This window comes from Cygnus olor, chromosome 2, assembly GCF_009769625.2.
Source record: "Cygnus olor isolate bCygOlo1 chromosome 2, bCygOlo1.pri.v2, whole genome shotgun sequence".
NCBI classification, from domain to species: Eukaryota; Metazoa; Chordata; class Aves; order Anseriformes; family Anatidae; genus Cygnus; species Cygnus olor.
This window is the reverse complement of record NC_049170.1, coordinates 34,082,131-34,190,925: the sequence shown is the minus strand read 5'-3', so window position 1 is coordinate 34,190,925 and position 108,795 is coordinate 34,082,131. Positions and strand designations below refer to the sequence as shown.

The window sequence follows — 108,795 nt, the reverse complement described above, 5'->3', positions numbered from 1 at the left end:
CCTGATTCTTTGTGGCCCTCCTCTTAGAGGGCAACTTGGAATGGATTTCTAATGGGAAAAAAATCTGCCACAAACGTAAGATTAAAAGGGAATAAATGACGCGCACCTCTATGCACGGAAATATCAATACTTAGTGAAAGGATGCACTGCAAACAGTTTTGGGCATTTACGGTATTTAAGGCTAATGTCCTAGGAATGCATAAAGCACTAGAATAGTTTAAGTAAAATCAGAAAGTAATACCAGGTAAACTATTCTCTTTTAATAATGTGACCTGAAGTTGCAGAACTGTCATTGTACTTCATATGCTGCATGTGAAGTATGTCTGCCTTTCATTTGTGCATGATTCATTACTTTTACTAATTGTTAGAGTCATAATGCATCAATAACAGTAACATTAATAACTAATGACAGTATGATCTCACTGCCTCTGTTTGCAGCTAACAGGGTCACCTAGCATGTCCTTTGTGTCGCAATCCACAGCAGCGCTGGGATACAGAGTTCACATCAGTACCTGTATTCCTTCCTGATGCTGTATATGTGATAGAACCGAGGATACAGGCTGACAAATTTGGTTTTAAACTCCTCTTGCACTTCTGCATCTTTACTCGCATGGTTTGTTCTGTATTCCATGCTGCTCCCAGATCTGCAGGACTGAGCACAAAACCAGGTCAGGGAAGAGAATCCGGTTTTTAAATGGTCTTTTTTCACTTGGTTATCTTCATACTGAATTGGTTTGGCTAGTCAGGTAATTGTGTGGTCCCAGAAACCAAAAGATCTCAGGAACAGGTACAATCAGCAGGCGGGAAGCGTTCTGATGGGAGCTGCTTATGCCTGCACTGCTGGCAGAAAGTGATGGAAATGCAAAGAATCTCCGTTACTTGGTAATTAGAAGGGGAAAAAAGAGCATTAAGCATTCTGGCTCTGATTCAGATGTATGTTCTTTCTAAGGTGAAAAAAAAAAAAAAAAAAGAAAATCTTACTCATAAAGTTCTGTTTAGTTGTTCCTAAGACTGTGTCATTTAACTGTCTCTCTTCATCTTACCGTAGTAAAATAACAGAACTCCCTTACACCTTCGTTGGAACTAATACCATCTCTTTTTTTCAGGAAAACAGACCCATTTTATCCAGTGTCATAGAAACTGATGCCAGAATGAAGTTAGACCATAAAACAGTGGGAGTAGCATAAAGAGAAATGACTTAGTAAGAAAGACATTTACATTCTAAAAGCAGTTTTCATGTGTTATTTGTGTTATTGAAGATCCTTGAAAATAACCCATATGTTTCATTGTCACTGAATTTGAACGACACACTGGACACCCGTGGACATGAGTGTTACGATGGTACAGGTTGAGACACAGCTTAAGCAGAAAGACACCGAAGTATGAATGCAGGAAGGATGGATTTTGAGTGAAGGCGTTGAACCTGCCAGTTCCTTGGATTCCAAGCTCCGTGTAACCGACTGGTGTGGGAATGGAGATCCTCTGTGGGCAGGAGAGCTGTGGGGGCAAGGTGTGGGGGAGCTGGGCCCTGGAGCAGCGGGTGCAGGGGAACACCTCTTGGCATAGCAGGTGCAGGGGACACCCCTTGGCACAGTGGGACCCCCTTGGCACAGTGGGACCTCCTTGGCACAATGGGACCCCCCTTGGCACAATGTGACACCCTTGGCACAATGGGACCCCCTTGGCACAATGGGACCCCCTTGGCACAACAGGACACCCCTTGGCACAATGGGACCCCCCTTGGCACAATAGGACCCCCCTTGGCACAATGGGACCCCCTTGGCACAATAGGACCCCCCTTGGCACAATAGGACCCCCCTTGGCACAATGGGACCCCCTTGGCACAATGGGACCCCCTTGGCACAGTGGGACCCCTCCTTGATACAATGGGTGCAGGGACACCCCCTGGCACAGCAGGGGCAGGGGACACCACTGCGGGCCCTGCCAGCCCCCGGCGCAGGTTACTGATTAATTTAATCCGCACTGATCCCGCGGATTACCCTAAGCATGTGCTTCTGAGGATTAAAAATTAATCCCCGAAGCACGCCTGCAAGGAAAGCGTCGCGGCGCAAACGAAAATAAATAAAATTAGAACTATCATTAAAACAAAAAGTGGCTAATTATGCTCGCTCCGTTTTATTCCAAGGCAATTCTCCGGAGCAGCCCGAGCAGGACAGAGCCCAGGGGGCAGGGACAGGGGCAGCGCTTATAACGGGGAGGCGCCGCCGGGAGCCGTGAGGCAGCTGCGGGACCCCCACGGCACCGCCCGCCCCCCCCCGGAGCTCCCTCAGAGCCCCGCGGCGCCGCCCGCCCTGCCCGCGGGACGGCCCCGCCCCCGGTGGCGAGAAGAGGACCCCATTGGCTAGCGTGACCGCGCTTCGCACGCCCATTGGCCGCCGCCGCCGTCAGGCAGGGGCCGCTCGGGCGGTGCCAGCCCGCCGCCTCCCTCCCGCCGTCGCTCCCCGCGGGCGAGCGCGTCCGTGAGCAGCGGAGGCGCCGCGGGGCGGGCGGGGTGAGCGAGTGAGCGAGCGAGGAGTGAGCAGTGAGCGGGGGCGCGCGGCCGCTGAGGGAACTCGGCGGGGCCGCGCGGGACGGCGGCGGCCGTTGGGCGGCCAACGGCTGCGGGGAGCCCCGCACGGCCCGCGGGCAGCCGGTACCCGCCGGGGCGGGCAGGGCAGGGCAGGGCAGGGCTGGGCAGGGCTGGGCAGCGCCCCGCAGGCTCCGGTCCTCCCCGTGCCGAATCCGTCCCCCGAGGGCTGCGGGAGGCGGCAGCGGGCTGGGGGGGGGGGCGGGCAGACAAAGAGCTGCCCCCCGGGCGGGCACCGGCAGCGGTGCCGCGGCGTGCCGCCAGCCTCGCCCTGCCGCCCGTCCCTCTCCGCCTTTTATTTTTAATTTTCACCGTTTTTCCGCGCCGCGTCGGCTCGGGGCGGTGCGGGCAGGGGTGCGAGAAGTGGCAGCAACAGTTGTACGCGGCGAGAGTTGGCGGCCGGGCGTCGTGAGGAGGAAGTGCTGCGGGAGGCTGTGCCGGGGGAGCTTTCGGTATTGAGCCCAGCGCGCCCCAAATCACCTCATCGCGCCCCAAATCGCACCATCGCACCCCAAATCGTACCAGCGCGCCCCAAATCGTGCCAGCTTGTCCCACGCTGTCATCCAAAGGGAATATCCAATGCAGAAATAACGCCCGCTGGCTGACTGCTGTGGTCCTGGGAGCTGCCCTCCTTGTTTCTCTTCCAGCTGAACCCTAGCTCTGTCAGGAAAGTTGTGCGTCCTCAAGGAAAAGGTTTGGGTACTCGAGGAGTGTGTGTCTTGTAACGCCGATCTCTGATCGTTCCTAATACCAGTTGCCGATACACGCGACGAGTGTAGAGGAATAAAATATTAGCTTCTATTGATTGCCGCTAAGTAGTTTTGTCAGCTGCACGTTCAGGCTTAATGATTAGTGTTATTTTAAAAGCGACTTGAGCAAATGACACCGCGAAGGAGCAGTTTTGTGTGGCAAAGTGTAGAGCGACGTTGATGATTGGTTGTCACTGCATTTAAAAGGCTTTTCTGCAGGTTTTTTTTGCCTCTGAGAATGCAGCTAGATGCTACAAAGCATCTTTTCAGAAGCTGGTGCCTTTCACAGCATGCCTTCCTGTGTGACAGTGCCATGCTTTTGTTGTCATCTCCACCTTCCAACAAGTTATTTTTAAGTTGTGAAAAGTCAGTAGCCTTGGAAAGCTTGGTGAAATTAACTTCCAGTCTATTTCACTTTCATCAGTGAAATACTTGAGGTAATAGTAACAAACGTTAAAGTTGAGCTGAATCCATCTGGCATTGTGCTTGGATACGTTTTTTCCGCCAGAGTAAGGGGACAACATGAAAATACTACTCTTGAAATGCAAAACTCAGCTTCTTCTTTTCTGTGATAACCTTTGTGTGAGACAGGGTGCTTTTAACAGGCCTTTTAACAGAGGGGTGACAATTTTGAGGAAGTTTGTGTTGCTGGGGATGATTTATTAGTTTTAGCATTTCACTTCCTTTCAATGGTGAGCTGTTTCAGGGGACAAGTTAAGTTTACTCAGAATGCTTCTTAAAAGGAAGAAGGCTTTCATGGGCAGAATCATCTCAAACTTCTGCAATAGCTACATGAATGGGAGGGTTTCCTTTCACTTGGGAAAGTTCATGGTAGACATGTTCACAGGCATAGCTGGATGGTTAAGTCACTTGGATTTTAATTTGTAAAGACTTGTATTGCAAACAAGAATGTGCGAAAGATATTGCAAGGCTAGGCCCTGTAAATGGTATGTGTCATCTGTATTTTACTTAGCACAATGGGGCTGGCCCTAAGCTCTGAGCCCACTTACTGATGCAAATGTTATGACTAGCCTAGCAGTAAGCCACGGAGTTAATCTATTTCTTAGTGCGTTATCGTACACAAGGAAACACGTTCATGTCAAGAAATGCCTTTTCGTTAAATCCTACCTCAAGGTAGGTAGGTTCTCTCTGATCTGTGACTTACTTCAGTATGTGCAATGTGAAAACCACCTTGTTCGTTCTGGAGATTTATCTTACTATCATCAGTTTTTAAATGTTGACTACTGTCTGGCTATTTTGATTAGAAGATAAATATGCATTTTATGGCCCAACTTGACGCTACTTTGTTTCAGGTTCTGTGGAAGTTTGAGAAATCCGCGTGATTTGTAAGAGAAAAGTCACAGTTCCCAGGCTTTCCTTTGGGACTAAGAGCCTGCGGAGTGCTTTTTATGTTTGAGGCTTGGAAATGGCATTTGAATGAGCCTTAAATGTTTATGATGATGATAATATTCAAACGCAGTGGGTCTTGTACTCTTGCAGAGATCACCTGGCTGCTCTGCAAACATGCAGAGCCTCCACTGGGAACATTTAGACTTAACTCCGTTAGTTGGATCACCAGGTTCATTACCAAGCCCTCATTTAGGTAAATGCCCTATTCGCATAACCTGGCGTGCTTCCTGTCTAGCAAATGCAAGACTGGGTGCAAGCTTATGCTGAAGTCTGCCGTTGGATTTGTGCAGGTACTTTTGTTAGCATAGGTGGGGGTTATGCGCATGAGTCGCTGCACTTGTGTGTTACTGAAGATATTAACAGTTATCAAGCAGTCGGTCTGCCAGAGTAATAAGCGTGAAGTTTAAACAGGAGATCCTGTCACACTATGTAGGAAATGAGAAGCCTGATGATATGACCTTCTCTGTGTGTGTATGCTCTGTCTCCTTTGAAGTTAGGAGAACTAGATCCCAAATCTCCTACGCTTAAAAACAACAAAAATACACAACAAACAAAAACGCACGCAAACCCTCCCAAATTGAAGACTGTGCAAATACTGATGTGTAATAGCTTGATTGCTGGAGAGACTGTGTAACCTCGTGGATTTATGTGGTGTTATGAAAATACAATGTGCTTAAAACTTATTGCTCAGCGTATTGGTTTGGTTATGGTAGGATGGATTTGGAAGTTCTTGTTGTTGTACTGGAATCCGATAGTTTGCTGTCTGACAGAACTATAGCTTTTGATTTGCTGATGCTGTTCTGTTTAATCATGGAAGTATTTAAAATAAAACAACTGCTCAACCACACCCCCCCCCCTTCCCCAAACCCACTAAGTAAAATTGTAGGCATCATATCTTTTCTTTAAATCTGTATTTTCTTTCTTTTATGAAAGAGCGGCTCTTTTGGCCACTCGCTGCCTTCAGCTGCCAGAATTGAAATGGGGAGTATTAAATGCACGTTTGAGAGTGAAGAATGTGTTGGAATTAAAACATTGTTTTACTATCATCAGTTAATTAGGTACTTAAATTGGATTAATATATTTGTAATGCTTCTTGAGATAATCTTGGAAGGCAGTAACAAAGTGGTGTCAGGATGAAGACTGGAATCTGTGTCAGGTCAGTGTAGTTGAAGAAAAAAATGTACTCAAGTATGAAAAATGTTTTTAAATTGCGCCAGGGCTGCAAGGCCCTGCTTAAAGCTTCCAGGACGCTCAAGCTCTGCACACCATTAAAATGATTTCTTAGTTCTGTGAGGCTGAGCGTCTTGCTTCTGCATCTGCTCTGACTGTAAGTGGTTAGGGTTCTGTCACATCGGTGTTGGAACTTTGCTAGCTTGCAGACTCGAATACTTCTGGTTTAGATTAAAAGCCAGCTGAAAGAGCCAAGCTTTTAACGTACTGCTCATCTAAAATAACGCAGGATATTCCGTGTTTTAGTCCTCCTGGTGAAACTGCTGTGAAGCCTTTGTCCTAATTAGGATCAGGTTCGAGACCAGCAGAATAAAAATAGAGTGCTGGCTTACTCTCGTCAGGCGCCTTACTTATGGTGACTTCTTTAGCCACATCCCCTCGTGAACTTGCATGCTTTGGTAACAACTGGGGAGCTACTGAATGAACGTAACGTGGCTTGCAGCCCCCGTGAACGCTGCAGCGCTCGGGTCGTGACCCGTCCCTGTCATCCCGCTGGCAGAAATGGGAGAGTGGTGCTGCGGTTATTTCAGGGTGATGCATTAAGGGCTAGGTTTATAAGGCCTGGTTGTAAATTCCAAATGGTGCACAAATTTAATGTGTGCTTGATAAACAGTTGTTATCGGGAGCGTTATTTATTAGATTTGGAATCAATAAAGCATGTGGAATTTGGACCGTGCTCAGTAATCATCACTCTTGTGTATGGAGAGTGCCATGAAAAATGAGAGCATGCATGAAAACGTTTTTTACTCCTTTTTAAATGATCAACATTGCAGGAGAGTCGGTCACATATCATCTGATTGCTGAGAGGAAGATTGGAAACGGGCTATCTCTCCAAAGCAGATGTATGTTTGCATTCTTCTGTCTCTAGCCCCCGATGATAAGAAATGCTCTGTAGCAAACAAAGCACGACAAAGAGATGTAGGTAAAAGCAGTACTGGCTGAACAGCTAAACACGCCTATTGCTGGTGCACGAGTCACCGAGTGTTTGCTCTCCATCCTGACTGGAATAAGCACTCTTACTCTAAATTTAGTGCCAGAAGCTTTGTGTGTTTGGGGTGGCTTAGAGAGCCATTACAGACAGCTCTCTTAGGTAAGAGTTAAGATACCATTAGCATTTTGTTACTTTTTTCTATTTTGAAGCTAACCTTTAATTAAAAATAGCGTAGCATGCTCCGAAGCCGCGCTGGATGCTAATTACCGCACTTCAGCGCTTTAAGCCTTGCTGTCTCCTAAGGGCTCCCGCTGTTTGTGCTGGATAAATATTTATGCTTCAGCAAGGTGCTAGCTCCAACCTGATGAACAGTGCATACAGCCTTAATATTTTTGTTAATACTAAACACTACTATTACGATATTTTATTGCAGTCCTTCTTCTTTTTTCCTTTTAGAAACGGGGGGAGGAAGCCTGTTATGCTCTGAATATGCAGCCTTTGCAAAATGAAATAGATTCTTGTGGGAAGATTTTTGATTGGAGGTAGAGAGTTAAGTCTAATGCTCAATAATTAAGCTGTCTAGCAGTCTGAGTATTGTACACAAGCTAATGTTGGGTAATAAAAGGTCTTCATGAATGCCTGGTTGATGGACAAGGCTGTGCTATATCATTGTGGTTTGTTTTCAAGTACTTGAATCTATTCTCGTTTCTAAATACAATTTTTTTGTACTTTTAATTTTTTTAATCCTATTGTATTTGCTGTATTGGAGGAAATGACTCAAATATCAGTAAAAGTTGTAAGTTGGCCTAATAAATATTAAGAATCTTCATTTAATAATTTTTATTGCCATCTACCGTCTCTTAACATTCGGATGCTTGAATGTTTTCAAGCAGCCTGTCCTGTAAGCATGCTGGATGTGCTGTATGGTCTCTGTCTCTACAGGATCTTCAGGCAAAAAAATGGAAACCTTTTTCCATGGTAAGATTTTTCCTTAGTGCCTGCTGGCTGAATGAATTTGTGTGGTATTCTTCCAGAGGTGAAGTAGGTTGCAAAATCAGGCTGCGACTTCCAACACTTTGCGTTGGGCTAATGAAGGGAAGCTTTTTGAAAGCACGGAGGGGCGATGGTAGAAGGGGCTTGGTACTAAAGCAACAATTTAATGTGCCTTCCAGTAACTTTACATTTTGGCAGTGTGACTCTGAATATTCTCCTACAGTTTGCGGTTAGTAGCACATCTGGCTGAGCCAGTTGCTGTCTGCTCAGTTAAGATAATACCTTTCTTATTGCTGTTCTCGAGGCTGTGCTAAAATACTTACAGGTTTCATGTCACATGCTGGGGACATGCTACTACTTTTACTCACTTGCAGCTTTTAGGCGTAATAAGCTGTAGTCTTTCCACTTTCAAGTCTCACACTCCCAATTATACTGACTCTATATATCAGGTCTAGAAAGACTAATAGGCTCTTGCTTTTTTTTCCTTTTTATCCCCCCCGCTTTGAACTGAATTCCCAGTGCAGCAGCCAGAGGAGCAGGTGATGGGCTTTTGACAGTAATTCTGTGCATCTGCTCACACAGCTTTGTGAGTGCTTGTATAGTATTTACCTATGCCTCTCTTTCTTGAGAAAATGTGATTGACTTTTCATTGTAAAGCTGCGGAGGGGAAAAAAAAGTTGTGCCCCCCCATTTTCTCGGCAGCATTTTGCATCATTACTGTAAGTGGCAGGTATTTTCACCACAGCATTGCTATGCTGTCATGAAGCACTGTATTTGAGACAATCAAATTTGTCATGTCACTTTGTGAAACACAACAAAGGAAACATCTGTTTTGCAAAGTACTTAATGATACTGCTTGAAGTAGCTGGATTCTCTTTTCAGCTAGAATTGTTTAAAGTTGGTCAAGATAGCTTGAAGGCGTGAGCTCAAGTTGTGTTGCTTTTTCAGTAATTTCTGCAAATGTAGCAGAACTACTCTTCTAGCACTTGTTAATCTACTCAGCTGCTCTCTAACATGATGCAGTCTCTGCTCCTTTGAATTTCTTTGCTGCCTTAGTAACTTTTTTTTTGGCGTATGTATTTTTAATATGACCCTTTTTGTCTTGCATCGAAATTTAAGAGTCTCTGAAGCATGTGCATTAGCAGTGGTTCCCGGAAGCTCTTACTAGGATGTAATGGTTATTTGTGTGGTGATGTTTCATGCTAAACTATTGGTGCTGGCAAGCCGTACGTGTAATGGGAAAACCTGACACATATTTTTCACCTGAAACTTAGCCTAACTAGAGAAGATCTCTAAACTGTGCAGTTCCCATGCATAATGCATACATTTGTTCTTTAAGGAAGTCGTGGAAATCTTTGATTCGTTCCTATTTTAGTGGTACTTAAAAATGTCCTATTCTGGTCAAGGAATGCTTGTTAGTTCAGCCGTGTTCCCATGAAACAGTGGCAAGGGCTAACTCGCTTAACTCACCCATTTATGACCAGTTTTCAGTGCAGAGAAGTGAACGTCCTGTATAAATTTAGTAGCTTTGTAGGATGCGGGTATTCTTGACGTTGGGAGGAGAAGAAACCCCTGCTTGTACAGCAACCAGAGGAGCTGACTGAACAGTGTTAATAGGAAGTTGACTGGGTGATGAAACCACCAGGAACTAAACGCTGCCACATTTACCCTTTAAGAGGTTCCTCAAATGTGACTGGTGATTTTAACGACGGGATTATGATCCTTTTGTGTCGTGCAATTACACCTCTGTCCCCCCTTGGAAAGAATGTCATACTGTTTGAAAAGTGGCCATTCACTGAGATTTTATTTGGTGTTTCCTCTCACGTGGTAGCGTGCTTTGCTCCTGGTTTGTTACAGCTCCTCTTTACTGTGGGCACAGCAGTTTTCGTGAGTGTAACGTGCTTCCTAGGGCTGTGAAGCTGTCCTGCTGTCACTCGGCTCTGGTTCATTTGAGTCCACCGTGTCCCAAATACTTGTGCAGTCAATGACCAATTTCCATGTATTGTCATAATTGCATCTGCAATTCAAATGACTTTTCAGTTGCCTCTCGTAAGCAGAATGCACTGAATCAGGTTCCAGGTTGAACTCCATAGACTTCAGATTATTACAGAAACAAATCTCGACGACTTCATTGTTAGGCTACAGAAATATTGTCAGACTCTAAGCCCTGAAGCCTGTGCTCCAAACTAGGGCTCAGAGCGTGTAACCAAATATTGAAGTACCGATCACTGGTTCTAGAAATATTAGGTGCGGAGATCTTAAAGAATTAGACTTAGAAATTCAGGCCTGTTTTGAGCAGAAGACATCTCGAGTTTTAATGAGCGTGAAAATAAAGGAAATAGGAAAAGAGAAATTATACGCGTGCTCTGTTATTGTTATTTTTTAAAATCTTAAACATACCAAATTCTGAGTAAGACAGAAGTGTGGGTCTTGCTGTTACATTAAAAAAAATAATCAGGAAAGAAATGATGTTTTTCTGATGTTCATAAAGTGTGTAAAATACACAAAGCTCTATTTAGATGCTGGAAAATGTCGTTCAAATTAGCGTGTCCAGTCTTCTGATACAGCAGGCTTGTGTGGGAGAGCTTGGTGGGGAAAGGATGAGGAAGAATGAGAAAACTGTCATGTGGAGATAAAGGAGCCTTTTCCTGAAGCTATTTAACGTAGTATTATGTACATTTATTGATGGATCATTTGAGTTCTGCAGCTTAACAGGAAGCGATCTTCAACCACTCAAAGCAAACCAAGCCCTAAGATTACTGTCAGTGTTGATGTGCCCCTCCTCTGGAAAACGCAGCTTCCTATAGCTTCTTCATGACAAAATAAGCTACCGAACCAGTTATCGGTAGATCACCACAAGCCTCTTTTTGCTATAAAATGTGTGCTGTATTCCAGATAGTAACACTTATGCTTTTCTCTCATGGTCTTTGGGGAAATGGTAGAATGGTACGCTAGAGGTAATATTTTGGATGCATTAAGTTATCAGGAATGCTTACGTTGTTGTAGTGGTAGAGCAGGGTGGTGGGAAGTGTCATAGCAGTTGTTTAAAATAAAATAAATGCTCTGGAGTGAAAATAAGAATCAAACCCTTTCATTGCAGTCACATTTGAGCGTGTGTGTTGATGTTAGTACACTATACTGCAGGCCTCCCCTGGGTAAACACACCATAATAACTCTTCTTAGGGGTACTAAGTTTTTGAAGTCTGTTTCTGGGTCATCTGAATCGCTGACCTATCCCAGAATTTATGCCGGTAGTATAGTTTGATGCTTGTTTCAAATACAGTGTGTTAGGCTTCCTCAGCTATGCGTGGACCTGCTTTGAAAGGATAGTTCTTATTTGTAGGTGCTTGTGAACGCTTTCAGGAGTTCAGGCTGCAGATGGACCTTTCAGCTGGGCACATATGACTGGCTGGCAAAGGAGGGTGTGATTTCAGAGCAGGCAGTTCTCTTTCAATGGTTTTCATGCTAGTAATATTACTTCAAAAAATTAGAATTTACAACTGAACTATTTCTTTTCTAAATAAAACAGTCACTTCTGAAGCACCTGGAACTTTTGCAACCTAATTTTCAGTTTTTGGAGCTCCCTGCACATTGTGGAGGCAGAAGGAAGATCTTGTTGAAAAGAAGTCCCAAGAGCTGCTACAAAATTTCTTAGTCATGGGTCTTGTGTACTGTCTTCTACAGTTAGGTTCTGTTGGCTTGTAAGTAGGCATCTCTGCCTTTCAAAATAGATGAGGAGCAGATACCAAGAACAGGGTTGGAAGTAGGCAGAACCTCCTAAAATCTTGCTCTCAGCCAGTGGAACGAAGAGGTTTTGGCGAAGTGTTGCATTCTTAACGTTGTTACTGAAAAGTAGAAGGTGTAGAGTATTAAAAGTGGAAGGTGAAGAGCTTGCTCCAGCCCCTGTCCATTTGTGAGCTTTGTCCTTCTGATAAGAGTCACTACTAAACTATTTGTTGGATGAACTCTTTTCTGCTTGCTCTAACCGAAACTACGCTGTTGTGGTAGAGGTGTTGGAACTGTGCCTTTGGCAGCTGATGCTTGGAGGTGAAGCACAGCCACTGCTCAATTCTCTGCATGCTTTTTAGGTCATACTGAAGCTGTTGTGCTGTTGTGATTTATATTGACAGCATTTCCGACTGCTGAATTACCTGCCACCTTTCTTTTTGATCAGTTCAGAAGGACCTCTGAGATGACTTGCCATTTTCACAGAAAGGAAAACTTGTTTTTAAAATTAGCTTACAACAAGCAGACTTCACAAACAGCTAGATTAAACGAGTAACTACTAGTAAAGGTAAGCTGTAGTAGCACTGAAGTTTGAGGAGGCAAAGTAGGTAACTAGAGGTCATGGCATCGCCACCAAAATAATGCTCTCTGCTCTTGGAGAGACTGTTGGTTGTTGACTCAAGGCTTGTATTTGTGCTGAAACAAGAGCTGCAACATAATTATTCTCTCTGCATAGTTTATTCTGTATCTCTGGTTTAAATTTTGTTTTCTGGGTTTCAGGGAAACTTCCTGACTTCATCGTGATGTAGTATGCGTTGGGCTTAGTGGAATGAGGGTGTATGAGGACGGTAACTTTATTTTGCTCGGAGCTGCGTAGAGAATGCTTCTTCTAACTTGGTAACTTCTGCAGCACTGCATTTCGTTACAGAAGTGGTAAGAACACTGCGTCCTGTACTGTGGTGTTTGCTACTTCTGACACAGGAGTAGGACTCTAGACACAGGTGTGCTAATACATTAAAAAAAAAAAAAGACATTCTAAAGCTTTCTAGTTCTTTCTTATTAGAGCATAAAGAAAACACCTTGATCTGAATAGTGCGGGGTTTTGTGACTAATGCAAAACCTGGAAAACCTGTGTGGATTGGGTGACTTTAGTAGTATCAGTACACTGTTCCCTTTCGTGTATTTCTGTTTGTTATTTCTGATACGTTCGGTTAAGCTTTTGGCTGTTCTACCTGTAATGTTGCTTTAAGTTAAAATGTCTTTTCTTGTGATGCATATATGGTTATTACTTTGATTTTTGTGTATGTTCAACTGTTAACTCTATTAACCCACAATAACTACAAACATAGTTTACGACAAGATTTTTCATCTAGATCTCTTATTTTCTCCAAGACTACACTGTTTGTATCTATTCTTTCTTAAAGATTTAATAAGATGTAAACAGTAGTGTTCGCATGGACCAGAACAAAAGAGGAAGCAGGTATATTTCAGCTGCTAAGAACAGCTGTTTTGAAAGTAATAGCTCTTTATTTTTCCTATAATGGATGTAACTCTTGGTATATTGCAGATGATAGAAAAGCTAACACTTGATATACTGCAACTGAAATAGCTTGAAACAGAGTAGGGCTTGTGCAGGCTGGGGAATGGGATGTGACCCGGGCAAATTGGTTTCCAGTGGCTGGTTTTGACTGACCCTGTTGTTGCCAGTACTGCCGTTGTACTTAGGGTGTGCTTTTGTGCAGAAGGCAGCAAGGAAGAAATGGTGAAGTGTGATTAAAAAAAATAACTTCCAAGCTTTTTCATTTCATTTTTTTTTTTACACCAGTTTGGCGCCCTACTATTAGAGTTGCTTTTGTACAGCTTTAACAATACAAATCTGACTTACTACAGCTTGTATAAATTCAAGGGAATAAATCAATATGAAATCTCCCTTCTCTGTCTTGGTAAACCGTTTGGCTGGCATGAGTTGTTTGGTTGTGTTTAAAGAGTTATCTTTTGCCTGGTAAAGGGCAAGTACAAGGTGGGTTGTGTACAAAGGTGGTTTATAATTGTTGTTTGCTAATCTGAAGTTGAGCAAATGTAACTGCCAGCAGCCAAAGGTCAGAATTAAAATCTTCTAAAGCGTTTGCTTATAGGGACCATACCCTCTGCTCAAGATTTGAGAAGGCTTTCTGCAGTCATGTTCTGGGTCGTGTGCCCATACGACTATTTATCAGCACTGTAAATGGCATTACGAGCTCAGCTGTTGCTTTTTTCCTCTCCATGTTTACAGAAGTTGAGGGTTGTAGAAGGGTGAGTTATAGCTTGATACAAAAAAAAAACTAAATCTGTGTAGGTTTCTGTGCTGTAAAGTGTCAGTATTGTATGGTGCTGTATCCCTAGCACAAGAAACAACTGCATTTAAGGCAGCTTTTTGTTGCTTCTGAGCAGTTTAGTTAATGTACACTTTCTTGCTTCAGTGTAACTATTTTTTTTTCATTATCTACTATTGCCAGAACTGAATTGTCTGTGTCTCAATATTATTAGCCGTGTGATTTTTTTAAGAACCTATTATGAGTACTGTTTAGGAGGATTTTTTCCATGTGATGCCCAAAGATCTGTAACTTGGTCATATCTCAAATGTAAACCATTCAAGAAGAGTATATGCACAAGATGAGGAAATCTTGCTCAAGTTTCTGTCGTGGACAAGTTCATTGACCTCTGGCTCTCATCTGAAGCGTAACCTGCTAATAAGGTGGTTAGAGCTGATGGACTGGGGAGAAAAATAGAAGCAAAACTGAAAAAACAGCCCTGGGAACATGAAATTCAAATTGACTGCAGTTTCAGTTCTGAAGGTTCAGTAACCTTTGAAAACCACTGGAAACAAGGGTGTTCAAAACTGCTGTCTTGGTATAGCTTCAGCACAGGAGTTGTGAGACAAGATAGCTGAGGTTGGGACCGTACGGAGTCAGACCAGAATTTCTGAGATGTTTCTGGCTAACAAGAGCTGTTAATAGATTGTTAGAGAGGAAAACAGGGCGTGTAGTGACAGGGAAAGCTGGAAGAGTATTCTGGGGGATCACCCTATGACTTGGGCTTTCTGAATGAGAGGATGTGCTCTTACATTTAATGACTATGCACGGTTTCTTCCATGAATGCATTCAGGCTTCTTTTTCTGGGCGTTCTGGAGACTTAACCTACTCTGACTTGGGACTCAATGCATGCTTCCTCTGCATTGTTTTCGGTAACTCCTCTCACTTGTTTTGAGCCCCGGCACTTGTTAGTTCTCCTGTTAGAAGATGCTGAACAGCTCTCTTGTCTTTTTAGGGACTTGCCTGAGCCAGTGATGCTTGGTGCAACTATAGCTAGCTAGTTGACATTGCTTTTCTTTTACACTGAAGGCAGCAATTATAAGAGAGTATTTGACACGGAGTCTTTGAGCATTGCTTGCATTGTGTATTTGAATAGAGCATGTGACTTTCAGGCTTAGCACAATGGGGTTTTTGTTTCTTTCTCTTAGAATAAATTTGAAAAATGTCAAGAAGTCACACCTGGCCTTTGTGGTTTGTGGAACTTGCCAGAGTGGTTTTTGGAGCCCAGAGCAGCATTGGTTTGTTTTCTTGACAGACTTTAATTTGCTATCCATTACTGCAACAACAGGTATCTGTTTGAACAGGATAGCTTGACAGTATTTGAAATTCCATAATAAATGAATAAACCACTGTATCAGTAGAATAAGCCGTGCATTAACATCAGGAAAATACATTCACTTCGCTGACAATTTAATCAAGAACACACTTGCCCAAGTTACATTTCCTCTTCTGAGGCCTACCAAGGTTTGTCTTTGTCTCTGAAAAGAGTTGGGAGAGAAGAGGGTTCAGCAACATGAATTTTAAGTATTGACTGTAGTCCTTAAGTGAACCTGATGTGAGATACAGAGCTGATTTAAAAAGTTTCCAATGCTAATTGTACCACTTCAAAGGGTTTAAAAGGAGGGAAGAAAAAAATAAAGGTTGAGTCCTAATTAGCTGTTCCCTACTTTTGAAAATGGAACTACCATAGAATACAAAATCAACAAGGACCGGGGACTTGGACTCTTACAGGCCTGGTGCATCATAACAGAACGCTCACAAGTTTACTTTGTTCCTCCTCAAGGAATTACGAACCAAATTTGGCTGTTTGTTCTTAAAAATCGTCATGTTCTGCTCTTAGATCTGTTTAGCTGAAGATGAAGAAAAAGTATTTCTTAGCAAATAGCATAAACTTCCAAACAGATGCTTTTCATATTAAGTAAGGGCACAATATATGCTTTTCCTCTTCTTCCAGCAGTTCCCAGAGGATGGGACTTGAGCAGTTTTTGGCTCCTGGTTTTGTTTTTTCCACCAGCAAATGCCTAGTACAGTGACTCCAGAAGGTCAGTTCTGCAGAACTCCAGAGTTCATTCTTCGTCCAAGTCCAGCCTCCTTGTACTTAACCCAGAGTTCATTCAGTTACACACATCCTGTGGATAAATTCTACCAAGGTTGGGTAGCTTTAAAGAATAGGAAAGCCACCTATTGTGAGAATTTTCTTTAAGAGCAGCCTGTGCATGTGTTGTCTGTGACTTGATTCAAGGCCGTCATTTGATACTAGGAGATTAAAAAAGTCTTGAGTGACATGGAAAATGAAAGCCATTTCAGTACCCATTAGTAGGTTTGCCAGAGAATATAACTTCATTCTTCTTGGCTTGTTCTCCACCAGCTTGGTGCATAGCAACTTTTTCTCCCTGCCTCTATTAAAAGTTTGGCAAGTTCCTGGTGTGCTTGTGCTGTAATGAAAAAAGGATTGTCTCTACAGTCACTTTGTAGGAGTCTCTGAAAAAACTCTCTGCTTTCGTCAGGTAAACTTGCTTGATATCTTATTCCAGATGTACTATTCATTCTGAAGCAAAGCAAAAAATGCCATCTCCGATATATGGAGAGTTTTATTATAGTATTAGAATGGAGCAAGATCAATTTACAGCTCTCAGAGTCTGCTTATTACTTGGGAACAGATCCAGAAAAGTCCTACCTCAAGCCATATCAAAATGGATTGCAGACTGAGTGGAATGTGAGTTAGATTCTTTTCTTGTTGATGTTAGAGCTCGAGTTCCTTTGGGTTCTGATGTTAGAGATTAGCAAGGGCTGTATGATTTCATGTATGCTTACTTTAAATAGATGTTCTACTAGGGAAGCTTGTTTGTTAATTATTATGTAGTATGAATCCTATTCCTTGCTGCTAATCCACATGAGAGTCTTGTGGAAAATTCTCCAAAGTGCTTCTAACTCATGGGCTAAAATACACAGATAACTTTGCTGTGCGCTTGCTGGGCTGCAGTACCTACACGTGTGATAAATGTGAAATACCGTGGTAAGATGTGCAAGGAGAGTTGCCTAAAGTTGCTTTGCCTCACGCACGATGTAAGCTAAGAATACGTCTAACATTAATATGACATAGACACATAATATATGTGTCTACCATTAAGTTCAACAGATGGATGACAACCTGACTGAAATCCATCACAAACAGTTTTGTGGGATCATTTGAATCTTTGAGACTTCTCTCTCTTTCCTGCAACGATCTTCCATCAGGATGTCCAAATGGCTCTGCCTGTTAGGCTGTTGGAGTGAGGAGCATGGGGACATTGAAAGCTGCCGGTCAGTTTTAGTCAAAGTTTGTTTGATTTGTGAGGATTATATGGACAAAAGCCATTTTATTACTATTAATTTTTAAAGAAATTCTCAAACTCTGTAGATCTGAACTCTTTACAGGGACTTAGAGGAAGAGGCCAAGGAAAAAGCTGGTCTATTCAAAGGGAATAACAAGCTGATGTTCCTTAAAGCATGATGTTGGGGGGGGAAATGCTGTGTAGTGCTTGCTGTATTGTTTGAATTTTCATTACAGCTTTGGTATTTGTAAAGATTGTTCTCAATATAATTTTACATTTATTTTTTCTTTAAGTAGCATGTATCTACTGTATCTACTTTTGTTGCTTTAATTTTTTAGTGACTGGGGCATCTCGTGCTTTACGGTGGCCTCTGTGTTGCAGTTGAATCCACTCAACTAGAGCTATAATTAAGGCATACATTTTTTTAAATCCTCTTGGAATTTGATGCATAAAAGGTTAACAGATGCTGTAACTTAGCCCCAATTTTGGCCCACTTTTTTGTTTGTTTGTTTGTTTTTTTTAATCAGTTTTAGAGTTGATTTCTTTTTGTAAACTTTCCATAAGCTTCAGAAAAAAATTGCATTGTTAAAAGAAATTTGTTAATGCTTCTTTTAGAACAGTCTCAAGAAGGGTTTGCCAGATCTGTCCATACATTGCTGCAGTGCAGCATGATCTATCTAACTAGCAAAAAATGCAACAATCCTGAGCAAAACATTAGGTTATCTGCCTGTTTTAACACAATCCCCCCATGCCTGATAGGTGGAATTGAAGTTTCTTAAACGCAGAGAAAAGTCTTACAGATGATCATAAACATGGTCTTCAAAATGAGATTTCTTATTTATGACGCTTGCATGTGTATTGCTGTGGATGTGTATGTGCTTAAGTTTAAACCAGGTGTTCAGAAGAGTATATGGTTTTTCTTGTAATGCCTGAAGGTAAAATTAGAACAGTCTGCATCTCTTATGGATCACGACTGCCTTAACTCTCAATGGGATGTTTCCATGACGTAAAAAATCAAAGACCCAATCAGCAAAAACGTTTCCTTTTTCTTTTAATTCAGCTTTTTGTAGCTTTTCATTTCAATATTCATGTTTTAGCATTGTCTGGTATGCCAAAAAAAGAGTTGCCTTCAAATACACAGTCATTAAGTCTTGAAGTATTGTTCTTGGTCCAATGGATAGTGCCAGCCAAGGATGTTCGTATTGTTTCAGTGGTCAAATAAATCCTGTGTTCTCTGAAAGTCTTTAATCTATTGATCTATCAAGTGTTATTTTCAGAAATAGGTAAAAAAAATAATGCAAGTGTTTGATGAATTTGGTGTCAGCTGTGAACCAAGGTATCCAGGACTCCTTGATACAGGAGTCAATACGAGCACAAGCATTTATGCTATTAAGGGGGCTCAGTAAGGGTTACTCTTGTCAATCCTACTGAAGCATAAGACATTGCAGAAGCCTTTGTCCACATTCATAGGAATGAAAGTAGGGCTAGCAGATCTTGTGATTTTGTAGGGAATGATGAATTTGTTGCTTTAGTATTTGCAGAAGGACCTGCCTTTGTGTTTGTTAGCACAGCGTTGTTTGAAAGCCTCCCTTTTGCGTCAGGGTTTGACACAAAAGCTAATTCATCTAGAGGCTGCTAATCTGTATCTTCATTATTATACCTTTAGAGATCATCAGAGCTGGTCAGAAAGAACTGGTATTTAGCTAGATGAGTTTCCTTCGTGACAATCTTTCCTATTTCTTTGTTGATACAGTGTGGACAAGAGATGCTCTGGTGTGCCCACCGTCCTTGTGGCCGTTTCCCGAAGTCTCTCCCGTGTGTCTGCTGTGGCGGGGGCCCCAGCACCGGCCCCAGCATGCCGGCTGTGTCCCATTGAGGCTGAGCCTTTACTCCAAGGCATGGCTGTCTGAACAGGGCAAAGTCTGTGAAGGTCCAGGGTTTCAACCCTTCTTACTCTGCTGTTTCTTCCTCTTGGGATCTTGTGTTCCCCTGTGTCACGGCCAGTGCAGCTGTAGCTGCTCCTGACATTCACATCGCTGCCCAGTTTTAACATGTTTGTAAGTATGAGGTTCAGCGGAGTGCCTGCCCTTGTTGGCTCCTCAGTATCCCCTTTAAGGACATTATCATCAATGGACTCCAAAAACCTCCTGGGTTTCTTGTTCCCTGCTGTGCTTCTATTTCAGGAGACAGTGGGGTAGTTAAAGATCCCTGCGAGGGCCAGGGACCTGTAAACATGAGGCTGCTTCAGTTGTTATGAACAAGGTCTCATCTATTTTGATTTGAGCAGGTAATGAGTAGCAGACACCTGCCACAATGCCATCTGTGTTGGCCTGCCCTCCTATCTGTGACCCTGAAGCACTCAGCTGGCTTATTGCTCATCCTAGGCCAGAGCTCCACGTGTCCCTATTGTTCTCCCAAACAAAGGTGCCTTTCCCTCCTCACCATCCCACTCCGATCTTCCTAAAGAGCCTGTGCCCAGCTGTGACAATGGCTCTGTTGTGCGAGCTGTGCCGTCACGTCTTCGTGATCGCAGGGAGATCGTGGCCACCCAGCTGCATGCAGACCTCTAATTCCTCCTCCCGCTTGGTCCCCATGCAGGGTGTGTGCGTGTGCGTGTGTGTGTGTGTGTGTGTGTGTTAGCAGCCGGGCTCTGCAGAGGGGCACCCGGTCATGCTGATTGCCTGGAAAAGCTACGAGAGCTTCGTCGTGCTTTCCTGTAGGCACTGCCTTAGTTAGCTGTTTGCACTTGAGCTGAGGGTCCTGTTTAGCTCTGTATTTGTTGATCGAGTCTCTCTCGCCCACCTCACCTCGTACCTTTTGCAGCCACTTCCCCGCTTGACTGTGGGTTGTTGTCTCCCTCCCTTGATGCTGCTGGCATCCTTCTAATGGAACTGCTGCAGCCCTCCACCTGCCAGGAGAGGCATTTTAATGGACCTGCTGCTGCTAGGTTTTTACAGCTACCACTGCTGTTTTCTCCAGAAATTAAATCTAATCCTGTGTGTTTTATACTTCCTTAGCCCTTGTTCCACTTCCATTACTGGAAAGCACTGTCCTTCTACTTTTTGCACAGTCTTCCATATCTTTCTGGAGCTGCAAGAGGAGAATTCAGTAGCTGGATTCCCAAGGATTTTAGGTTTCATCTGACCAGATAATTTATTTAACAGGCTAAATTCTTTCTCAGCAATGCTGTGAGTTCTTATTCTTTGCTTATGCTAACCATGTCAGTAATCTAACTGCAATGGACTTTTTTTGGTCATCATTTAAAAACAAAAACAAATAAAACCTGACCAATTCCAAAACCAGAAACAAACCTTTGGTATATTTTCTTCCAGAAAAGTTTTCCCTCTGACCAAGGGGATAAAAGAATTGTGTGTTCCTAGTGTTTTCATGTTTACGTTTTGACCTTTCTAATGCATGTCCATATAGACCATAGCTATTTTGTATTTCACAGTAATTTAAAATGGATCTGGTTTTCAGTGTGCCTCTTTATTGAATTTCAGATCATTACGAGCTCCTGACTTCAACTCATGATTAGGCTGATAGTCTGATCCCCTCCCCTTCCCTGCCCTTTCGTTTTCCTTTGGCATAATCTGGGCTTGTTTTTCATGATTCTTTCTTGAACAAACTGCCAGCCCTCCTGAACACCTTTGCCTTTGAAACTAGTGGACATGAAATCTTGCCTTAAGTCCTGGGAGAACTTGAAGTCTATTTTCTCTTAAAAGGAAAATCTCTGTCTGCTTATGCTATTATTTTTTATGAACACGATGCAAGAAGTTGCCAGACAGCCTGTCCAGTTTCGTCGCTTTTGCAGTGCATATCTGTGTAGTTATTCCTGCAAATCATGTACTTACTATACCTTGAAAGATTTCAGTAGCTTTCTCTTTAAGTAAAGCCTCTCTTAAGTAATTTTTTCCCTTGCTTTGGAGGGCTTATAGTGAGCTCCCACTATTATCATGCCTGGTTCTTCTCCTTTTATTTAGGCTTTCTAAAATTCCACTGCAATCTGGATTTCAGAGCAAAAATTTGCATCCGTGTTATACGAGGCAATTCTTCACTTCCCTCTTTTCCCTGCTTGTCATTTCTCAAAGAAGCCCATACTTGGGTATCAGAACTTTGTGACTATTTTTAAACTAGCGAAGGGAAGCTTGATAACGTGTATCATGACTGAACATTTCAAGTAAGTGTTAATTATTTCATCAGATGAGTATTTGTTGTTGTCTGAAATCTGTGACCACAAAGTTGTAAGTTAACGTAGAATAGTTTTCATGTGCTGTGGAGTATATCCTAGGCGTGCTCTTAACTTTTAACAGTTTTGTATCTTAGTGGTATGTTGTTCTTAGTTTCAGAATAAGCCACTCCAAAGAGCAGCTGTTTTAAAATGTTTTCTAAAAGCTTAAGGGAAATCAGAAATGAGTTTCCAAGGCCATTCTGCATCTTTTGTGTTTGTCTCAGTACCACTGATCTTGCTCTGTCTGAGACTATGTGGGAGGTTGGAGAGGGGAGTCCGTCTTAGGCTACATGCTGAGGCTGCAGACTCATTGTCTTGCAGCTGTGGTGAGGGGGAGGCTTGAAAGGTCTCCATCAGTCTTTCAGTGTCCTTTTCCAGGTTAGGAATAGCAGTTGTCAAGGAAAAAACTGAATTGTCATTTTTCTTCAGTGAGTTTGTACAGTTTTCTCTTGAGTTCTGTAAGCTGAAAAATAAATAGAAATGAGAAGGTAATATTTTCTGTTTTCAAAATGCCAGTTCTGCAAATCTTTGACTTACTGAGCTTCCCACGCAATACATATTTGGAATTTATTAAACTGCTGTATGCGAAGGCTCCCATGCTTAATGCTTTCAGCAGCTTGCGCAAGTGAGGTAGAATGAAAGTTCAAAATAATGTCAGCATGTGAAATGTTAATGAGTAAAAGCATGGTAAGATGCTTTAAATATTCCCAGGAACTTAATTTTCATCATCTGTTTAGTGCAGCAACTGCATAGTTTTTACAAACTGTTTTCTTGCTCTTTCAGGCTGAAGGTTTTGGAACGGATGCTGGAAGATGTTAGCTGTGGATACTGGGATTGTGGAGGAGTGGTTGTCGGAGTTCAAGGTAATACACTGTAAGATATTTAGCCACGAGTATTTGAACTGATGCTGGAGCAGTATGCACCAGTGCCTGATTGCTGTAGAAAATACAGACACCCACTAACCTTGGATTTTGCTGAGGTAATCTTATGTATACAAACGTCTGTTGGAAAGATTTTTTTTTTTCCCCGTGTCCTTTTTGGGATTACATACTTCCTGATACAGAGCAGTGAAAATAATTGTGAGCTGTGGCAAAAAATTAAGAACTGCAAGCTATGAAGGTGTACCCCAAATCTTAAGTCTTTCCATTTTTTCCTGTATGGTTTACCTTTTTATGGATTGTATGGAGTAATTAACACCCATTGTCTCTGGAGTGCCTTCTTTAAGTTTTCTCATTAAAAATTCAACACTGTGATAGTTGCTGTTCACTTGTTGAACTTGCTGAACTTCTGTTATATCCTGTAGTTTTGATCACTGTGATTTTTTCCAGTCAAAGAACTTGTTCACAATCGGATGTCCAGGTCTGTTCCTTGCAGGTTGCATTCCTCTGCTGTCGCACTGTCATCATGTTAGATCAGGTCCGGCTCTAAGTGGGGCAAAAGCTATGGAAGAGCATATCTCAAAGCAGAGAGCAGGCATCACTGGTCATCTCTGCTTTCCACTTGCCATGGGAAAAACACTTGGGTACATGAGTGTTTTTATTTATTTATTTATTTAATTGTTGATTCTTTATAGAGTTTTTGCTCTAGCAACAATAAAGACAACTCTGAAGTAAGGAACTGTCGTTTTACTACTTCCTCATGCATAACGTGATTGGGCTGCTATCTGGTAACTGCAACAGCAGATAGATAAGCTGGCTCTAAGGAAGCCAGAGCTTCTCTATTTTCTGTTGTTATGAAGCCACAATCTTCTGTTACTTTAGAAGAAACTTGATATCAGCGTGTAAATGTTGCTTATGTGGTTTGAAGAAATGTTGCAAATTAAAACACCATCTCTGTGACTCCGTTCTGATTCACTATTTTCTGTCTTAAAACGTGATAGATTTTTTTGGGCACAGTCAATGGCCCCAGCCTTTAAAAGAGGATGAGTCATACAGCTCTGTTTTATTAAGGTATACTCTCAGCCTTGATGTTAGGACGCTGTCCTGCCAACAGCCAAAAAGTTTCATGTGTTGATTGAATACCTTTGAAAACTTCATTCATAGAAATAAAAGCTTAAGATTGTAACCCCTAGCGTACTTAAACCCTTGTGGTCATGGCCAAACTGTGTTCTTGAAACACCTTGACTGGAAGATTCAAGTGTTATATGAATATCAATAAGATACCGATACTGAAGACACGAAGTATGTTGTGTAACTGTAGGGGAAAATGCACTGTACCTCTGTTATGGATCCATGTAGATTATAGACGAACCTTATTTCTCTGTTAGTGTTTGTCTTGGTAACTTTTTGGTTGCGTCAAGCTATTGTTGAAATGTCCCGTGAGCCCTCAGCATTCAGTTATTCAGTAACAAGATTATTGAACAGAAAGATTTTATATAACAGAAGTTGAAAGTTATGCACAAAAAACCTAAACCCCAGAAATTCTGTTAGTCGTCATTTGTGAAAATTCTGGTAGCCTGCTGGATTTCTTTCCAAACTTTGATACTGGCCTTCTGTTCCATTCTTTCTTTCTCCTTCTGATACTTGTAGTGTTTGGGACGAGGCATGCATTGTGGTCTGGTTGATTTGAGTATGGGCTGGGACTTACTTGACCATTTTTTCCTGGTCTGCTAGGAATCTAGGAATCACTTTTTGTTTTCCTATCAGTATAATGGAGTACGATCTCCTTTGAAAGACTGCAGACAAGTAGTACTGTAAGAGCTATGAATAGTAAGTTTAAATGTACAGCTTCCAAAGGGTTGTTAAAGAGATTAGACTTGGAATCTCTACTACCAGAAATCCTGCTCATGTTAAAGAAGAGCTATTCATGCCAACCTGAATTTGTGTTCTTTCAGGTAGTAATGTATCCTGTAACAATATTCACTGTCTGTGTACTGTCATAAAGTGTGGGTCTGCAAACTGCAAAGTTTCACAGTATTTAAATTTCATAGTGGGCATGTGTTGTCACTGACACTAGCAAAAAGAGTGGGAAGTGAATTGTGATTTTTTTTTTTCCTGGCTTCATCAGTATATTATTATATTTTCAATGAGATTGCACTTCTGAAACTCTCATTTTTTATCTATTTCCGTTCCAATGTCATTAGTTTCTCAATGAAACTGTCTTCAAAATGAAAAAATGTGGTGTCTTCTGGCAACTTTGCTGTCATGAAAAAATGATGTTTTCTATTGTTCGGATTTCCTTATGAAACAAATTCTAGTTTACAGTAAACTCTGATGAATAGTAACTTGTAATGGAAAATTGTTGACATAGCTGTTACATTTTAATGATAAAAATTGCTTTTTTCTAGTAGTTGTAATACACTTTTTTTTTTTCTCCAGACCTTGCCAGAGGCATCCATATCCAGCTATGCGACAAACTTGAAAGACAAGACTGCTCTGATTTCATCTCTTTACAAAGTAATTCAGGAGCCACAGAGTGAAGTGAGTATATCAGGTCTTGCTCACATAAAGCGTTTCACAGAATGCCAGCAAAGTAAAGTATTGCATGCTGGTTAATTGTGTTCTAACTATGTGAAATAGTTAATTCTAACTATGTGAACTACATGAAGAGTCTTTATGAAAATGTTTTCCTTCTAATTTTATTGAGATGTGTTCTTAGCAATGACATAATGTTATGGAAACAATTCGTAAGTTTTGCAACCTGCTGATCATACTCAGGGGCTGCAGGATCTGTGTATGGAATTAAGAAATAAATTAAGGAATTGAAAAGATATTTGAGACTGAATTATTTTTGTGTTTCAATATAATTTGAGTGTGAATCTATAGCTATTGGATACTTGTCTTTTGTAAGCCAAGAGACCAATGTTAGATAGGTTTGCATTCCTTTTATGTAATTGCTTATGTCATATGGCTTCTTGCTTTTTTGCCATCACTTCAGAAAATGTACGTCCACTGTATAAATACATATATTTACAATCATTTAAAACAACAATCTGCCAATTCCTAAGAAATCCTGGTGTGGAAAGGGGCAGGTTTGCTCTGTACCTGTGTAAGGAATGGTTTTTACACCATGACTGCACTTCTTTTGAAGTGTCTAGGTGAGATCAGAACATGCTGAGCTAGTGCTAGCTGTGTCCTGGTAATTGTATTGTCTCACTTCCTACCATCCAACATACCTTTGTGTATTTTAAAACTGCACTGAGTCCTTAATTTCTGTTCTGGAAAGACCCAGCATAAGGAACCTCTCCAAAGTTTGAGATGATGCCAGTAGTGGGCAGAGGGTAAGACACTTCCTGTTACAGGTACATTTTTAGAGAGTATGGTGATTGAGAAATCCAGGTTGTACAACAGAGAAAACGTGTCACTTGCCCTCCAGAGCAGCAAAGAAAAGTCATTCTGAGTCATTCCAAAATACCGAGTCAAGCTTGCCTGGTCTTCAAAGTGGATATCAACATGCAACTTAATCTGATGAGTCTCCCTATTGATGCTTTCACATGTTCTTTGATTTATTACTACTACTACCTGTCACCAGGTTTGTCATTGTATGTTTGTAGCACGGCTGCCAAGGCTGTGAAAATTCTGCTCAAAAGGATTGTTGGGATAATTCCGGGGACGAGGTATTGAAGATTTTCCTGTTAGTGAAACTTTGAATTGAAATAGAAAGCCAGTGCTGACATGTGAATGTTCTGGCTTGAGAAGATGCTCCTAAAATCTTAATTTGTACAGTTCTCCAACTACCTGGCACTTTATGGAAAGTTAATAAAGGCTTTATTAGTAGGGAAAATTGTAATTCAGTAAAAGGAGAGTCTTTGGTAGATGTGAAAATTTAAAGGACTTTTAATTGAGCAGATACTCAAAAGTCCAATGGCAATTCTTTTTTCTGAGAAGGTTTGTTTCTTCACAAATTCAAGATTTTTTGCCTTGTACCTAAAGCACTATTACTGCTGATAATAGCAATTCAGGTCTTTGCATCAGGAAATAGAAAGTGTTTGAAGTGCCAGATGTGTCTGGTTGCAGCATTGAAGAAGGAAGGATAAAATTGCTTGAACGTTCTTCTGTTCCAGCATGAAAAATTTTCAGTCTAGTTTTCATACCCTTTAGAACTGGTTTAATGTAAAACATTATCTTGAAGCAGCAACAACTCATCAGTGTGTTTTGATATTAGGTTTTAGCATGTGGTGGCATTTTAAGGAGGAAAATCTGTTTTTTGTACTGATTACGCATTTAAAAGTGTTGATATAAAGCTGTCTCAACTGAGGTAATGATGTGAACATGGATACCTGTCATAGCTATTTTTGTGCCTTGTAAAGTTCAAGCACATCATTCTGAACTGGTATTTCATTAAAAGAAGCATGCAAATTGTGTGAAATATGTAAGCTGAAGATGGAAAGCTGATAAAGTTTTCTAGAAGTATCTTTGATAGTCTGCTTTGAAAACTGACTGGTAGTTTAGCTTGATATGCTTTTTTGTCTTCTCTGTAGGTTTTCAAAATTTTTTGAATGAAATTAATAAATCAAATGCAAAACATTATATGCAAGTTACTAGCAATAAAGTACATATTTATATCCCAGTTCTTAAGGATTTTCAGAAAGGTGTTGCAAAATACTTTGCTTTCTGAACTGAAGTGCAGTGGCAATTCTGATTATTACAGTATCTTTTCTCAGTGCAGTCTCTAAAATACTCTAAAATACTCTTTGGTTTGGATTCCATCACATTCAGGTTGAAACTTTTGGGGACTTTGAGTGACACTTTTCAATCTATTACTATCCTTGATGTTCCTGGTTTTGAAATAAATTTAGAATCTGTTTCTGGGAGTCAGATGAACCATTAAGATGTTAAATCTTGGAGGTAAGGAACCAAGGCAGCAAAACTAATCCTTTAGGTATGTTGCACTTGAATCCTGTCTTAGAGATTTGCAATTGGAGAATGTCACATTTCTTGTAATGTTTTTTTTATATCCTAGAGCTGAGGTTGATGAAATGAATTCTAAATAGCAGGAATCTCAGATTTCATTTTGTAAGGTTTTTTTAATGCAAATCCACTGACTATCATGATTCTTTTTCTAAGAGTAGTTTCTCAGATTATAATGTCCTCCTATTTGTTATTTGCAAATGCATGACTTAGAATATTTAACTAAACATCCTTTTTTGTCGCCTCTCTTCCTGACCCCACTTTTTAGCGACGTTTTGAGGAATGTAAGGAAGAAATCCTCTAACAGTTCCAAATTCTTATCTGCAATTTGCTGTGTTTGCAGTCAAAAAGAATTTCTGAGACTGTGCTTTTGATTTTTTTTGTTTGTTTGAAGTTTCAGTATCCAGTTCAGCTTGCTTTTAAAAGTGCCTGGTAGTGTAGACAATGTTTACCAGTTGATTTAGGAAATTTCTTACTGTCATGACCAAAATGTAACTTCCCTACAGTGACGCATGGTTAACACTATGTCTTGTCCTCTAGTAGAGGTAGGTCATAGCAGAAGAATGAGCATTACATATGGAAATACAGCATAAGCTGATCACTTAATTACTTTAAATGTTTAACTGTGCTTGCTCAGTGTATTACTTCCAGTTCAATCTATTACTTCCATTTGTGTCAGCTTAACCAATCTTGTTTAAAAAAAAAATAAAAAAATAAATTACTCTTGAAGCTTCCTAATTCTGTCCCAAACCTATACATTGAAGTTTCTGGAAGAGTTTAATGAGAGTGGAAGGATTAAAAGTACAGTGTACTAGTTTGTTGCAATACTTTATACATGAGTGCCTTGCAGCTTTTCTCACTTGCAGAGTAAAATCTTTCAGCATTTTTTATGTACACTGTGAGAGCTCTAGAATAACAAGACCTTTTGTTCAGGTACTCTTCATGTATATTATGTGTATTGAGGTTATGGTATGAGATGCAGTGATAATGAGTATCCTCTGCTTATGCCTGTGAGGCTAGAGGAAGTGGGCCAAAAGTGAAAGAAAGGAGCTGTTGGAACTACTACTTTTGAGGGGATGGAAGACTCTACAAGTGTAAGAGACAGAAAATGTGCAAGGTGACTTGCGCACCTACTGCTCTGGTCACTGCCTCACTGCCCTGATAGCTACAGCCTAACATTTATCACTTTATAGTTTTTCCAAAGGACTAATCAATTTGTTTCCAAACAAAGTTGCAGTTTCCATAATGTTTTACTCATTAACAATTGTAACCTAATTGTGACTGCAGCTTCTGGAGCCAGTCTGCCATCAGCTCTTCGAGTTCTATCGCAGTGGTGAGGAACAATTACTGCGATTCACGCTGCAGTTTCTACCAGAACTGATGTGGTGCTACCTTGCCGTCTCAGCCAGCAGAGATTTGCAGAGCAGTGGATGCATAGAGGCCCTTCTCCTAGGAGTTTACAACTTGGTTTGTATTTGCACATAATTTTTCAGGCCTGAAAATATTAGTGTGCTTTTGGGGGGGATACTACAGAGTACTTAACAGGGAATAATAAACAGTTTTGTTTCAGAACTGAAAATAAGTGACTGAGTATTTCAATTTTGTCTCTTTGAATTGATGTCCTAGCTTGAAATCAGATTTTATCTTGGTGAATATTTATTTCTGCTCTTTTTGTGTTTTTTGGAAAGTGTGATGTACTTTAATGGCTGAAGGAGACAAAGAATTCCTCGTTATTTATTTTGTTTTCGTTAATTCTTGGTACAGTGATTAAACTTATATTCTGCTTGAGAGCTTTTAGAGGCACTGCTTTTGAAGTGGTTGCAAATATTTTCTGTGGTATTCTAGTTGCCTTGAATAGAGATCACAAAAAAGTCACTTTCAACAAATACTTAGGACTTGATTGTTGAACAGTTTGTTCAGTTTGGAGAACATAAAGGTCGTCTTTCATTTCTGTAATAACCTTGACTTTTTTTTTATTTATGTTCTCTATGAAAAGATACTGTTTGATGTTAAAATAGTCCTTTGAAAAACAAATTTATGGCGGAACCTTTAAGAGCACCATATTTTAGTTATGGGCAAAATGCATTTAGTCCATGTTAGACATTTTACTGACGCTCCTCTCCAATCTCTACCTTTTGGACATATGAAATCTGTTGCTAAGATTTAAAAAATAAATAAATTTGTTGTATGATTTTGGTCAGATCTGCTTCAGAAGTTATTTCTGAAGGTTTTTGACTGAGAGTACTTCAGCGCTCTTCTGTGATACGTGGGCACCTTTTTTTTTTTTTTTTTTTTTTTTTTACATTACCCGTTAGTCTTACACTAATTAACAGGAGTGAGAAGTCTGCAACACACCTTCCAAGATACTGCCATAGTGGTATCTTCTCAAAGATCTTTGCATCCATGTTTCTGTTTTCCTAGGCTGCATCATTTACAACTCTTTGTAAATATATAAGTATCAAGGTTGAACTTTTGCGAGTATTTTGATATCTGCTACTGTGTCAAGCTGTATGAGGCTGCAATCCTTTTAGTGATATGATGTTTCCAAAATGACTCCTAGAGTCATTATTTGATGGGTAAGTAGTTTTCCAAACATAATTGAGTGTTAACCTTCACAACTAGCAAATAGTGTATAATTTAAAAAAATAAAAATAAAAAACAAACAATAAAGCAACAACAACAAAAACAAAAAAGCAAAACCACGATGCTTTAAACATATTGAGATTTCCAGATTAGGTTTTTAAGGTGGCCTATTTTAGCATGTGCCCTTTGCTAAGTCATTTGAATACTATTCGGAAGCAAGACAAATGTACTGTGATAGAAAACAAATACAGAGATGACTTCTAGCTTGTAACTTGAATTGTTATAGTATCCACTATCTGTTCTTATAACAATTCATTTTGTTTTCTTTGTCCATTCACCCCACTTCAGCACTTAACATTTTTGAATGTCTGGTTTCTGTAGTACAGTATAACCATGGGTGTCTTCTGACTTTTTCAGGAGATAGTTGATAAAGAGGGACATAGCAAAGTGCTGAGTTTCACGATTCCATCTTTATCCAAACCTTCAGTATATCATGAAGTAAGTAACACCTACAACACACTTGTCACTGATTGTGAAAAGCAGTATGATTTGTGGTGCCTGTTTAAGAATAGAACTGAAAATTAGTTTTAATGCTTTGCATGACCTAATAACCTATTTTTCAGTCTGATTACTTCTAACTGGCCTCTGAGGCCTTTTCAGGTTTTAATAGTCATAAATCCATAGTATGCATGCTCCAACTATATTTTTTTCCTGTTCTGAAGCCTTATGCTTTATCTGGTGTAAAATGATTTCTTCAATCTCAGACAGCTGGGCAGACAGATAATCTTAAGCCCGTTGAACATTATGTACAAATATGGTGATGCTGTCCTGTTGTCTGTTTTTTCTTGCATTGTAGCAAGGCTTCAGGTGGATGTATTTTGAATGATCTTTCTTCTTTTAGCCTTCCAGCATTGGCTCCATGGCTCTGACTGAAGGAGCTTTATCCCAGCATGGTTTGTCCAGGGTTGTATACAGTGGACCTCATCCTCAGAGGGAGATGTTAACAGCACAGAACAGGTAAAATTGTATAGTAGGATTTTGCTTGAGAATCAGTAATGAATCTTTTAATTTTTTTTTCATATAGACAGAAGGTATAGAGGTGTGTGCTGTTTTTTTTTTTTAAACGTGAATATAGATGCAGAAAGACTAGGAGTTTTTCCACATGAAGAGGAAAAACTTGCAGACCCAAGATAATTGTTGGTCAATGATTTTATTGAATTACATCAAGTTTGTTCAAATAACTCTTGCAAATTTCTGTGTAAACCTGTTTTATTTTTTCAAAGTAAAATTAGTAACATAATCTCTGTTTCCTGTAAACTCCAGGTTTGAAGTGTTAACTTTCCTTCTGCTCTGCTACAATGCTGCCTTAAGCTACATGCCTGCAGTTTCTCTTCAGTCACTGTGTCAAATTTGTTCAAGGTAATTTCTGTAGGCTGATTGTACTTGGAATGGCATTGCCAACTTGAAATGCAAGCAATTTGAATTCTAAAAAAAAAAAAATCTTCAGGTTCCCAAAAGTTGCTTGTAAACTTGACTTTTTTTGTAAGTATTTATTACTGCATTACTTGTGTATAAGTTACTCTTATCTAACTATGGGTTGAGATGGGAGAAGCAATGACCTGGTTTACATGCAGTCCTGTAAAATGGAGAAAGAAGTCAAATCAAGGAAATTCTTTTTAATTAAAGTAGTCGTAAGTGTTTTAACTAAATAAAATCAGAAATGTCTTCTAAAATCTTGGTAAACTTTGCATTACATGCTTACTAAGTATATTTAGCTGTAGTGCAAATTGAAACGTCTTTGAAGTTATAGTAGATCTGTAAACTAGAAATATGTTCATTCTTACAGATATTGCAGGTATTTCCAAAATCTGTTGTTACTTCAAAAAAATAAAACCTCAGCTTTTATTGGTGTCCATTTTTCCTCTCTTTTTTTATTCAAAAAGGAAGTACTGGTATTGAACATTTCTCTCTCTAGAATTTCCGAAGTGGACATTGTGTTAAGGAAATTAGAATACTCTTGTTAACCCAAAGAACCCGAGAGAGATGCAGAAATCAACTAAGTGTGTCTTCATAAGAAGATTATCTTACTGAGACATACAGTGAAGCAGTTCTGCTGATTTCATTCTAGCCTTTTTACAGGAAGTAACTCAGGATAGAGCAGGGCTTTTTGAAACGGATCAGTACTGGCATTAAAGAAATGGCTATATTAAGAGGGTCTCTTCTGTATCATTGTCATCGTTAACTGATTACATTGTTACTGTGAGTTCACTGTTTTCCCCCCCAAGTACTTGACGTATCCCTATGCTGTAGCATCTGGTAAATGCATAATTATATATATTACTGGCATAAAAATGACCTGGTTAGATGTTTTTTATCTAAGCTAGCTTTACTTTAAACTGGACACTAATTTTTCCCTGCCTCCATCCTCCAGGCTTTAGACAATACCGATATGCTTATTACTTCGGTTAAGTATGATAAATTATCTTTGAGCCAAACCATTGATAGAAGTTATGGAATATCTGGAACTGAAGCGTTGCCCAACTTGTATAATAGTAACCTGTGCTGGGGGATAAAGAGGAAGAGAATGGATGGGATTTTTTGGGGTGGGTTATTCAACCTAATTAATTTCAGTAACTAGCTCATGGTTTGGGACTAGATAAGAGTCAGAAAAACAGTTTTAACTTTGTCCATGGATGTACAAAGTGAAATCTCAGAGGATGAACTTGGTTGGTTCAACACCTTAACCATATTTAACAAAAAAGTCAGTTTGATTCATTAACTGGAGGTAAGACTCTTGTGTTAGCTAGTTTTACTCTGCAGGTGAACTCCGTATTTTAAGCTACCGGTTTATTTGCATTTTGGTTTCTAACGCTTAGTTTTAAGCCATTTGAATAGTGAAATGCAAATCATAATGCATTCTGAAGTAATGTATTCCTAATGATAATAGAATTGGAGTTAAGAATCTGAATAAGCAAGGAATACTTAAATAATCTATACTTGTGGCCAACATCATCATCATCATTGGCCATCATCATCACCAACAACATCATCATTAGGATAAAACTGGCATTTAGTTGCAAATGAAGTGTTTGTCTGCTCTTGAAAATCAAAATTCAAAACTAAGCAAAATAAAGTCTTTTTTTAGACATATAATTTTGAACTGCTGAATTCAATCACTTTACATTTTGTCTGAGAAGTTTGTATTTAGGGTCATAAATTTCAGTGACAATTATGACTAAGTGCAGATGCTCAGAGCAGCAGTTGACCAACTCTGTAAAGTGGCAGGACAAGCCTAGGGTCTATGGAATTACCGTCAGTAACAGATGAGTGCAAAGAGGGTAGGTATCTTGCTCCTTTATAAACATCTCATAGTGTTTTCATTTCCTGGTATGTTGTCACTAGCATGGCTTCCTGTCTTTCCTGATGATCTTTAAAATCCTTTTTGTTGTTGTTTGGGGTTATGGTGAAATCAGCATGACGAGTCAAATTTTTATATCATCCTATATGCAAAGTACATACTGGGAGAGTTGCAGAGATCTGGAGGAAGGGGGTTGTCTGCTTGCTTATGGTGTTTTTGTTTTTTTTTTGGTAAGTCAAAGCAGAGGATGAGTTGCGGAATAGAGAAGGAGAGGAAAAAAGCACAGTAAGTTAGTGGCAAAGTTAGTATTTATAAAAAAGGGTGCTAGAATCTCTATGGCAGTTCTAATTTGACTGGTAAGAAGCAATAAAATCTTAAAGAATTCTTCCCCTCCCCCTCTGCCCTGGCAAAACCTATCAGAAAGCTTGTAAAACACCTCTTAAATCTGTATTGAAGCTGAAGAATTGAAGGTTTCTAAGACTAAACCTGTCAGTCTGTGCTACGAAGAAGAAAATACTGATGAATGTCATTAAGTCGTTTGAGAAGTCCAGTAGCAGTCAATAAATTGAATATTTAACCACCCCATATCTTTGTTTTTCAAAATCTTTTGTCTGCAGAATCTGATGTGGAATTTGGATCAGATCTGTGACTAATTCTGCTAATGCTGACTTCTACTGGATTTTAGAATGGTTTCCTGAGCGTGATGCTTCTGGTCTCTTTGCTTGAAAAATCTGCGTGTAACTTTCATATTTTATGGAATTACACTTGCTTCTGTCTCTTACAGTAATAGTTTCTGTGCTGCTCTGTGTCTTTAAATACTGTTAGTTTATTTTTTTCTGTTCGGCGGTAAATGCTTTGAATTGATAATGACTTCTAATGGCTGTTTTTTCCCCTGTTCAGCTGTGGTGTAAGTGTAACATTGTCTAGGGTATCTCTGCTTTGAAGGATTTGAACTCTGCCAGTAGAGGGCATACCCTTCTTCCATAATAAGAAATAGTCTGCTTCAGAACACAGTTGTTGATGAGCATTTTCCTGGGGTCTACTGCAGTTTAAAAAAAAAAAAGTACTAAACACTTAACTTGGTAGTGTTCTATGCAAAGGTACTTCTACATTATCTACTAATGACAATGCATGATTTCCTTAGAATTTGTGTCTGTGGATATCCCCGCCAACAAGTGAGAAAGTACAAGGGAGTAAACTGCAGGATTCCAGTTTCATCTGAATTCATGGTGCAAATGCTAACAGGGATTTATTATGCCTTGTAAGTGTTTTTGTTTGTTTGTTGTTTTTTAATGTGTACAAAATAAATAAATGACAGCTTAATTTTTACATTCATTTAGGCATGCTACCTTAGAAATGTTTTATTTTCTAATGGGTAGATGTAGCAATAAAGTCTTCAGGAGCAGAACTAGTTCAACAACTAGTTAGATGACACTACCTGTGTAATAATGGGGAAAGAGGACTGGAGTAGCACTTGGGAGTTATAACTGGTGTTGTGAAAAAATGTCCAAAAACCCTTTTCCAACTTTTGTCTGCTGTCCAAATTTCTGCTTGCTTACTTCTGACATCAATCTAGTTAAGCAAAAAAGTCTTCTACTGTTCTTTCTCTGAAATGGTGAATGCCGACCACCTTTTTGATAGTCATGTTGATGCGTAAAACTCTTTTATTAATTGAAATAATCAGAGGATAGTAACACAGAAGTAATCGAAAAAGGTGGAGTAATATTAAAACCATCCTGTTTGAATTTCAACATATTTCATGACTGGCTGATCAATAACGAGTTATGTCACTTCTAAACTGCTCAGGCTGGTTAATGGAAATAAAACTAGTGTCTCCATATGTAATAATTCAGAACAGTTTTTCTAAGTAGCAGGCTTACTGGTAATAAACACAAATAATTCCACAGTTAATTAATTCCACTATTAATAAACACAATTCCTCTAAATTGAACCTTCAAGGAATACTGTATTCTTGAAGGTCATGATCAAGAAGGTTCATCCATTGACACAGATGCTTATTATTCTGAATATATTTACCTTTGCAGTTATAATGGAGAATGGGATCTGGCTCGTAAAGCTATGGATGACATTTTGTATAGAGCACAGCTAGAACTGTATCCAGAACCTCTGCTGGTAGGTAACATATTTCAACATTTTTAGAGTAGAATTATTAGTCTAATAAGTCCTTTCAGTGAACATCAAGCCAGGAACCTAAATCTCATGAGGTCTGTGTGGCTGCGCTTGGTTATTTTATCATCTTCTCTAGTGAATAAGCTATTTACAGTAGAACACTTCCAAGTCTTGAAAGCTTAATGATAGTGCAGAAGTACTCTGAGGTTCATGTTAAGTAATAGCCACATCTTTAAATCGGAGACTTTGTTTTAAATAGTGACAAGTGTTAAATATAAAATAATTCTAAGAGGTAATTGCAACCAGCGTTCTTAATAACCTGTGCGAAATGGTAGCATACATATTTGACCTTAAACTGGAATTGTACACAGTGATCTTCATGAAGTAATAAGAATCATATGATAAAAGTCTTCTCTAAAATTTTGATCTTCACGTTAAGAATTTAACTGCATATTTCTTCGCTCTAGGTTGCTAATGCAATAAAAGCTTCACTGCCTCAGGGTGCCATGAAATCTAGTAAAGAAGGCACAAGGTGTATTCAGGTTGAAATTACACCTACTTCCTCCAGGATATCAAGAAATGCTGTGACTAGTATGTCTATCCGAGGGCATAGATGGAAAAGGCATGGTAAGAAGCACATTTTACAATGAATTCTTAGCTTTTTACACCTGTTTAAAGTAATATTGAGGATTTTGTCTTTGCGAATCTTCATTATTAGTTAAAATGTCTTCAGTGAGCCAATGCTATACATTCGTTCTTTTTAAAATGAGATTCTTCCTAGGAACAAACTTAATCACATTTTTAAAGTGGGTCTGGAGCAATGCTAAGATTGACTATGTACTACATGAAACATGTCACGGTTGGACTTTGGTGCTGTTCTGCTGCTGATGATAAGAAAGTGGCAGTTGGGACTTTTTTAAACTGGTAAATGGGAATCTTATTGTAGTTCAGAAAGTATATTCTCTCTTTCCCCAATCCTATTTTTTTTGAAACGAACAACTTTTTTTTAAGGGCTGCTGTACAAAGTTTTTGATTATTTAAAGAGGCTGTTCTCTTTTGAAGGGTAGTATATGGCACCTGAAGCAAAGCCACAAAAACTCATCTGTCTTAAATTATTTAGATAACAATGGGATTTAAGGGTAGAGGGATAAATTACTATTTTTTTTGGACAAACTAGTATAAGGGCTTCCCCAAAGTGAAGCATACTTCTGTGCTGAGAAGTAGAAAAAAATGGTGCTGAGTATACTGGCAAAGGACAAACATTATATTCCACTTCTTCTACCAGCTTCAGATGAGGGAAGAGCTGCTGGACCAGAGATCAAAACTTCAGATTGCTTCCTGTGCTGGGCTTGTAATTGTGATGAAAAGCTAAGGGAGTGAGTGTAGATAATGCCTTTTTAATAGGTTCAATAAAGATTTTGAAGCAGTATATCAGAATGAATTCTGTATAGTATTTACTGTATGAACTTTTGTAGTAGATAGGCAGTTCAGTTAGAAAAATATTGCAGAGTTCTGTGTCATAAAAGAACCTAGGAGTATTTCAGGTAAGTGTTGGAAATTATTTATAAATATGCTGGTAGAAGATGACTTTAAAATAGTGGTAGAACTTTCAGAGCTGTTGGTATTAGTGGTACCAATAGCATAAGCCTTCGAAGGGAAGGAATGAAGTTAAAGGAAGTTCAAATAATTAAAGTTATTTTCATTTAAAGGAAATAAAAATATTTCATTTATAAACTGTTTAAAACTGTCAGGTAAAGCTAAGGAATAAAGCATTAGTGTCTTTCCTATTGGACCGCACTCATAACAAGTCATTACTGAAATCTGAAGACTGCTAAGGAACATTTTAGCCTTTACTGTTTGTTTTCCTTTATTCTGGCTTACATTTTTTAAGAAGGGAATATTGACCAGGTCTCAGAAAACTGATAGCTTAGCTTTTAAACTCAGATATGCCCTCTGAAGCTTGGCAGTTTTGCTAGCTATTATTTTTGAGTGGTTCTGATGCTTGTACAAAGTTGGATGGGAACACAGATCAGGGGTATTGAGTGTTCGCTCATTCGAAGGAATTGAAAGTGTATTAAAATAAGCATTCCCTTGCTCCTGCATTTACAGAAAAAATGAAATACAAAAACCACTACAGAATGTGCTCTGGAACCATCCTGATGTAAATCCATTTTTTCAGCAAATACAAGAATCTGGAAGCTTTTACAATTACTGCATTCTTACAGGGGTGATACTTGGGTGAAGATCAAGAACCAGTGGGTGGGACAAGTGTGCACTGCAGCAGATAACAGATGAAAGAGAAATAACAGTAGGATTCATAGAAGTGGAGGGAAATGCAGTGTTTTGTGGAGCTTTCATATAAAGCAGGACAATTTGAGATAAACAGTGATAATCTAGCTAGTATGACTGAAGCAAGTCAGTATTTAGGGATAAGGACTGGAAGATCAAATACTAACAAGCTCATTTTATTTGGGTTATTGGAAAAACTTTGAGTCTGTCTCAGTGGTACAGGATTTGATGAAGAATAAGAAAATCGGTTATACTGATGGTGGGCAGGGACAAAAACTTGTATAGCAGATTTTGGAAATAGCTATAAATTTGAAGGCTATGTAAACATTAGGCTAGTTTAAAGGCAAAAGATGAATCTACAGTATTTTTGACTTACCAATTGGCCGATTATTTTAGTTTAAGTGGCATACATTCCAAGCATGTAGTACTTCAGCTAGCCTAGTCAAAAATTTCATTAGAAAATGCTTAAAAATAAATTGCTTATAACTGGAAAAGAAGTCTTTTAAAGTCAGAATAAATATTCTCTGGATTTCAAAATTCCTAATCAAATTCAGTGCTCCCCAACCCTTGATAAAAGAAAGATGTGGAACAGATCCTCAGGGTGGGTGTAAAGAATGACGATGCTTATGCTTACAGATGGGTGCTTGAATTAAAATGAGTACTGGAGTTGTTAGTAATAGGATAACAAACCTTGTACCTCTTGACCACTATTCTCTCTTCCACAGTGACAAGGAAAAATGTGTTCAGGGATTTTATTTTTGTGCTTCAATATGAAATTAATTATACAGTGGATGATACAGCTAGATGTAGTATGATCTTGCGCATTATGTGGACGAGACCTTACAAAGCAAAATATCCCTTGGAGGAGTGAAAGCAGTAATTTTCAATCATTGTCTATTTGTGTAAAGTAAAATAAATATAAAAAATAATACAGCTGATCATATTCCCAGTTGAGAAGCAAATACTTTTTTAAAAACTAGAAAAAAAAATCAATGTAATACCAAAAATTTAAGGCGCTAGTTCTTGCTAGCCTGTGTTAGAACTCTAGATTGAAGTCTGTTTTGGAAACAGGTCAACTTAATGTTTTTTTTGAATCAAGCTGGTTTTGCTAATTTGGACTTCTGACAGAGGTACTAAATGTAAAGGTCATTTGCAAAGTGGATCCATCTACTCAAATGAATAGGATTTATAGACTTCATTGATATTAGCCATCCCTTAATAACAAATTACTTAGTGCTATGGAATTGGATTGCCTCTAAATTTGTAAAGCATAAAAAAGAGGATTTGATCTAGCATTAGTGTTTGTGTTTTAAAAAACAAATCCTGAGTAGCATTTATGTTTCCATTCAAAAGTAGAGGAAAAGCAGAAAAATCATAGAGTTTATAAGGTACACAAACACTTAAATGAGTGATTGTTTGTGGAAGCTAGGGCAAAAAAATAAAGCAAACACTGGCAATGCTTTCCCTAGTAATATAAAATATGTCAAACTACCCCATAAAAGGGCTGTTGGGGAAGAACTTCTGTGCAGGTGAGACAAATACCCTGATGTAACAGACTCAGTAAGAATTGCTGAGCAGATGCTAGTAAGATGTATAACAAAAACAAAGATATTGACTAGACAATAAAGACTAGATGTTTTTTTCCCCCATTGCAGGAATTGACTTTCAGGTAGTGTACAAAGAAACGTTAGTCATTGAATCTCTGTGGAGAGAATTTTCCTACTATTTTTGAAGCAGCATTAGTTCTTTAAGTAGTTACAACTTTTTTTTTTGGGGGGGGGAGAGGATCTGGAATGTATGTTAATTTGGGGTTATAAGCTTGATAACAATTCAAAATGTTGACATTGTTGTACAGGAAATGTAGCTTGAGCTTCTGGTGGTTAAAACTGAATTACAATCCAAATGGGCAGTTTGTTTGTGCAGTCTGAGGTAAATGATGGAGGCAATTGTAATAATAAGGTAGACTATGATTTAAATCTTTTAAACTAGTCCTTAGCAGCTGGTAATCATGAAATGCATTTATCAAGGTTGGTTGTACTACTCGAAGCATTCAGAAACACGACTCCAAATGTATTTTTCTTCAAATGCTACAGCATATCTATATTACCTTTCAAAGTGGCATAATTATTTAGTTTCATCTGTACAAAATTTAGCAGTTTCTTTGTTTTCTCTTTTGCTACGTTGCCTCGTGCACTGGGTATTAATATCTCTTTCTCAAAGGATAGACCCACAGAGTTGTCCAGCTTGAAGCAGTATTATCTTCAAAACCAAATACTACGAAGCTGAAGGTTTGTTTTAGGTGTTCTTAAAAATTATAAGATATAAGGACGGGGTGCTACTGTAAGGGACCTGGTTTGTGTAGCCTTACTCCTTCCAGAGGACTTGTGGATATTATGGGAGATAGTGATAATAGAAGTTGAGATACCTCACGTCCTCTTTTCATTGATTTCTTCCTGTAGTTCAATGTTAAGCTCAGAAAGGTATATTACCTTTCATTAAAAGTAGTTAATAGGAGTTAGCATAATTACGTTTAATCTTTATTCGAGTAAAGCTTAGTGGTTGTTTTTTTCCCAGTTCATTGTTGTAGTGGTTACACAGCTGTGGGAATCCAGCAATGATGGATAAAGTGCTGATACGCAATAGGATATTGCATTTAGAAATGCATGCCACTGAACAATAATTAAATATCACTATTACCACAAAATCCATGAAATAAATTCTTCCTCTGTTCCTCCAGTCTGTGCTGAGCCCTGGACTTCATGCACTCTGAATCTCCTTTCTTTGGAGCCGGGTGCTGCTAATCAGTGCTTTTCTGCCCTTGGTGGAGAAGGGGCTGACAGCGAGCTCTGTTCTGCCCTCTCCTCTGCCTGGTTTCCTAGCTGCCGGTGAAGTCTCTGGGCTTGTGCATGTGGAGACCCATGGATCCTGGGAAGAGGCGGTGCTGTGAAATAAGGTGCCTGTAGTGGCACTGATGGGGGGAGGAAGGGGTTTGAAGATTGCTATAGGAGAGGCACAGCTGCCTCACCCCTGTGCAATGAGTCCAATAAGGCCAACGAGAATGTTGGTCTTCTCTCCTCACTAACTTTCTCCTCCTGTGTTTTTAGAAAAAATGCTATATTTGGTGGTATGAGTACTGCTGCAGTTCGTGGTGCTCAATTGCAATTCTTACCTTGTTACTGATGATAGAAGACGTTTGCAAAAAGCACTCTTAAGGGGAGTAACACAGCTTTTAACTTGTGTTTCATGCCTAGTGTCAGGAAAGTAGTGGCTAATAGCAGCAATTATTAATACCATTTCCACTGCATGGTACAACTTGTTAGATGGATACTTTTGTTAATGATACTTTTGTTAATAGTTGACTAGTTAATTAGAAAGAATCATAACAATTAGCTTTTGCTGGTAAATTCAGTGTTAGCTCTTCCACGTGGGGACAGGGATGTCCATCCCTGCCAGAAAAACCTTCTGCCCCTGAGACTTATTTCTTTTCTGTGATGAGTGCAGACAGCACACCAGTAAGGAGCCCAGCTCTGCAGCACGCTGTGCCTGGAAGTACAGTGCCTGCGCAGGAGTCCTTGGTGTAGGGGCCGGGCGAGGATCCCCTCCAGTTAAAATAAAATTTCAGTTTTGAAATACTGAGTGTGGGGTTTTCCTGTATGTGGGTGCAGGCCAATAATCAGAAGATTGAAGCCCAGAATTTAGAAATAAAATTCCATACTCACTAATATTGCTGATTAACAAGACTTTGACATGTGAACATCTGCTTTAATTCATAATGCTTAGTCATCTGTTTCTGTTGTTTTTTTGTTTCATGTTTTATTTCAGACATCTTTTGTGTGTTTTTTTTTTTCTTATCCATCTTTAATTCTAGAACAACCAGAGAATGGTAATGATGCTACTGAATTGGGCAACTTTATCATACCTGAGATTAGTGTCACAAATGTGTCTGGAGAGAGAACCGGGAATGGGGAAAAGAGCAGAGCACTAGCAGAGAATGATGTTCAGCATATACAGGGAGTACAGGAAACAGCTACAGATCCTAGAACTGACAGCAAAGGCATGCCAGAAATCAGGAGGCAAAAATCTGTAAGAAAAATGATGGATGATGGAATAAACTCAACTGGCAGAGTGCAGTTTTAGCAGACCACTTGTAGCTGCACTCTAAGGTACCGCTGTTGATTGAAAGGATCACTGCTGCATGTTTGGAGAATTAAAGTATGCAGTTAATATATTTGCATGCGTAATAACACAAATGCATGTATTGCACACAGCTTTGTCTGTGCCACAGACAATGATGACGTACTTACAAGTAGACACATTTAATCTGGAGGCTGTATGCTGTGAGACTCAACACTTCTTTGATTGTATTGAGCATATTTACTGGATTTACAGATCCAGTGATCAATGGTATGAAGAATCAATCAAAATGGATGTGAAAATTATCTCACTGTGTACCTAAGGTATTCCAAATTGGACTTCTCATGGTATATAGGAGATTTCATGTTCCATTGTGCTTGAGTTTCCAACTTAATACCACCAGACTTATGATGCAGAAGGTGACCTTTCAGTCCTAAGGCATTCTTGGGTTGCTAAATGAGCAGGTGCCATATTGGGTTTCCTGGGACATTGATCACAGATCTTCATAATTAATCAGCTTTGCAAAATCATGTATTGGAGCACTTGTTCAAAATGAGATTTATACTTTTTTTTTTAAGTTTTGTGTGGTATCTTCTAATATGTTTCTAATCTCCTGCATGAATTAACAATAATGCATTTTTTTCAAAATCACTACAAACTGAGGTTGTGGGCATGCTTTTTGATCTAGTTAATGCAGTATTATTTGCTGTAGCTTTATATCCTAATGAATCTTAATTCCAAAATGTAATAGGTAAGTGTTTTGTCTTCTATTCTCTGTTCTTTTGCTTTATGGCTTCATGCTTGTAAATATCAAAGCCTAGTAATAACAGTCAATAAAAGTGAGAAAGCCAAACGTTAATTTTTTTTCTCCCTACCACACAGGTAATACTGATCTAGGAATTGAAGAAGAACTGATAGAAGTATCTGAAACTGATGAAGGGTTTTACTCTAGGGCTGCATCTAGCACGAGTCAGTCCGCCTTACCTAACAGCAGCAACACAAGCAGTAAGAACCTTTTAGGGAAGAGCCAACGAAGATCTGGAGGAAGCAAAGCTGGAGGAAAAGAAAAAGAAGGAGAAACCTGCAGAGATCACTTGTCACGAAAACAAACTCAGAGAGCCATGAGCGAGAATCTAGAACTTGTTTCCTTGAAGAGACTGACACTGACAACCAGCCAGTCCCTGCCTAAACCTGGTAGCCATAGTTTGGCCAGAACTACCACTACTGTGTTTAGTAAATCATTTGAACAGGTCAGTGGTGTCACAGTTCCAAATAATCGTGGTGGTGTATCTGGTACAGAGGCAAACAGGTTCTCAGCTTGCAGTCTTCAGGAGGAAAAACTGATCTATGGAACAGAAAGAACAGACCTTCCTCTTTTAAGCAAGCAACCTAACCAGCAGCGACCTCCTAGTATTAGTATAACTTTGTCAACAGATTGATATCATGAATTAGCAAGTATGAAAAAAGAAATATGGGGTTGTATGCCAATATTGGTACCGTACAGTAAGCTCCTTAATGTACTCTACATTACTTTCTTAAACCTCAAGCCCATACATTCTTATTCAGCTCACATTTGACAGTAATAGTGAATAGACTACAGTTTCAATTATTTTGCATCAACTTCTAATAGCTTGTTATGTTCCTCTTTTGACTCACTGTATTTATACTCCTGATTGCTTATGGCTTTGTGTGAAGTTTACAGCTTTACCAGATTTACAAACATTGGTTGTTCAGCCACTGGCCAAGATATCTGGCTTTTTACAAATGCAGACCATGGGAACAAATAGATCCTCTTTCCCAGATTCTACTTTTCAATACTTCTTGGCATAGGCAAAACTGCAAGTATTTTTTTTTTATTTAAGAGGAGCCTTATGGCATGAGCGTAGAATTTTGAAATGGCACTGTTAGAATATATGAGTCATGAGAAAGCTGTACTTACATGCAAGGTTAAAACTGGAAGGCATTGGTCAGTGTGTGATGTTATGGATGGTTTTCGTAATGTTAGTCAGTATATACTGCGGTGTTCATACTTCTGTATGCCTATATGTGTCTAAGGTATAGATGCATTTTGGATTCTATATGTATCTTTGAAACTGGGTCAAAAGTCATATGGTAGCAGTACTTGTGTATGGCAGTTCTTATCAACTGCTGTAATAGTCACTTTTCAGACAACAAGTGTGACTGACTCTGTATCCCTTTCGTACTTTTAAATAGCAAGCACAAAACTACTCATTGAAAAGTTGCCATCATCAATAGTTATTACTTACGAGGAAGAGATGTGCTTATGTAAGGGCATTGTAGAAAATGAACCCTTTGCACTGAATCAAGCAAATCAGGAGCGTAAATGCGTTTCACATGAACTTGTTACTTGAGACTTAGAGAATACTACCAAAGGATGTGTACTTTCAGTAACTTGCAAGCACAAAGGGAAATTATAATGTAAATATAACTAGCAGTGTAATTCCTAATTTTTTGTATCTATTATTTTTCTAGTTAGAAATTCTAGAAGAGCAACATGTTCAAGGTTACTTAACCTTTAACCTTCAGTCAGTTTGGTGACCTTGTTTGATACCAACTTTTATAAGCTTAAGACTTCAATTAAAAATGAACATTAAAACTACTTATGCAGAAATTTGGAGAAGCAATAGCAGACAAAAGCACTTCAGTGGCAGTGATTATCCGAGAGACAGCATATTATTGTGTGTGTAGAATCAAGGTGAGGATCTAATGCATAGTCATTCCCAACTGTCCAGGTGTCTGCAGCTAGTCATCCCTTTTTGTTGAAAACGTAGAAAGACCTTGTGACAGACCAAACACTAAAATTCTAGGAGACTTTTCTGTCTGCCTGGAGATAAGTTTAGGCATACCTATTTTGACTTATACTGAAGCACAAGTAACTTTTAAGCAGCTAATGTTATTCAGGTTTATGACTGGTTGATTAATGAAAAGAAATAAGAAGATATAGTTGACAGGGTTAAGTTGTAGAATTCTACTACTTAGACAGCGGACTAGATGTGTACATTTCTTAATATTCACTAAAGCAGCAGAATAGCTACGTTGGTCTATAGATGTTTGTCTTCAACTGAGAGTCTGAGTTTAAATGAATGTGACACACTTTCTTGTATTCTTCAGTTTGTTGTGTGACATTGTTTTGTTTTAGTACTGCAGTATTTCACCTTACAGTGAATGTTTTTGTAATTGTACATGAAAATTTACATTCCCATTGTATAAACAAGAAGCTTGTCTTGTTTAGTGTTTAATACTTTGGCCAGTAAAATAAACTGGTGTATTTTTTTGGAAGTTACATACTTTTGTAAATACTTAATACAGCAGAAAATTTTGCCTTTTTACTTTTTTTTATTTTTTTCCCCTGAAATACACATTAGATGACAATATATTTGTTTCAGATTGACTAATATATGTGGTTGCTGGAGCATGCATAATGACAAGCAATGGAAAAGTTTCAGGCAGCTGATTGCAGACATTGCCTAGAAGTACATATACCGAATGTAAAGCTTTTCCTTTCCTTGAAATTTATATTAGATGTGATGAAGAAATAACCTGCAGAACTTAGGGCTGCCTCCTGATCTGTTCTTGAAGAGTCATATTTAACAATACTGTGGAAACACCTTACAGTAACTAACATAGAAACAAAAACTGGGATAGACGAATAAAATTGCAATTGACAAATGTTTGTTGTGACAGTATTATTTATGAGTTAGTGCTAAGAAACTAGAACTTATAAGTACTTCTGTTGGGTTTGTTTCGTTTCATTTAGTTCATGATCCTTTCAGTTATCTCCACAGTAGATATTACTTCAAGCTGGGTGTTGATGTCAAAGGTGTTTATTACACCTGGAAGATCTGGCTTCTTCAGCTGTAAATCATTGGAATTTTGAGGCAACTAAAATGCCATAAAGTGTAGATACATAACATGTTTGCAATGCTGTTGGCTACAAGTCAAACAGTGTTAAAGTTAGTTTATCCTTTTGTTTTATACAGCTAATTATTCTAACTGCGCTCTGGCTTGAATCCAAAATAGAAACTGTCATTGGTACAACTGAAATTGTGTAAGGATTTATTCTTCCTGTAGAAAATGGTAAAAAAGAAAGTTTCTTGGTACCAGACACTGCTGCTTCCATACATGTGTGACGTTGTGTAAATGTGTCTGTGTTAGTCTCCAGAGCGACTTGGAGAATGAGCATGTTTTTATGAACTGACATCACACTTTGATACTGATCTAGTCTACAGAATTTCTTTACTGATGTAAGTAATAAAACTTTCAGCTGTGCTTCTTTCTTTTATTTAAAAGTATGAAAAAATGGGAATGGGGGAGGAAGGGCAGAATTATTTGTTGTCCAAACGTGCATCTTGACTTCCATAAGACACGTTGTGCTGTTTGCAGTGCAGAACTGGAGGGGGTTGGGGCAGGAATCATAGTTATTAATTCTTTCCCAGTGTTTCTAAAATTTGGAAGGCCTTGGATTTGGAACATCATCTACTTGTTTTATACTGACGGAAGAAAAGCGTATATTAAAGAAGCAGAGGTCTTCTAACAGCACAGGGAAAATATATGAAGACATTACATATTGTAGTCTACCCGGTAGTAGGTAGTTCTGATGAATACACTCCAAACGTCACACACAGTTGCAACATTCTGCTGGAAAAAAAAATGTTATGTAGGAGTGAATCATCTCAAATTATAATGAGAGAAGTTGTTTAATGCTGACATTTATAACTGACCTTACTGTTTTAATCAAAGGGAACTGTTTGCGACGATGGCTTTGAAAAGCAACATTTTTGAAACTCTTGACAGCAGAATAGAATTGTTTTTGTTGTGAGAATCTATAGCATTTGTGCAAAAGGATTATGACCTCTAACCATTTGATCTAGAGCTACAATGACTTCTGAAAGGGGATGTTGAATTCTCTTAAATACCTGACAGATTCATCAGGTACAGAAATACATACCTTTTAGCCACACTTCTCTCTAAGTAGGTCTCTTCTGATTTCTCTGAGAATTTTAGAGATTTCTAACTTAATTGTCTAACTTTTGTCACAGTTTGAGGCTTACAATACTATATATAGATATGTAATATATTGATATTTGTATAATTTTAAGACAGCAGACTAGATGTGTACATTTAATATTCACTAAAGGCAGCATAGTAGCTGTGTCAGGTGATAGATGTTTGTCTTCAGCTGAGCCTGAGTTTAAATGAATGTGCCACGCTTTCTTTATACCCTTCAGTTTGTTGTGTGACACTTTTGCTTTAGTACTTCAGTATTTCACGTTACAGTGAAGTGTTTTTGTAATTGTACATGAAAATTTACATTCCCATTGTGTAAACAAGAAGCTTGTCTTGTTTAGTGTTTAATACTTTGGCCAGTAAAATAAACTGGTATGTTTTTTTTGGAAGTTGCATGCTTTTGTAAATACTTAATACAGCAGATTTATTTATTTATTTATTTTTACAGGCTTTGTTGAAATACACATTAGACAATGTATTGTGTTTACGTGGCAAGGGCTTGGTAGCAGGGGGCTGCGGGGGTGGCCTCTGTGAGCAGAGCCCAGCAGCTGCCCCATGTCAGATCAGAGCCAGCTCCAGCCCACGCAGGAGTGGGGGGTCTGGGCGGAGCTGCCGCCCACCCATGGGGGACCCGTGCTGGAGCAGTTTGCTCCTGGGGGATGGACCCCGTGGTACGGAGCCATGTGGGAGCAGTTCTTGAAGAGCCACTGCCTGTGGGCAGCCCCCGCAGGCTAAGTTCGGGAAGGCCGGCATCCCGTGGGAGGGACCCCACGGGGAGCAGGGGCAGACAGTGAAGGAGTGGCGGAGATGAAGTGTTAGGGACTGACCGCAGCCCCCATTCCCTGTTGCCCTGCACCACCCGGGAGGAGAAAGTAGAAAAAGGTGGATGAGAAGGAAGGTGGTTTTAGTTTCTTACTGCTCTGGCTTATTAGTAATAGGTAATAAATTACATTAATCTCCCTATGCTGAGTCTGTTTTGCCCATGATGATAATCTGCGAGTGCTCTCCCTGTCCTTATCTCAACCCTTGAGCCCTTTTCGTCGTATTTTCTCCCCTTTTTCCTTTTGAGGAGGAGGAGTGAGAGAGCACTTGTGGTGGAGTTCAGCTGCCCAGCTGGGTAAAACCACCACAGAGAGCACTGTATTTGTTCAGCTTTTTTATTATACACACCTAGAAGTCACAGCAAGATTGACTGCGTTACTTTATATGTACGGAATACCTATTTTACACACAGCAAGGCTTCTTGTCAGACAAGACGCCGTGCCTAACCCACTTGGCTGGAAAGCACTGAATCTCAGGTGAACGTAAGCAGGTGAGTTGTAGACTGGTTGGTGGCAGAGGTAGATAACTCCTGTCACTAATGTACTACTTACCTGGGCACCTTGCAATCCCAGACAGGAGCACAGACTGGGAGAAGAACTCACTGAGAGCAGCCCTGCAGAGAAGGACTTGGGGGTTCTGGTGGACGAAAGGCTCGACATGAGCCGGCAATGCATGCTTGCAGCCCAGAAGGCCAACTGTGTCCTGGGCTGCATCAACAGGGGAGCGGCCAGTAGGGCGAGGGAGGGGATTGTGCCCCTCTGGACCTGTTAGAGCGAGTCCGGAGGAGGGCCACAGAGGGCTGGAGCACCTCTCCTGTGAAGACAGGTTGAAGGAACTGGGCTTGTTTAGCTTGGAGAGGAGAAGGCTCCGGGGAGACCTCATTGTGGCCTTCCAGTACGTAAAGGGGACTAATAAAAAGGATGGAGAAGGACTCTTTACTTGGGTAGATAATGACAGTACAAGAGGGGAATGGCCTTAAACTAAAAGAGGAGAGATTCAGACTAGGCTTTAGGAGAAGGATTCAGCTTCATTTGGGATTCGGCTTTCCTAACCTTATCTGTGCATGCTTGGGTAGTGTCTCTGTAGAACTGTTTGGTCTGCTGCTTCTGGTGCTTGTACACTCATTTTTGTCTAAAATGAATCATAATCTACTGGTTGGTGCATGCAGGCCTCCTGCTGGCTTTGCCTGATTTCCTGTGTGCTGGGGTGGGCCATTTCTGAGCCTGGAGGAGGTGGCCTTTGAGCATCATCTAGCTCTCCTGCATCCCTTTTCTCTGCAGGGTGGTCTCCCATGGGCATCTCCCAAGCAGATTTCCCAGACAAGACAAGGTCTGTTCTCCTGGAGGTGTGGGGTTGTGATCCCGTTTTGTTCAAGGCTCCTTTCCCTTCCTCTTACAAACGTAGTCTCTGGTGCAGCACTGCAGAGAAACCTGCATGAACAGAAGAGCTTTTAGAGATGGCAGCGGTGGGAGAGCTTAAGTTCTGGTAACACTGAAAGTTTTTGTCATTTTAAAAAAATCTCAAATCTTGAACTCCTTAATTCAAACGAGCAAAACTCAATTTCTGCTCATGTAATCGGGTAGAAAATGAAATCTCAGATTCCTAACAGTTTACCTGATCAAACTAAAGATTTTAGTTTCTGAGGGGTAAAAGTTAGAGTTGATGCAGTGGCTGTGTAAGATTTGCTATTTCAGTGGCAGTGGGTAAAAGGGAATGTTTAAAATAGGCCGTTATGTGGTTTCAAGTAGGAATATCGATGGATCAGTGAAAAAAAAAAAGAAAAAAAATTAAATTTGAATCGTCTCTTCACAAAATGTGGTAGGGAGTACAAAAGAATGTAATGGCACCCCAAAATACAGCCCTTAGGGGACGATGAGGATACTTTAAAGCCTATTTGTGGGACAGTTCGGAGTGAGAGAGATCTTTGAAGGTAACACAAGAATTTAGTTACAGAAATGACACTTGTTTCTACAGACTTTACAACTAGTTGCTTGACTTTAGTTTGTGATAACTATTTTTCATGTTTTATGTTAACCTAGCTCTGTATGAAAGGGGACTTAAATACTCATGTTTTCTCACAGCCAGCAGCTGCCAGGTAATAAATACGCCTGCTAATGCAGTATGACTCTAGAAATCTTTGTGAAACAAGCCTTTACATTGCAGGGCGCTTGCTTCATTAACTTGATTTCGAAAATGAGGGCATGTTTAATTGCCTGTTACTCTAAATTTCATGGGACAATACTGAAATTTAATGGCGTGGAAAGACATGTGGAAGTTAGACTGAGTCATGCAGCCCTTCTGACAAGCTACCTAGTTGTTATCGTCGTTAATGCTGACTAATACTGGCAGTCCTCTATCTACGGTTTCTTGGTCTGGGTTATGGTGCTGGATTTTTCTAGTGTGAGAGAGTAGACTTCTGAGGAAGTGAGAAGGAATGCCAGTGTTTACCTCTGCAATGCACAAGATAAATGAAGGAGGGTCTGGTTTTGGCACAAGAAGACCTCAGCATGACTGGGATTTGCTGATCTTTCCGCAATACTACTAGTGAACCAAAACAAAGAACAAAGATTCAGTGTTTTTTCTGAAAAGGTACTTCACTCAGGCTTGCAATGTGAATATAATTGTTTATTCCTATTGAAGTAGGAACAGAACTGTGATTGTTTAAAAACATGCATATAAAAACATGCATACACAAACATGTTATGCATGCACGTGTACATATATACACACATATGTATGGTTTCCTCCAGCTTCCCATCAGAGGCACCATCGAACTGATCCAGCACATTAAGAGAGGGATATCCTCTCCAACACCTGGAGAGTGCACATCCCATCTCTCTGTCGCTTTTTATCCTGTGCAACTGGATACAATACTGCCTTGTTACTGCTTCCTATTGAACAGTCTGTGCATCTCCCTTCTTGCTGTACAGAGCCAAAATACACTCAAATAAGATTTTAGATCAAATGTTTTAGCATAGTTCTGAATAATGTCAGCAGCTGTCCTATTTTTACTAAAGTCCTTACTAGCAGGCAGAAGTTTAGGAAGAATAGACCTGATTTAGTAGTTCTGCTAGCTGGGAGGTAAAGATCTGCTTGGAATAATGAGGACAGGTACTGGGAGCTACAATTCTACTGAATCTGTTTGCATTATCTGAGTAATTGTGAAACAGCTGCATTTCTAAATGTCTAGAGCAGGGAAGGAGGAAAGAACTGGACCATGGGTCTCTTTACGTCATTCTTTCTTCTGCTGTTTTTTTTTTTTTTTTTTTTTTTTTTTTTTTTTTTCAGAATCCCACTTAAAAATACACAATAGTAGTTTTAGCTGCTTTGGGATTTAATGGTAGAACAGCAGCCAGGTTGTTAAATCATCTCTATCACTGAATGATAGCTATTCAGTTCTTGCTGAATCCTCTGACAAATCTGAGCCTTGTTTCTTAGCTATTCAGGCTGGGAAGGAGTGTCTCAACTGCCTTGCAGACCGCATCACATTCATAACTTTAAATTTCTTCAATTACCCATGAAATATTGCTTTTTCCTGCTACTAGTGTAGGAAGCCTCACTGCAAAAGCATTGTCCCTGACACTGGCATGAACCTGAACATGTTTCAGGCATTCACATCTTCCCCAGCTCAGCGAATGGGAGATTTTCACCACTTCTTCAGGCCTCCGAATGGATTTCAGACGTGTTATGATGCCAGCAGCTGGGTACCAAAGCACTTGTGTGGTGGCAAGTTCCCTGTGTGGCTGCAGGAGTGGGAGAAGCATTGAGCCCAAGCAGCGTTTCAGCTGCCAGTCTCCTGAGACACTGTGGTCCGGACTCTAAATGGATCAGTCCACTGCTTTGGAATCATTCCCCAAAATCAAATGTGCATAGAGACAAATAACTTGAAGAATAAGTTACTGGGCAATGGAGTTGTCCCTGATCCCACACTGTATCAGCCATCTTATCCCCAAAGCCTGACATGCGTGATACATACAGCAGCATGATACATGCACTATGTTCTCGGTGAGTGGCAGAGTGTTTTTGTGCCTTAGGAGCAGTATTGGATAAAAAGCTCTGTGATGCCTACGAGCACAAAGAGTTTTGACGCATTCTGGTAATGGTGAGATGAGTAACTTCTCAAATATGCCAACAAAATTAGTTACTAGGTAGATCCAAGGCAGTTGATGCCATAATTTAATTTCAGGCAGAAAAGCAGCGCCTTAGGTGGAAGAATCTTTATTCTATTTTGAGATATTTAACAGCTTTAATATGCCTTGACATTCAGCACCACATTCATAATCCCTGTAATTATTCCTTCCTACTCTAATAAGAGCCAGCGCGGTACAGCACAAGTGCTGAGGGACGGTTTTGTTCCATGGCTGAAAGCAGGAACACCTTGTATAAAGCACGCTCATTGCTCAACTGTGGGAAAACAGGTGAATGGGAGAGTGAAACAGAAGCCTTCAGAGCAGCTCACAATGCCTGCTGCTCTTCCTCCCTATCTGTCTCTGCAGGCAGTTCTGAGTGAGTGAAGAAGCTGGGCAAAATGAGAGACATAAAGGTGAGAGCTTGCCAGGGAGAGCTTTTGGAGGACAACTCTTCTCCCGTGACTCCCACCCAGCTCCAGGGGCAGGTAACATCCCAAGAACCAGGGCTCGTGGCGTGTTTGCCCTTCCCCCCGCTGCCTGCAGCCTGGGCCTCGCTGCCTCTTTCCAGGAGAGGACCCTGAGTGCAGGCACATACCCCAGAAACAGGGAGTTACTTCTGAAACAACCTAACCTGGGAAACGAAGGGCCTTTGTGGGCAGCACTGGGGGCTGCCTCAGCTCTGTGTGTCTAAGCATTGATGGCTTTCTTGTCATACTTTCCTGTTAAGAAGAACAGGACTGGTACCTGAAGACAACATGTCAGGAGCCTCTGGTCTGCTTCTGTCAGAGGGTTAAAGAAGAAGAGGAGAGAAAATGAGTGGGTGTGAAGGATTTTCTGCTTTCTTAAAGGAGGTGGCCACTAGACTGGCTGCTGCAAAGCCCCTTAAGCTGTAAGGAATAACAGAATTAAGGGATCTTGGTGAATATACTAGCCATCAGCTGGATGTCTGAGGGAGTTTTTGGAAGAGGCCCTGCAAAGACCACAGCCTGGTCAGACAAGAAGTGGAGCCAATAAAGACGGCGGGCTGGAAGCTGTGAAGACATGTCAAGATTTGCAGATATCAAGCAAAGAGGTGAATGAGGAGCTTGTGGTTCACAAGGTACACAGGAACAGCAGGGCTGCTGGGATGGAAAAGCAGAGCTGTCTAGTGTGGTAGTGGTGTAAGAGACCCATCCACCCAGAGCACGAATGAGACACAGATCTGACTTTACAAAAGATCCCAATTTAAAAAAATGCCCACTGTCTCACTGGTTTGGTTTGGCCAGCATAATGTGACTTAGAAATTTTTTTTTTATTATATATTTTTTTTCAGTCATGCAAGAAGTCTGCATAGCAAGACTGAGAGCACTCATGCAGCAGTTTGTGGAGCTTGTTGCTATAGAAATAACTCACTGCAATAGCTGTTGTGCATGGAGCATGGGCATGGAGAGACCACAGTACTGAAAAAAGGCACAGGTGATGGAATGGTGGCAGATTAAGAAAAAATAGGAAATGGCTGTACGGCCTTTGGGCAAAACTCTCTTGGTTGGGGTAGTGTCACAGGTCTGTCTGTGGGGACACGTTTATAATCTTGGTGGAGGAATATTACCAGAAACTGTCCTTAGGAGGGACTGAAATTCCTTGATTAGAAGACAAATTATATCAGTAATGTAGTTCCTTATCACTTCTGGAAGCTATAACCAACAGACTTATTAAACACAATAAAGAATAGGGTATACTTTTTCAGACTTCGAGCATTTTTGTTGAATAGTGTAGGGATTAGATTCCTGAAACTGGGAAAAGTTAATTAGCCTTAATTGGGAATGATGCTGGTGAGACCAAACTACTGGTATGTAAACCACTTTGTTCAGCTGGGGTTGTGGTACTTCTCGGCAATGTTTCATGGTACCACTGTACAGAGAAGTACGAGATAGTTACAGATAAGAACCTGTTTTGGTTTTAGATAAAGAAGAAAAAATAGACCTGATTTGGAGGAGTTTTTATTTGCAAAGGGCAAATTTTGAGAAATGAAGGTGGCTGGACAGTGAAGCTTATTGGCGTGAGATAAGGTAAAAACAAAGAAAGAAAGAAACAAAAATATTCAAATAAAATTTAGTCAAAGGACAGAGTATCCAGCATTTGCTCCTTAGAAAGGGGAGAAGTCTTGTATGGAAAGCTGGCATTGGACATATAATTAATTCCCTTTAAAAGTTTAGTTGTGCACCTGTAAGGGACTGAATGGAGGGGAAGCAGAAAGAAGCATACAGGTTAGCAGGATCAGAAAGTCCTGGGGATGGACTGAATTACTATAAGACAAACTGGTTCAACGTTTGCAAAGGAAATTACAGTACATGTAAAGTTTCCTTAATTATAAAAAGAGAAAGGGAAAAAAGAGAAGAGCAGGGCAGGAGCAGGGGCTGAGACCATCAAACATAAGAAAATGTTTTGAAGAAGATTGACATTGCCACCACATGGTCACTCAGTACAGGGACATAGCAATGCACTTTCAAAGGCTAAAGTAAACCCTGCGGTATGGTTATGTTCCCACAGCTAGTGTCACAACTGCTTCTCTGGATTAACAGTGAAAGGTCAGGCAGTCCCGGGCAGTGCATGGCCTCAGCTGGGCACCATTCCCTGCCACAGGGAACAGAGCCACATCCAAGGGTTAATCCAGGTGCCATGGTGTGCGATCTGCTTATGGGGGACTCCTCAGGCTGAGAAGAAAAGCAGCTCGCTCGGTGAATCACGAGGTCAGTGGCTAATCTCCTTTAGGCTTTTAATTATCACAACAGATTCAATTTCCCTGAGGTTTCAACCAGATGTAACAGAAGCCATCGCACTGTCTGTTGTGCTGTGCTGTGCAGAAGTGCTTGCACTAAAATCTGTTTTTTCTTTCTTCAGCCTGCCTTGCCCAGGCACACAATGTGCAGTGAGGCAGGCTTGGGCTCAGCTGAAGCCACTGCCTGGGTCTCTCTAGCAGCTGGAGGGAAGATGCCTTGTAACAACCCAATTTGACCATATTTGCTCAAATTTCTCAATACCTACTCACACAGTCAGCAAGTTATGAGCTAGCATAAACTCCCCTAGCCTTGCTGCTCCTCTCTTTTAACCTCTACACTATTCTGACATACAAATCAAAGTATCAGATAAACCACTGAGCATCTATGAAAGCAGGCTTTCATAAGGAAAACAGAAGAAAGCAAAACAGAGGGGCAGGGTGCTCAGTCAGTCTTCCTAGGGACTCACATGCAGGTAATGCCCTCAGAACAGGCAGGACAGAAAACACTGACTCTCCAACAGCAAACATAGAGCACTCCTGTCACTTTTCACCTACTGATCTTCCTCTCAATAGGGATGTGTGAATTCCATCAGCTGAACTCACCCCAATTTACAGTTCTTGGGGAAATTTTCTTTTTCAGTAGAGTTATATAGGTTGACTTACCTGAAAAAAACCTACATGGAAGTACATGAAATGAATGCTAGAAGGGCAATGCTGGTTAGCTACTTAATAAAACTGATAAACTATGCCTTTTTATAAGCTACTACATTGCACAAATGAGATGACAGTTTTGCTGTCATAGCTGACCAGTGTTAATGACAGCAATTATAATGCTCGTGGAGAAGGAAATCTGCAGAAATTGTATTTCGTGTATAGTGCTCAGCTGCCTGTCAGCCGAAAGGAAGGTCACCTAATTGAATGTAACACAGCCTGTCCTCTTCCTGGTGCCCATCAGTGGTTAATTATCGCGTGCGGATGCATGGCTGTATGTCACATGCTTTTGTGTTACAGGGCTGTGTCACGCTACCAACCACAGCACTGCTGGGTCTGGGAGCTGCGTGTCCCGGTGCTAGCTGCATCACTGATCCCTTGCTGCTTTCAGCTTTACATAAATATAATCTTTGTTGCAAGACTGGGATTAAAATGAGGCCAAGTATCCTACCGCAATCCGACAGGCAGCTCCATCCTTGCTAGCTCCAGGGCCTAACAATTTATATACCTGGCACGAAAGGTGGTACAGCATGGCAGAGAGGTAGGCCTAATGCTGCTAACTGGCTGGCTGCAAAAGGGAGGCACTTCCCAGCAGGGGTCCCTTTACGTCTTCTGGTCTGCTTCAGGTGATTCAGTATTGGGCAGCACACAAAAATGTGACATTTTGTGGTGACAGGAAGGCAGTTAATAGTCCAGTTTATTAGACCGTGTATGCTGTAGTCAGCGTGTTTAATCAGCTTTGTTCCCTACTAACTAGAATAAAAGCTGGCGAGTAAACTGAGGCATTTTGTTGGAAAGGATAGTAGAGACTTTACAGCATTTTGTTGCCGGAAGGTGAGAAAATGTCCAGCTGCCTTGTACTGGAGGAGAAAGCACACCATTTACACATTTATCCACCTGTAGCTGGAGAACAGGGAGTTAGCCAGCTGTTTTCACCAGCTTACCCAAAGGACTCAAAAGCATGGATGGAAAAAGAAAGGATAATTCATGGTTTGCCCATCTACAGAAATCACATTCTCCTCATGATAGCCGCAGTCAGAAATGTTTGCTCCAGAAGGACAGCACAGAATTAAGCTGATTTCAACCTCACTGAACATGCTGCAACATAACGAAATGTGGTTTTCCCCTCTTACCTTAGCTGAATCAGTGCAGCACTGTTCAGAAATAGATTTGCTTTCTTCTGTCACTATTTACACTATTTAAGAGGAGGCTCTGGTATTCTTTATCAATATTTCCACTCACCTGAAATGAAGGTGGATGTTCTGTCTTCCACCAGCAGACATCTTGACTTCTGCATTCAGTACGCATGGCCTTGTGGATGCCCAGGAGAGCAGGCTGTCATCCTTCATCCTGAGTGTGTGCTCATCGCATCTACCTTCGGAAAAGTTTACCTGTCCTGCTGTGGGTACGTTCTTATAAACATGCATCTCTTGCAGGCAGGTTATCACTTAAAAATGGTGGCTTACAGATTTGTTTTTCCTAGGCCAGCACTAAGACACCTTGTGGAACAAGAGCCTCCAACATGTGAGCTCCGTGCCAGCTGCAGCAGCAAGGGGAGTGTGGATCCAATACTTTGCTCTGCTTGGTCCTGCACTTCTGGAGGTGTGGATCCACTGCTGGGGCATCTCTGGAGCTCTCCTTTCTGTCATAAGGTAGCTGCTCAAAAGGTAAGTTACTGAGTTACATCCTCTAAGGCATAGGAGCACTCTAACTTGGCTGTTGTTGGCCTCCAGGTACATCTCACCCTGGCCCCCATAGGAAGCCACAAGCAGAAAAGCAGGTGCCCGCTGGGAGTCATTCTGGGGTGCTCTGCTCCAAAAGGCTGAGCTGAATGTCACTTCTCAGAACAATTTGCATTTCTGAAAGCACAGAAATCTATCCATGAGCTGGTATCTACTAAAACACCAGACGGTTCGGGGCAGCGTGCCCAGAAATGTTGGTATTTGTGCTGAAAATGTAAGTATTCGTACATCCCACTACCTGCTTTTGTCTTTGTTTAGTTACGGCATGCATTTTTTTTGTCAGGCTGAAGCAAAAATACCATGTTGCCTTTTCCATTTTACTTGGGGATCAAAGTGATATTTTGCAAGGCACGTATCTGCCTTGCAGAAATGAAGACGAGCTCTTCCTGGGAGCTGCTCCTGTGTTCACGGTGGCAGCCTCCACGTAGCTGCTTCTAGACTTACTTGGAAACTGCAGTGACAGACAACAAAGAAATAAGGATGATTTTTTTGGTGCCAATATCTATGTTCCTGGGTAGGCAGCTGTAATTGCTCTCAGAGTCTTGCTTATAAAAGTCGTATTTGAAGCGCTTTGTGCAAGGCACGATTACCATTTGCAATGCCTGTGAAGGAGGGACGTGGAATATCCCCAGTGAGCAGGGAAAAACCAAAAGCACCACATGGCAGTACTAACACCACTGAAAGCTTACACAGGAGTCACGGTGTTATGGCTTGAGGTCAAAGGAATTTATTTCTTCCTGTCGTACAACGGACTGCACATTGACAGATAATGTGGAGTCTTTTAGCTGTGTTTAGCAAACTTTTTGCTTTCCCTCTGAGTTAATAGACCCTCGGTTGCCCTAAGGTGGGCGAGAACAAGCTGGCTGTGGTATAAACCTTCCTCGGGAAGACGGAGCTGATTCCCCTAATTAAAGGTATTGTGTAGCTTCAGTGTCAAGACATTGAGTCAATAACTGCAGTTTCTTCTTACTGGCCTGGCCAGGAAAAAGTGCCTTGCTGCTGAGCAGCACTGTTTTTCTTAATGCTTTGTACTTTGCTTGCTGGACCTAATTGTGACCTTGCGATCCAAGAAACACTTGTCGTCTGTACAGGGCTGGCTGGGAGCACGAACTTCTCTTCCACAGAAATGGCAGCATTTTGAAAGGCTTTGTTCCTAACTGGGACTTTCACAAGAAAAAATTATGTCAGAAACACTAGCGTGTTTCTTTCACATTGTCCCTGTGTATGTTCCATATAAAATATGTAGAAAGAAAGAAAAATTATTGTAATTAACAACGTTGCAATTAAGCCTGCTTGATTCTGAAACAAGCGTGACCTACAAAAAACAAGGAAAAGCATTGAGATTTCCCTGAAAAATGTTGAAATCATGGATTTGCCTGATGAAGGGATTGATTTTGAGAAAGGACATTTTTTGATGGAAAGTGGGTTCCTGAAATGTATTTCAATTAATGTCATTTGTATTACTCACTTCTCACTGCTGAACTGAACATCCTGGATTTTAACATACGGCAGCGTGCTGTGTATTCTAGTTCTTGCATTTAAAGTGACTGCAGCAGTGCTAAATGTGTTTGCTAGAGCAGACCCTCAGCAGAACCCAGATGTAGTTCATCTACTAAATGACTGTCCCAGAGGAGGTGACATTTCTCGTGCCACTTGTCTGTGGTATCTCCTGGCTGATCTTGCCAGCTCCCAAACAAGTTTGTGAGTGTAACTGAATTCTGGTCCTCGTGATCATAGATCTGCCTGTGATGGCTTTTTGTTGTTATCACTGCTTCACATAAACTTAAAACCAGGACTGTTAGAGGCCCATGAGCTTCCCTCAGATTTATCTCCTGTGGCTTGCGTGGCCAAACACACAGGAGGCAGAGTGGCGCCTTCCCTCTATGGCTGGAGTAAAGCCCCAAACCCTTCCTCTTCCTCTTGGAGATTTGACAGTTTTAAGCTTCATTCGCAAGTGGAGCCTGGGTCAGCCACGCTTTGCATCACACCCTTATGCACGCAGGTTCATGGGGCTTTTCAGGATGTTGATGTGGTTGTCAGCTTTTTTTTTTTTTTAATGTCAGCTTGCAAATAGAGTTGTTACACAACTGGATGAGGGCTTGTTTACATTCTGGCAGCTGCCCATGCACCTCCTCCCTCCAACCTCTTGTTACTGCCATGTTGCCTGCTACAGATGCTCCAGTCTTGCAGACTGAGCACATGTGGCATGGCTGGATTGAGTTCCTGGTGCTTGGCTGCTTTCACAGCTTAATTAAACTTCAACAATTTAATTTTGGGGTTCTGTAATTTAATAGTGTTTGAATTAAGACTCTTCATCCTTGAAGATGACTTCTCCCCCAACCCCCAACTTCTTACTGTTTATCAGCTGGCTGATGTGGTTCCTAGCTAACTAGGCTTTTTCCCCCTAGTGCTCACCTTTTGACTTGAGATAAAGTGTGTGCCAAATAGATACCAAGACAGAAGCTTTGCAAGCCTTCTAACATCAATTGTAAGAGAACAAATATAGAGTGAAATTCTGTTCCTGATCTCTGTAAATCTAGAGGTACTCCAGAGAAGACAGTTTTGAGATTGCTCTAGATTTAGAATATTTTACTCGGGTAGAGAATCCAGTTTGTGATGGGAATTATAAAGTATTTGAGTGTTGTGCTGGCTTAACACCAATGTGCAGCTAAGCACCACCACAGTGCTCTCTCACTCCCCTTCTTCAAAAGGACAGGGGAAGAAAAGACGATGGAAAATAAAAGCTCACAGGTTGAGATAAGGACAGCTTCCAATTACACCAATTACATCACAGGCAAAACAGACTCAGTATAAGGGTGATTAATATAATTTATTTCCTATTGATAACAGACTAGAGCAGTGCGAACTAAAAACAAACTAAAACCACCTTCCTCCCCCCCATCCACCCTACTCTATGTCCTCCCCCCGAAGCAATGCAGGGGAACGAGGAATGGGGGCTGCGGTCAGTCCCTGACGCTTCGTCTTCTCCACTCCCTCACGGTCACTCTCTGCTCCTGCTCCACGTGGGGTCCCTCCCAAGGGATGCTGTCCTTTCCGAACTCTTATCGTGGCGTAGCTCCTGGACTCCTTGCAGAGGCCACCCCAGCAGCCCCCACGCTACCAAAACCTTGCCATGTAAACCCAATGCAGGGCTTAGCCCCGGTCTCTGAAAGCCTTCACCTTTCTCAGGCCTCTGGTTAACATTGCCAGGCATCAATCTCCAAGTAGCCTCAATTCCTACTAGCATCTGCCCTCTTCTCCTTGACTTGCTGTGAGGCAGGCTGTTATGCTGTGATCATGTTACTGGCCTGGCAAAAATTGCAAGCGTAAGACTGTCAATAAGCATCTGGAAAGACCAGCTCATGGCTAGCCCTGGGGACAGCAGGAACCAACTGGCTGGTGAGCTACCAGAAATCTTTCTGCTTTCTGCAGAAGCCCAATCTAAATTTCAAGTAATAAATAAATAATTGTGTCAGAGCAAACACGTAAGCTCTTTTTGTGATAACTAAGTTCAAATACAGATAGCTCCCAGGTAACATCTAATGTTTAGTCCTCTCAGAGGAAGGCTTTTTCAGTACTTACTTACTAGAAGGACGTCGAGGCTTACTGGCATTTCGGCGACCAGTTCAAGAGTAGAAACTACTAAGAAAAACAAACACAAAAAAAGTGGTGTGAACAACATTCAGACTCATTTCTGCACGTGGATATGTTTCTGGCTTGGTGCCAATTGGGGAAGAAAAGAAATTCCTATACATAGAATCCTAGAAGGTATAACAGGAGTTGCAACAGACTGTTGGACGCTGAAGGATGTCAAGAATGAGCTTTGTGATTAGGAGTTCCAGCTAATTTAAGCAGAGCCTGCTCACAGGTAGTAGACTCCACAAAGTTCTAAACAAGGAATAAATTGGTGATTCTCAGCTACTTGTGACAGTGAGTACAAACATATGCATTTATCAAAAGAGGGAAGGACACTTGAGCACTCATTCAAGGGCAATGGCAACCCGACAGTAATAGGCTTTACTGTCAAGTGATGTGGAAGTATTTTTTCACTGTCATTACTCCCATATTTGAAAGCTCATTGCCAACGTAGCTGATTTTGATCAAATATGAGTGTATTAGCATTATGCATGGTATACTTAAATTTATCATCTTTTTTGATTTTGGCTTTGTTTATCCAAAACTAAGAGTACTTTGCCAATAAAATACCATTTTATTTTTGTCCATAAGCACTCAATAACGTTCTTTTTTCATACAGAATATATCTATCCATGTTTTTCCACGTAGAGGAATATAGCAAAAACGTTTGCTCAATCTGCCTACAGCAATAGCCACTGCTCTATGACAGTTATTTGGCATTATCTGCAGCTCCCTTTGTAACCAAGATGGACCTGCTCAGCAGAACAAACACGAGTATACTTAACAATGACATTTTATGTTTCTGAGTTAGTAATATCTTAACTACTCTTAAATCATGAGTTTTTTGAACGCTTTATATATTACAAATAAAAGGGACAGTTGAGTACAAACAAACAGCATATAAGAAGTTATAGGGAAGCTACATGGAAGTGGAGCTGAAAACCCGTGAAGCTTACCAGTAGGAAAAACTTGCCATGCCCTCAAAAGCACAAACGTATTTACCATTAATAACTATTAAGGGTTTTAACTGAAAGATGTAATCAGTCACACAAGTAACAATAACAAGGTAAAATTCTCCTTTAGCTTAGTGTATTGAACAGATAGAGCTGGTGCAGTGGAACTATCCTCTCATTTTTCTCTATCTTCAGGGCATTTTCAACATTAATTTTCCTATATGCCTTATTTCACATAATTGCTTCAACAACACTTTTTTTTTTGTACATGATTTTTATGTTTATAGCTTACAAGCTGTCTGACAAAAAAACTTTAATTTCGGAGTACAGAATGGGTTTATCTCTGGTTGTAATCTGAAGGAAATTTTACCAAGGAGAGTTTCTGTTTTTCTTATGGAGCAAAAGGTAAACAAAGCCAACTACAAGCTGGGAAGATGGACTTAGATTTATCTGGGGACAGACAGATACTGTCCTTCCCATGAACCCACATCTTTGCTCTCCAACTGCTCACTGTGCTACTTCCTCCATTTTATTGTACTTCTGCACTGAAGATGAAGAGAATGTTAGTGCTGTTGCAAGAGACTGAGAGGTGACATTAAGCAAAAGAGCTAAAGCCTTTGCACACTGAAATACAGTACATCTAAAAGATACTGGAAGACATTGGTACTACACTGGAATTAAGATTTAATTTTAGACTTAAACTATGGTATATTACATGTATCCTTGCCCAGATTATTGCATTTACCCTGAGAGTATGAAACGTTATTTTTTTTTGGAAATTTACAAGTACCAATTTAAAATTAGGGATGCATTAAAGAATAAAGAAATCTGACAGTGGGAAACACATTTCTTAAAGCAACAGTTTTAGTTAATTGAACCATTAGCTTTCTTGCTTTTTCTTGAGCTAGCAGGTACTGGTTTGCTGCAAAATTAGTCTGTAAATAAACACCTTCAACTAGTGGTCATTTTGAGAAGAGAAGTTTTCTTCTCAGATAGCTTGTAAGCCATAAACATAAAAATCATTTACAAATATAAAAGCGTTGATGCTTACCTTGTGCAGAAGAGAAAATTAATTTCTTCCCTTTTGAATTGCATCTTCAGGCCTCTGTGAGCTATGGAAAGTTATGAATATTTGGAGATGTCAACTCTTCATGAGGTACACAAAATGCACAGAGAAATTATCGACCTGAAATTCACTGCCTGAATGTACAGTAATAAGTTTTCGGATAATTGCCGCATTGTACTTTAAATCACTGCCAGCCATTTCTGACTCCTATTTTAACACGATTTGTCTGGAAATAAACCAAAAATGAGTAACACTGTAATAGGTTATGCAGTTTTTGAGTTCAAACTCTAAGTGCCCACTCATTTACATTCTACCTTATGATTATGGACGTGGTCCTTTTCACTGGAGTCATAAACCAATGACTAATTCACACCATCAACACGATGGCCACTGCAAACTGGCAATAAGAAAAAAGGAAAACTGCATTGTGCAATGTGCTCATTCATTCTACAAATGGAGTTTTTAATATGCAGCACCAAATGTTCTCTGGTATATCTTACACAAGTCTTAGGCATAGGAGGCTTCATAACAGTATGCCTCCAGTCTTTTCTAGAAACAGAACAATTTATGCTAAGGCTTATGCATAAAAAAATGCAGAGCATTTTAATACTTTAAAAAGCTTTTACAATGGGTAATGACCTCGTAAGACAGCATATAAAGAAAGTAGAATACATATATTTAATCAAATAAAAATAGCAACTATATTTAGCTATTCAACTTAGTGCCTTAATGAAGGAGAACACTTAATGATGAGTCACAAATCCCATGAATGTTACTGACCACAGGTACAGTAAATAGGATGGTCTTGGTGAGTTAATAGGAAGCCTAATGTTTTGCTCATAATTTGAAACCCTCATAATTAAAGATGAAAGGAACGGAGGAACAATCGGTTAGCATCTTAACCCTTCACCTGTATGCAAATTGACTTTTTAACCATACATTTCCTAGTACTCAGGCTGGAATGGCTTTTAAGGTCTACATAGAAAGGCTTTTCATTCCTTGGAGAGAGTAAAATCTAACATAAAAAATGACAAATATACAAAAACATGCAGATTACTTGTTTTAATAACATACAATTTTTAGTGCAGATCTTCAGCCATCTGATCTGACCTCTACCCAGCCTCTTGAGGAGAAAGAGCTATACTCTGCCTATCAGGTTACCTGTCCATTTCATTATTGTAAGTTCCTCAGCAATTTGGGCTGCAAGCAGTCATTTCCATGTTTGTAACTGTTAGACATACCATAGTTTATTTATGCCAAAGATATACCTGAGCACTGGACTAGATCTCAGAAATCTGGATTTTGTTCTTGCCTCTGCAGGTCACCTAGACCGATAATTTGCAAAGCCACCTCTCTATTCGTCTGTTTTTTCATCTATAAAGTGGGGATAATGATATTCACTCATTTTTAAAAACCGTTTTAAGATATACGTGATTAATTATTAAGCAGCATGGATTCTCCCCTGTGAATAGCACACAGCTGCTAATAAACTGACTCATCCACTTTCATATTATCATCTTTACTTAAACATTCACTATTCTTTCTGCAACACAGCAAAACATTCATTTTGTCAAACAGCAATTGTAAAGAAGCTTTTATCCAGTGGAAGAGTAATTAGAATAGTAGAGAAATTCCATCAGCTTTGAGCTCGAGGGACTATCTGTTATTTTAAGTTCAAGTAATTGAAGTAGCAAGAATAGTTTCCAATTCAAGCCTGCCCTCCCCTGGTGTTAATGAAACACTGCTAACAAATTTTAGATCAATGTTGTCTTACTGTAACAAAGAAGGGGAACTAAACTGAGAGAGGCTGATACAATGTATTAATTGAGACCTTTAGTCAGCTTCTCTTTTTTCTTTTTTTATAGTAGCTAAATAATTTGTAAATATCTTTTTAAAGTCCCATCTAGGCTCACTGGCTGATTCCTGTCCTTCACATTTTCAAAAGTCCACCAACACATCATTCATACCAGAGTTGTCAGAACTAATATTCACATGCGAAGTAACATTCTGCACATGGTTTTAAAGGGATTATTAGAAAAACTACAGAAAAAATATTTTGCTACGATACAGTTAACAATTCTAAGACACTGAGCTATATGTATCAGTCAAGTACTAGCATCCCAGGAGACCAGTATCAGTCTAGTCTAGTACCCTGTCACTAAGAGCAGTCCATCCTCCCAATGTCTGAAAAGAAAGAAAAACTTTTAGTACTGTGTTTATTTCAGAGAGAACTTTCCATCACAAATCTCACAGGCAATTAACTCATTGCTTGACTCAGGAGGACTATATTTAAAGCACAAAGGTAATCGGAGAAAAACAAACAAACAAAAACTATCTCAGTTATACTTACAGCAATTCATCTACTATGACTTCAACCCGAAGGTGACATTTGTGTCTGGAATACAAAACCTGTACCACTGTGCGTTGGAACGTGAGGCGCCTCTGGTTCATTTATCTTGTCATCTTCACACTTCACTACACTTAACAGCATTTAATCTCTTGTGGCTGCTACCTAAACCCAAAATGGAGTAGTACAATGCAGTTTCTTTAGATGTACACTTAATGTACACTTGAAAAAAAGAATGAAAGTATTATAGAAATGTAATTTTATTTGGGCCTTCCAAATGCTTGAAAATCAGGGTCAGATTGTGTCGGGTATGTCTAACAGACTTTATAATGCGGAACATAAGGAACTCTCAAGAGTTCCTTGAATGTCCTCTGCATATGATAAAATTCTTGCTGAACTGTCTGTCATTCAAAATAAAAACTTTAGGAGTTCATATAACATTTTATAGGAAACAGTGAAAGGCGACAGTGAAAGACAAACTTACAGATACATGACTTAGGCTGTCAATACAGACAGAAGATACTGGACAATAGTTTTAAATCAGTAAAATCTAAAAATATCCGTCTGGGTTAAATATGGCATATAATCATGCTAAAATAGACTTTTTTTTAAAAGTATTAAAGTCAAAAGGGACAGCACTTTAAGAGATTAAGTTTTAATGGTGAAAACCTCATTAACCATGAGGTGGTCTTCACTTAATCCTGACAGCACTAAATATGACTTGAAAAGGAAGAAAAGAACTTTCCAGAATCACCTTTATGTACATATGAAGGGCCTTAATTACTCCTTTACTGGTTCTAATCTTCCCTGTGCTGAAGATCTCAATTTGGAGTGAAATCTGAACTATCAAAACATGAAAAATACAGCCAAACATAAATGCTGATACTTTTGTTAATACTGGTTCAAATTCAAGTTCTGAAACTTGATGTTCCTTCTGGAACACCACCATTCCAGAAGGAAGCTCATGCAGTGGACTCCAATGAAGCTTGGCAAGAAGAGATGTGAACTGCTCTTCACATCACAATTAGGCCATGCTGAATTTGGAATGTGCCAAAAAGTTTTTCCCTAAGTTTCTGAAGTGAATTTACCCAGAGTGAACAATCAAGACAGATAAACTGAATGCAGATATTAATGTACTAATTTGTTCAACATTTAGATATGCTGGGAGAGAATTAGTACATACCTGACACATTTTCTTTGTTGACTGGGTAATCTTATTCAAACTCTAGAAATACACAGGTTTTTACCATACCTATTATGCTCTGAATTCTTCTGCAATTGCATCCTCACATTGCGTTACATGAGTTGTTAGAAACTATTATAATGACAACACTAAAACCTAGAATATCTTTGAACTAAGAATTAAAGCTATGCTCATAAAATTCAAATTTATTTATGTTTAAATTTTCATTTTAACAAACATTGTTCTTGTTTTGTATCAAAGGAAAAAGGATACATACAGGTATAAACAGTAACTGGAAAATATTGTTTTTTTTTAACAATGACTCAAATTAGAAAACCAAAACAAACTCACATTCTAGCAGAAAATCCACACAGAACTGTTCCAAATCCATCTGGAATGTTTCAACTCCAAGGTGCTTCTTTTTGCTTTACTATTTGTTTTCTCTTTCCTTATAAAAGGGAGATAATTGTTGTTATATACATTTCTTTGTAGAATCTAAACAAAAAAGCACCATTCTAAATCAGTGAAGTTAATGCTATGCATTGATTGGTTATGATTTTCAAATATTTCATTGTCAGAAAAAGTTATTTCAGCAGCATATTTGCTCTTTTGTAGGTGGTTGTTAAGGACATACAATTACAACAACTCTCTGAAGAAAGGAAGTTATACATGAATTTTAATTAAAATTTTATTTTTCAAATGCTCCAATTCCACATTCTGTATCAAAGAGAAATATTTCATTTTCATATGCAGTGCTGTCAACTGATAGCAAAGACTTACATTCCCAGTTGTTTTGGTGTTACCTAACATTAATACAATGTACTCAGATACTAAGATCAGAATTGGTATAAAAACAAGTATAATAAGAGCAAAGACTGTTTTGGAAATCCAAATATAATCACTGTTTTCCTCATCATGTTTCATAGCAAAAACCTGCCTAAACCAAGCATCTTTTAAATCCTGTAAAATCTTTAGGGGCATGTGCTGTTACAATAACATATTCTTCAGCATCAAAAATCTAGTTGTAATTTGTGGACAAGTGAAAACTATACATTCCAGTATCTTTAGACAAAAATCTTTCTGAAATTGAGATCTTTACTGCTCAGATGCTTTAAAAAAAAAAAAAAAAAGAAAAACGCTTAATTAAAAAACCAAGAATGAGTGAACATAGATATTAGTTTTGGCCTCAGAAAATCCTTTCATCCATCAGACTTCTGCATATCACTGTAAGTACGCAAACAGTCAGATGATTGTTTTCATCCCTGGCCAAGTACTACAATCATAAAAACATCCATACAACTCTTACATTTTTGGGATAACTACTTATAGTAAAAAGTAGCAGTATCTAATGTAACCACTGATTTTCATTATTAAATGAAGACAGGGAGAATGGGAAGGTCAGGTTCAAATGAAAGTACTGTGGAGCACATAATATTCAATTTTTAAGCACAACAGTATTTTTTCTCAAGGAACTCTGAAAACATTTGATGAGGTTTTCTTGAATGCTGTCTCACCTCAGACTGCTGTTTCTCCATCACTGGCCTCAGGAGCTGTAATGAAAAATAACGTAATTATTGCTTTGCGCCCAACTCCATCTTTTTTTTTTAACAAATCAATAGTACATTAATTATATTAAATATATTTAAAAAATACACTTTCCCTTTTGTTTCTACCACTGTAGATTCACTTAGTAAAGTGATCACCCTTTACTAATTTTCTAGATATGCATCTGACAATATATATATATTTTTTAGAAATATCCAATATTACACAGTGGCTAGAGTACAGCCAATGAGTATCACACAGAAATTCATATGAAAGAGACTGTAATCTGGACAGAAAAATGCTGTGTGTCATTGCTCTGCATTCCAAGTATGTTTTGAAAACATGCTAAATGCAAAAACCCAAATACATTAAACCCCAAGTAATCTTGCTCTTAAAACAATCACGAGAAAAAGAGACATTTTTGAGTTCTGACATTTTCCAAATGGCATAATCACACAGCCTTAGGGTGTTTTTTTGTTTGTTTGTTTTTGTGTGTGTGGTTTTTTATTTTTATTTTTATTTTGACTGTAGTGCTTTCCATTCCTATTTGTTTCTGTGAAATGTGATCTCCACAAACTGACAAGCAGCATTTCCAAGAGCAGTGGTACTGCAGAGTAGCTGGGATTTATTAAACTAAATGAATGGGAATACTAAAATGGAATGGAAGAAAAAGACTATCATTACTAGGGCACTATAGAAAGTTTAATCATAATAATTAAGTAAAACATAAAGCCTAGGAATTATATACTACCCTTTTTCACTGACATCATAAAGATTCAGCCCGGACTGGAAATCTGTTAAATATGTCTTATGTTCTTGTATTGTTTTGTTTATAATGATTTACAGTATGAAATATCTACCATAGTATCTTCAAAATATAAGTTACTCCTAAACAGAGCCAAACTTTAACTTTGTTTTCCAGCAGATTAATTTAATCCAGTTTCTTCACAGTAAATGGAAGAGGAAATCTCAAAAGAGTGGTAATTGCATAATGGAGGTACACAGGGATTTCCCTTGTAGAGTTTACAGTAATTTGTCTCAAGACCTTAACAGGTTACTTCATTTTGTCTCATTCTCCAACCTGCTGTATTGCATACACTGTTGCATGGATTTGTGCTGTGTTGAGATAAAACTTCAGAGGTCTGGAATTCTCTGACCTGAAATGTACCCCTTGTACCAGGCAACAAAGATGGCTAAAGCCATCAGAGTGCCATTATTTCCCTGAACCAGAGACTGAAGCTTAAATGATTCAGACTTGTCCACAAGAATCTCTGTTGTCTCTCTCACCTACCAAAAATGGAAGCATGTGGCCAGTTTACAGTGGTATTTCTTTGCTATGAAAACACAGCACGTACAGAATTACTGCAAATCAAATTAAAACAAACAAACAAAAAAAACAGTACGGATTCACATTCTTGTGCCAGTGAAAAACCCTGCAACTTTATTTCAGATTTTACAGTTGTTGCTGGTCACATGAACTACATGACAAAAGAAATTCAAAGGGTTTTCTGTAATGAAAAGCTTTCAATACAGGTAGTATTACTACTTTCGTCACCCAACAATTATGGCTGTTGTTTCTCTGATTTCCTGGGCACACCATTTCAAGTGCTTTTGTCTTGATTATCAGACAAAAGAAAATAAATTATTCAAGTAAAACCAATACCCTTCACAGAAGCATTACCACAACCCCAACAACAACCCAAACTCCCTCAGCCTGTCCTCACAGGAGAGGTGCTCCAGCCCTCTGATCATCTTTGTATGAGGATGTTAGATATGTTAAAAGTAATTGTTGGATATGTTGGACATCTTAAAAGTAATTCATTGACAGGGCTGCATGTAGAATTACTTAAAATGAATCCCTTCTGTTCATTCTCTTGGAAGCCCAAAAATCTATCATTACATGCTACTGAGCAGGCATAGGTGAATGGAAATGACACCAAAAGGAGAAATTATGTGTTATTCTGTTTGAATAACTTAATATGCTGAGTCCTGTGTGCAGTTTTGCAAAACTGCGTGCAGTTTTGGGCACCACAATGTAAGAAGGACATAAAACTATTAGAGAGCTTCCAAAGAAGGGCTACAAACATGGTGAGGGGTCTAGAGGGTGAGACGTATGAGCAGCAGCTGACGTCACTGGGTTTGTTCAGCCCAGAGAAAAAGAGACTGAGGGGAGGCCTCATGGAGGCCTGCAGCTTCAGGGATAAGCTATTTGGCTGATAAAGAGGCCACTCATGAACTGAGCTTTACCTACTACATCATTAGATATATCAGCCACATGACTAGAATTACTGGTGTCACTCATCACATATTTAATGCATACGAAAGCACAGCACATATGCACGGGTTTTCATGAGGACAGGCTGTTTGCGCATTCTACACCATGATGGATAGCATGTTTGTCACCACATCACCACAATACTCCCATATAACCCATATCTTGACTTTGAGTAGACATTTGGAAAAGCAAACTGTGGATCACTCATGCAGCTTGCTACCTGTCCATACCTGGGAAACAAGGAGCGAGCTACAAATTCGTATCTTCATTGTCTCTGAAGGGCAGAATATGCATCCACGCACTAGAAGAAAAAATGTGGAAAAGCTATTTGTGTAAATGATATTTGTTATAGCCCTGGAATTTTTCTTTGCATCTAAAAGCACTGTCCTTTAGTTGTTCCTAATGTGACAAGTGGGCTACAGAACTAGAAGTTATTGCCTAGGTAAACTAATACTGTAAACCATGATTATGAACAAAACTGAATGGACTTCTGGTCTACCACAAGCAGCAATTTAGTGATTTTTTTTTCCCCCAGTTTCTATATGCAATTAAATCCCCTCCAAACTACGGCAGGAGTTTGACACAGTTAGCAGACGATACAGACTGCCAGTGTTAATACTGCTGCCACTTCAGTGATATTAGGAACACGCAGGCCTGGATGTGGCATTACAGCAAAATGCAGCAGACTACTTGAGCAGGAATGAAAACAGTACGGCCGTGACAAAACTTGCTGGCACCGACATCAGGCAATAAGACGTCCCATAAGCGGTGGTGTCACACTGACAGCAACTTGGGGGTTAAGGCACTGCAAAGAAGTCTTGCAGAGACCAGATACACTCATTTAGAAGTTCAAAAAGTGCCTTAATGCTTACCCAGGCTCTGAGTGCGCAGGGACAACAAGCCATAAGCTCTGTATTGGCGTTTTTTTTTAAGAATTAGGTCTAAAACCGCAACACTTCCCCCCGATTACTCTTGCCGAACTTGCAGCTCCCAGCACCCACATCTCACGCAGTTGGTTCCCACAGCCGGGAGGAGCAGCTCCCACTTCTCTCCGAGCCGCTGGTCTCAGCACTCCGCCTTTACTTTTCCCTTACCAGAAGCCCCTTCCCAGCCTCCACAGGAGCGGCGCGCGAGGCCTGAGCACAAACCTGAGAGCTGCGGGAATTAAATAAATATATAAATAAACAAACAAACAAACGACCTACAGCTTTCCTCACCCCCTTGTCGACCAGAGGGAACCCCCCCAGGGCAGGCCGGGGCGGGCTGAGCCTCCCCCTTCCCGGCCTCCCCATCGGGGACCCGCCCCGTCGGCGCCGAGTGACGATCGCGACCCGGCTACTCCTCCTCCTCCTCCTCCCTCTTCCCCTTGCCGCCGGCATGCCGAAGCTGAGCAAGGAGGCCAAGCAGCGGCTGCAGCAGCTCTTCAAGGGCGGCCAGTTCGCCATCCGCTGGGGCTTCATCCCCGTCGTGCTCTACCTAGGTCAGTGGCGGCGGGGGCGACGGCCTCCCGCGGGCCTCCGCCGCCCGGCGACCGAGCGGGGCCTCCCTTGGGCGGCCCCCGCCTGGGGGCTCGGGGGGGCGGGCAGGGGGCTCGGGCCCCCCCCTGGCTGAGGCAGGGTGTGCGGCTGGGTGGAGGCTGCAGCCTCCCCGGGCCGCTTGGCTCAGCCCCCGAGCGGCGGCCGGGCTTCGGGGCGTGTTTGTGCAGGGCCCGGCAGCCGGCCCCGCGATGGTGCCGCTGGGTTGAGGCGGTGTGCCGCCGATGGGGGTGGCTGAAAGGCAGGGCCTGCTTAAAAGTGTGTGTGTGTGATGGGCCTGGCGCTTCCGTTCGCTGCTCTCATGCCAAAGGGTCCCAGGGAAGCCAGCAGGCACGGCTCGCGTGGCGGCTTCCTGCCCGAAATCTGTAGGGCCTGCTGGGAGAGGCAGCCGAAACGGGCAGACATCTTCACCTTGAGCGCTAACACGGCAGCGAGCTGGGGCTCTAAGTGTTTGCGGACAGAGCCGAATGGTTCTTTTAATTGAGGGGAATTAATATTACATATAAACACATATAAAATATAAACCCGACTTAAAGGGCTGAGGCACTTAATATGTAATCGGTTGCAGACATGCATTAGTGGCCAGAAGTAAAAGGGGTCACTTTGAACACGACGAGTAAAACCATATGACAGCATCAGGTTAAAGTTTAATTACATTTTCATTCTTAGTTTATCGATTATTTCAGAATTGGTTATTGTGGGGTGGGATTTCAGCAGTGCTTCGCGACCTACTTTTGTTCCTGCTGAGGTTTTCTGTTGGTTTCACTTTTACGCCAGTATCTGAGAAAATCACTCTTTGCTCTGAGGAACGTATATAACTCGAAGCACTTTATTTAAAGCCAGCTTACTGTGTTTGCAGCTGTACCGATACCATAGAATGGAAGCTATGGAAGGGACCTTAAAGATCACCTAGTTCCAACCCCTGCCATGGGCAGGGCTATCGGGATGCTTGGTATATTTCTGTTACGTAACCCTAAGAAACAAAATCGTAGAAGTTTAATTTCGTACCTCCAGGCGATAAGTATGCTGTTCCACATCTACGTTGTCTTCTTACAAGTTTGCCTGCTGTAATTAATAAAAGAATATAAAGTGTAAGCAGGTGCCACCCTTGCCTGCCACAGATATTTTTAGGTGGCAGCCACTCAAATTCTGTAGAATTGGAAGAACCTCTTTTGTATAGCAGTTACACAGGCAAGGGGCTACGCAGTGCTTGGTGTCACTGATTCAAGGTAAACTTTGGTATTGACCCATGTATATGAGACGTGTGCTAAACTAAACATAGGCAATGAAATTTTCAGCTATTTGTTTTAATTTTCTCTGGAAGACCTAGGTCAGGATGGGATGTTCAGAATAAGTACAAGGGAGTCTGATAAGTGCAATTCCAGGTCATTGGTCAGGTTACTTTTTTGTTGTTTGTTTGTTTTTTAATGTTTGTTTTGAAGCGTCTGCCCCTCTTAGGTGAATTAGACCAGTACAGTTTTGTTGAATTGGCTTGCTTATTTAAAAGTACTAGGGGAAAAAAAAAGAAAAAAAAAAAGAAGCAGAAACATTAGCTAAATCTGTTTCACACACATAGTTTGACTGCTAATATGATTTTATGAATTTTAAATCACTTCTGCTGGAAAGTATGGCAGTGAAAGAAAATAGGTCAGGATGTTTAATAGCCTCAAATCAGACAAGGTTATCTTCAAAGGGCTGACCCAGTGTCCATGAAGTTAATCTAAGTTTTTCCATTAACCTTCGTGGCCTGTGTTTCAGGAAAGTTGTCATTGATTTTATAGTCTGTAAATATGTTTTTTCCATATAACATCAATTTCTATACAGTAAACATAGTAAGCATGTTGTTGAACAATGCGTGTCTTTTATGATTCTGTTTCAGGACTTAATTTACAGTCCAGGAGTTAAAGCTATTTAGTAAACTGAACCTTGAATTGCTTCTCTAGTGTACACTTGGTTTAGTGAATCAGTATTTGAGTCATTAGCTGGGGATGAACTCTCTGTAAATAACCACCCCCCTCCCCCAAAATGGTTTTAAGTTTAATTGGTTTAAGATTTAGAATTCTGTAATCCTCATTTAAATGAACTGTTATTGCAATATTGCTGTAAGTTCAGGTGCTGTCACAGGACATCGCCTCAAGCACTTATACCAGTACAGGTGTCACTGTTGATGCTGTCTGACCAGGTTGCTTTCATAACAATACTTAAAATCTGCATGTGTGGGTTGTTATGGTTATGTTACCACCCAGCCACTCACTCACTCTCCCCAGGTGGGGTGGGGGAGAGAATCAGAAAGGTAAAAGTGTGAGAACTCATGGGTTAAGGTAAAAGCAAACCAAGGAATCCATTTGCTGCTTCCCATTGGCAGGCAGGCATTCAGCTGCTCCCAGGAAAGCAGGGCCCATCGCACGTAATGGTTTCTTGGGAAGACAAACGCCATCACTCTGAACATCCCCCCCTTCCTCCTCCTTTCCCCCAGCTGTTATTGCTGAGCCATATGGTGTGGGATGTCCCTCTGGCCAGCCTGGGCCAGCTGTCCTGGCTGTGTCCCATCCCAACTCCTGCTGCACCCACAGCCTGTTCACTGGCAGGGCCCTGTGAGAAGTTAAACAGTCCTTGGCTCTGCATGAGCACTGCTCTGCAACAACTAAAACATTGGTGTTATCATCGCTAGTTTCATCAGAAATCCAAAACACAGCATCATACAAGCCTCTATGAAAAAAAACCACCTCCATCCCAGCCAAAGCCATGACGGGGTATATATGTATGCATGCAGTGTGCCTTGATGTTTGGGGTAAATCATTTCCACCGTCTCACATAGCTAGCTGACCCTGAATTTTAAGTCAGGTAGAGATACAGGTAATAATAATAATAATAAAGAAAATACACACAAGTGTATTTATTTTGACTGTTTTGTAATCCTGATAATGTTTAGTTTCTGTTGAGGTGAGTCTGTGTCTTCATGAATCACAGCTCCCTGTTCTTTTTATTGCAATTTAGTGGGCTGGAATGATTTGATGCTGTTTTAGCTGTGTAAAAGTCTGCACGTACATATGTATGTTTATCTAATGTGTGTTTCACTTCAGGTTTTAAGAGGGGTGCAGATCCGGGAATGCCCGAGCCGACAATCTGGAGGTATGTGTCAGGTCCAAATGTACATGCAAAACCAGCGTAGATGGTCACGGTTTTAATTGTCATCTCCATCTGTTCATGCTGGACAGTAAGAGCTGTGAAAGTTGCTTTCATCCATAGTTTTTAATTATTTTGGGTGATAACAGAGGTGGTCACAGTTCTTATTTCCTTAAAAATCCAAACTAGAAATGACAGCAAACCAAATTCTTACGAGGGCCTTTGTATTTTGCTCTTAATCTTATGCAGATTTTAATATATGTGACTTCCTGTACTTTTTGAGTGGGAGCTGCCCTTCTTAGCTGTTCTAAGGGTTGTTTATGCAAGTTTCTTTCTGCACCTAGGAATAACTACTTAGCTTTCTAACATGAGTTTGAAATAAAACCCAGTCTCCTTCCCTCTTTGCAAGTAGGGTGGTAAAACTGTGTAAAAGCTGCATTAAATAAAGGGATATATCCTTTAACATTAATCACTGTAATGAATCAAAGTTCATATGCTCTTGTTGCTCGTTTGTTGTGGGGCTATTTGTTACTGCTGTAACATCCTGGCGTTAATAACGCTTGAATTCTTGTGATATTTGAATTTTATTGGAGGGTTTCCATAGCTCAGACTTCTGAAATTGAAGTTATGAAGGAAGCATGACTCTTACTGTTCTTGAAATGGCTTTGTTTACTGTACAGAACCAGAGATACTGCTAAAACAAATAATTGATTGGAGTGTATTGTTTGCAAGGTCATATATTACCTGTAGAAATCCCATTTTTAGGGATGTTACAGTTTCAGTAAAATACCCTGTTGTCTTAAGAACTAAGTTGCTGAAGTAAATTTTTTTTTTCTGGCAGTATTTCTGTTTAGTTTCACTAGCATCTTGAGACTTTTTTTTGGTTTATTGCATATGTCTGCGCAACATAAAGTTAGTATTGAGTACAACAGGATATACAGATACTAGAAGCATGTGTTTGGTTTTACTCCAAAGCTTACAGATGCTCATTTTTCTGGGCACATGTTCATGCTCCGTAGGCTTAAATTTGACTTTAAAGGTAGCTTTATTTCAGTGTTTTTTAGGGGTAGCATTTATTCTGTACTTTTATAGGGCTGTTTCTTCTGGCTTGTGTTTTTGAAAAATCCACTTAAAAACAAGCACATACTGCAAATCTGACCTTCATTTCCCCCTTTCAGTCTGCTTTGGGGATGAAAGATGTGGCTGTCCTGCTCTAGAACCAGACGATGGACAGAGAAAGGGTCTGAAGATATGTTTGTTCCAGAGGATGAGGCGGACACTTACACCAGCTGGCTCAGTCAGCTTGCTAATGACATAGGTTGTACATACAACAAAATGGAGTTTATATGGACCTAACTTATTTGCATCACAGTGTAATTAAATAAACACATTTGAATGCATATGCGTTGTTTTCAAGTCTTTACATTACATATAATATAGTATTTTTGTATTATAGGAATGATAACCGGATTTTTTTTCTAAATTTGTTGACGTTCAACCCCCACAGGTTGTCATAACAAGGTTAAATTTCAGGTAACTGTTCCTCTTCACAATAACCAGAAAACTGAGCTGATGTTTTAAACATTTTGATATTCTTCAAAGATTTCTGCCTGAATGTTGGTAAGCCTCTGCAGCTGGTTGCTCTGTGCAGGCCTGGTTTTTGTTTTCTGTTGCTTTTGGACTTGTTCAACTCTGGATATCTTAAGGATTGAGAGATGTGTATGTTTTTTCCCAGCATAGTCAAATAGTTTAAAAAAAAAAAAAAAGGCAAAAAAAACCGAAAAAACCCTAGATGCACACTTTTCTTCTGATTTTACCTTTAAATACTATTTACATTTTCCATAATTTGGGGGTGGGGTTGGGAGTTCGTGACAAAATTGCTGTGTATGTGTGTATGCTTGTGTACAGTAGAAATTATTGACATACAGCTGAAGGAAGAAGACTATTATATTACAGTATGTGTTTTTATTTTGTTCCAAAGTCTTGTTCTTTGGAATGTGGTTGTTTTGTCTTCATTTGGTATTCTCCATTTCAATAACAAAACTAGAGCACAGCAATGGCAACCGCTTGGTTTTTGTTAAAATTACTCTCTTTCCCCTCTAGAAGTATACAGGCTAGTTTGTATTTGTGCAGTGATACTTTAAAAAACAAACAAAAAGTTTCTTTGCTCGCTGTTAACATTGCAATAAAGGTATTCCAGATTGATTTTTTTTTTTTTAACCCTGTAGATTTTCAGGCAGTTTTTACATTTAATTAAATAATTCAGGAATAGGAGATTTCTCATTTTCTCCTCTACTATCAGAATTCATAGTGAAATGTTGCTGTGCAAAGTGTCTTCAGAGCATCAAAGGTAGCAGTGCAAAGTAACTCGGATTTCTCAAAATCAACCTTTGCATTTCACAATACCCAAAATGCAACTGTGGACCAAAACACCTGCAAAAGTGTATTTCATATACTCTTGTGTGTCAGATTTGGGGATGTGGTTTGTGGGTCTTAACCACCGCATGGTCGCTCTGGCAGCTTTCCAGGAATAATAGTATTTGGCAAGAAGTGCCAAATGGGGAAGTGTTCTTGTCTGTTTCGCTAAAAGTATATAAATAAGCATGGATGTGTCAAGCACAGGCTGGATTCTGTGACCTCAGTATCATCAAAATTTCCCTTATAAGTAATTAGTTCATTTTTTTAAGACTTGGAATTATTGGATAAGTATTGTTTAGGCAACTGTTATTCTGAGAATTTCGCTTTAAGCACATTGGATAACAAATTTTAGTGATTCACTGCTATAGATAAATGACTGCAATTGTTTTTCTTTAAAAAAAAATCAAACGTGGTTCAGGAAAGTCATTAACATGCAACCTTTGGCCTTTGAAGTTCAGGAATAAATTGTCCTTCGTAGTATGTTCAAGTCAAGTTAAATTGAATGCTGATATATATTACAAATTTGTTCGATTAATGCAGTCAGTGTTTCTCTCTCTAAATAAAAGTAATTGAAACTCCTTAAAAACTCATTTTTATCTTGAAAAGAATTGAATAGCCGTTAACCATAGGTCTTAGTAACTAATTATAAAGTAACAAAAACAGGATCAGAGAAGTCTTTTTCTCTAAGTCTTAAAAATGAAGGGAGTCTTTGGTAGCAATACCTTGAATTCATTTGTAGTTACTGTCATTTTCACAAAATTCAGACGTGCTTGTAGGAACAGATCCTTGTTCTTCGAAGTTGTGTTTTGAACAGATTACTATAAAGAATCTTAATTCTCTTAAAATAACGTCAGCAAATACACCAGTTTTGTCAAGGGTGTTTGTGTGTTGCTAGGAGGAAGAGGGCAGGCCTCTGGATTAAAGTGGAAGGACTCAAATACATTTCCTGTTTGTCAGACTCCCCAAAAGTTTTTGTTTTACTGTGGGATGGGAGACGCTTAGAAACAAACAGGGGCTTTCCCACTCAGCAGATTTCTGTCACGTGAATCAGTGGCTTCTGTAGCCAAGTATGGATTCTTTTCAGAAATGGGATTTGTGATGCAGTCCTTTGAGACCATGCATGAACTCTGATGTTTGAATGAAGTCAGAGCATGTAGTTTTCTGAAAATCAGCCTGTGACTTCCACAGCTTAACTCAAGTTTATGCTTTACCCATGCTCTGAGAAGTGTGAAATAAAATCATTTGTGCTTTCCTGTGTGCCGTGCAGAACGTACCTGCTCTGAGGTATCTTTATCAGCTCTTACCTGGACGTAGGAATGGCACAGCCGCATGTCTCGTGCCTGTGAAGTGGACGTGGAGCATGCCTGTGGTTGCCGTAGTCTTAGTGTAGTGCCCCACATGGGAAGCTGTTGCTGGGGTGTGTTGTGCAAATAATTGTGCAAGAGGCTGAGGGGAACGTTTCCACCTGGACTGGTCTTAGGAAGATCAAAGGTTGCCATGGCTTGTAGTTCACTATGCTGCTTACCAAATCTTTGGGATTTTTTTTTTTTTGCCAAATCTCAAGGATTTTAATGTGAGAAGAATGCCCTGTTGCCCATCTCAAGTGACCTGCAGTACCATGTCCACGGTCCTTTGACGTGGGGAAGTCAACATTTCTGCATGTCAGAAGGTCCTGGTCCACCTCCTTGGCCTCCTTCTGGAAGAGCGGCACCAGCCAATGGCCTGATGGGTGTCTGAGGAGAGTATCTGTGAAGGAGGAATTGTCCTTAAGCCAGGACTGAAGAAATGGGCAGGCTCCATCTCTGAAGAACTGTCCTCGGGCATGGCCATTGCAAATGTAAAGGGGGATAAAGATACTAGATTAAAAAAAAAAAAAAAAAAAAAGTCAGGGTCTGGAAAAATAAAGATGAGATTGATCAAGAGGGTGAAGGAGTATGAAATGCAGACGAGGTTTTTAGAAGTGAAAATCACGTAAACTGAGAAAAAGACAGGTGTGTACGTAACCAAGGAGAAGCAGAGCCCTGTCATACGGGGGGAGTCTTGTGAGTTTGGTGGGTTTCTTGGTCTTGTGTGGACAGGGGATCTCCTGGTAGCAGGGTGTGAAAAGACGTTTTGTGCCTTGTAGCGTAGCCACTGAGCAGGGGAGAGTAAACAAAATGTTTGGTTTACAGATCTGTTCATAGTAAGTTAATCTACAAAGGAACCTACCTTTTTGCTCCGAAAGCATTTCAAGGACTGGTCAGTTGAGGTAACAACGAAACTGATAAGAAATTTGGAACAAGTATGTAGTTCTACAAGTTGCTGGTGTAGACACAGCCAGCGTAAGGTCATTGTACTGTATCTCATTGCAGTTACAAAACGAGGATACATGCTTAAGTCATCAGCAAAAGTCAAAGTAACTTAAACCTATAGTTTTCAAACATGTAAACACTGCAAACCAAAGCAATTATCACGATTTTTAACAACAGGCCCACATGTTGGCAACGTGTAAAACGTGCTGCTTTTCTGTGTACGGATGTCTCAGAATGGCTGTAGATGACAAAGTGCTTCTTAAGTTTTGTTTTTATTGCATCATGTTGTCAATGAAACAGGGTTCTAACATGCTTTTAACAGGAAAAAAAAAATGCTAAAACAAGCTAAATACCCGTGATATTTTTGGAAATACCTCCTTATATACTTGAAATTTAAATTATGATGGTACTTATGATGAATTTTGGAAATAAAAGCTCATTACATCTGTTCTCACCACAGGAGTAAACCACATCCTGGTTTAATGTCATATGACTAATTTACTTTTTAAAACTGATTAGTTAATTGCAATTTCTAAATATTTTTCCATGATGGTGTGCAACGCAGTAACTGTTTGTGGGTTACATTCATTGTTTCTTGGTTATGCTTCTATTAATTCAGGATTAGGGAATGGGTAAGGCAGAGGACATGTGCATCCGCCAAGTGGAAAAGAGAATTTACTCTTATATTTTCTTGTGATTAAGAAATCAAATTTCTATCAACAATAACTTAAGAAGTTCAAGCAACTGCAAAGCAATGAGCAGTTACTGGCTTGGGAAGTGAGATAAACCTGGATTTCCAGTTATATCCTAATGCTGTTTCTCGGGATCTGTCTTATTCTTATAGAAACCCCCCAAATGGTGTAATTCATGACACTGCAACTGGAAAACAGGCTTTTTTCAGCACGACTGGAAGATTGCCCGTACATCTGCCTTCATCTTCTTCTTAGAAGGTCTCCCTTCTAACAAATTCCATTTTCTCTTATAGCCCAGTCCCAGGTCACTGAGCCGTATGATTAGTAAGGATTATAGGTCTTGTAATTTGAGGAACAACTTTGAACTTCATTGTATTTGTTAACATTGCTAATGTGGGGTCTACAGGTGTAGTCAAGATGTGGTCCCTTTTTTTTATCTCTACACAAATTATTAGGAACAGTGGAAGAAGAGAGGAAGACTATTGCTATGTACTAGTGATGACATAGTAGGCAGTTTTTCTTTTTTAAGATGAAGATTGGACTTTGAACTTTCCGTAGGTGATTTTACGTCTGTGTGTGTGCGTGCAACAGCAGGGATTCTCTCAGGTAATAAAACTGTTAATATAATTTGCAAATACATCATATTTTCCTTCTTCATATGTTGCAGAATGTAGAATTTTATCTATTTGTATATAAATTCAAAGAGATGAACAGCTGATCACTAAAACATTTGCTGTTATTGAAACTAATCAAAATTTAGCTGAAACAATAAAATGTTGTCCATATTGTGTTAGGGAAGCACTGTCTGGTAGAAATAAATATGGTAGAGCAAATCAAATCTCAATTTTCTGAAATTGAAGGTTAATGTTTTATTTATTTATTTTGCATATAGATTATCTCTTGAAAGACTGATTCTTCTTAGATTCTGGTCATTCAATAGGAATTCAGACTGCAAAATTTCTGTACTGTGTTATCCTATGACCCCCAAAGTATGCCTTGAAAGTATACTGAGATTAGGGTAAATATGATGAAATTACAGAATTGAGTTAATTTGGTTAAGAGCTTGGGGAGGAAATGCTATCTCAGTGTTGGAGCCTGCAGAGACTGCGTTTTCTGGGGGTGAGAGGGTTAGTTTTATTTTTCATCTTTTCAGGAAGAAAGTATTTCATTGAGAGATCTGAAATTGTTATCTAACCATTCAACTCAAGAAGTAAGGGTTTAAAGAAAGTTTATCACCAAATACCATAAGGTTTATACTAATATGTACATTTATCAGCACTTCTAGAACTTCAGGGTCTGACTGTGATGTATACTATTGTATACTTATCTTCCCATTATTTTATTGTTTAAATTAAATTACTAGTTACCAGTAAGAGTGGGAAACTCTGGGGGAAGTTTCAAAAGCTAGCTAAGTCAATCTGATGGCTCATTACTGCTGAAAAGGGATACTGCTCCATTTAATCTGCTAGTGGTGTACACTCCTCCACCTCTAACCTTAGCATCTGTGCTAACCTCACTAGCCACCAGCCATTAATAAAGTCAGTGAAGGTGCTAGAAGTGGAGACAGTCTTTTTCAAGAATCTGTTCTTTCGGCCAAAATTTAGAGTTTACATCAGTGCATTGGCTTACTTGGCAGGCAATGGTACTGCTGTGTATCCTCACCGATTGCAATTAACTACTTTTTTAAGATAGTCACCATTCAAATATTTCAGGATTTTGAAAACCAGACAGTTGTAACACTATTGAAATGAATGTAATGCAGCAAGTGAAATGATTACAAAGTTCAAACATCCTACTGTGCTTCTGGAATAAATTTTGTAGATTTAGCAGAAGTTCTATAGTCTGCCTCATTTTTTTTTTTTGTGCTTCAAGATGTTTTCATAAAGGAAATTAACATCTTGTATACGTGAAAACCTGTTTCTCAGACCTTTACAGAAGATGTGAAGGCAAGCTCTGAAGTGAGGATTTTGCCTTAGTAAATTGTCTTGGAAGGAGTTCACGTGTTTACATGAATTAACTAATCCACTGTGAAGTGGATCATGCCTGATATATGTTTTTTTTAAGTTTATTTCACATCAGGCTTCTATTAAGAAAACATGTTTTAAAAGGTAGGAAAATGAGACCATCGTTGTCAAAAAATTAAGTAATTCTGCATTATAGATTACTTACCTTCGTATAAGGTTTTTTCAAATGATTTTTTTCTCTCTTACCTAGCATTTTAGTGTCACGACCACAGCACCAAGACAAATGTTATTACTTATCTTCCTCTGATACTGTCTGTTAATACCACAGGCTTTTTCTTGCGTACTACAGAGTGCATGCATTCCTTTTAATGTAACTTGCTCTACCCTCTTCCTGCATTAGGAAAGCTAATTTGGGATAAAGGGAGTTTGTAATCTGTTGAGTATATTCCAAAATTTCTGGGTGATGTTAATGAGTAGAGCTGCAAGACAAACATGGAGGCAGACTAGCTGGCTTCACAGTCTGTGGGGAGAACCTAGTCCTGTACGTCATCAGCCATAAGGCTTGTTTGCTGGGTAGTTTCCTAGTTCTTACAGTTAAGTATTAGGAGGTCTTTTTTTGCCTTGCTCAGTATCGGTGAATTAGCTGTCAGTTATGAGGTGCTCTCTTTTAAGAGCCACTTTCAATAACTTGCCAGCAGTCCTAGCGAACTGGGGAGGTCCCAGTTGTCTGGAGGTTAGCGAATGGGACTCCAATCTGCAGTAAGGGCAGGAAAGAGGATCCTGGAAACTACAGGCCTTTCAGTCCAGCCTCACTACTGGAGAAGGTTATGGTGCAGATCGTCTTGAGTGCCATCACACGGGTCATATAAGACAACCGAGGAGTGACTGAGGGAATTGGGGTTGTTTAGTTTGGAGAAGAGGAGGCTGAGGGGAGACCTCATTGCTCTCTGCAACAGAAGGGAGGTTGCAGCAAGAAGGGTGTATTCTTTTCTCAGGTGACAAATGATTAGGACACAAGAAAATGGTCTCAAGTTGCACCAGGAGAGGTTTAGTTTGGATGTTAGAAATAGTTTCTTCACAGAAAGGGTAGCGGAGCATTGTAGCAGGCTTCCCAGGGAAGTGGAGTCCCTGGAGACTCCAGGGATGTTTAATAGACGTGCAGATGTGACACTACGGGACATGATTTAGTGGTCGGACTTGGTAGGTCAGGTTGATTGTTGGACTTGATGATCTTGAAGGTCTTTTCCAACCTAGATGACTCTGTGATTTCATTGTTGCTAAAAGTAGCACAGTTATTTTGGGGGATCAATTTGTAAAAGTTTAGACTCATCATTTCTACTCTTACCTGTTTTTATGTATTTGCACTGATCTACCAACAAATAAATGTTCATGTGTGTTTGTTGCTCATTGTAAAATGCTTTCTGTACAGCAAATTGGGGAAAAAGAGGAAGATAAGCTAGAGAGGCTCCTTAACATGCTCAGCAGTGTTTAATTCTCTGACAAGCTGCTGGGTGGAAGTACCCTGAGAACTGCAGGTGGCTGTGGGGGAGCTGCAGATAAAATGGCGGCACCTCAGCAAAAGCACCAGCAGCATCTCCTAGCAAGCAGTGATGTTTGCTTGCATTGTACATCCTGAAATGTAGTAACGTTTACATCTTTGCTACGGTGACGGACGGCATGGGGTGGCCACTAGCTGAAGGGTGCTGGTAGGAAGTGCAGATGCTCGTCAGTCTGTTGCACAAGATTTCAGTACCTTGTAGTTGAGCTACCTCCTGGAATTCCAGGAGGAAATCCATTCTGAGAGTGAGTTTGTTTACTTGAGGTATACATAGTAACTAATAATGATCTTATAATGATTCTTAACCGTCACCCAGTACTAGGAGAGAGATGAGACCAGTTTTCTTTTTCTCTTCCTTTCTTTTTTCTTTCCCCTCTGCTCTCATATAGTAAGACAGTCCTTGAAGGGTTCAACTTGGGATTCCCGTTGAGGTCTCTTTGAAGACTCTTGGTGGTAAACCCTTCATACATGACCTCACTCAGAGAACTTCCTTTTTTTAAGGACACTTACTGAAGAATTCTTACTGTTGGTCTAGTTTCATCTAGACCAACAGATGCAAATTACATTCTTTCCTTCTCAAAGCCACATGTATACAAGACAGCAGCCCAGCGGCTTTAAGACGGATTGTTGCATTTTGCTCAGAAAAGGGCAAAGCGATTTAGGCAAACTTTGTGGCTCTCCCCTAGCTGTCATGGTAAGCACCAGAATGCTCTCTAGCCAAGCATTCACTAAGAAAATCTCTGCAAAGGTAGGCTTTGAAAAGGGCAAACCAGATTTTTTTTGACTGTGAGCCAGGACAGCTAAAGTACTGTCTTCTGTGTTGCGAGGAAACCCTGCTCGCCACAGACATCTTGAAAATGACCACTTTGAGGTCTCTTCATTCTTTCCTGAGGTGTTGCACAATTTGAACCATATGGTTTTACCATATTGGGCAAAGCAATTGTACTTCGCTTTGTGTTGAGCCTCTGAGATGCAGGCTCTGAGCTGACTGCTCATTGTTTTGGCATCCCCAGTGGTGGAATGCGTGCATGGAGGATCAGATCTCTCAGAGGAAGAGGAGAATTTACTGACATCCTTATCCACATTCCAGGGCATGCCTTTCATCTCCTCATCTGCACCATTGTGCTGCTCAAGAGAGAGGGTCATTAATGTTCTTCCATTCATGCTGTAGGGACAAAGCTCAAGGGACTCCGTCCTTTATGTGTGCTATGAGCTAAATTCCTATGCGTTTGGGTGTATGAGGTATGTCCGCAGCCACAATGAAAGAGATGAAACAGGTAAGGAATATTTCAGTGGTTTGGTACTCAGTCTAAGGATTTTCTTTCTCTGCAGTGCTCAACGATTTGCATTCATGTTATTGGGACCTCTCCATGCTAGTGGAATATAAATGACAAAAGACAAATGGATTAGATCACCAAGAGTCGTTAACATCTCAGCAATAATATGTTGATTTCTCCCACCTGGGGAAAGATCCTAAGATATTTTTTTTTCTACATCCTGGGGGAAAGGGAGAGATGTTTGGTCAAACTTGGAAAATTCCCTTGAATGACAGCAGTAAGTATAATCAGAAGATAATCAGGTTATATCAAACCTGTTAATTCAGTATCTGACCATTTTATTTGTTTCAAACAGATTGCTGACTTGTAAGCATCTACTTACAAATTTATAGTGTTCCCTATTAAATATAGGGGTATCATTATCCATTTGTTTCTTGAGCAATAATGCTTTATCATGTTCAGTACTGAAGTACTTACAGTACATACTGATGTAAATACAGTACATACAGTGAAGTACATACAGTACATCTATTTACTTTATATCCCATTTTAAGATTTTTATATTGATTAGGCTGTATATGTATGTATATATGTACTATGTAGATATCTGATGTAATTATACTGATAAAAAATTATTGAAAATAGTTATTTTGATAATTACTGGCATTAAAAAATAGATACGTTAGAGTCCCTCAGTCTTAATTAAAATCCAAACAGGTTATACAGGTTTTTTTTAATCAGCTTTTATTTGTTTACAAAATATAAATAGGTCATAAATGAAATCTCTCAAATATTTTAAAAGCATAAGTTGTACAACAATCTAGCTTCTGAAAAATTCTTTTGGTATCAAATACATATTAAATAAGTTGATATTCTGAATAGTACCATTAGAAATGAAATAAAATAGGTCCTTTCTTTAAATTATTTCTAAATATTGAAAATATAAATAGAAATCATTAGAAATGAATAAATATTTTAAATACAATAAATAGGTTCCTAGAAGGAAATGAGGATATATGCAAACCATTGTTACTATTTCTGGTTCTTAAAACAGAACAACACTGTCATCTGCCACATGACAGATTTGTAACAAAGGATTGTGCCCGAATTAAAACATTCAGACACTGAAACTCCTGGTGTTTTTCAAATAGCGAACAGCCCTCACGGTTTTCTCCATAAATGAAGTAAAGTCTCGGAGGATGAGGTGTGTGGTGATTTTCTCTATCCAGGTCTTATCCGACTTCAGCTTTGTGAGGAGGGATTTCTGGGTAGCTGAATCTGGGATGACCACTTCATCAGGATTTATCACCTGTGAAAAACAGAATATTGAGGTGCCCTTGTTAAAATGGTTTAAACAATCTTGCCAGAAGTGATTGGTTTATGCATAAGAATATGTTTCAACCATCTGCATATCCACCCATTCTGTGCAGCTGCTGGCAGACCTCCCTGCAACCTGTGTGTATCTACAGCTCCACTTCTGCGGTGGGATTTGAGGTATGTTTGTATCTGCTGCTATGTCGCCAGAAGAATCAAAGGTTCTTGTCTAATCTATAGCATTTGTTCTGGTTTGCATATTCCAGTCGAATGCGCTGCACTGAACAGATCAATACACCTTTGCCTGCTGTCCGCTCACCATGTGGTTAGCTGGGAAGATGCTGAACATGATATGTCCTAATCCATACTGGCTGCTGTATCCTGAATCATAAGTTAATTAGATGACATTCATGTGCTCTCACATCTGGTAGTAGATTAACGGTTTTCAAAAGACGCCAAACTTGTCTAGCTGCTTAATTCCTACTTTCCAGGCATTGAGGTGCATGGAAGATTAAGCATTACCACTTTCACTGGTGTGTGGGATCCTAAGAACAAGACGAGAAGTTTCATATCTAATTCTAACAGTCAGCGCTGGGAACTGGATACCCGAATGGTTTCGAAGAGCTTGTCCCATGGTGTGGCTGGATGACTTTTTAAAATGGGACTTACCCAAATCATGGAGCAGTTTCAGTTCAGTTTCTAGAAGTCTAATAATAAAGTATCTTCTTCATCCTGTTTTTAAGATCTGTCCTACCCTTTAACAAGTGACAAAAGCACATGCACCTCCTTCTGGATTTTTTTTTTTTGTGTGTGAAATTAAAGTAATGAACATTTATTCCATCTAGACTACTTGGAGGTGGATTCTGATCATGTTTAGTTACTGGTATATCAGACACCTTTTTGCATGCTTTTTTAAAAAATTGGATATCCAGACAGATATCTTGCTAATGGATCGACTTGACCACAAATGACTGATACTTTCCACCTGCTCTCCTTGCCTTAAACAGCAGAGAGACTTCCCATAAAGAAAAGTTTCCAACCTGCAGATTTTCTCAAAATCTCAACAATTCCTACAAATGTGGGGTTTGATTTGACCATCATGTTTAATTGTGCCTGTCCTAATTACCTCTACCTGTATAATTTTCAGAAAAGGCTAGTCTCACCCAGCTATAAAACTTTCTACAAACTAATGTATTGAGTTTGAAGTCAGTAGTCAGCTGCTGTCTTATGACAGGACTATTATTCTTAGCAAGTACAGTGTGAAAAAAGCAGTTCAGCTTCCTTTCACTTAAAGAATGATGAACATAAATAAATATGTTAAGAAAGGTATTAGAAACAAACAATGGCCTTTTCAATGCTGAAAAGCACCTTGAAGGAAATAATGTCCTGAGACTTCCGCAGTTCTTAATTCTGGAATCCTTACTCACCTGGGTGGTTCTTACTCATACAAAGTTTCACTGATGACAAAGGAAGCATTCATCTTAAGGATTATTAACATGAGTAAGAACTGCAGCAATGAAGTGAATTTAAAGTGTGATCTTTCAAAGCACTCCAAAACACACAAAACAGCTGTCAGAAATGAATAGCCTTTAGTTTACCAAATCAAAAGATAATCAGTTGTCTGTAAAGAATATATATATATTTTTTTTCCTCATGATGATTGCAAGCAAAATCAAGCTTTTCAATAGGCAGCACCTTTAATTTAGTTGGGTCATTAACTTTTGTTCTGAATTTACCTGTTTTCTTTGATTTTAAGCTAGTGATATTTGAATACACCACACAGCTCACCTGAAAAGTTTGATTTGGAGAGTTTCAAAGATTCATAATATTGTAAAACTGTATTTACTATTATTCATGTGGGTTTTAAGATAAGTTATCGTATTTCTTGGAAGTTTGCAACATTAGGAGGTTAGGACTGAACTGCAATTAGGAAAGAATTTCCTGAGAAATATCAGCCAGGCAGCATTAGCATATTTGTTCTTAAACAGAAAGCTGCATTTAATTGTCAGTTTGGAAACTAAAAATGAAAATAGAAAGTGGGAAGAAGAGTAGTTTCTTTAACAAAACAAACAAAACCTGTAAATTAGTCATAAGGGTAAGTATCCAAGCATAAGGAAGTGTTGTCACCTGTTCTTGCTGAGAGAAGTAAGAGCGGGAAATCTTCAACTTCATACAGCTTACTATTTCTCTGACTACACATCAGTTCTAAGTCACAATGACTGTTTGAGTAAATTTAAAAACGACTCACCATCTGCCTTATTGTCGTTGCCAGATGCTTTGTGCTATAGTACAGCGACTCAACTTTTTGCTTTTCACTTGTAAAAGTTTCCTGTACGTATTCAAGGTAGGTCTGAAAGGTGAAAAGCCCACTGGAGAGTTTCTTCAAGCATTTCTCCTGGAAAGAGAAAGGTGAGAAGGTCAGCTCTAACTCAGACGTGGCTTCGGCGGAGCGCTGTCTGTAGGGGCAGGTGGGCAGGAGGGAGTGGGCACAAGTCTTGGGCTCAGCTGCTTTTGGGGCAGGCCCAAGACTGCTGCCGGGGTTCGGGCGAGAAAGAGAGCGGTTCCTTGCCTCGTCGAAGCCAGCCAGGAGACACCCGTCTTCCTCCGTCACCTTGGGAAGGTTGAGGTTGTTCTGGACCAGCATCTCCATGCTGTTCTCGCAGACGGTGAACTTCTCGCACATCTGAGGAGAGACACCCGCACCTCACGTCGCACCTCGGCGGCGGGCAGCAGCCCCCCGGGGGGGGGACGACCACCCGCCCTCACGGCCCCGTACCCACCTCCTCCTGCAGCCGGGCCGCCCGGGCGTGCAGCAGCCAGGCCAGGGCCTCGCAGTCGGGCAGCGCCGCCCGCCTCGCCCCGGCCTCCTCCGGCTCGGCCTCCCCGGAGGAGTCGGAGGCCGCGGCCAGGGACAGCGGCGCGGCGGCGGCGGGCGGCGGCAGCAGCGGCAGCAGCAGCAGCAGGGCGGCGGCGGAGCGGAGGGAGGGCGGCCCCCGGCGCCTCGTCGCCCGGCAGCCGTCGGGAAAGCTCATGGTGAGGCTCTTCTTCTTCGGCTCCGGCCCGTCTTCGGAGGAGGAGGAGAGGCTGGCGGGTTGAGTGAGCTCCGGGCATCCCTGAACGTGTATTTATCGAGGGGGCTTCGAGATTATTCACGGCCCGGGAAAATCCGGGGTGAGAGAACACGGGGGTGTGCGCTGTGGCGTGCGCCGGGCTTGACACAGCGCTCGCCCCGTCTGAGCGCGGCGGGATTGTGAAACGGGGCCGTGGGGGGCGAGCCGAGAGGAGCCGGGCAGAAAACATGAAGTCATTTTCCCAACCGGTAACTCCTTGAGGGCCGGGCTCCCGCCGCAGCCGCCGCAGCCGCCGGCTCACCTGGCCCCGCCGGGCCGGGACAGGGGCTGCAGCCGGGGCCGGGGCCCCCCGGAACCCCCCGGAGCCCCCCGGGGTCGGGCACCCTCCCGCGGGGTCCCCGCGTCCCCCTCGCTGTCAGCCCCGAGGCGGCCGGCTGCCAAAAGTCAGCCTGCACGCAGGCACGGACGCCCGTCGGCTGTCCAGCATCAGAGCCACAGCCTTCTAGTGGTTTGTGATTTACATCCACGCTTCCCATGCTCTTACTGTGTACAAATACGGGACTAAACGCACTTGGTTAGGTGCACACATCCAAGCTGTACGTGGTCACAGGCACAGGAGGACGCGCATCCCATCGCCCGTGTATTTCCCATGCACAGCTGGTGGAAGGTCAGCTCCTGCAGCCAGCACAGGGCAAGGACCGCAGGAAATGCCATGCAGTTACCTGTTATCTGCAGCCTTATCCTTCCACCTGCCTGGGAGGGGCGGTGGGAATTTTAACATTTCGCAGGAAGAGCCTTCACCCGGGGCACGTGAGTCCGTCCGGCTCCATCGCATGGGGCACGGGCTGAGACCGACTGCTCCAGGCATGCTGTAGGCTAACTGCTGGGATGTCTCGAACGATTTTGGCAAAATGGGCTTGTTTTTGTGAAATCTGTACCTTTATCTTGGGTGGACAGAAGCAGAGAAAGACCTGATTCTGGTTCTGGAGTAACATGGGGCATAGGAGAAAGGATGACACAGTGACTGCACTTGGGTGTCGTCATGTGGACTCTCCTTTTTAACAAAAGCAGACACTGCCAGAACATATATATGTATATATATATATATATATTATTTTTTTTTTCAGAACAACCTCGATAGACAACCTCAAGAAAGAATCTGAATACTTTTTGTTTGTTTGTTTGTTTGAGTGGAAAGGCAGCTGTAGTAATTTTGCCCGGGGGAGATGACAGCGCTGAAATGCAAGTATAACAGAGTGATCTTCAGTAGCAGCAATCAGTCTGTGCCTGGTGCTCAGCAGAGAGGAGCCATAGCAATAATAGGATAATATTAGAATAACAGAAATAGTAATAGAATAAAATAATAAGACATGCAACTAACAGTCTGTGTGACTTGAATCAAGGATTTGTTTGCAAGGCGCCCAAGGCCAGAAACAAGCAGACCAGATCAGCTCAGTGCTCCAGACAAGCCTGGTGTTTGCCTTCTTGTTCATCAGGGGCAGATACAGCAGGGATGGAGACTCCTTTCCATTTGTGATAGCACATCGATGCACATCCAGGAGAAGTATTTCCTTCCAGTTCCAGACAGCTCATGACCTGTTCCCTGCAGACAGATCAATTTTCCTTTTGTTGCCCTTTACCTAGCTGAACTGAAAATACCGACTATTCCTAAATCACCTGAACCTGATGGAATGATACATTTGCTTAATATTATATTTTCAGCAGGCATTCTGTAAGTTAGTCTTGTTTGTAGTTCTGTAATTTTTAATTTTGTGATTTTATTTGATGTTGTCCTTTTTTCCTTGTATCATGTCCATTCCCTAGCAGTGTCCAAAAGACCTTTTTGTGCTGTTCACTGTTATATGGGTTTACTCTTGCCAATGCATCTAGTTATATCTTCAGAGTGAAATACAAGCAAATTCCAATTGTTGTTTCTCATCTTAAAGCTTCTAAACTTTCTGTCTTTATTGCCTCTTACTGATTTTTGTTTTGTTTTGTTTTGTTTTGTCTTTGTATTTGAGTGTCAGTGTGACTTTTCAGAAGTACAGAGTATCCTTACGTGCTCCCATGGAAGTTGTTAATTAATGCCTTACAAACTCAGTACTTGACAATCCAGCAGAAAGCATAGCATTCAAGAGAAGGAGGAACTTAAATTTACACAATGCCATTAAAATGCTTCTGCTACTAGACGCTGTAGCAGAAAACAGATGGCTGTATCCCAATGTGCAAAACCTTCTTAAAGTGGGTTATCAGAAACTGTTGGCATTTATCCAACTTTTTCTTTTGTCTGGGTGATGGGCATTACTATTGTAAATTTCTGTGGGAGCAAAGAGGCCAATTGTGAATGCTGTAAAAAAAAATTATCCTCTCAGACTTTACACGTGAAAATTACTCCTACAGTCAAGGGTGAATTTATAGCCAGGGAAACAATCCGGGATAATGTCATTTGTTGAACTCTCTTTTTCTAGCATTAATATGCCAGCTCAGAGACTTGATCTGGAGAATTGCTCTGGGTGCAAGCAAGCCCATGCAACTTTTGCCCCTGATAACCTCGGAGATTTGCAAACAGGAGACTGTTTTCCAGTGAGATGGGTGTCACCATCAGGAGAAATGCTCCTGCCAGTGAAGAACTCAACAGACTGCAGAGCTGTCATCGTCAGAACTTGTCACCCCTCCTCTGTTGGCCATGAGACATGTGTCTGCATGGAGCCCCATCACAGGCTGAGGCAAAATGCAGTGCTACTGCCAGCAGCAGGAGACCTTGCTTGCTCAGTGCTGTGAGTCAAGTGGATATGTGGCCTTTCTGCATGGAAAAATTAAATCTTTGAATAAAGTAATAAAGTAAGAAAATTACTAGGGTTGTGGCATGGTCCACTCCAGTTTATTTGTGTTTGGTTTAACATTTTTTTCTTCTTTTTAATAATCTCTAATATTCTACAGTCAAAATGCAAACCACTAATGCTTATTCAGAAGTCATTTCTTTACACTATACTGTTTGCAATAAGAGAGGGAATACAACTAAAACCACAATGCTCTGCTCTAAAAGTGTTGGTCCATGTATGGAAGAAAGTGTCAATTGCTGGTAGACCTTTTAAGTGGAATCATAACAATGACTAAACAAATTACTTCTAGATTTTGTGAGTGAGGTGTAAAGCCGATGTCCAGTTTCCCTGGCATGCTTTCAGAGGGTACCCTCAAAACTATTAACGAGGGATCTTGAGTTCCTATAGCTCTGTAAGAGATGGGTTTTCTGTTGTCCATCAAGATACGAACACCTCACCCATTTTTTCGCTCCTTTCTTGTTAAGTATTTTTGTATTGAGCATTTGCTGAAATTAAAGGGTCAGTAAGTTCTTCTATGTCTCTTCTCCACAGTTTCTGTGATACATTAGTGATATCATCTTCAAGAGCCTACATCAAAAATCTGAGGCTTCAGAAAAGAGGGTTTTTTTGCCCCATGTTCACAAATAAAAAGTCACTACCGGCTTCACCAAGAGGTTGAATAGGAGAAAATGAAACCAAACTGCCCTGTGCTCTACTTGAAAGGAACAGGTTGAGCAGGACATTAATATCCTGCGTTCATGTTTCTCATAACTGAACATTGCTCTGAGAATCTACACATGACACCAAAGAGCACTGGCACACAGGAACAACCTTTGCTTTTGCTGCATCGAAATTTTCTTTGGTTCTCTGTTGGTTGTTTGCCAGCAGGGAACCACAGAGATGTTGGGGATTTTTTTGTGAAAAGCTCTGGGGATTGCTCATTTTTCTTCCCTAAAGGCAGGCTTGCATCATTTTTAAACAAGACTAGGATATGTAGTAATAGACTCAAATTTTCTCCTTGAGCATATCATATGCAAATACCATGAATTTCCATGCCTTAGGCTAAATTAGAGGTTTAGAGGAAAAATTCTTAGCTTTAATTTATGTTCTAATTTTCACAGAATCACAGAATCGTCTAGGTTGGAAGAGACCTCCAAGATCATCTAGTCCAACCTCTGTCCTAACACTAACAAGACCTCCACTAAACCATATCACTAAGGGCTACATCTAAACGTCTTTTAAAGACCTCCAGGGATGGCGACTCAACCACTTCCCTGGGCAGCCCATTCCAATGCCTAACAACCCTTTCAGTAAAGAAGTTCTTCCTAATGTCCAACCTAAACCTCCCCTGGCGCAACTTTAGCCCGTTCCCCCTCGTCCTGTCACCAGGCACGTGGGAGAATAGACCAACCCCACCTCTCTACAGCCTCCTTTAAGGTACCTATAGAGAGCGATGAGGTCTTCCCTGAGCCTCCTCTTCTCCAGGCTAAACAATCCCAGCTCCCTCAGCCGCTCCTCGTAAGACTTGTTCTTCAGACCCCACACCAGCTTCGTTGCCCTTCTCTGGACTCGCTCGAGCACCTCCATGTCCTTCTTGTAGCGAGGGTCCCAAACCTGAACACAGTACTCGAGGTGCGGCCTCACCAGAGCCGAGTACAGGGGGACAATCACCTCCCTAGACCTGCTGGCCACGCTGTTTCCGATACAAGCCAGGATGCTGTTGGCCTTCTTGGCCACCTGAGCACACTGCTGGCTCATATTCAGCTGCCTATCAACCAGTATTCCCAGGTTCTTCTCTGCCAGGCAGCTTTCCAACCACTCATCTCCCAGCCTGTAGTGCTGCTTGGGGTTGTTGTGCCCCAGATGCAGGACCCGGCACTTGGCCTTGTTGAACTTCATACAGTTGACCTCAGCCCATCAGTCCAGCCTATCCAGATCCTCCTGCAGAGCCTTCCTACCCTCGAGCAGATCGACACACGCAGCTTTATCTGCTCAGTCTTGAGAAGAGAAATCGTGCCACTGTCTTCTCTAGTCAACCTCCAGGCTGGCTGGTATGTGGTCCCAAGCTAAAGAGGCCCTGGAGATAACTGTTCTTGGGGAATATCCAAATATCACAGGTCACTTTAAATACACATGTCCCTGCCAAATCATAATGATTGCAGGCAGATACCGATTTGTACACCTTTATGATTCAAAGCGGTTTTAAGCAGCCATTTTAACTCTGGAATGGGATTAAGGCAGCATTTGTCAGTGACGCTAGACTTACTCCACTAGTACTTTGCTGCTGTGGCTGCACTGATAAATGGCATCAGTAAGTGATTCCATAAACCTTTCTCCTGGGAGGAAGGTAGCTCTCGCTTTGCCTCCATCATGGTGCTGCACACCTTTTCATATGGCTGCATGAGGCACCAGAGCAGAGAACTGGTCAAGTTACAAATTCTCCCATATTTTGTCTTTCACAAGCTCAGTACCTGCACACTAACTGTATTTGGCTTCTTTGTGACCATTGCCCACTATTGTGAATATGCTGTTTTGATAAAGATCCTGTTTTTATTATGAGTTTTGTGTTTTAAATTATTATTGATGGACTGTGCTTCTATAGAAAGTCTCTGTCTGCTTTTGAAAGTAAATTGACTGTAAATTCTGATTGTGTTTAAAGAACTTCTTGTTTCCTTTTGAGCTCTCTTCTAAGTATGAAAGATGAAAATTCGAAGATGTTGTATGACTGAAGAGAAGAGGAAGGTTTTTCAGTCATCAGGGAAGATGATGAAGCTGAAAAGAGAACACAGTGAGCAGTCTGAGTATATCAAAGGTACTGAATGTTGTGACTATTTGTTATTTTTACTGTTTATCATTTTTAACATAGTATGTTAGATGTAGATTGTGTTTTACAAAACATTCAAAAGGTAAGTTCTTCCGCACAGCTTGCTCAATGCAAAAGGAAAACAAAAGGGTGTCAATGTTTACCTATAAAACAGTCACACTTCTGAGTGCATGCCAAGTCTAGTTCAGTTCCGTAAGCATAGGATCTCTTTCAGTCTTACATAAAAATTTGATATGTTGCTTAATGAGACCCTTGTAGATCTAAGTATTTACCTACATTCAAGTCTATTTTTTTTGTGACCATGATCTCTTTATCAGACTGTTCTCTCACCCAGTCTGACCTCTAGCCATGCATCTTCATTCTGTTTTTCCTCATGACTGTTTTTCTGCAATGTTGTAAATTACCTAACCCAAGTTGTTCAATGATCCTCTTGTGTTTTTCTCCTGGGTAGCAGCAGGTTCTTTTTCAACCGACAACTGAAGTTGAATAGTGGTTATTTCTATAATTGTATGCAAAATTATTCAGGAGATACTACTTCTCAAGCTTGAGAGAGCTTTATTTCTACATCAGAGCTAGAGTATGGAAAGATGTCTGAAGTGGAAGTAGGTGTCGTTTTTATATCTCATCTGAGTGTAATGAGTCATACAGACTGTACACCTAGAGGGCTATTTTTTAATTATGCTACAAAGTGGTAGTAATGCTTTACTGGACCGCTGATAAATGTATCATAACTCCGTTGCCAGAATCAGGTGCAAGAATTTAGTGCATTCCCTTTGGGAGATAACATTTCAATAGTAAGTTATATGTATTGGAAATTTTTCTTAGGAGATGAATAACTAGAAAAACAAGACACACTGTGCACCTGCTACAACAGATGCACAGTTATACAAAGGTTTTTGGAGCTCAAGGATCCTGTAGTGACATAAGGGAACTGCTGAGGAGTTTGCCACTAAGGTCATATATTTGGCCTTACAGTCTTGTCAAGAAACCTTAACATCATTGCTCAGATACTGCCTTAAGTAACTTCCGCCTTTCTGTGAAGGTTTTAACAAAGCCCTTTATTGTTCTACTGAACAATACTGAATTTGCTAAAAGGGACCTACTTACTATAGTGGGAGCCCGTTGTAATTGCACGTCAAAACACTATAACAGCAAGGATTAATAGGTTGTGCTGGATCAGTAATCTTCACTCTTTCCATACTGCTATTATTGAAGCAAAAGTATCCTGGGGGGCCAAGCTGGCTATAAAGACTTTGATCCAATCATCAGAGGGTTCGAGTGGTCTAGGTCCAACTAGATTTTTCCACCAGGTGGCCAATTAGATGGCCAAGTGGTTTTAGTTTAGATGGCTTAATTGGAATATGGGAGATGTTGAATCACATCTCTTTCCTATCCAAAGGGATTGGGAACTCAGATTTGCTACTTTACAGGAAAGTTCCCCAACTCCTAAAAGTAATCCTGGCCAAGATATTTTCCATTCTGTCCTCTTAAAGTGAACTATTTTTCATCAGATATAAAAGGTCAGGAATCAATGTGCTGCCTTGGTGGGCTGGCCTGTATTTCAGGCAATGTTTGCCACAGTATATAACACAAGAAATGTGGCCCTTGGGCAGAAATAGAAAGTGATTCCCAAGAAATCTTGTGACCTCAGAGTTGTTGAGTAAGCCTGGGCAGGGTTGAGGACCCACAGTATCATCTCTGCTTCCTCCATAGGTTGTGTTTTGGGAGGAAGAACTGGTCTGTACACCCAAACCCAGGATAAGTTGAGTGTTGGCTGCCTGGGAGAGAGATCTGCTTTCCTGAGAGGAAAAAGCTCCTCTCCCTGTTTTTTCTTTTGGGCTGGTGCAAGAGCTCCTCATGGTTTTTTTGACCGTCTCTCACTTAGCCCCTTGCAGGGGAACACCACGGCTCTGTCTGCCCCAGTCAGGTGCTGCTTGGTGTAAAGTCCCCTGGTATCACTCGTCCTGAATGCAGCGATTCCCCTGCTGGTTTTAAAAATACATGTGAAACCAAAAGGAAAAAAAAAAAGCACTAAAAAAACCAGAAGCAGTCTAGATGAACCACCGGAGTCTGAAAAACCCTAACTCTCCCCTGTGCCTGAAATGGTGTATGACAGTGGCAATTTTGGTGTGGAGAGGGAACGCAGTGGGTATCTCCCTAGTTGTCTTTGTACCTTAGCTCTGCAGCATCACGTCACTCCTGTGGCTCTCATCTTCATTGTTATTTATAAAGGCTCAGGTCTTGGGATTTCTGTGGTCTACATTTTTCTGATGCTGCTTGCCTGGACTTGTCAGGATGAAGTGCTTAGGCTTTTAAAACGTCTGAAAATGAAGTGCATTCTCTTTATTCCCCATAAATATAACAAACATTAGCAAACAGGAACAGAGAGCAAGGACTTAGTTCAAAATTACAGGTGCTTTTAAAAAATTGGTAAAACAAACTTCTGTGTTTCATTTCATGGTATATTTATTATATGTTTATAACAGTCTAAGCAAAATTTCTGGTGCAAGGTTCCATATTTAACAAATATTATAAAATTGCTACCTTTTAACATTTAATTTTCAGCTAATTTTCTTTTAAAGGAATTTTAAATAGTCATATAGAAGATACTCCTTGGTGAATGTTGCACTTTTCAGCTATGTGCTATCCATGTTTCCCAGTCAGCCCAGGTCCCACATACCCATCCAGTGAAATCTGCTGTTTTCTGCCTGACACTTTGCATATAGTTCCATAGCTGTTGTAAGTTAATATCAGCATGGGAAAGCCACTACCCAAAGGAGTGGCACTGCCAGGCCACAGTCTGACTTCTGCCACAAGTCATTTTTTCTCACCACCTCCCATGTGTGTTGGTATTGACATTTGAGCAGCAGGGGGGAGGATCTGGTTGGAAACCAACCTGGCAAAGGAATGTAATAAAAACAGGTTTCAGTGGGATCTATTCTATGATCTGACTCTCTGCATGGCTGCCCAAACACTTGTGTCAGTGTGATGATGCCTGATTCCTAGGACTGCAAAAATAAATAAATAAAAATAAAAACTGCAAATAAAAAATCCTGTCTTCATGACAAACATGAAGAACATTTTACCTCATCCCAAAATAGCATTTAGTTCTCACTTCTCCAAAGTAGCACATGCTCTTGAAACCAGATTAAAAATATAGAAGGTTTTAAGAAATTGAAGTGTTCAATACTTTTCATAACAAAAAAAATCTCATAGCTAAATTCAATCTCAATTCATGAGGACTTTTGACTCCTCGTGCTTTCAGCTTTCGCATTATATTTTGGACATATTTGTTATTTCCTAAATGGTCTTTTTAGCCAGACCTATCCACTGCTCACAGAAAACCACTGCACATGTTTTATGCTGTTGTAACTCCACTGGTTTTGAAAGGACTCCTCTTGCCTGATGCCCATGAAAGAGAAAAGAAAGGCTCAAGATTTTTGCAGTCTTAGACAATTGTCAGTGTGTGTTTTGCCATCTGAATAGGTAAGCCCACACCTGAATTTTTTTTTATACTAAGCAATTTGAATAGGTTGCAAGATCCTTTGGACTACAAATTTCACGAGATCCTAACCTCTAGAAATCACAGCTTTTGAAATGGGCTTTGGTGTGTGGGCAGATGGCATAGCTACAACCTTCACTGCTCTTTGGTCTACCAAGATCCTCTGCAGAACCAAAAGTCTGCCAAAAGTCAGCAAAACAAAGTTATTTTCTGGCTTCTTACAATGATAAGAAATGTAGAGGGAGGAGAGTCCTTTAACTTTCCTCAAATTCCTTTTTGTTTCATGTTTCATAGTTTTCTTATGATATATGTATTGAGCAAATTTTGTGTATTGTTTTAGAGAAGCAGCCACAGGGGGTAAGGAAAATAACTGCTTATCAAAAGTGAAAAATCAATGTCACACAGAAGGAAAGTTGCTTTTAAAATTTTCTCAGTGTAAGGTAAAATTACTGTAAAAGGGTGGATTTTGTTTACACTGAACTTAACGTCAACTTTCCTATTGATTTCACTATGAACCTGGCACTGTCTTGTATGTAAAAGGAAAGACAGATGAATGGAAAATGCGGAAAATGAATTCTACCTTCCCTCCTACCTTCTGTACAACTTGTTCACTCCCACCTTAGCCTTAGTCCCTCTCATCATGATTTGAGAAAACTTTTCTTAAAGTAGTACCATTAGATCAAAGGCTAGCAAGGTAAGAAACATATATAACTTGTTGAGCTTTCAAAAGGAAGAAAACCAGTCAGATGGTATAAGAAAAGGAGAAAATACTGGTCCCAAACATTAGATGACATATGCTTAAAATCCCTTGTTTGCCATTGACAATCCCTTGTTTGCCATTGACACTCAGTTCATTGCCAGGGGACGAAGTCACTCTGCCTGTTCTGCCAGTTCTTCCTTTGAATTAGCCCCTTAAGCACTAATAATCTTGACAAGCCTGGAGTAACAAGAAGAGAGTAACCGTGAAACATCACAAACTATACAATGGGAACATGCCTCTAAATCCTTCTAAACTGCCATTCCCAAGAAAGGAAGAAAAAGGTCACACGAAAAGAATCCTTATGTTACACTACAGTAAATCAAGGCTACTGCGCAGCCTTGCAGAAGAAATGAAATACCAGTGAAAATTTTGCATCACCCTTATTTTCTTCTTTTTTGGGGGGATCTGGAATAACTTTAGTAAATCAGAAGTAATTTACACAAAATAGAAAATATTACTTTTTCGCTGTAAATGCTCTAAAAAAATCAGGGATGGCTCCTGGTGTTTCTAGATTGCAGGACATCTGTGATAGTTACCCAGATTTCTCAGTTTGCTCAGAAATTGAAATAGAAATGAATGTCTGGAATGGTTTTCTGCTAAAAATGGGCACATTTGAAGAGATGTCAGATTAGAATCTTACCATATATCACCTGACATGTAAACGATCATTACAGAGAACCATCAGCTCGTGGTGTCCCTTGCCCTGGAGCCTGGTAGCAGTGTTGATGATGTTACACCTCAAACAGACGTGCCCTGGGGCCAGGGACTGCCATCATCAGGGCCCAGTCACCACGATATACTTCCACAAAGTAGATAACTGACAAGCCACAATGACTGTCTTTCTGAACCACAGCTTCATCATCTTGAATATTGTCCTCAGTGGCATAGATCTCTTCTTCCTGATGCAGAAAAGAAGACTAATTTCTTCATTTCCACTATCTGTATCTATACCATAGACACTAAATATATTATACTACAGTATAATATCAACTGTACTATCTGTCAGCTATACTGGAAGTGACGAAAGCACTCCCTGGGAGGAGGCGGGGAACCGGAGCTGGTTGGCCATCTTGGGGCATTCCCATCACTCTGGGGTTCAAGCTCCATCCAGATAATCCACAGCAAAGCTGCCAAAAACGGAACATGTTGTTTTACAGACCCAGAGCAAGGAGGAATCTGCTTCTGTCTCTGCTGTGGTACTGACAGTAACTATAATCACACTCCATTTTCTAGTGGAGAAACTCTTGTACAGGGATGCATCTCTAACAGAAATTTTAGTCTTGGCTCTGAAAGGAGCCACACAATGGTCTTGGGCACTTCACATGGTCTGGAGTTATTCTTAAATATTATTCATCAAAGGGTCACTTTTTGAATGCTGTCTTGAGATGTGATTCTCTGCACGTTTCCATTTCTCTGGCTTCTTTCACAGTATTGTCTTAGATGTGGAAGATCTTCAAATAGTAGGTGCCTGGACCATGTTTCTGAATAGTCTTGCTGTCACTGGTGGTAACGCTATGCCTACACAGCAGTGAAGCATATGAAGATGTCCACAGGACCAGGGTTCTGCTATAACAAATTTCTTTTTAAGGTATATTGTCTGAAACCTTTATTCTCAATGCACATTTCTCAGCATACGCTGAGCTGGCAGATGTATATACTTCTTTTTTTTTTCAGGCAGAATTTTATGCAACATAGGAGGAATATGTTAAATGTTTCCTGGAAATGAATGAAATCCTTCCAAGAGTGTAAGCACCAGGAGAAAAAGACATGCGATACCCTGACATAAAAGATCATGCTTAGGCAAAGAAAACAGTTGGTTTTAGGTATGTAATGTAGTATTATCCTATTACAAATAACCAGTCACATTCTCATGGTTTGTGTCATTTCTCTCTGCTGATTTCTAACTTTCCAGTCTTGTGCATTTTATTCATTACAGTTAGTTTACAGTGTTGAAAAAAATCTCTTTTTTCTTTAACAACTCATACAATGTAGGTACCATTTCTCCTAATTAATAGTAGTGCCCACACAATTTGACTTTTAAGCTTGGTGGTCTTATCCTTGGGCTGCAACAGAAGGTTAGGATTACTGTTGTTGGCAGTTTTCTCGTGTGTCTTTTTTTTTTTTTTTAAATGATTGTTTAGTAAGGGATTGAGCAGACGAAAGAATTGGGTTTGCTTCAAATTACTGGGGTGAAATTTCAGAATTTCCACTTGACGTGATAGGACATTTATCATATGTTTTGAGCAGAGGTTCAGGGATTTTATTCATAATAATGTTTGAACTTACGGAATGAAACTGATTCAATATGGAGTATCAAGTTAAAAATGGCTTTAGAATCTATTTCTATGCATAGATTCTCAAAGATTATATGAGAACAGATTTTGTCATACCAGCACCTCTTGTACCAAGGGAGTTTTGCCACTGAGTTCAAAAAGATTGGGAAGAGGCCAACAAAGTCCATTTTGTTGATTTTCCCCACATTGCGAAACCGTTTTAGCTACGGGTGCTCTAATAACAGTGCTGGTAACTGTTTTGCTGGGAATGCTGATTGGAAAAGATAATACAGCTGGCATAAACATAAATCTCTCAACAAAGAGATTTGGAAGGGAATAGAAATCTTGCCTATTGGTAGCTAACTCCTCATCCGTGATTCCACCTCTGCTCCTCACTGTCTTCCCAGCCAGTAATTCCAGAACTGAGCTATGCCCAACAAAACCAGAGAAACTTAAAGTGCTGGTGTGGGGGAGTTGGTACCCCTGGGCAGGCTGAGAGCTGGAGTAAGGGTGTGTGGGCATGAGCAACTTCTGCCAATGCTACTGCGGCATGGGGCAGAGCTATAGCCTTCAGCACACAGAGAGAGGAGTTCATCTGCTGACAGACTCACAGCCACCTCTTTCTGTGCTAGGGAGTCCCAGCCCCACTGGTAGCATCCGAACAGCACTTTTCTCAGTTTGTCATCCAGCATGCAAATGTTGGACAGGGCATGGGTAATTCTGGGTGCTCCGATGTGATTTGCAGAGGGGATGTCAATGGAAGTTAGCTGTGAACATACTGCTTGCTATTGCTCAGGTAGGCTCTTTTTGCACACTTTTAGGATGATTATGCATGCAGGACATTTTGGATCACAGGTTTGTCATAATTTTTCTACTTTGAATTCAAGATACAGTGAATCTGGCATCTATTTATTTATTTATTTATTTTCTAGAAAACTCCTGGATTATTGTGCAGCAAAGTGTGCCTATGAATTTTGAAGGGATTGCTATGTGGCAGCATAGCCCTGTTAATAAGTATTCTTCATTTACTTCCTGGGTGTGGACGGAGCTGGCTAAAACGGAGAGAGCACTGCTGAGTGTTAATAAGTTCATGGAGAAGAAGGAATTAATGAGTTGTGTGCTGTGATGGCAGCAAAGGCATTGGATGGAAATAACTGTGGAAGGGAAGGATCCTTGTATATAAGTGGATGTGCTGCTGATATGATCTCAGCATGGTCTGGTGAGGTATATCCAACAGAAAAGAACAAAGCATAGTGCCCTTATTCTCAGATGTTTGTGAGATTTCATTTAAATTTTGCTCTTGCTTAAGCAAAGATAGGCTGGTGCCCATCAGGGTGCCCAGGGCTGCCAGAAGTGGTCAGAGGGACGAAGAGCTTTGAGCTAGAGAGGAGCTGGGAAGTGGATGCTGTGTTTAGGCTGGCAAAACAAAGCCACAGAAGGGACGAAGACTGCTGCCTATCTGCCTATCAGCAGTGCAAATATCAGACGGGATAGCAAAGAACACATGGCAGTAAGCTAGCTGTGAACAGAAATGTGAGTTTCAAACAAGAAAGTGCTTCCTAACCATGAGACAAATTTCCTAACCAGAAAAAAGCTTTTTGCAGTGAGGTTGGCCAGATGCTGGAAGAGGTGCCCAGGTTGCCATCAAATCACCAGCACTGGATAAGCACAAAGCTTGAGTGGATGAGACTCTGAGCAACTTGGCCTAGGTTTGAACTGGCTGGTTAAGCAGGAGGTGGCCCAGACGACCTCCAGAGGTGCCTTCCACCCCGAAGATCCCATGTCCCATTAAAATGAGGACATTCCCAGACACCCTTCACAGCATGTTAGTGACAGGCAGAAACAAAGAAAGGAAAACCTCTCAAAACCCAAACTGCTGTTAAGGCAGAACTTTATGACACGTTTATTGTGCATGTTGGTGGTAGGCAGGAAAGAGACCTGGGGACAAGGCTGTTTTTACCTGGTTTTGTGCCTTACAGAGAAGACACACAAGGACAAGGCAGAAAATGTTTAGCCATCTCTTTTTATATTTGGGTCTCAGTTTAGTAGCAGAAATGATGCTTTCCCTGCATTTTTTGAAACAGAGGAACCTAGCAAATTACTTATTGATTGTCTTTATCACTTTTTTCCTCAATTTATTTTTCACAAGATTCAGTATTTTTTTTGCAGGAGAACTGAGAATGACCAAAGTAATGAACAAAAGGAAGTGCTGAGAGTTGGAAAAAATCTATCATTTTTCAATGAAGAAGACTATAGATGAGATAGAATGGGGATAGAGAAAAGAGTGGGGGGAAAAGACGGGGAGGAAGGAAAAAATCAAAAGAGTATTCAAGAGGAGATGAAGAAAAAGGAGGCACGGGGAAGTAGAGTTTTGCTAGAAAGATTCACAAATTCCATTTATTTTTCAGTTTCAGTGTCAAAGTCTTTTCTTAGCAATTTAAAAAGCGAAATGAAATGGGGAAGCAAAGTGGACCTGACTTTCACTTTTGAATCATGGAATGACAGAGCTTGTAAAAGATGGGGCACTTGCCTGGGCAGAGTCAGCAAGAACAATTTGTAACTCCTCACCCAGTGAGACTGCTGTTCAGCTGGGAGGACCATCTCTCTGGGGGAGAGGCACTTGATCCTTCAGGTCCGTTAATTCCTGAGAGTAGCAGGAAAGATCCCTTAATCATTTGCAACTCAGTTTTCTGTCGGTGTCGTTCCACTGAAATAAAGACAGACAGTTTGGCTCCTGCTCCAGTAGACCTCCTATTGACACAGAAATACATTTGAAGGCCAGGCTTATGTTTTACTGAGCTTCAATTTGAAGTGCAGGAAAGCATCATTTTTAAAACAGTATTTTTCTGCACAGCCATATTTTTCACAGCACGGCCGTGGGCAAGGACACACGTCTGAAAACTGAAACAAAAACCTCCGCCAGAAAAAAAAAATCTTTGAACCCTTTGGAAATGCCCTGTGTTCGTAGCCCACAGGCAGACAGTAGTGCATGGGTTGGCATCTCTCCAGCGGTGGCTCAAAACCCCAGTGCAATTACTAATACCCTGAAGAAAGACGTCATTCTGGGGAAGGCATCAGGCACTTCTGGTTGGACTGCTTGACGCAGCAACAGAGAAGTATGCTAGCTTGGCAGCCGAACGTTGCAAAAGGGGCCAAGCGAAAAACCAAGTGTCTGTGCTAGTACAGAAGAGCAATTCTTTGATGCTTTCTTCCACCCCTCCTCACACACTTGTTTCCTACTTCCACTATGGCCAGCACAGTGTAGCAATAGCCTCAAGCAGCAGCAAATGTCTCTGATAATGTCTTTACCTTGCACACATTTTCTATCAGGATATGTTGTCTTTCTTTCTCCATTTAATGGGGTTGATACTCCTCTGAACAGCTTAAAATTTGCTTTGCATCCTCTCCTGAATGTATTCTCTTAAATACATCCTTGCTACTTCCCCTTCCAATATCTCCTTTCAGCTTTCAGAACACTCAGTTGCCAGTGGTCTCTGGGTCTATATCCTCCTTTGCATCCCGAAGACCTTTCTTCCCTATCTGATCCATCTTTCCTAGGTGGACTGGCTGTCCTTCACTCCCAGCCCGCTGAGCTCAACTCTGCTATTGTCTTTCAAAGCATTGTGCCACCTCAGGAGAGTAAGGATCATGGCTGGGCCACTCTCCTCCTTGGAGAGGAAGAGAGCAGGGTGTGTGGGCAGAACTCAGTGTGTGTGGTGGCAGCCTGGGAATCAGGTTGGAATTGATCCCACATGGCCAGGGGCTGCTTTCTTCCAATCACTATATCAGGAGTTGCCATTGGCAGCATCACCAGACTCATGTGGGCTGCATGGTGGAGGGCTCTCAGGGACCTCAAGCACATCTACCACGCTGAGCTGGTTACTGCAGGTGGCAATTGTGTTCCCGATGTGCATTCACTGTTGGGAGATGCCAACATTGCTTCAAGAGAAGAAGAGATTTGCCACATGTTCAGAGTTGTGTTTTCTACACACGTGCTTTGGTAAGAACAGTGCATTAGTAGCTGGTGTGCATGGCCCTGTTTTCCTCAGGAAAATAATTTCTAGATGTACTTGCTTTCACAAGTGCTTTGGGTTGGTACCAGATGATAGTTTGGCCACAGACTGAAAGGACCTGACAGCTATGATTTTGTTGTTGTTGTTGCCAGTTGCACCCCAAAGGAAACAGTGAAATAAATGATCACCCATGAGATCGTACCAAAACGTGGGATCAGAGTTTAAGACTGAATGTAAAATTTTGAGACGGATTCAGGAGCAGATCAAGCTCCAGCCAGTTCATATAGCTGCATGGTCTGAATTGGGTTTGGCAGTGAGGGCAGGATATTTAGAAATTACACATTTATGTCTATGCATGAAATCATGTATGAGAACATGTATAGTGAGATGGTTTATTAACGTGAATATGGGCTTACATGCCTGCAAATGGTTTTAGCCATGTGTGACTCACTAGCAAAGATCATAGAATCATTCAGGTTGGAAAAGACCTCCGAGATCACCTGGTCCAACCATCACCCTACCACCAATGTCACCCACTAAACCATGTCCCTAAGCACCACGTCCAACCTTTCCTTGAACACCCCCAGGGTCGGTGGCACCACCACCTCCCTGGGCAACCCATTCCAATGCCTGACTGCTCTTTCTGAGAAGAAACGTCTCCTCATTTCCAACCTGAACCTCCCCTGGCGCAACTCGAGGTCATTCCCTCTAGTCCTATCACTAGTTACCCGTGAGAAGAGGCCCAGCTCCCCCCACCTTCCTTTCAGGCAGTTGTAGAGAGCAATAAGGTCTTCCCTGAGCCTCCTCTTCTCCAGATTAAACAACCCCAGTTCCTTCAGCTGCTCCTCACAGGACCTGTGTTCCAGGCCCTTCACGAGCTTTGTAGCCCTGCTCTGGACACGCTCCAGGGCTTCAGTGTCCTTCTTGTACTGAGGGTCCCAAAGATGTAGCATTAGATGTTTGGAGAAGGTCCTGGCGCCTAAATTAGAGCAAACAAATCCTGGCTAAACTGTCTACAAAATGGTAAAGCCTGGACAAGAAGTAACTGAGCCAGTCTTCAGCACTGAGAGGTAACCTGACTTGTTTGGCTCCTACACGAGGAGAGAAGTCTCATAGCCTAGGCCCACCAGTGGAAGGCACAGTCCATGCCTGCAGCCCAGCACTGGGACGTGCCCTTCTCAGGCGACCCAGCAAAGACCAAGTCACCTCACGTAACATGCCAGATCCATCTCTTTTGTTGTCTCACGCTTTCATTGGAGAAGTCAAAGTTGCCATCAGTGCTGTTGGAGAAACACCAGCAGTCCATGGTAGGTTGGTCCTTTCTTCCTACTTTGACCAGTTCTCGGAAGGACTGGCAGAGATGATGGGCACAACATGGTCTCCCTGCACAAGAAGGCAGGGGATGATGTGGAGCTGGAAATGCTGGGAGCACCTGGCTGCACAGAGTCCTTTCAAGGAGAGCCTGGTCTGAGGTGACACAGTGAACAAGGTCTTTACCAGAACGTGCTGGTAAGGGGGAACGTGGTGACCAGCCCAGGAGGCACTGCGAGGTGTGGAAGTTCAAACGGGTGTTGCAGCCTCTGGGTCAGATTTTGCTGGGCTGTTTTCTGGATAATAGGTGTTATAACAGATGCACCAGTAGCTTCAGTGTAATTATCTGGGTTGTAAGCACAGACTCCTTAAGCTCAAGGTCAGGGAAGCCCATGCTTCAGTTAGCCTATATTTAAGAAAATGGTTAAATGCACATAAAAGTTAAACTGTATAACTAAGATCCATTGTAATTGAATCCATCAAATGTTTTCTTGATCCTGCTTAGTCCAGTTACCATTTCATTTATTACTTCATGAAGTCATTCTCTCCAGACTAAGCTAGAATTATAGCCCTGTAATTTAGGGACCAGCTTTTACACCTGAATGCCTAAAAATATCAAAATGGTGGCTATAAAGCCAAGTTATATGGCTTGAATTTGCACCTCCACTACAGACAATGAAGAAACAGAAAAAAAAAAAGAGAAAAAAACTATTAGGAGAGATGTTTGCCTTCCAGCTGGTCTACATTCTTATAAAAGCAATAATTTGCGTCAAAGTAATCTAAACAGAGCAATCAGCAAAGGAAATTAAAACTGTCATTCTTTGACATAGAATACCACTTGATGAGAATGCAGAACAGCTGTAAGCTAAATCAGCCACCTAATATTTCATTTTCATGCTGTCCATTTATGTCCTCACAATAGTGTTACTAGCCTATGGCTTTTCTCCAGCAATTACATGGTTAGCGCTGGTAACTTGTGTTCTGCGGTAGTTGTGTATATTTATATGTAATATATATATATATATATTTTCATATTCTCTTGAAAAACAAACAGGATAAGCTGTAACTGGTAACTGCTTTTGGAATGCATATTACTTTCTAAGTCTTCTGAGAAAAGAAAACACAACTTCAGGCCTCAGACCTAGAAAAGCAAAAAGAACCCCAAAAATAAACTCATTTGCATTTTACATGAGTATTTTTAGACGACATGTTTTGCTTATTATTCTTACCATTTTATTTTAAAATGTAAGGTGATGCAGACTTTAAAAGGAAATTAAAAAAAAAAAAGAGAGAAAATCCTCCAAACAATTCAATCAACACATGTATTCATTTTGGCCTGGCTGTTTACATAGTTCTAGAAAAGAATAACTTGGCATGTGAAGAAGCTAAAGTATTCCCATTTTAATACTCTTTATCCATCCTTTTTAGCTTTGATTTCAGGCAAGTTTACAAGAACTGTTTCCTGGACTTTCTTAGAGTTGCTAAAACACTTTTCTCCATGTCTCACTCTGCAAAAACAACACACTTCATGCTCTGACTTGAATGGATCTTACCTTGACTAACATTTTCATTGAATTCTCCTTTGGACTTTACACAGAAGCCGAAGTGCAAGTCAACCAAGGAAATGTTCTCTTTACTACTGCTCCATAATGGAAAGAAAAATACCCTCCCCATCCCTTGTGACAAAATGGCAGTGAAAGTGCAGTCTGCTGGACCAGCCAGGGTGCTGCCAAAAGGGAGGATGCTTCCCAGAGATGGGAAGAGCAAGAAGATCCTCACCTCTGTTCTCCCCACTCTATTCGGGCTTCCTCAGACAAACCTTGCCAACTTTCTGCCCTGCTTGTTGGTCCCTGAAAAAAATGAACTCAATCATCTAAGCCCATTTTGTTCTCTGCTGTGGGTGGGTTTGTAGTATGAATTCTATCAGGAGGATACAATACCAGTATTTTCACATGCACACACCATTTAGCAAAAAGAAATTCCAGA

At 40.5% G+C, this 108,795-nt stretch overlaps 3 protein-coding genes, 4 long non-coding RNA genes and 1 other non-coding gene across 37 annotated transcripts; 5 read left to right on the top strand and 3 right to left on the bottom strand.

Moving 5' to 3' along the window:
* The first annotated feature begins 2,393 nt into the window (after positions 1-2,393).
* On the top strand, positions 2,394-47,275 carry FAM126A (family with sequence similarity 126 member A). 10 transcript variants are annotated; one of them, XM_040546698.1, is made up of 12 exons: positions 2,394-2,512; positions 22,303-22,382; positions 24,837-24,938; positions 28,656-28,835; positions 30,369-30,449; positions 30,853-30,968; positions 31,275-31,370; positions 34,454-34,570; positions 35,355-35,442; positions 35,907-36,066; positions 41,597-41,811; positions 42,745-47,275. In XM_040546698.1, the coding sequence occupies exons 2-12, from the start codon at positions 22,332-22,334 to the stop codon at positions 42,757-42,759; spliced, it is 1,221 nt and encodes a 406-aa protein (XP_040402632.1). In that variant the 5' UTR covers positions 2,394-2,512; positions 22,303-22,331; the 3' UTR covers positions 42,760-47,275. The 10 variants fall into 10 exon arrangements, with proteins under 10 accessions (XP_040402632.1, XP_040402622.1, XP_040402626.1 ...); XM_040546688.1 differs by lacking the exon at positions 41,597-41,811; XM_040546692.1 differs by lacking the exons at positions 2,394-2,512; positions 41,597-41,811 and adding an exon at positions 2,513-2,653.
* Positions 47,276-51,788: 4,513 nt separating this feature from the next.
* LOC121064735 lies at positions 51,789-58,953 on the top strand. Of its 2 annotated transcripts, XR_005816663.1 has the most exons (4): positions 51,789-54,559; positions 56,588-56,716; positions 56,795-56,963; positions 57,045-58,953. It is a non-coding gene; the product is annotated as an uncharacterized LOC121064735 (long non-coding RNA). The 2 variants fall into 2 exon arrangements; XR_005816662.1 differs by lacking the exon at positions 51,789-54,559 and having other exon boundaries at positions 56,491-56,716.
* A 911-nt stretch (positions 58,954-59,864) lies between these two features.
* On the bottom strand, positions 59,865-71,378 carry LOC121064734. 18 transcript variants are annotated; one of them, XR_005816659.1, is made up of 7 exons: positions 71,264-71,378; positions 70,289-70,359; positions 67,753-67,788; positions 66,590-66,686; positions 65,059-65,220; positions 62,694-62,754; positions 59,865-60,695 (listed from the first exon to the last, which is right to left on the bottom strand). It is a non-coding gene; the product is annotated as an uncharacterized LOC121064734 (long non-coding RNA). The 18 variants fall into 18 exon arrangements; XR_005816656.1 differs by having other exon boundaries at positions 62,694-65,220; XR_005816660.1 differs by having other exon boundaries at positions 59,865-60,692; positions 62,694-65,220.
* LOC121066719 lies at positions 67,420-67,507 on the bottom strand. Its single transcript, XR_005817939.1, has one exon. It is a non-coding gene; the product is annotated as a small nucleolar RNA SNORD93 (small nucleolar RNA).
* TOMM7 (translocase of outer mitochondrial membrane 7) lies at positions 71,343-76,119 on the top strand. Its single transcript, XM_040546686.1, has 3 exons — positions 71,343-71,538; positions 74,677-74,725; positions 75,898-76,119. The coding sequence occupies exons 1-3, from the start codon at positions 71,436-71,438 to the stop codon at positions 75,911-75,913; spliced, it is 168 nt and encodes a 55-aa protein (XP_040402620.1). The 5' UTR covers positions 71,343-71,435; the 3' UTR covers positions 75,914-76,119.
* Positions 76,120-80,711: 4,592 nt separating this feature from the next.
* Positions 80,712-92,186, top strand: LOC121064733. 2 transcript variants are annotated; one of them, XR_005816643.1, is made up of 4 exons: positions 80,712-80,726; positions 84,975-85,196; positions 86,149-86,413; positions 91,773-92,186. It is a non-coding gene; the product is annotated as an uncharacterized LOC121064733 (long non-coding RNA). The 2 variants fall into 2 exon arrangements; XR_005816642.1 differs by lacking the exon at positions 80,712-80,726 and adding an exon at positions 84,645-84,884.
* IL6 (interleukin 6) lies at positions 85,661-90,355 on the bottom strand. 2 transcript variants are annotated; one of them, XM_040546685.1, is made up of 4 exons: positions 89,014-89,466; positions 88,803-88,916; positions 88,482-88,628; positions 85,661-86,228 (listed from the first exon to the last, which is right to left on the bottom strand). In XM_040546685.1, exons 1-4 carry the CDS (start codon positions 89,263-89,265, stop codon positions 86,037-86,039), a joined length of 705 nt encoding a protein of 234 aa, XP_040402619.1. In that variant the 5' UTR covers positions 89,266-89,466; the 3' UTR covers positions 85,661-86,036. The 2 variants fall into 2 exon arrangements, with proteins under 2 accessions (XP_040402619.1, XP_040402618.1); XM_040546684.1 differs by having other exon boundaries at positions 88,482-88,916; positions 89,014-90,355.
* An 8,455-nt stretch (positions 92,187-100,641) lies between the features above and the next one.
* LOC121065841 lies at positions 100,642-104,364 on the top strand. Its single transcript, XR_005817351.1, has 3 exons — positions 100,642-100,800; positions 100,887-101,035; positions 102,418-104,364. It is a non-coding gene; the product is annotated as an uncharacterized LOC121065841 (long non-coding RNA).
* Positions 104,365-108,795: the final 4,431 nt, after the last annotated feature.

What these genes read in the sequence shown, in the direction of transcription:
- IL6 (XM_040546684.1), bottom strand. Translation starts at nt 89,265, where the DNA reads ATGAGCTTTCCCGACGGCTGCCGGGCGACGAGGCGCCGGGGGCCGCCC. An exon ending in CGGCCCGGCTGCAGGAGGAG is followed by an intron (nt 88,917 to 89,013) that starts GTGGGTACGGGG and finishes GTCTCTCCTCAG; the next exon opens with ATGTGCGAGAAGTTCACCGT. An exon ending in CAACGACAATAAGGCAGATG is followed by an intron (nt 86,229 to 88,481) that starts GTGAGTCGTTTT and finishes TGTTTTTCACAG; the next exon opens with GTGATAAATCCTGATGAAGT.
- TOMM7 (XM_040546686.1), top strand. Translation starts at nt 71,436, where the DNA reads ATGCCGAAGCTGAGCAAGGAGGCCAAGCAGCGGCTGCAGCAGCTCTTC. An exon ending in CCCCGTCGTGCTCTACCTAG is followed by an intron (nt 71,539 to 74,676) that starts GTCAGTGGCGGC and finishes GTTTCACTTCAG; the next exon opens with GTTTTAAGAGGGGTGCAGAT.
- FAM126A (XM_040546688.1), top strand. Translation starts at nt 22,332, where the DNA reads ATGTTAGCTGTGGATACTGGGATTGTGGAGGAGTGGTTGTCGGAGTTC. An exon ending in AACCTTCAGTATATCATGAA is followed by an intron (nt 30,450 to 30,852) that starts GTAAGTAACACC and finishes TTCTTCTTTTAG; the next exon opens with CCTTCCAGCATTGGCTCCAT. An exon ending in CTGTGTCAAATTTGTTCAAG is followed by an intron (nt 31,371 to 34,453) that starts GTAATTTCTGTA and finishes TGATTTCCTTAG; the next exon opens with AATTTGTGTCTGTGGATATC.